The following is a 139,804-nucleotide window of genomic DNA, read 5'->3' as shown; positions in this document are numbered from 1 at the left end:
CCTACCACATTTTTCGTCATTAACGGCAAAGGGTCCTATAATATGCTTCTTGGTCGAGACTGGATACACGCAAACTGCTGCATCCCATCAACTATGCATCAATGCCTTGTACAATGGATCGGCGATAACATCGAAGTGGTCAAAGCCGACTCCGCGTACAGCATCGCAGCAGCCGACGCACAATACTGGAGCTGCGAGACTGTCAGATGCATATCAGGTAGGGTGTGGGAAACCGATTTCCTGAAGGTCACCGATTTTGGCCTACAGCCGATCCGAGCAGTCGGCTCCGAAGAAGCGCAATAAATGGATCAGTCCGCCAGAGAAGACGGGAAGCTGGGACACGGATTCACGTCGGCCGATTCTTTAGAGATGGTAGATTTAGGTGACGGGACCAAACCAAGGCCGACTTTCATTAGTGCAAATTTAGATCCAGAGTACAAGTGTAAATTGACAAATTTATTAAGAGAATTCAAGGATTGTTTTGCGTGGGAGTATCACGAGATGCCCGGATTAGATCGATCTATTGTTGAACATCGGCTACCCATAAAACCAGGGTATCGGCCGTACCAACAACCCGCACGACGATGCAATCCTAAAATTTTACCGGACATAAAAGCCGAAATAACTCGGCTAATTGAAGCAAAATTTATTCGGCAATGTCGTTATGCCGAGTGGATTTCCAATATCGTACCGGTGTATAAGAAGAACGGGAAGTTGCGCGTTTGCGTCGATTTCAGAAATCTTAATCAGGCTACACCGATGGACGGCTACCCCATGCCTACGGCCGATGTACTGATCGCCGCCGCCGCAGGGCACAAAATTATTAGCTTCATGGATGGGAACGCCGGATACAATCAAATACTTATGGCCGAAGAGGATATACCCAAAACGGCTTTCAGATGTCCAGGCCATCTCGGTCTGTTCGAGTGGGTGGTAATGACTTTCGGGTTGAAAAATGCTGGTGCTACATATCAGAGGGCCATGAACTATATTTTTCACAAACTCATCGGCCTCCTGGTGGAGATCTACATCGACGACGTCGTGGTCAAGTCCAAAAGCCACGAGGAACACCTAGCCGATTTGCGAAGGGTCCTGGAATGTACTAAAAAACATGGTCTTAAGATGAATCCCAACAAATGCGCTTTCGGCGTCTCCGCCGGACAGTTCTTAGGATTCATGGTGCACGAACGAGGCATTGAAGTCAATCAGAAGACCATAGCGGCTATCAACAAAGTCGTCGCCCCACAAAACAAAACTGAGCTACAGTCTCTAATCGGCAAGGTAAACTTCATCAGAAGATTTATATCTAATCTATCTGGACGAATTCAGGCGTTCACACCACTTCTGAAGTTAAAGCCAGACCAGGAGTTTATATGGGGAGAAGAACAACGCAAGGCGTTAGAAGACACCAAGCGGTACCTAGTCTCACCCCCAGTCCTGGTTCCTCCTCAAACGGGTAAGCCGTTTAAACTATATTTATCAGCCGATGACAAAGCTATTGGGTCGGCTCTAGTCCAAGAGTTTGAAGGCAAAGAACGGGTAATTTATTACGTTAGCAGAAGACTCCTGGATGCCGAAACAAGATATCCTCCAGTAGAGCGGTTGTGTTTGTGTCTTTACTTCTCGTGCACCAAACTCAGACACTATCTACTGTCGGCAGAATGTATAGTCGTATGCAAAGATGATGTAGTGAAATACATGCTGTCACTGCCGATATTGAAAGGGAGAATCGGCAAATGGATTTTGGCTTTATCAGAGTTCGACCTACGATACGAATCGGCAAAAGCCGTCAAGGGTCAAGTCATGGCCGATTTCGTTGCCCAACACTGTGGGCCAGAGATCACCTTCGTAGAACCGGCGCCTTGGCAGTTGTTTTTCGATGGGTCATCATGCGGAGCCGGATCGGGAATCGGCATCGTCCTCATATCGCCTCGGGGGGCAAGATATGATTTTTCTCTGCCGATAGAAACCGCCGCAACAAACAATCAAGCAGAATACAGAGCTGTATTAAAAGGCTTACGATTATTAAGAGAGATCAAGGCCGATTCTGTCGAAGTCTTCGGAGATTCGATGCTAATTGTGGATCAGCTAACCGGAAAAGCTGAGTGCAAAGATGATATATTGCGACTCCATCACGAAGATTGCTTACAACTGTTGAAAGAATTCAGATCGGCAGTAATCGAACACGTCCCAAGAGACCACAACGAAGAAGCAAACAAACTCGCTCAACATGCATCTGGGTATCGGCCAATTCTGGGCGCCATGGCCTTAGAGCTAGCAGCTGATGATTGGCGTAAGGAAGTTGCCGATTACCTAAAAGATCCTTCCAAAAAGGTGGAGCGACGAGTGCGTTTTCATGCTACCAAATACGTGCTGCTCGAAGATGATCTGTTCTACCGAACGATCGATGGTGTTCTTCTTAAATGCCTTGGAACAGAAGAGGCCAAGACTCTAATGGGAGAAATCCATGAAGGGGTGTGCGGGGCTCACCAATCAGCACATAAGATGAAGTGGATGATCAGAAACAATGGGTACTATTGGCCTACGATCCTGGAAGATTGTTTCAAATATTATAAGGGTTGTCAGGAGTGTCAAAAATTTGGAGACGTCCAGCGTGCACCCGCATCGGCCATGAACCCCATCATCAAACCGTGGCCGTTCAGAGGGTGGGGAATAGACCTTATCGGCCAAATTTATCCGCCATCGAGCAAGGGGCACAAATTTATTCTGGTCGCCACCGATTACTTCACCAAATGGGTGGAGGCAATCCCACTAAGGAATGTGACTTCGGCTATCATGGCCGATTTCGTAAGGGATCACATCATCTACCGATTCAGTATCCCTCAAACTATAACGACCGATCAAGGAACAATGTTCACATCGGGAGAATTTGAGGAATTTACGACCGATATGGGCATCAAGCTGCTGAATTCGTCTCCGTATTACGCTCAAGCCAATGGTCAGGCAGAATCTTCCAACAAAGGAATAATCAAGTTGATCAAAAGGAAGATTGAAGAATGCCCTAAGAAGTGGCACTTATGTTTGACCGAAGCCCTATGGGCATACAGAATGGCCTGTCACGGGGCTACCAAGTTATCCCCCTACCAGTTGGTATACGGTCATGATGCAGTGCTTCCATGGGAGTCAAGGGCAGGATCAAGGCGCATTTCACTGCAAGACCAATTGTCGGCCGATGACTACTCGGCTCTGATGAAGGAAGAACTTGATGACTTGGCCGGCCAACGACTGAGAGCTCTAATAAGCATCGAAGAGAACAAAAAAAGAGTGGCCAGGTGGTATGATAAAAAGGTCAAAGTCAAACAGTTCTCCCCTGGAGATTTGGTATGGAAGTTGGTACTACCGATCGGGTCGAAAGATCCTAAATTCGGCAAATGGTCTCCTACCTGGGAAGGGCCGTATAGAATCGGCAGATGCGCCCCGGGGAATGCATATATTTTGGAAACAACAGAGGGGGAAGAATTCACTAGGGCTCTGAATGGGAGATATTTAAAAAGGTATTTCCCGAGTATATGGGTCGGGGCCTAAAGAGGTAAACACAGTCAAATATGACCAACACAACTCGGTTTGGAGATTCACATGAGATCGACCAGATTGGCCGATTACGTTCATAGATGGCCGATTACATTCATTCGGGCCGATTACATTCGGTACGGGCGACCGATTACATGGCCGACAAAACACTAAGTCGCCCTTAGAATAAAAAGTACAACAACTAATTATTCTTGTTCTTACGCTCCCTCTCAGCCCTACCCAACTCTATCATGAGCCGGATGTAGTCTTCTTCTATGGCCTTCATGGAACTCTCTGCTTCGACTTGACGGGGGAGATCTGTGGGAAGGCGCGAGGCCTCCGCCGCCGCCAGAGCAACGGGCCGAGGAAGCATGCGGACCCTGTCGATGGAAGGCCGCGGGTTCGGAGGAAGCAGACGGGCCCTAGCGGTAGGAACCCGCGAGTCACCATTCCTTTCCAGAAAGTCCAAGATCGAGCAGGCCGTCGAGGTGATGTCACCCTCGGGAACATTACGGCAGTGACCCATCGTAGCTAGAGATCGATCGCGGTGTTCGTTCACCACGGCATCCAAGACCATTCGGGCTTCTGCGGTAATATGGTCTTCGAGCTCCTCTTGATAAGCTAAAATCAGAGCCTTGTCCTCCAAAGTCAAGGGGTCCTCAGAATGTATGCACTCAATGGCACGCACGAGTCCCGGACTAAGGCGCTGAGGCTGGAACAAGGAAGGAGTAAGACGGCACATCCTATTCCTAAAGATCCAAGAGAGAAGGCGAAGCGTCACCTGGTTGACGGAGGAAGACGATGACGAGGCCATGACAACGTGGTTGCGCCGATGAGAGGAAGAGGAGAAATGAGATAGAAGCCAAATCGGTGTTATCGGAAAGGAAGCGCCGGGGTCGATATTTGTGGGGGAATGCAGTAAAATTTGAGGAGGCCACGTCCCATCGGTAATAAGGAAGGCAGTAAATAGAAAGCACCACGAAAGGTCGGTCAAAGACGGCAGTAAATATTCGTACACAACGGTCAGTGTTTTACAGATTACCCAAAAGGGTATCGATAGCCGTGACGGCCCGACGCCGGATCTGATCGGCGGAGTCAAGAACCCGTTGGTCTTCTTCTGCCGATCCAGGGACTTCCGACGCGGTGCGGTGGAGTCTTAGAGCCTCCTGAGCAAAACGCTGCCTCTCCCGTGTCAAATCGGCAATAGCCGAAGGTAACTCCTGGAGTCTGCTCTCCTCGGTGCTGATGGCCTTAGTCACTTGTTCCATCTGTTTGGCAAGGTCCGCCCTCCGCCGCTTGAGGCGATCTATTTCACTAATGATCGCCGGCCGTGAATCTTCCAAGACATGGATCCGCCGATTCGCTTCTTGAGCCTGGTGCTTGAAAGCATTTTCATCTTCACGGATCTTGGCCAGTTTCGCGCGATCGGCCATATGACGAAGGGCTCTAAAAACGGGAATCCTCATAGACTCAATAAAAGCCGCCGGTGCCAATGCCTCTTCCGCTTCCTCTGGTACGCGTCCGCTGACGTCACTAAAAAGCTGCCGAATCGGCGAAGCGTCTTCTACCAATCGGCCGATGTCCCCTTGAAGGAGGGATCGGATGTTGACAAGCTTAGCCCGGACGTCGTCAGGGATGGAGCTTAAGGCGACTTGGCGAGAAGAAGTCTCCTCATCATCAGAGAGAGCGACCGCAAAAGAGAAGAGACTGTTGTTGGGAGAATCTTGTTCCTAAAAAGAATAAAGAAAAAGGGGTAAATCGGCAGGGGGGCAGAGTAAATCGGCTGGTGAGGTTAGTTCAAGAACTTACCATCTTAAAACGGATTTCCTCGTGCTGCGCTGGTAGAGCCGTTGTACCTTGTTCAGTGACCTGAATCATGGGTTCATCCGATGAAGAAGACTCTACTACAATCGGCACTGTGCTCGGACCAGATCCCTGGGAAGGAATCGGCTGTCGAGAGACGCTTGGTGTGCCGATGGTCTGCGTCGAAGGATCGGTTAAACATGTTATGCAAATACTCGAAGGAAGACCATAAGACAAGTACTGTACCTCAATGGATGAAGGCAGGGGCGTGTTGGCCTCCGGTCGAGTTGTTGCTGACTGTGGTATTTCCATAGAAGAATCCTGAGAAGCACAAAGGGTTAACAAGAGTAATTACCGAGTTGACAAATCGGAAGAGATAAAAGCTTGAACTCACTTGTAAAGCTTCCAGCAGTAGTGAGGCGGCTGCCGCTCCGGCTTGTGTAATGGCTTGAGTATCAGTACTTTGCGTGGCCAGGAGCGGTGCAGTCAAAATTTCTGCCGATGTGGGTACAGGAGGGTCTACCGATTCTGTACGAGCCCGAACTCGGCGACTGGTCTTCTTGACGACTTTCTTCTGAACTCTCTTCGATCGGCCAGTAATCATATCGACCGATGGAGCGTCATAGCCGATGAGGGGGTAAGTGGTGTACGGATAACTCTCTATTAGCCGACCACTGCGGCTATGCGTAGGAGGGGCTTGATTCCCAGCCTAAAGGAAAAAATGAAATCATTAAGTGCTCAATTATGGTGAAAAGAGTACAGTCGGTAATCAGAAATACCTCGGCGTTGGGGTCAAAGTTGGATGGATCCAGAAGGTTGCAGTACGCCGATGCTGAATTGCAGAATAAGAATTGCTTCCATTCGGCCCACCAAAGCTTGAAAGGCTGGGTTGCAAATGGATATAATAGCCATTCATTCAAGTTGATCGTACTGGAATCCGGAATTCGGTCTCGCAGCCGACAATAGTCCAGGCCAGATTTGAGTGCTTCTCTGAACTTGATTTGGTCAGCGAAATACACTCGTATCGGCAGTTGACCCATGCCGAATTGCCGAGCAGCAGTAGATGGGTTGTAGAACTCATATGTGGGGGCATTTTTCCCCGAGAAGAAGTTGGCCGGTAAAAGTCCTGGTTTGATCAACTCTTCATAAAGACCTTCATTAAATCGGCCAGAAGTCGAGTCGAAGCAGGAGGGGAGCTCGAAGACTGGGACGTCTCGCTGGTATGGGAACCAGATAGTGGCGTCCTCATTGAATCCGTTATAAAAGCACCGAAAGTATTCGGCTACTTTTGTGGCAGAATATGCACAACCTGGAAAAGCTGACGCTGCTTCGCCATAAGACATACATCGGCGACGTTCTGTAGGGTCTTCTGCCGATTCAATATTGGGAAATGACATACGGTCCACTGGCTGCCGAGTGATCCTGCTCATATAGAGGTTCAACCATAAATTGACAAACCACCAAGGCCCACCTGGGTTGCCGATTGGTTCCCCTTTGGAAAGTTTTGTGCCGATTTGGTGGAGCATGTGATACACGGCACCCAGAAGATGTTTCCCGAGAGGAATGCGGCTTCCTTTGGACAGTGCCTCGGCTAAAGGTTGGGTGTTGGTTGTTGGGCCGGCGGCTCTTCCACAAAAGAAGTGTTTTTCGAGCCACATTAACAGGAAAGCGGTGTGCTCTCTGTTATCAACAGTACCGGTCTTCTTGTTATCGCTAAGAAAGCCTTTCCAGCCGCCGATTCCTCTTGTGTCCAGCCGATGCGACGGAACGTTCAGAAGTTGATAAGGCGCGTCAGGGGAGGATACATCTAAGCCAGTCAAGAGGACCACATCGGCCAAAGTGGGGGTCATAGGACCATGACCAAATAAAAATGCATTAAGGGCATCAGACCAAAAATAGGAAGCTGCCATCACCAGCGGCTCATTTTTCTCCATTTGCGACATAGAAAGGTTGATGCATTGGCCGATTTTGAGCTCATCCCATGAAACACTCCTTGATGCGGCCACCCGTTGGTACCATTCCCTCCAACCAGGGGTTTCATTCGGCCAAGATCTAAAAGTACTTGCCCATTGATTCAAGTTCATATCGGACCGTTTGAAAGGTATCCGGTCAGTCTCTGAATCTATAAGAATCGCCGGATCTGGGTTTCCCATAGGACCGAGACAAACAAGGCCGGGACTATCCGTGAGTTGAATGGTAATTCTATCTCTAACCGCCTAAAAAAGGGAAGAGAGGGCATATGAATATAAGGAGTAAATCTAAAACATTGCCGATAAAGGGCAGATTCGGTATTTACCTCCGGGATAAAGTTCTGAGTAATCGGCGTAGCCGCCGACGTTGGCGCAGATGATGGGGCTGTGAGGGGAACCGCCATTGGGATTTCTGATGAAGCCCTTGCATCTGTTGAAGAAGTGACGACCGTCGCTACCTCCACTGGAGGAGTCGTCCCTGCAGCATCGCGTGCTGGGGAGTTGCTGGAAGGGGTCGCCATTAAAGGGAAAGGGGGAGAACTGATTGGAAGCTGAAACTGGAAAACTTCGGTGGCAAGATTGAAGAAAGGAAGAAGGTGCGTGCGCTGGAGAAGAGATGTGAGCTTGAAGATGAGTTGCGGTGAAATGATATTTATAGGGTGCCTGAAAGAAGGGTAAAAGTGGAATTTTCACCGCGCCGGCGCGTCAAGTTTTCGGGGTAGTGGCCGTCGTGGGCGCCCGTTTCAAAAAATTGCAATGATCAGCCGGGAGACCGCGAAACGGAAGGATATTTTCGCTGCGGTCGTTTCGGAGGAGAAGTTATGAAGAATTTCGAAATAAAAGACTATGTTTTACTCCGAAACTGGGGGGCATGTGTTGACGCCGGATTTCGTCATCAGTAGAATCGGCGTCAAAGAGGAAAGAAATCGAAGGAATACAGATGGGAATCGGTCAAAAGGTGCTACAGTGTGGAATCGGTCAAGTGGCTTTTACTTCGCTTCAGGTTCCCAATCGGCAGCCCTTTGCTGATAAGAAATCGGCCGATCAGGAAGGAGGACTAAAGTGGGCCTGTATGGGCTTGGTTAGGTGGAAAGATAAGGTGGAGTTCAGCCCACGAAGCGTGGGGTAGTTAGTTTAACACGGTTTGTGTTTGTAGATATTTGTTTTCTGTTTAAATTAGAGATAGAGTTCTACTCGGTTAAGAAAGATTATTTGTGCGGGGCTATAAATAGCTACCTTTGTAAATCAATCAAAAAACAATCAATTAATCAATACAACAAGTTACTTTACTCTTCGTACTACTTTCAAGCAGGCGACTTCGCCATCGTTTTTTTTTCTTCTCACGAGTTCGTGCGGGTTGGCAGGGCTGCATCATCTTGATCTCCGGCCGATTCTGTAAGTTCCGCTTATCGAGTAATATCTAAGCTTTAACTTCCGGCGCATCGCTGTTGTTTCGTTTAGATTTATTCACCAGTTATCGATATCAACTAGATTCATAGGTTTTTACCTGTTTTTCTAGCTTTTATCACCAGTTATCCTGCTAGGAATCGGTAGTATCGGCTTTTATTACCTTCTGTCGTTAGATCCGTTCGTTGCCGATTAGATCTTTTCCTAGTACCATTTTCATAAGCTCTGTACCGATTGCTTTAGTATTTTTCTGTCTACAAGGCTATAAGGATCGCGCTATCTTGTAGCCGATTTCTTTACCACAGTAAATCGGCCGATCTGCCGATTAGCTTTCTCGATCGGAAACTTAGCCGATCGTGGTTACTGAATTTGACACGTGTTCTTCCTTGCCAATCAACAGGTCAGATTGGCTGGCACGCCGCGCGAACCGCACCAGGGCATTCACCCGAACAGGAGCTAAGCAGATTCTCCCGGGTCGTGTGTCGGCCGCTAGACCGATTTCTAGCGCCAACAGAATACAATTGCCTTACTTTTATTCTTGAGTGAAATACACCATAGGTTCCTAAACTATTTCCGCATTCTCATCCAGGTCCACAAACTTTCAAAGCGGTCATCTAGATCCATCAACTAGAGGTCCAATCATAGACCTGTATTAACACTTGGATGAACCAAGTAAAAAGTTGAAGGACACATATGGCCGCTATAAAAAGTTTGTGAACTTAGATGAGAATGCGGGAATAGTTTACGGACCTACGGTGCATTTCACTCTATATTCTTCAAACCCTAATTTTCTTCCAAACCCTAATTGACATTCTTCTTGTATCTCTATGGAATTTGAGGATGTCCTAGCTGGCCTGCAGATGCTAAGGCAACCCAACATGCGCCATCCCTGATAGGGCCCCTCTGAGGAAGTCGTTCATTGATTTTCATGGCTAAGTCATGAAAACCAGAGAGGTTCTGATTTCTATAGAGACACTGCGGCGTGTGAAGATAGTGGTCACCGGAAGTTCCGATGTGTCATCAGAAGATCCATTGGGGGAGTCGGAAATTTTCACTGGAGCTTCACTCAGAGAATAGAAGTTTCTAGACGAGAAATTTTACATTTACCGGATTATTCGAAAAAGCTGTCGGAGGAAAGCATCGAATGAATGCTCAGTCCAGATTCAAGACATCGGATGATTAGACGGTATGGATTTTGTGTGCATTGGACGAATGGATTTGGGCATGGTTCAAAGAAGGAATGAAGTAGCACACTTCATGTTCCCCTTGGAAATATGTACCATGAAATACTCTTGGGTAAAAGCTATATCAATATTTGTAAACTTGCAGATTTATCCGTAGGACTTAGGGAGTGCCAATACACACCTTGGTAGTGTGGTGTAAGTGCCTAATTAGAACGGTATGAAGAGTAACATGACTTGTGGGTAAAGATGCACAAACCATATGTGTAGAATTGATATATCAGTTATGCACATGGTCAAGAGTGGCTTGGACCCTCACATGATTTGCTGGGATGATGGATGGTGGTTTATGGTTGTGGTTATGGATATGTTGGTTATGATTATGGGGGTAATGATTTTGCATATACTTAAACCTTAGAAATTAGGAGCTAATAAAATTGGATCAACTAGAATTGTTTACTGCAGTCAACCAGTAACTTTTCCTTGTTACGACCTTGCATGTCATAACCCCCCCTCCCCTCCCCCCCCCCCCCACACACACACACATACACACACTTGCGAAGTACAACAGGCACTCACAATTGTTGTTTCTGTTTTTTTTTCCTCCCTAAATGTATAAATGTCGCTCAGAACTCAGAAGGAGAAGTTGGTGTGGAGTTTTTTTTTAAGATGATGCTATGTTCTACACATATGCAACAACCGATTTTTTTCCTTTGGAGTATGGGGGCTTTGCTTACATAATAAGCCGTGTACTCTATTTAGACTCTCAAGCCATTGGTGTAATAAAATATACCTATTTACTTTATAATAATAATGTTGCTATATACTAGTGGTGTCGATATGTGTATGAAACTTAATCCTATCGTACAAATAGTTGGCATTTGAATTATTCATAGAACTGGGTGTGGCACTTCATATGACAGCACAAAAAACACGTCTAAGTAAAATTATCAGATGGTTGTACAAGCAACTATCTGTTGTATGGCATGGAAACAAATGCTGTTTCCCTGGCAATATAATGTTTTTTCAGGACTAAAGATTTGTCGGAAATATTGCGAAAGCAAACATGTTTTGGTCCACAGTTTGGAGCATATCAGTTGTATTGACCTTTTTTTGGTGCAGGGCACACTTTGTGTCTAGTGATAACGATCCATGTTCCCCTACTAACTTGATTTCTTTTTTGAATGGTTAAAAATATTTCTCTTATTGGTATAGTATCTTGTTTCAGGTTCCCAACACCCTTCTCCTGCCAAGCTCGCGCGCAAATTACTCTTTGGCCCCTGCCTATTATCATGTGTACCTCCAGAGTTTGCATTAAATTGGTCACACAAATGTAATCAATATAAAATGATTTATTTGGTACATGTGGCTTTTCACTATGAATAGACTGTCAGCCAATTATCATAGGGAGATATGCATGGTAAAATGTCATTATGAGCCAGACAATTGGAAATAAAACATAGCAGTAATGAATTGGCTTCTGAATAAAATATATCACGACTAAATTCTTAGTAGCTTGATGTAGTCATTCACATTCCAATTGAGAGGTATGCAATGAAGTGCTAATTATTATAAAATTATATATGAAAGGTTAGTTTCCAGCCTGGCCATTTTTACTTCTTGCTAAAATATTTAGTAATTTAACCTGCTATATATAGAACATTATGCAGATTGTGTATGTATGTTTAATTTGTATGACCCACATACCTCACATATAGTGGCGCACCTTATACCATGATGGTTGCGATGAGGGGAAGGCTCGCTACCGTGGCTTTGGTGGTTATCCTTGGATGTTTCATGCTTGTCTCACAATGTAAGTGCATATCATCCCATCAGTGGAACAGTGAAGATTTTCTAGATTATTAGGTTATACATATGATAGACATAGCAGAGCCCCTTGTGCTCTTCTAAATTTTTTTTTGAAAGGAATGTGCTCTTCTAAATTTTATACCCCCGTACACTTGATGCATTTGCGTAATTCATCTTATATATAACGAATAATTATTATGCAGCTCAACAGACAAATCCAGTCAAAACCGGCAAGGTCAATATTTGCTCATGCATCCAAAAGAGCAACAACCCTTTGATAAATTGCTATGAGACGGACGATGATTGCAAAAGGTATTGCTGCCAACAACCACTGATGTTTGGATCACCTCCCCTCCCTTCAGCTCCACAATTGTATCCAAGACAAGCCTAGTTTATGGCAACAATTAACAACTTATATATGATATGTGATCAGTAATCGATCATTGCCTGCTACTAAATATGAGATCATCAACTTGTTCTGAATTCACTGTAAAAAATTGTACTTTTAATTCTAGTCTATGCTATAAAATGTTTCCAGCAAGCTTGACGGTCCATGAACATACAGCGCAAGTGCAGCAACCAGGCAGTCTGCCTCGCTTCTGTCTGTTCACAGTTCATCGACGGCGCCGTGGCTCCTGCGCCCGTCCCCGTCGAACACGCAGACCCTGGCCTCCTTGTAAACCTTACCGGGCCGGCAGAAGTAGCCCTTACCCGGCGCGCAGTGCGAGTCGTCGGAGCACACGCAGAGTCCTTCAAATGCGCAGCCCTTCCCGACAATGCTGGGGTAGGTTGAGCTCGATGCCCAGCACTTGGTCGCTCCACTCGCTGGAGAAGATCCCGTCCGGATCGTACCTGTCCTTCACCTCGAGGAACTCCGAACTCCCTGGCCCTAGGGTACTTGGCGATGGCGCCGTCGAAGGCAAAGTTCCGTTTCTTCCCCCAGTGCGGCCTGCCGCCGTACTTGCGCAGCGCCATCTGCTCCAGCTCGTCGACGACGCCGGCGTGCTTGCGCGGCGCTCCGTCCGTGTAGCTCCTGTAGTAGATGACCTCGACGTCGACCGAGTCCTCGGCCTTGCCGAGGTGCGCGGAGGACGCCCTGACGTAGCGCATGAGCACGCCGAGCTTGGCGTCGAGGCCGCCGAACGCGCGCGGGTTGAGGTCGCGAAGCCTCAGCACGTCGCCGACGAACGCCGGCGCCTTGGGGAGCGCGACGCTGAAGGCGGAGTTATAGAAGAAGTGAGCCCGGCCGATGCGCGGGTCCCACGATCAGCAGGAGGCGGACCCGTCGCCGTCGATGCACGAGCCGGCCGCCTGAATGCGGTGCTGGAACCCGACCACCGGGTACCCTGTGAAGCCGAAGGCCTCCTGCTCCACCTTCCGTGTCGGCAGCCGCGCCATCAGGCACCGGGCAAGGTCGCCGCCCTTCTCCTCCAGCCACTCGTCTGCGACCCTGGCGGCGATGACGCCCAGCTTGGCGTACGGCCGGAGGAAGAGGTAATCGTTGAGGCCGTCTCCCGGCGTGGAGACGTCCACGCGGTCGTCCTTGCGGTAGAAGACCTTGCGCTGGTGCAGCAGCCACGTTATATCGCCCAACTCGTGGATCGAGGTGGCCCCAAACGGCCACCTGCTCGGCCAAGTCCGTGTCGTTGCGCGTCACGAACGTGACCGACCGCTTGAACAGTGGTTGTAACTCAAGAGTGACCTGCCCGTGAAATGAGTTGTTCAATCCAAGTTCTTGATTCTTAACGGTAATTCTAGCTCTTACCAGTGTTACCACTACCAGGAAACAGTTAATCTTGATCATACTGAGTAAAAGACAAGATTATAGCAGTGTACGAGCGCAGGAGACATCTGAAGCAATTTTGATCTCAAACAGCTAGTATATTTCTTCCTGACGCGAGTGTGCACGGTGTCCTGAGAAATGACGCCGAGGGACACCTTGGCTGCGTCCAAATCGGGGTGATCCTCGCCAAGATCCCTGACCACGGCGAACCCCTGGCTCGCCGGCGCGGGTGTCACGATCCTCATCCCGACCACATACTCATGCACGGCGCCGCCCTTGCCCTACAGGGAGCTCCCGTGCGCGCCGTTGGCGAGGAGGCCGCCGATGGTGACGCCGCTCCAGTACGGCGCGTGCGGCAGCGAGAGGCCGGCCGCGGCGGCGACCTCGATGAGATCCCTGAGCACCACGCCGCTGTCCACCGTCAGGAGCCGCCTCTCGGCGTCGACCCGCACCGTCCGGTTGAGCCAGCGGGTGCTTATGATGGTGCCCTCGCCGCCGCCGGGGCAGACGAGCTTGGTGAAGCTGTGCGCGTGCCTGGTGGCGACCTTCACCTTCCGCTTCGCCACCGCGGCCGCCGCCACGACCGCGACGAGCTCCTGCTCGGTGCGCGGGTAGGCGGCGCCGGCCGCGCGGCAGATGGCGCGGTCGGGGAAGGAGCCGAACGCGTTGGTGAGGGTGCAGTTGGACGTGCCGTCGGTGCAGGCGATAGGCTCCGACGACCGGGTGCTACTAGAGGAAGGCAGGAGGAGGAAAACTGGGAGCAGGAGGCCGGCCACGACGAGGAGGGCAAGCAGGAGGACACGCATTGTCTAGTGGCTTGCTGTCGCTGCTTGCTCGGCTTACCTGTAACGGCCATGGCGCGTCTCATTAAGTCACTATGATAGATGGGACCTACACGTCAAACTCTAACCTTTTCGTATGACATGTGGGGACCGCACTCCACTCTCTTTCTCCTTCCTTTCTCTCCTCTCTCCCCATCCCGATCCAGACCAGTGGAGAAGGGGCGGCGCTCACCATCCCCGATCCAGGGTGGAGGAGAACAGGCGGTGGAGGTCTAGGTGGCGGCAGAGGTCTGGGTGGGGGCGGTGGAGCCCGAGCAGCGCCGGTGGAGCTCCGGGAGGGGGCGAGGCTCCAAGAGGCGGTGCAAAGATCGAACGATGGCGATTGGGGAGCCCGGGATTGCTGGCGGCCCCTCTTCTCATGCTGCTGCCCATTCCACGTTCGAGCTGGAGCCGCAACGCGCGGGGAGCCTGATCTTGGGTGTCGGGGATGGGGACTTTGAGCGGTGGCGATAGGGTTGTTCGAGTGGTGGCGATGGCGGAGGATCCCCTGTTCGGGCAGCGGCAGGGAAGAGCAGGGCTTCGGCGGGGAGCGCGGGGACAGGCAGTGAGGCGGCGTCACTCGCGCGGAGGCTGAGAAAATTCATATTTGGGACTCCAATTGTCGCGTTGCACAGTTTTGGGACTCCAAACGTCGACTTTGTTAAAATAGGCCTCCAAACGTTGAACTCTTAATTTTCTTGACATCATGTTATTTTCTTTCTTTTCTTGCACATATACATGTATTTAGCACCGCTCTGGTCGCTGTTTGATCGCTGGCCTTTGACGTGCTGGCCGCCTGGGCACTGGCCGCTCGCTTGGTTGGGCGTGCTGGCCGCCGCCGCCTGGCCGCTGGCTGGACGTGCTGGTCGCCGTCGGCATGCCTGGCCACATTGGCTGGCACATATAATAGATAAAAATTCGCACAAAAATAAATAAAAATTCACACAAATGAGCACTATACAGTAACATGTAATAGATAAAAATTCTGGACATATATATCACACATTAAGCACACATGAGTTCATCTTACAAATCCACGAATTTAGCCTAAACAAGTTTATCTCACAAAACTATAAATACATCGCATCACAGATAAAATCATTCATCCAATATGTAGCCTTCTCTTTGGTGTCATCTTTTTTGGTGCAGATGCATCCTCACAGGACTAGTGGTGTCAGTTTGTGAAGAGCTGCCCTCTCCTAATAGGAACGCAAGCCGGCTACATAGAAGTATGGTGCGATAATTAGATGTATGATAAAATTTATTGCATGGTTAATGTGTTAATTTTCCTTACCTTCTAGTGACCCTTCCTGGACTATCCCGTAGTATTTCTTCTCTAGTTAGCCTTTGCGGGGTGCTAAGTTCTTGTGGCGTAGCTTTTGTAACATTCTTACTAGGTTGCCTCTGCTTCCTACAAGTAAAATAAATATATTTATAATGACATGTTACCTCAATTTTAAATAAAGGAAATCAATACTTGCCCCTTTTTTGCCGTCCCATTAAGTGGGCACTTGGAACTAGCTTGCCTGTGACCTTTTTTACCGCATCTCTTGCAAGTCATAGGTCCTCCAATCATTTTCTTTCCCTTTGCATTGGTTGGAGCAGTAGCATTGTCACCTGCAATGACACCTTCAGCTTCGGTGGGACCTTTACCATCTTTGGCACCTTTCTTCTTGTGGCCACCTTCTAGACATCCTTTTAGTCTAAGTTTCCTTCGTCTTCCTACTTCACCTTTAGGTAAAGGTGCACCAACAACAAATGGTAGTTCCACTTATGGCCATTGTGTTTTGTCTGTCAGTGGCTCAATCTCTCTACCATAAGCAGCCCTGGACCTATTCACCGAGTAGTACTCATGCACAAATTGTTCAAGGTTAACTCCCCGCTGCCTGGTTACAAAGGCCAATACATATTGACATGGCTTACCAGTGTGCTGCCATTCAAGACAAGTACAAGTCCTTTGATTTAACTTCACAATATGCCTCTCAACTCTACTGCTATGGTCCCAGATCTCTGCACTCCAGTTACCACCTAGTACAATTTTCAAGTGCTCCAAACCTCTACTATTTGCCTTCAGTTGAACCATAATAGCTGGAAGTATCCTGCCTTCCGGTAGCCTGTATGCAATATTTCTTCTCTTGTACCATAATTGCATGATCATTTCTCTAATCTTATCAGCAAGGTCAGCAATAAGTAAGTCTTTATGGTTAGGTATCCAGTTATTGAATGACTCAGCAATATTTCTAGTGATGTAGTCACATTTAATTTCTGGATTAAATGCACACCTATACCATAATAGGTTATGATGGGTTTGTAACCATTTCACTGCTTCTACTGATTCACTAACAACTGATGCCATATGATAATAGAATATGTCTTCTCTGTAAGCCCTTGCTGCAGGGTATATCTGGCCAAACCCTCTAAACCTTTTCTGAAATTTTTTCATAAGATGATAGAAGCATTCTCTATGCTCTGCATTTGGGAAAACATTCTTCACTGCATTCTCTAAGCCCTTACAAGCATCTGAAGAAACAGCAAGGAGTGGACGATCACCTATTGCCTTCTTTAATTGTTGCATGAACTAAGTCCAGTTGTCTTCTGTTTCAGAAGCTATGAAGCCATACACAAGTGGATACATCCAATTGTAACCATCAACTCCTACAGCTGCGGTTAACTAGCCATTCCACCTTCCATTAAGTGTTGTAGCATCTATGCTCAAATGAGGCCTACAACCTTCTAAGAAACCATCAATGCATGGTTTAAGAGTAAAAAAATGATGAAAATATATTTTACCATCCACTTCAAGTACCTCAATCTCCACAACACTCCCAAGGCACCTCTTCAGCACCTCGGCCTTCCACCTGAACAACTCCTCAAAGCACTCTTCCCATTTGCCATAAACCTCGGTAAGAGCTTTTTCTCTACCCCGCCCCACCTGAACAACTCCTCAAAGCACTCTTCCCATTTGCCATAAACCTCGGTAAGAGATTTTTCTCTACCCCGCCATACAGTGTCATATGCAATTGTGACCTTGTGTTCTTTCTGCAACTTCTTTTGCAATTCCTTAGCACCAATATTTGGATCATCTCTAAGGATACTCACAGCCTTGCTAGCTACCCACTACGGGCCTGTTCACTTCAGCTTATAAGCCGGCTGAAAAGCTGAAACGACTGATTTATTATGAGAGGAAAACACTGTTTGGTGGCTGATAAGCTGGCTGAATAAGCTGAAGCGAACAAGCCGGTAGTTTTCGTCCTCATGGTAGAAACACATGTATGGTGATCAACCAAAACTGTCACATGTAAAACATGAAATCAATGAGATTCATATTAATTTATAGAAAAATTAGAATTAATGAAAAACAAATCAATTTATTCACCTCTACAGTGCTTTGGCCTTTATGCTTGGTGCCATTTATTCTCCAAGGGCAATCATTACCGGACCTACAATAATACCTATATCTCGTCTTACATGACTTCTCTGTTCCTAAATCAAACTCATTATTGATGGCAAATTGTCGCATTGCAATCTTGAACTTCTCCATTGTTGGGTGGTAGATTGTACCAATATCCATTGGGGCGGTTGTTCTTATCATATGAAATGACCATCTCACTTGGTACGGCATCACTAGTAGGAATGGCAGCACCATCATTATCAACACCTTGCTCATTATCAACACCATGTTCATTCATTTGGCCTTCCCAGCGTGTGTCTCGTCTTCTCTCAAACCTAAAAGTTCACACATCTGATTTTCACTCAAAAGTGCAATTCGACCTTCGTCATCATGTGTCTCCACTATCTGTAAGCTATCCCAATCAACTCTTGGCATATTTTCCATAGGCTCTAGTGCTGACCTAAACAAACACAATCATTTTTTAATAACATTACTCTAGTACTCTATAGGAATAAAAACAGAAATAATTAAGGGCATCACCTGTGCACATCAAGTACAGGAAAATTGTACTCTGTTACCGAACGAGGAGCAGTGGGCAGCAAAGACCTCGCTAAGGCGATAGCAATGGCCGGCGGTGGAGCTTCACCATCCATGGAGCCCTCGGGCACGGCCACGTCATCAATGACCGCTGCCAGGCCTTGAGCGATCGGCGCAGGCAGGCCTCAGGCGTCCATTGCGTCCAGGTTTGGGGCGTCCATCGTGGCCAGGTCGTCTCGGGCGCGCGTGGCCAGCCGCTCTGCAACAGCTGTCTGGCCTTCGGCAGCCACGGCTAGGGGAAGTGAAGGGCCGACCATGGCGTCGGGAGGCTGGCCCTCCATGGCCGTGGCGTCGGGAGCCTGACCCTCCATGGCCGCGACATGGGCAGGCTATCCCGTGGCGTTGGGAGGTTGGACCTCCATGGCTGCGGCCGCGGCGTCGGGATTGCAGTGGGGAGAAACATCGCAGTGGCGGGCGGCGGCAATACCAACAGATGAAGGGTTAGGGCAATATGAATAGACGAAGCATGCCCAGCCAAGCGAGCGGCCAGTGCCCATGTGGCCAGCACGCTAAGCGACCAGGGCCAGCGATCAAACAGCGACCAGGGCTAGATACGTACGGTGCCAAATACATGTATATGTGCAAGAAAAGAAATAAAATACATATAATGTCAAGAAAATCAAGAGTCCAACGTTTGGAGACCTATTTTTACAAAGTCGACGTTTGGAGTCCCAAAACTGCGAAGCGCGATGATTGGAGTCCCAAATATGCAATTTTCTCGAGTCTAGGTGGTGGCGTGTGCGTTAGGAAGAGGAAACGATCACAATGTAAAGTAGGGGCCTTGTCTAGGGTGGAGGAGATGGGGCTAGAGGGGGGATTTGGGTGCCTCCATCTCTAGGGATTCGAGCGGTGTTTTTTCATCTTGTCCCTACTTTTTAAGTAGGGATCTGAGTAAGAAGTCTTGCTGGAGTTGCTCTTAAGGTTTTATCTGTATATATCAAAGTTTTCAATCTCCCGCTATAGACCGCTATAGCACTTTGAGGTGGGGTATAGCTATTTGTACTCATGTACAATTTAGGCGTTATAGCCTGCTATTGCCACATTTAGCTTTGCTATTAGCTGTTTTCGAGCCCCGCCACTAAACCACTTGGCCTGCTATTTAAAACATTGGTATATATATTCATGTGATTGGGCTGAAAGCTTGGTTGAATGGGTCGGATTGCCTTCTTTCAAAAGACTAAGAAAAATAATCTATCCTGTCTAAAAGAAAAATATGCAATTCATGGTGACAAGTAGTACCTCTGTTCTTAAACATATTGCACCATTGTTTTTTTTCATTTGATTGATTATTTATTATTTATTTTTTCTACAAATATTTATACAAATGTAGATACAAGTTGGATCTAAACTACTTTTGACGGTGGTTGCTGTGGTACTCATTTCTAATTTATTTAGCTAATTTATTAAATAAATATTGTTAGTCAAAGTTTGATCAACAGTATAATATATTTAAGAATGGAGGGATAGTTAATGTATTTTATTCTATGGAGGTGCTCTATCAAATTAGCTAAATGAAAATCATGCACGAAAGAAAGTCTGTTTGTTCGGATCAGTAACTTTTTCCTCGACATATCTAATATGTTGGTAAATAATTTCTGAGAAGTGGTTATGAAATTTCCAAGTTTTAAATATATACGACTCTAGCCTTTTATTTCAGCAAAACAGTTGTAACGGACTCTTCTTCTTGTTTTTTTTCATGCTTTGCTTCTCATCTCATTAAAATAAGAAGAGCAGTTAGCGACTCTGTTCCCTTTTCATTAACGGAGTAAACAATAGTCACTCTATATTCATGTACTTGTATCATTCCCTATCAACATGCTATCAGAATTCATGTCTCATGCAAGAGTGACAGGTACCTTCCAACCAAATCCAGTATCTGTGTTCATATAATCATACGCGAGCTACCGAACTAGCATAATGTCTCGCGTTGGCATATTGTACATATGTCCACTCCGTTTTCAATCAGCCTCGTCCTATCTGCTACGTTGAAAAATCTAAGAACTTTGCGGTTTACTACCTAGAAGACTTGAACAGCGATAAGTCTGACCAAAAAAAAAAGAAAGAGACGGAGTGTGTGTGTGACAAAGCATAAAAAATTTGGCAGGCGCGTCCGTTGGGAGCTGTTTAAATTGTGTCCCGAATACGTACGCATGACAGCGGTGTACGTGTATGTGACAAAGGCCCGCCGAACACCCCGCGCTAACCGCGCGGCTGCCCGCCGCCCACGGCAAAACTCGCGCTTTTTTGAATGGGAGCCGCGTACCGCGAGAAGCGGCTGTGGAGCCGCGGCACGCGACCGCAGCCGTCCAAACACGCCCAAAGCATGGAACTGCACGTTTTTTCCTTTCCATTAAGGTGAATTCAAAAGTAACACAACAGCAAGGTTGACGAGACGGGCCTCGTTAGCACAACTGCACAAGCAATAAGCCCAATCACACACAAAGGTATTCTGCTGCTTGATGCTAACCCATCAGCTGCAGGCACAGTAACTTGATTTCTGAAGCAGTCAGTGGTTGGTTCATTGACTGTCCAGTCCCGGTGTCTATCAACACTGTAATCACCGTCGTGGGTCGTTTATTTGTTGTTCGTTGCACCAAAACCGCATGTTTTTTCTACGGCCGATGGAGACAGCGCCGTCCGAGCTAGTGAGCGTGCTTTGCCAAGCGGCTACCACGAGCATATCGGCATATCCCCGGCGTCTAGGCAACGGCAAGGAATCTATCTACGCGTCGTCCATCGCGGAACCGGTCAGCTCCGCCGATGAAAACGAAGGCCAGCCGGTGACAGAGATTTTCACAGGAGGAAGCGGATGGGGGTGCGGAGAAACTGGGGGGCCGTGCACGCCATCCTGGAGCCAGAATTTCTCCGAGCGGGAGGTTGCGCCGTGGAAGGAGGGAGGGAGGGCGCCATTTGGTGCTCCAGCGGCGTAGGAAACAAGGCAAAGGGCAGAGCTGTGACGTAGTGAGCAACAGAACACGATTTACCGGTGACAGGGACGGCTCCTCACGACTTCCATTTATCAGGGGCGCGAGGGTCACGCACGCACGGAGCAAGTCACGCTCCTCGGCCCCCCGCTCTCGTCTCCTCCGCCTCCGCCACCGCATTTACCATCTCGCAGACGCAGACGAAGACGCGGACGCGCACGCCTCGGTGCTCCACTCGCCGCGCCCCCACGACCACGAGCGCAGCGAGCTTTATATCCCAATCCGCCGGTGAGAGTGCGCACGACCACCGTAACTAGACTGACACTACACTACGTGCTCACGCGTTGGTGTCTCCGCTAGCTATCCCACTGTGCCTGCGTGTGCTATCACAACTGACCAGCGCTACAGCAACAGCATGGGCGCCGAGGCTCCGGCGACGACGACGGGCAAGAAGCAGCCGCCGCCGTCGTCCCTGCCGCTGCCGCCGGCGCTGTTCCTCGTCCGCGCGCGGTCGCGGCCGACTGGCCGGGTGGCAGACCTGGGCGGCGCCGCGGCGTGGGCGTCGGGCCCGCCGGACACGCCGCCGCGCCGCTCCCCCGTCACCGTGCCGTTCCTCTGGGAGGAGGCGCCCGGGAAGCCCAAGGCGCCGCCGCAGCAGGGCCAGGGCGACGGCGGGAACGGCGCTCCGGCTGCCCCTGCGGTTCCCGTCCGCGCCGCTACTGATACTACTACTACCACTGCCCGTCCCACTGGCGCCGGTGACCACGCCAACAGCGGCGGCGCCGCGGAGGAGGTGGCGCGGCCCGTGCCGCTGAAGCTGCCGCCGCGGCTGCAGCGGGTGGCCTCCGCGAAGCAGCAGAGCGACGGCTCGCTCTCCCCCAAGGCCGTGCTCCACGGGCCCTACTACTATGGCTTCAACGGCGGCGGCGGTAAGAGGCCGCCGAGGAGGACCTCCAGCGGCTTCGCTGCGTTCCGGAGGAACCCGAGCGCCGGCGTGGGCCTATTCTCCTGGAGCAAGAGCAAAGGCGGCGGCCGCCACGGCCATCTTAGCGCCGCGGCTCCGGACGCCCCGTGGTGCTCGCCGGCGGCGTCGTCGGTCTTGTCGACGTCATCATCGTCGTCGTCCGTGTCCACCAGCTGCTTGGGCGACGACCACGGCCACGGAGGCGAACGGCGGCCGGCCGACGGGCGCGAGGATGGTTCGTCGGAGGAGGACGAGTGCGCCAGGGCGTCGGTGAGGATCACGAGGTTGAGACGGAACCGGAGCTTCCCCAGCATGACCAAGTCTCACCTCTGGGTATGTCCTCTGCTCTGCTCTCCTTGTGCCTGCTTCTTGCTCTGTTTCCTTCACTCAAGTCGAAACCAGAGATGGGACTGGCGGCTGCTCCGGCCGTGCATCGGTGGCAGCGCCAGGAGGCAAAGGGCAAATGCATGTTAGCATGTAGGACGTGGCCGGCGCCTACTTGCTCTGAATATCCTACATCACTACCGTTTAGTTTACGACATAAAATTTCAAACCATCAATAATGAAGTTTATGTTAAACACTGCAATAGTATAGCATATTTCCTTCAGTTACATCACCGAAATGCCCACTTTGTATGATGCTTTCACGCTTAATAGCAAAACACAGCATGTTCCCGTATCATTGTGCCATCATGGTTCAACCCTTCCGGATCCCACAAGGAAGAAAATCAACTCACAAAGTCCAAAGTGACAAGTACCTCCCAACCAGAACCAGTATGTCATGCGCCAAATACAAAGTCCGCCATGTAAATGGTGTCTTGTTGACCAAATGCCCACTCGCCTTTCAACCAGCCTCGTCCAGTCGTTCTAACCTATCTGATCCGTTGAAAATTGTACTCCCATACAGATTTTACTATGTATAGTTATAAAACCCCAAACGACCTACATTTTGTAACGGAGGGAGTAGCATGCATAGCATAGCAGTGTGCATCACATCAAAGTACTGAAAAGCATCTAGAAGATAACTCTCGAAGCCCATCTCCTATGGCTTTTGAATTCGTTTTTGGTTCCTTGCAAAAGATAAAATTCCTACTCCACGGCTCTGCATTAGTAACTGCATGAAAAGTGTGAATATTTTTCACATGTGTTCCGAGAAAAGAAAGCTAAACATACTACTACTATTTAGATTGAGTCAAATAGATGCTCTGGAAGTTGGCCAAGATTTCAGTTCCCCCTTGTTTCAGTGGATATAGATTTGTACACGGTAGTAGTGACACAATTTGGTTTACATGATCACATCCCCTACTTGTGTTTGACGTCACATTTTCGATTGCAAATGTCATTGTTGGCAGGCAAGTATCCGCAAGAGCGTCAAGCAGATTACTCCATGGAGCTAGATCCAATGCAAGTGGGGCGGCCACAAGGTACTGACGCCACTGCAAACTAATAACCGGGTGCCTAAACTGGAACTTGTGGCGCCAATGGAAGATTTGAGGAAGCGTACGAGCATGTGCAACAAGGCAACAAGTATATACCGCTGCATGTACATAGATAAAAAAAAAAAGATTGCAACGCACGGTGCCAATGTTGCATATACAGGCCCTGAACTTTGGCATGCACATGCATGTCTGGACCGACGACTTATTAGAACCAAATTTATCGTGTGTGTACGGTAGAACCGATGTTGAGCCAGTTCCTTCCCAAAATGTGATACGACAATAACAACATGTGTTAAGGCCTCCATCTGGCGAAGAACGCCGAGGTTTCTCCGCATCAAGCCAATTTGCCATCGTCGTCGGAGAAACTGAAAATGAGCTGTTGAAAGGTGTTGCAATGGCTTCTACTCTATTGACGTTTCTTGGGATATAATAATTGCTTGATTCGTTACTCTCGGTGGCGTGGCAATTTTACGGTACACAATACTACTACTTAGTAGTATATATTATATAAGATGTATTATTATGGACAAACAAATGCTACTCTCCTTCTCCCTTTTCGAAGTGAAAATGCTACTCCATTTTTTTCTGTGGAGTGCACTACCATCTCGAGAGAAAGAGAGAAAATGACCTGCAGTAGGAGCACTAAAATAATTATTCGTCCAGTTAGGTCAAATCCTAATGGCATGGCTCTTGGCCGCGGAACAATTGACATTGGTTCCAAGAAGCAATATGTCTGGATTATTCTTTGAATGCAAAGAGTGAATGGCATATCGATCTGTGTCTAATTTGGAACAGAGGAAGCACACGAGCGCGCGCGCACTGACACTGGTGCCATTCCAGTATCCTCCTTCATTCTGTACTGAGATTGGGTATGTTTTGTATTGAGGACTGAAAAAGGGTCACGAGGAAAGAGTCGAAAGGTCAGAACACAGATGTCCAAGGTCTTTTGGACCATCATATGCATCTGTTCAACGCTCGCTCCATTCGGGGGGACGCGGATGCGCCGTGGCGGGCATGCACCTGGGGAGAAATGGGCCACGACGGACATGACCAAGTACCGTAGAAACTATTTCCTATTAAATATTTTCACAAATTTAGACAGCTTTATTCGCCCAACAAAAGTTTATAAAACAAAAAAAGAGTTAGAAGAGAATTTGATGGACTTTGGAATTTGCACGGTAGTGATTATCTGAAGGTTCTAAATACATGGAACACAATCTTAAATTCATAAATTATGAGACAATTTCGGATTATCCATTCCGCTTCCAAGCAAATTTATAAAATTTAAGAAGTTATAGAGATTCAGAAACATTTTAGGAACATAGTTAGAATCATATGGTTTTCGAATTATTTATTTATTCTAAATTGGAATATATTCATCTTACAAAAATAATTATGTTCGCAGAAAATTAATAGGTGGAATAGGAAAGCTATTCCAAAAGTTTATATATTTTGCACAGCAGTGACTATCAGCCCGTTCTAAAAACAAAACAAGCAATTTTAAAGTCATACATTCTTTTAGAAATCCTTTAACCACTCCAGATGAATCCGTTCCTCTTACAAGTAAATTTAAAAATAATGTTATAAAAACTTTATCATTAATTTATTTTTTACAGTAATTATCTAAACACATTAAATGCAATTTTAAATTCATAATTTCTGATAAATTGTTAAAATATTTTGGAATAACAAAGGTAAGCAAAAAATTATTCATTTTAATTTGGAATGTGTACAAATGGGTGGCGGACGGAAAGATATCTTTTTTACAGTTGCTTGTTTGTTTTGGCTCTAAATTATATAATTAGAGTTGTAAGCAACTCATGAATCTCAATATTCCAATTTCTTTTACCATGTATATTATATAAGTAGTCCAAGCCGAAAGCCGGGGAACTAATAGCATAGATCGAGAAACAGAATCCAAAGTCAGCAAATTCAACTATTTCCAGAAAGGAAAAAATAATTCACGCAATAATGTGTATTTGTGTAGTAATAATTGATTCAATCATGTTCTATAGATCAGATAATCATGCATCATTTGGTACTTAATTAAGTTTACTATAAACACATGGAGTTACTACACATGCCACACTTTACCCATGCAAACAGAAATCAAAATATGACTGATTTGCATGCACTGATCGACGAACAATATCCATCCCTACTAGTTATACTAGCATCATCCCCATGTACATATATGAACTCTTCTTAGACTTTGCTTATCGTTCACCTCAGTAGCCAAAGAAACTGCCGCTGCCATGGCGTTCAGCACTGCTTGGCGATGGCGGCGGAGGCAGCTGGTGATGAAACTGGTGCTCATCAAAGTTGAAGATGTGATCCACCACGTTGACGGCCGCCGCCCTCCTCCGCTTGTAGCTCTCCTTGAAGCACGCCTGCCGCAGCTTCTTGGTGCGCTCCGTGAGCTCGATCGCCGGGTTCTCCTCCATGAGCGCGCAGTAGGTCTCGAGCGCCGCCAGCTCCTGCTGCACCGCCGCCGGGTTCATGCCGGTCCCCATCTCCTGCACGCACGCACGCATCCACGCACAGTCGATCGTGTGGTTCTCTGCATGCGCAGCATGGATGCCTGATTCGTGCAGAGAAAAAGATGGGTTACCTGGACGCTGAGGATGAGGGACTTGAGGCTCTTCATCTTCCGGTGCGGCCACCGGGCGATGCCGAGCTCGCGGCAGCGCTTCTTGAGCACGGTGAGGCCCACGTTCATCTCCCGCGCCGCCCTGGTGATGGGCATGTAGAAGTACCTCCTCAGCTCGTCGAAGCCGATGTGGTCCAGCCTCGTCTTGCCCCCAGGCGCCGGAGCTGATCGGTGGTCGACGCTCCTCCTACCGCGCGCCGGCAGTGGCAGTGACGGCTGCGGCGGCGGCATGGCCGATTCGAAGGCATTATTGGCTCCTGGTAGGAAACAGTCCACCATGGCCATGGGCTTTTGATCCGCGTCGTCGACGACGATGACGCCGTCGACTCCTGCGTATTCTTGGCCGACCATGGTGTGACGACCATGGTGGGGCGCCATGGGCTTTTCATCCGCATCGTCGACGACGTCGACGCCTGCGTATTCTTGGCCGACGGCATGCTGACCTGCCGGCACGATCATCGTGTGACGACCATGATGGGGTGCCTTGTGCTCATCGGCGTTGTCGAACGCCTCGAGATCAATGTCGCCCAACGGCTGCAGGAGCGCGTCGTCGAGGCCCACCGTCGCGCTATCCACAGGTACGGGCGGGAGCTGGTTGGAGAAGAACTGATGGTCGCCGGCTGCCGGTGGCGGAGGGAATATCGGCAGGTCGTAGTAGCTCTCGCCCTCGCTGCAAAGTGCCGATGACCTGTCGTCAGTTTATAATTTATGGCATGATTTGGGCGAGACTCCAGTCCATGATTGCTGGAGCCTGGAGCGAAGAACTGACTGACTGACCTCAGATTCATCAGAGCCGACGACGGGCGGTCCGCCGCGGCAGCAAGCGCGCCATGGCAGGAGCCGTCGATGAGCTCGTCGTCGCCGCGGCTCAGATGCGCGGGAGGAAAGGCGGCGATCGGCAGAGGGTAGTCTTCCGCGCTGCAGGCAAGAGAATGGCATTGATTAGTTCGCAGGAGGAGATGATGGAGATCGATCGAGCGACATCCAAGAAATCCAATGACTCTGTACCGAGTACTGACCTCAGTAAGGCGAGCGGCGATGGGGGACACAGCGGAGGGAAGTGGTACCAATCAGCGTCACCGTCGCAGTACGGCACCATCGCCATTCGCCAAACAAACAACACAAGGATTCGAGCAAAGAAAAGCTTTGGTTGGATGGAGGGAAGAAGATCCTATCCTACTGTCCGTGTTGCAGTGGCATCTAAATCCAATACACAGGCAGTGGCAGTGGCAATGGCTTCAGGAACTGGAACACTAATTATATACACTCGCACGTACGATCGATCAGGTGGACGGAGGTCAGTGATGATGGATGTGAACGTGTGCAATCAGAGATCAGCGTGAGGATGAGAGGCGAGAGGATGGATCGGAGCATGATGGGAACGGGAGAAGTAGTGGAGCAGTAACTGCGCGGGGATTTTGGGTGGATTCTGCAGCGAAACCGATCCGGGCATTAACTGGGCGTTGGCATTAGCATGGACGCATGCAGGCATGTAGCGATAGATAGTGAGGGAGGCACGCGCGCGCGTTCGCGGCTTCCCGAGCCGAGCGTGAGGGCGAGAGGCCGAGAGCTCTCTCGGTAACATTCACTCTGCCGGCGGCGCTTGCAGTGCGAAACGCTCGATCTCGATCCATCGGAGATGATGATGATCACCACTCACCATTCACTGCGCCTCCGGTGTTCGTGCTTGATGCGCATTTAGTTGCGACAGCGGCGGCGGTAATTGTATTTACACGCGTGATGAGCCCTTCGTGATGTTCTGCGCCGCGCTCCTTGGCCACTAGTTTGATTGATCAAGTGAAACGTACACATCGTTTCGTTCATACAGAGTGGTTATTCAAAAAAAAACATTGACACGAAGAAACGAAGGCCTGTTTGTTTCCCACCTCTTAAAATTTTAGCCTTTAAAATGTTTTAGTCAGTTTTTAGTCCATGGTCTAAAGCATGTTTAGTTCCACCTCCTAAAACTGACTAAAAGCAATAAATGTTGTGGCAAAATGACCATACTACCCTCTCCATGCCCCTACTCTTTCTTTGCCCACATCTCCCCTCCTCCCACTTCCCTGCACACATGCACCCTCCTCCCGCCGGTGCCCCTCCCTCTCGGTGCCCCCGCCGGCGGCGGCCGGCGCCCTCCTCCTGCCGGCACCGCCCCCTCCCCTCCTCCCACCAGCGCCCCTCCTCTCTCTCCTTCCCCCGGCCGCCGCCCCCTACCTGACCGCCGCGCCCCTCCCCTCTTCTTCTTCCGCCGACCACCGTCCCCTCCCCTCCTCCCGCTGGCGCCGCCTCCTCCCCTCGAATCCCGGCCGCCGCACCCCTCCCCTCCTCCTCTTCCCCGGCACCGCCACCCCTCTCCCGATCCTCCCTCACCCGAATCCGGCGACAGCAGGGATCCGGCGGGGGAGCGCCCGGTCGGCCCGTGCGGCGGCGGGGGCGGTGGGGGTGGGTTGCCGTGCGGCGGCGGCGGGCGGCGGGAAGGGCACCGCTGGCGGGGGCCGGGCAGGGAGGGACGCCGGCGGTGGGCGAAATGGCGGCGAGAGCCTAGGCAGGAGGGAGGGAGAGAGAGGGGGGAGCAATAAATGAGGGCAGTGGGGGTCCATGATGGGCTTTAGGAGATTTTAGGAGGGGTGGAGCTCCTAAAGAAATTGAAGCCTCCTAAAAGTTTTTAAGTCACTTTTAGTCATAGTGTTTGGCTCTTTAGTCATATTTTAGTCACTTTTTAGAAGCTAAAATTTTAGGAGGGTGGAAACAAACAGGCCCGAACTCACTTTTTTTGACTTGCGGGATCACAATGTGGCGCATGCACATACTACACCCTACATAATATCCACGATTGTACCTTGTAAGGGACCTTGACACAGTAATAGGGAGGTCCAATTATGATTCTTAAAAACTAAGTGTACTTTGAAGGGACCTTGTATGTATATCTACGCTAGATTTTTTCATGTGTTATTATCTCTATACCATATAAAGTTTTTTAGCTCACATAGTCATATTCCAATCCTATAAACTATGTGTACAATGTAATTCTAGGAAAGATAAAAATAAAATAAAATGTAAAGTGCAACAATTAATCCATAAGGTAAAAATACACGAAATCTAATAACACTCGAGTGTTCCAAAGGTCACCAACACTCAATTTTTTCTGCTGTCTGATTTGTGCCCCAATCAACTCCGATTCATTTGATTCAAGTGTTCAATGAAATTAGCGCTCGAAGTTCGTGGTTTGGGTTTTTTTTGGGGGGGGGGTGCGGTTTCCTTACCTCCAGACATAGAGGGAAGGTCATTGGCGGTGGTGGCGGGTGCGGAGGCGGGGAGGTGAGGCGACAGGGACGCCACTAGCCAGGCCGTGGAGGAAGGTGGTTGGAAAAGATAGGATTGGACAACACAGTGATAGAAGCCGGGCTAGCGTGACATCGTGTGGCGGTGGGGAGCTGCCAGAGACAAGGAAGGTGAGCGGTGTGGGGGTGAGCGCATGGTAGAGGGCATCAATCAGCAAGTCTGTCGGTCATGGAAGTTGGGAGCTCAGGGAAAATATGAAAGAGAAAACTAGCTGATGCAGTGAGGTTGAAGAACGAAGCAGAGTTGTACGATCTCGATGGAGTGGATAAAAAAAAATCAAGTGCTCAACTGCTGCCAAAGGGTATATATGCGTATATGCGTATGCATCGGCAGGCGGCAGATAAGGGTAGTCCCAACCTTCTAGGTTAGATAGTTTTCGTAGCATTAAATAGCTTGCCATATAAGCAAAACGATGACATGGCGTGAGGAAAGAGAAGAAAAAGGGAGGAAATCGTTTCATGCATGCGAAATCACGTCGACGCGCGGTCCAATGCACCAAGACGCCGCCAGTTTCGCGTTGTGGGCGAGGTAGTTTTTTTTTAAGGACAATCAGCTAGGCTTTATTACTCAATAACAATGTTTACAGGAATAGTATCAGAATAGGGTGCACGTACCAAGCCACAGATGGCGGCCAACCCCACTTAAAATCATATGCCTAGCTAGATTGTGTGCTTCAAAATTCGAAGCTCTTCCTTCATGGGCAAAACTACACTCATTGAAACGTGCAGTTCAGGAATTTATCTCAGCGATGATCGAGCCATAGCTACCCAGAGTTCCTTCGCCAATCTCCGAGACAACTGTCTTGCAGTCTGAAACAACAAATAATCTCTCCAAAGCAAGATCTTCAGCAAGATCGAGCAAGAGCTTCACGGCAGGCCAAGGCTTCCAAAGTTGCAGGATCTGTGATGCCAACAAAAACCATTACAGAAGCTCCAAGATAAGTGCCATCATTGTCTCGGCAGAAGGCTGCTGCAGCCCCTCGGTTCTCAGTTTTCGACACAGCTGCATCAACATTAATTTTAGGTATAGCTCTCCGGTGAGGGATCCAACGAGCTTGCCTTGGTACTGGAACCGCATGAACTGGTGTCCCACTAGGTGGCTTAGCAATAGATTTCAGGTCCTCCAAATATGAGTTAATGAAACCATGGGTGGATAAAGGACTTTGAAAGATTTCCTCGTGGATAGCCTTGCGACGAACTGTCCATTGGCCCATAAGGTTATCGTCAGTCGGGTGAAATGCTCATGAGGTAGAGATTCAATAAGGCTGAACAGCCAGTTCTTGGCGTTTGGTTCGCCGATCGACATCATATGCTCCACCATTACCTTATCAGAGAGTGCCCAGACACTAGCGGCCATGTTGCATTCAACAAGAGAGTGTTTCCATGAATCCGCAACTCCACATAATGAGCAAACACAGGATCTTGCCATATTCCGGTGCACCAAAACGTCTGCAGTGGGCAACGACTGCTGAGCAAGTCACCACAGGAAGACCCTGACCTTGGAAGGTACAGTCGTTTTCCACAATGAACACCACCCTATACTGTCAGACTCAGTGTTTGATGATCCTGCATTTCCTTCAAAATAATTCTCTCGGTTAATTTTCGCTGTCACCATCATCCTATAGGCTGATTTAACTGTGAAGAGCCCCTTGCGATCAAAATGCCAAGACCAGAAATCAGGCTAGCTGTCTGCGAGTGCACAAAGGTATGCTCAGAATAGTCGAAACATCCATCGGGAGAAAGAACTCTCGAATCAGCTCCTCTTTCCATGTGGCTGTAGTTTCATCAATAAGCTCACTAACAAGCCGTGGAGGATTAACCTTCAGGGAAATTATGGGCTTCATATTACAATCACGTGGCAGCCAGTTATCATCCCAAATTTTGGTTGTTCTGCCATCACCGATGCGGCGTATAAGACCCTGGGTCAAGACATCCCTGCCAGCCAGAATTGAACGCCAAATTTGAGATGGATGAGTCCCTAGTTCGGCTTCCAAGATTGAAGTGTTGGGAAAGTATATGGCCTTGAGGAGGCGGGCACTTTAAGAGGCAGGATTTTGCAAGATCCTCCACGACTGTCTTGCCACCAAACACAAGTTGAAAATCTCAATGTCCCGAAAACCAAGACCACCAAGGTGTTTCGGTCTGGTCATCACTTCCCAAGATACCCAGCTCACTTTGCGCTGCCCTTGTTTGCTACCCCACCAGAATTGTCTGATTAGAGAGTTGATGTGGTTGCATAAACCCCGCGGAAGTCTGAAGCATGCCATTGAGTAGACTAGTACTGTACCTCTTTACCACCAGCTGAAAGGATCCTCTCAAGCCATCCTTTGATCTTGCTCCACACGCGGTCTCTCAAGAATTTAAACGTTCCATTAGTCGAGTTGCCAACATCTGTGGGCATGCCCAAATAGCGCTCATTCAAGGACTCATTGTCAACATGATGGTACCTTTAACAGTGTCACATGTAGCTTGAGGACACCCCTTGGTAAACAATATAGAAGATTTCTACCGTGCGTGCGTGCGCAGCCCGCGTGTCTGCAGAGCCACCACCCGCCACGCCCGCTTTGCCGCCCGGCGCCGTTGCGTGAGCTTCCTGCCGCCGCCCGGCAACCTTCCTAACGTCAACACTTGAGCACTTGAGGAAGCGCTCGAGCCACATCACCTCTGATTCTTGAGCATCACCGATTCACCATGGCCACCTTAACCTTGAACTCACACGTGCAAAGGAAGCAGCATGCCTCCTCGCCTACTAGCAGCAGCAACCCAAAATTAGCTGCTCGATTGGCTTGGTCGCTGCCCCCGGAGCTTCTCAAGCACCTTGGGCACGTCGCTTGCTTCTTGCCTGAGGTCGCCGTAGGCTCCGTGTTCCAATCTCCAACCTTCCTCGCATCCAAGACTGCAAGCGGAAGCGACGCAAGCTGGGTGCTTGGCGTGTTGCCACATCCCGCTCTCGGCTTCGCCAGCCGCAGCTCGAACTCAGCCCTGCCGGCCGCAGATTGGAGCGCCCGCCCGCCGGCTGCCGGGATAGAACTGAGAGAGAACGAGGATGTGATGCGCCCGCCGCCGGCTCCCGGGAAAGAAGAGAGAAAGATGATGCGGACGTGGATGCAAGTGCGGAGAAACGGTGGGTCGAGGGTGTAGTTTCTTCGTGATGTCTAGATAATGTGGCAGGATAGACGCTACTCCTAGACATTATGGATTGGGACTGACCTAAAAACGCATCTAACACTAGACTAACACACAAGTAGATGCACTAACCGGCCTAACCTATTACTACGAGTTAAGGTAGTAATTGCCTTAAGCTTCAATCTCAACTCTTTGGTGAAAATAGTTCTCAAAGTACGAACGGTCCGAACCTAAAGCAAGCACAGGTGAATTTCGAGGGATATTGCTGATTTGGGGAAGGTGTATTTATATTTCTTGAGCATCGAGCTTATGTGACGTTTGATAAGGAATACGGAATAACCATTTTATGTCAATTTTTGTTTCGCCAAAATGTGTAATGTTGTTGACAAATTATTAATCCACACATAAACTAAACCACGTGGCAATGGTTTCAACGGAAATTGGCCAAATTTTGCTTCACAGCCTTGGGAAGGGCAAAATCGTCTTTTCCTACAAACTTAACAACAACTTAACAGCGGACCGACGGAAATGGCATAAAATTATGGAAAGTTAAAGCAATGGCACTAAGTGAATTTTTAGTGGCACGCAAAAAAGCCTTATAATTTTTAGTGGCACTAAGAGAATTGGTTCCTAATTCTCTGCATACTATCAAATCATATTAGCCTCGTTGGATGTGTTGTCATTGAACCGCCAAATTAAATTAGTCACCTTAATCCTTAATACTAGAGCCAATCCTTGGAGCCCATTTTTTCCGTCCATGGATGAAGAAGCAAGCGGTTCAACGAGGAGGGAGGCAGAGGTTGAAGAAGGACATTTGGGCCAGGCGGCGATCTGGGCTGCAAGTGCTGCGAAATAGGGGCTTCAAGACGAAGAAAAAAGAGAAGTAGAGATTGGGCCATCAAGCCATCCAGCCCACAAAACATTTCTCCATTTGTTCCCATGGTCAAATTCCAAACCATTCCCAAGTTCCCAAATTGTTTTCACACGCAACGGTGGCGGCGCGTCACGTGAGGCCGGCATCGGGAGCGACCGCCGACCGCACACTCCGCAGGCGAAAGGCCGAGCGGCCATCTCCGCGGTCAAGTAGCAAGGCAGCGGCGCGTTGGCGTCCATGATTCTGGGAGAGCAGCAGACCGGCATGTGCAGGGCTGAGACTGGGAGGCAAAAAATTAAAAAAAAAAGGGGTATGCAATGCAAACTATAATCCTATAAATAAAAAGAGTGACGGAGCTTGGCCCTACATCCAGGAGGACCAGCCTATTGTAATTGAGCTAAAAAACCAACTAACAGTGCCAAAATCACCATTTCATCAATGAATAAGAACCATAATTGAATAAGAACCAACAGGAGGACCAGCCTATTGTAATTGAGATATTTCTAGGTTTTTTATTTGCAAATTACAGTATGCTCACATACATGCGTGCATACTCACCCTATTTGATGGTTTATTGTTCATATCTATAATTTTTTTTTCCAAATAGCCATAGTTGTTTCAATTGTACAATAAAAATCACCAACACATTATGAGCAGCTAATATTTAGAAATTGCCAAATACAAAATTGTGTAATCCTCCGTCCAAAAAATAAGCCATTTTGCGATTCAAAATTTATCCTCAAAAATAATTCATTATACTCAATTTGGCATGTGTGCATGTGCATATGGGCATGCAGCCGTCAATTAGCATAAAATATGGCTAATAAATAGGGGCAATCAATGTCATTTTACCTCCTTATTAAGATGTCCTAAAATTCCTATGATCACTTGCTTTTTGGACAAAGAGAGTACAACTATTCTAAAGCGCAGTGATGCAAATGCAATGACAATGCACGGGTTGGATGGAAGAGAAGAAACACGTCCAATAGATTTGTACATAAAATGGAATCAGGTAGAAGGATCGTCTCCAATTTCTTAATGGATTTGAAACACTGCAATTCTCCCCAATTCATGAGAAAAAAACGGGTGTAGTTTTTTTTAAAAAAAAAATTAAGGTGAACATGGCAATACTTTTGTAGTCAAAACCGTGTACAGGACAGGGGGCTAGAGGCATCGTGGTAGCGACTACTAGCTGCTATCAATTATGCGACATCCCAAGACACACCCAAAAGTGGGGGAGCAACATAGCCATTAGCTAGGAGGCTAGGATTTGGGCACCTGACGAACCCAACAAACGGAAGCGCCGGACTGTCACCACACGGACCTCTCAATCTATCCGTCCATCCGGCACCCTGATCCGGCGCGATGTGCGCCAATTCCCCGTTGAATTTTTCGGCAGATCCACCCACGTAGGGTGATCCAGATTGCAGCAGGCATCTATCATCTGAAACAGAGGAAAAGAAAAAGGACAAAAAAGAACAGGGACTATGGGAGGGAGAGGACTGCACAGCGCTTTTCGCTTTGCTTAAAGCTAATCATGTCCCAAACATGAGAGACATTTGTTAATCCCATGCGTGATGATGCGTTGTTCCCAAGGTTTGTTTTCCTGCAACTCTTTCCTGGATTGTACGGATGATCACTTTCATTGGATCTTGTTGGTATATATAGTAAACATATGAAAATTATAGTCAAGTACAAAAAAGGAATGTACTCCAACAAGATAACACTGCCATTAGCTGGTAATAAAGAAATACTAATTCTTTTAGGAAAAAAATACTATTGATTGCGTGCTTACGATGGAAGCGAGGTGTTGATGACTAATAAGGAGGTTGGGTTTTGTTTCCCCAAAAAGAAAGAAAGAAAACTCACAATGAGGGGCCCCAGATGCATGGGGCAGAAATGATGTCCATGCACTGCAGCACAGGGGTAGAAAGAGAAGAAAAGGTGAGAAAGAAGAGTGCTCAGTTCAGCATCCCAACGAAATCCCATCCTTTGGAGCTTTTCATCACCTGCACCACAGTCGGTGTGGGCGAGGCCCGTCCATCTTGACCGCTTAACCAACTGAACACAGAACACCGATGTCCCTACCGAATTCACTTCACCATGCTGTAGACTGTTGATGGCAATTGATGTAGGGGTCACCTTGATCAGGACCTGACGAGCTTGATGATAGTACACTGGAAGTGATTGCCAGCATGATGCGGGGGCTGAGTAACAGTGTGGTTAGCTAAGTACTCAAGGAGTCAGGACCATCCTGTTTACCATCCTTGCCGTTCATTCACATTCACCAGCCACCATCCAGTAGAGAATAGTAGTAGAAGCAGCCATTGCCTGTCATATTATTGGCTTTGCCTTGAATTTCCTTATTATATATGGTTGTTGCTGCCACTGCCGGAGCATCAGCACAACTACTCCTAGTACTTGTTAAATATCTCCGTCGTGCTCATGACATGCTTGCCTTCTTCTCCTCCAACCCCGCATGGTCTTCTTCCCAGCGCGACGTTGAGTTCCTCCCCATCATTGCTTCTCCCCTTCTTCGTCAGCACCTCGACCTCCCCCTGTGGCTCTGTGATCAAAGAGGGAACCAGGAATTCATACAGGCAAAGAAAAATTAGCAAAACGGAGGAGCTCGTTTAGTTGGCAAGAATGGTGGAGGCAGTGGGGTCCTTTGGGAACAGAGGCGTCGGCGTTGCGGGGATGAGCAGCACGCTGGAGGAGGTGCAGATGCAGGAGACCCTCATCTTCTCCGACACCATCAAGGTCAGCTCATGTCTCCTCCAGATTCGTCTTCCTGCATTTCTGACTGCTTAAAACAAGGCTGCATTGCTTGATCAAACTGATAATTGGTATCACGTATTCATTGCGATTTCTGACTGCAGGATCTCAAGACGCTGAGGTCGCAGCTCTACTCCGCCGCCGAGTACTTCGAACTTGCCTACATGCGGGAAGAGGGAAAGCAGGCGTATGTGCTACACCCATGATCCATCCCTCCTCCAGTTTCCTACACGAGATCACCAAGCAAAATTGCATACAGAATGCACTTGCAGTTGATTTTGTTTTTCACGCATTGATTGAGGCTTATGCTGCTCTGAATGTACTGGTAATCTGGACGCATAGGGTGATGAACAACCTCAAGGAGTATGCCGTGAAGGCCCTTGTCAACACCGTTGACCACCTGGGCTCCATATCTTTCAAGGTCTCCAGCCTCATCGATCAAAGGTTCGATGAGGTCGCCGATGCCAATCTCCGAGTCTCCTGCATCCAGCAGGTTTGCAGAAGCTACTCATCCTGGAATCTGCATTAGTCCCATCATCTCTCTCTTTAAATTTAATGGAGTGACTGGTTTCAGAGAACTCAAGTTGGCCAAGCCTGCATGGACAGAGAAGGCCTTTCACAGCAATCCTTGGTGATCACTGCCCCTAAGTATCACAAGAGATACATCTTGCCAGGTATGTTTCGTATCCCTAGTCACTTGTCACCATTTTCTGAAAACAAGAAATTATTTAGAGTTGATTTTGGTAAGATATTTCAATTCCATTTGGCAATTGCAGCTGGAGACCAGTCGATGCCCAGTGCCGTGCCCAACTTCAGGGAGATGAACAAGGTCACAAACAGGACCGCGCAGATGCATCAAGTATTCAGTGGTAAGAATGGACTCATAACATCTTGCAATTATTCATCGCTTCAATTAACCACTGAACGAAGACCATATATGTTAACCTCGTACTAACCTGAAATGTGTTGCATCAGCAGCCCAACCAAAAGCTAAAGAGAAGCAGGCTTCATTCAGGTCAGTCCTCGATGTACTCAAAAAAAGAAAAAGCTTGGAATTCTTTTCGCCTTGCCTCTCTGTTCGCAGTTCGCAGCTAGGTTGACAAACTGAATTTTCTATTGTTCGCAGCAAGTTGCGATCGATTGCCCGTGCACCTTCACAGCGGGCACGTTCAGCATCACCAGCACAGCGGTCACATTCCGTGCCACCATCTGAGGCTGCTATACCCAGCAACAGAGGTACAGCAATCAACACTTGAGCAGCTCATTCCAGTAAACCCAGTTCTAGGAGATGATTACAGAAAGGATCCTGGTCTGCTCATACAGTTTTGCATATCTTGAGAAATTGACTCATGCTTGCTACTCAAATATGTTTCTGCAAAGCAGATAGGCGATCAGATTCGCCGATTCCTTCAGCAACTCCACTGACAAGGTCCGGATCACTCTCAAAGAAGGCATCCTTGCTCAAGACGTCAAGTGTCAGGGTTCAGGTAAATTACACGGGCTTGTGATGGAGTCTTCCAAGAAATGATGTACATAATACTGATACATTTTCATCTATTGTTACTGGAAATGCAGACCACCTCACAGCCCAAGAAATTGGCACCACTGAGGTCACAAGCTGACAGGAGCAACGACAGCAAGGATGGCGAGCATACCCCAAAGAAGAGCAGGAAGTTCCTCAAGTCAATCCTTAGCAGGCGCAAGTCCAGAAAAGATGAGCCGCTGCCGAGTTATTTCGATGACTACTGAGCCTTTACTACCAGATTAGGTGGCACCACTATCTCTGCATACTCATGCATCAGTATTTTCAGACAAAGTGGTATATGTCCTCGATATAAATATTGTCATTGTAAAGCAGTAGTATAAAGTTGGTATATAGTGTAAGGTGAAAATGGGAAATTTCAGCAAGATACCTCACCTACTTGCCTGTTTTTGTGAGTTGCATCAGATCGCAAGTCTCTGTATTCATTTGTTAAGTCTCATGTTCGTTCAGAGACTTCAGCTGGAATTCATGATCAACAATGGTTCAATTTGTAATAACATAAGAGTTAAATACACAATTAGTACATGAACTTGGTGAGTGGGTGCCCTTAGGTACATCATCTCTCAAATTGTTTATTTGGAAACAATAATTTGGTAGGTGGGTGCGGATGGGTCACCGGGTCGACACGTAGGCAACTTATGGATACAATTGGCGCTTACATGTAAATAAAACGTGTGCAACACTATTGCAAATTAGTCCTTTATTTATTTACTCCTTTTATAATTGGGCTTGCGTGTAGATATTCCCACATCGATTACTTATATTGCTGAAGAAGTTTTGACGGAGAAACAAAAAGTGTTTTTGGCCGCTGAAACGAGGAAAGATAGGTGGCAAGTAGCCAGCAATGAGGGGCGGCAAGCAGCAACGGGTAGAGGCTGGAGCAGCACCAGGGGCGTTGGCCACCATTAGCAGCACTGGAGTGAGAAGAAAGATGTGTGCTGTGGATAAACGGAAAAAAGGGAAGTTTGAGAGGGTTGGAATCGTTCCGCTTCTAGTTGTGTCAAGCGTAAGGAGAGAGAGGAGATAAGGTTTTGAACTATCTTTACTAACCAAAATTTATCTATAAGTAACTTCGTGATTTGAGGTCTAAAACTACAAGCGAGTAGTTAAACAGAATGAATTTGAGGAGCTATACGCAGCACGGTTTCTGATCGTCTATTTAAGCAACGAATCAAAAGGTTAATATTTTGCGTTTATACAATGCTCGTGGTCAACAAGAAACACATTCCTTGTTCTTTACAATATTTTATTTTACCTCACAAAAATTAGCTATTTTTCAGAAAATATATGATTTTTTTAAAGATTTTACAACATTCCAAGGTTAAAAGAAATCATGGGAACAAAACCTAGAAAGGAACGCAACTCAAGTTGCTATTTTTTTAAAAAAAACATTAGATAACACTCAAGTTGCCTACGTGGCTTTTTTTTTCCTACATGTCATCCTGATGATCCATCCGTACCCACTTACCAAGTTGTTGTTCGAAATGAACAATTTGAGAGATGTACTTACTCACCAAGTTTATGTACTCATAATATAATCATTTTTCATACTATTATTTCTGGAACTCTTAATTGAAAATGATCAGAAGCTGAAGGAAATAGCAACATCTAGGATGTATATCATGAAATTACAGAAAGGTTATAGAGCCTAGTAGGTAGCACAGAAACAACACTCAAGCGCAACATTAACTGAAGTAATGGAGGTACTCCTCACACATTGCGCCAAAGCTTTCTTGAAATATGATAGATACATAACTGTACAGTATTGATGTGAATATTTGACAGTGCTCCACTGCACAAGACAGATACTCGTACTAAATGTATCTTGCGCCCAATTGTACAGCAAGAATCAGCTTGAGTACCTAACACTTGTGTATTAAGTGACAAAAAGACTACAAAAACATAAAGTGTAGTTTTGGCATCTCCCTACTTCTAGTTTACAACTTTACATCCTCCATCATTGGCACTCTCGCCAGCAAAACAAGATAGCGGACTGTACATGTTTCTAGAGATTTGTGGACCACACTAGTTCAATGCTTAACCACCATTACCTCGAAAATAACACCTACATCTAAGGTACAAACTTGATGCACAAGAGGCTTCATCAAATTGCTTGGACATTTTCCTTCTCTTAGATCATAGTCCATCCTTGCTATGCCATCCTTGATCCCACAGGCAGAACATCTCCAGGACAAAAACAAATTGAATGATATCAAATGATCAACAGCATCCACCACAAGAAAACCTTGTTTAGCATGCCGCTCAACACCCCCCCCCCCCCCCCCCCCCCCCCCCCCGCCCCGCTTTATTGTTGATGTACCGTAGCGAGATCATCTTTTAGCTGAACAAGCTTCACAGAGCCATCACCTCCACATGAAATGAAACCATGAGACAGAACCTGTAGGTCTGTTACCGCAGCCTGAAAACATATGAATAAAGGGAACTGTGTGATATAACTTTCTTCTCATCATAATATAACCGAAATGTATCAATGGGATGACAGATAGTATATTCTGTCCATAATATTACATACCCTAACAACACCACCGAAGCCCCTGGAAGTTGGTTGAAAAAAGGTGTGCCGTTCATGCAACTTTGGCCAGTGAAAGACCAGCTGGGAATTTTTTGCATCCCAAAGCTTTACATCTCCATCTTTGCTTCCAGTTAAGAACAAGCTGGTATTTGGGATGGTTGTTACCTTGGTGACGCTTCCTGCAGATGGATGATAAGATATCAGACAGAGGAATCAACTTAAATTCTGAACAGTGCCATGCAGGATCACAGTTACCTAGATGAGCCTTAGGTATATGCCAGACCATCCCATTAGTGGTACCACCAGAAGTACCAGATTTGGTATCGTGCGTGGAAGGTGCCTTGACACCATGCTCCATGGAGATTCTATTATGCTGGGACTTCCCAGTAGAAAGGAAGCGGAAATCATGCAAAGCTACATCTCCACTTTTCCCACCAGTTACAACCAGTGGTGAGATGGACCCACAGCCTCTATCACTATCAAAAACTGAAAGAGACCGTGCTCCTCCTGCAAGTTGAAGTCCATGGTGAGCCAATATTATTCTATACAAAGATGCACCACAGCAATATAATCAATATCCAAGTAGAAAATAGTCTTCGTATAGACATGAATAAAGCCATACCATTACAAGTTATACAAATTGAAGTGAACAGCTTTTAGAGCTCAAAATATTTCTCTTTCTAGAAACTGTGGAAACTTCTATTCTACATTCTGAACTGTGCAAAAGCCCACTTAATCCCTAAACTATAAAACCAGGCATTTTACCCACTTACAAAAAAGGGTCAACGTACACACTGCAGTGGTTTCCAAAAGAGGTTTTGCTAGGGATCCAACTTGGTGGTTTTTGCCATGTCATTGATTTTAGTAGATGGGGATACCAACAAGAGGGAGGATGAAGAGAAGAGGAAAGATAGCGGAGAGAAATAGAGAGAAAACAGGAGAGAAAGAGGTCAAGCATATGGATTTAATAATCCTGAAGTTGCCCAATAAGCAACTTGGTGATATGGCTGCTAATGTGACAAATATCACCTTGAGTAGGATTCACGTCATCAAAATCACCTTCCAAAAACCTTTAGGTCACAACTCACAAGCCTAGTCAGGCTGCTGTACACAAGCCAAGTGATCCCTTGTGGTACTATTCCACTATCGAGAGATCATGTACATACAGGAGCTCATGTTGTACTCCCCCGGATTACCAAAAAAGTATTGTTTTGGATATTGACATGGTCTCCACTCTTCAAAATAAAAAGTTTGAAAAGTAACGTCCAAAATAATATATTTATAAATAGAGAAGTTGCAATATAAAAAAAAATCAGGACAAATCTACTCCGTACAGTCAGATGTTTAATTCAATACTAAAAATAATATCAATGGAAAATTTGAAACATGGCTGCATCCAACCCAAAATGTACTTTTTTAACTGGACGACAGTTTTTCCAATGTTTCAGGGTGGTCATGTTCAGAACTTGTTTGGATGCATTTTATCGTTCGTTGTATTCTTGGGGACAAAGAAGAAAGAAAAAGATGTATTTGGGTACCATTAGATTGGCTTGCATATGCAAATAAAATTCAACAATAAGAAATGACTTTGCTCAGAGTATGCAAAAATAAGCCAGATTATAACGTTTCTTTGAAAAACATGTGATGTAAATTACTTTGCATGAATAGCAATGCACAACTGTTCAGTTCTTGACAATCTAAAATTTTTAAGTTGCTGACTTGGATAGAAAATTGTCAGTGTCACAATTATGACACTGACAATTACACTTGTACATAATTACAAATGTCATAGCCCCATGAGGCAACAGCCTTAGAAAATGCATCAAGATGCACTCTGATTCTCTTGTTTCATATTAGTTAGCAGGTAGCAATGAACCATGGAAACTGCTTTAAACAACTGGATTTTGACTTAACAACCTCATTAAGCTGGTGTTTCTAGACTGGTGATTGGTAACTGGATTTAGTGCTGATCTGAGTTCCAGGACTGCGGGCATGCCCAGTAGCGAATTTACAATGTTGAAATGTTTCAAAAGTAAATCAAAATCTTGCGCATAAAGTTGGTTTAGCTGCACGCCTGCAACAATTCAGTTCCAAATTTGTCCTAGGTGTCAAGAAACAAAACAGACAAGAAGTCAATCTGGCACTGTTCATCAGGTGCTGAAAATACGCAGTTTCTGAATCTCAACGGCAAAGATGAATTTGAGAATATTTTTAAGCAGGTATTTAACTTTGTTTGTACTATACATGATTTTTTGTTTTAATTTATTGAACTGTATTGGCCACCTTTTTTTGGCCGTGTGAACATCCCTTTTGTGATCCATAAAAGATACAGTGCAAAACTGGAGATAACAAGCAATCAACCATGATCCTTTTCCAACTATTTCCTAATATGCTACCAGATCCTAGGATATATATGTCAATACAGTCCAAGTCAACATAGTTTAACAGATTTATGATTTATCCCACACTAATCATATTACTTTGCACTGTTATTTAAGAATAATTATTACCATTCCCCAATAGTGAAACAGTAAATAATAAAGCACGGCTCACACTAAGTGAAATACCTTCATGACACATAATAGAAGTTTGACACGTGCCAGGTGGAGACAGTGTATCCCAGATAACAACATTTGCACCGTTTGAATTAGATCCAGCAGAAGCGATAACTGATCCACTTGCAGACACATAAGAGACATCCCTGTATTCAACAAAAACTCATTTGTAAGATATTGAGATATGTACCAAGCAGTAACCATTGCATTGATGGAGTTTGGTACACATACGAGGCATGGATATCAAAGCATAGGGATGAATCTGTAGGATGAACGTTGCTTCTTCCGCCCACCTCAACTTGCCATGTACAAACGGTACCATCTAATGCAGCAGTGGCAAACCGCTGTCCATAATAATCAAATTGAACAGATGATATGGAGGCCAGTGCATAAGGCGGTGGAATGTTAGCAGCAGGCAGAACACCATATGTAGCCATGGCACTATCTTTACCAAACTGAAAAGTTAAAATAATAAAAGGTATTAATGGATGTTTAAACACAAAATATTGTATTGTTCCTAAATAGTTCAACGCTAAATGAACTTGGTCCCCAAGTTTGTTACAGTCCCAAAGTAGAAATCATTCACGAAACATAACATGTTACGGGAATCTTACTAATTCCAGTAAAATTTTGATAAAGATCCTAAAAAGATGCTTAAAACCTGCTTCCAAATCTAGGGGACAAATAAGCGCTTTAGAAACGCCACTGCAATGCCAAACAGAGCTCTAGGAAGAAAATGTTTACCTCCCATAGATACACATGTGTATTGCTCGAACCAACAAGAAATAATGGTAACGAAGGATGTCGGGACAATGCTCTTGAATGGATGTTCCCAAGTGTTGCTGGAGGATCGACAAAATCCTCAAATTCTTCAGGTTCACCCCAGCCAAACCCAGAGGCCCCAATACCAGCATAACCTGGAATTCCAAATGCTCCACCGCCAGTTAGGTCTCTTCCAGGTTTTGCCAATGAACCCAAACCAATAGTTGCTCCACCTGAACCAGGTTGTGATCCTTTTTTTCTGCCAAGGCCAGCACCAGATGAAATAAAAGTTGGAGTTGGTGTAGATTCACAACCAGCCCAACTATCTAAAGGCCAATCAGATCCAGACCAGACATATTCTGCAAAATTCTTGCAATGTTTCTTTTCACTCCAGTTGAAGAAAACAAGGCCCTGAAAAGTGGCTGACTTAGTTGGTATACGATAGTAGCAGCATAATTGTATGACCTAAGAGACAAACAGCCCATACTCTACGGAAAATTATGGAGAGAGCATTAGCATTAGCAAAACAGCTTTTAAAATAAGGTCTGAACAGCAAAAACACAAAACACCGAATACAACAAAGTTTAACATTTTAAAAAAGAAAATCATATATTTCATCCAATCCATGTATAAAGTTTCTCATTAAGGATATGATTATACAAAACTCAGAAGTCTGAGCGACTAAATATATACCTTTCGATTAGTAGCAATAGCAGCTTGTTTCTCATTGATTGAGTTAAGACATATCGCCTGTGGCACTGAAAAGGTTAAAATAAAGTACCAGAAAGGCAAGAAATGTGTAACCTAGAAAGAGTCTCTAAAGGGCCAATAGGCTGACAGTAAATACCTCAAGAAGTTCCCCACTTCTCCTTAGAAGTTCCCTTGGGCTTTGAAAATCTTTTTGTACTATCGACTCTTTCCTTTTAGTTTCAGGAAAGACTTCCCCATTAGAAGAGGCCCTGTCAGTAAATCCTTGTCCTTGATCATTGTTATTCGAGCTAAGTCCATGCTTATGTTCTTCTCCACTTCTTTGGGTACTACTAACTTTGCACTCAACCCCAGTACCTCTTATATCCTTCCAAGATCTAGTAACATTTATGCTGCTTAAGGAAAAGCACTTAACTCCTTCATTCACAAAAGCATTACAAATATCCACAGAATTAACAGAAATTTCCCACAAATTAGAAAACAACGCCTCCATATTCTCATTGTTTGCAAGCTGAAAAATTCTTGAAAGCTGATCATAACCATTGCTGTCTGACCATTGCTGAGATGACTCTAACCAGAAGAGCACACTAGAATGTGAATGTGTTGGTAAATTCTTCCTCAAGAATGACGCGTGCACTTTTACTAACGAAGATGACACAAAATGTATGGAATCCATAGCAAACTTTGCAGCAACTGAAGAGAAATGACCCTTAAACTCTGAATCACTACCACCAGTTTCATGTTCAAGTCTCTCTTTTTCAACAAACTCCCTTAAATAAAGTTGCATTACGGATGTCAACCGAATCCATAAAGAAGCACCTATCAAATTCCATTTCTCATCAATTGAAAGATTCGAATTTTCACTCTTCTCTAGCTGTATCTTATGCACTGAAGCACTGGACATTCCCCCTTCTGTATTCAATGGCACATCGTGACTTCTGTGGCGCATAGAATGCACCAACCCATCTAATAGTACTTGAAAGGACTCCCCTTTAACAGAAGCAGCTAGGATTGGATTGATCATGATAAGCAATGCCTTTATGTCACAATACAGCCAAGAAAAGGAAAACTCTATAATGTACTCAAGCAGGTCCATAACCGTAAGCATAGCTGACCTGTTATCTAGAATATTTTTTCCACCATTGTCAAATCTTAGAAGCAACCTGCTGGCATTCAGGTAGTTTGACAACCCTGACATAATGTACTTACGATTCTCTTTAGATGCGCATGCAGTAATATTTGTGAGTTCCATATTCAGAACGAAACACATGAAGGAGGAGTAGACAACATGACGACTAAGAAACTTGCAGCTCTCCTTGAATGAAACCAATAACAGATAATTAATCGGACGGAGAGAGCAGCATTCAAGACCGTGACGATCAATCGAGACATCTGGTGATTTACACCCCCATAACAAAACATACGCAATAAACAATAAACTATCATGGCAACAAAAGATTAGAATCTGCAAACACAATACAGCAAAATTTAGCTTAATGATTGTGCAAAGTTCACAAAAAATGAACAAAATAAAAGAAACTATCTCCTAGCATTACCTTCTCAGCTATATCAGCAAATTTTAAAGAGAACCTTCTATCGAATATCGATATTACTGCTGTGACATCCTGGGTAAGTTCTTCAATTTGACGACTGGTGTAGTCATTAAGGACCTTGTCTTTAGATAATGATGCATTGCATTGTGAACAGAACAAGTGATTTCTCAGAAGGCGAGATAGATATTTTGAAGCCATAGTTACTTTAAGGTTGGACACGATGTCACTAATGACAGATGAAGATAGCCAATTTTTAGAAACAGAGAAAGGGTTCAGCATTCCATCAAAAATCTTGTGATCTCCACCAGCAGGTATGTTTATGCTCTCCTTGTCATCTATGCCCGAGTTAGTACATAGGCATTCAAGTGCTTCAAGCTAATGAGTGGGAAAACATTGAACATTTAGAATAATTGTAAAAAAACTAAAATAGATATGCAGAGACCCACAGGGTCCAAAAGCAAAAAGTGGCCGGCTTGCATGAGGTAAACTTACAGGTAGTCCACACTTGTTCATGGCACATGAAGCCATTGCAAATGAAAACTTAGATAACTTTGCAGATACAGCTTCACCAACACAGTTTCTGAAAACATTTTTTGTTGAGAGAATTGCACAGTACTGACCCACTTCTGGGTCTGAAAACACATTTGAACCACCAAGGATTTTGGACTCATCAATCCCCAACTCGGGATGGCAACCAAATAATCTATTGACAGACTGACAATAGTTCCCTAAAATCCACTGGAAATTCAGATGAAATGTAGTTAAGCTATTTTTTACTTTGATTCTCGACATAGTAAAATCTAAAGAAAAGGACCACATGTATATGACACACCTCAAGCAGACTTGAAAGCCAGTTGTCTCCTTTCTCAACTGCATGAGGAAGAAGGATATTAGAAATGAGATTACGCTCCAGGGGCCCTCCGGATCCTTCAACAAGCCGACAAATTACAATAGCAAGCTGTTCATCCTGAAGGTTCTTTGCACAAACATTGACTGCTGATGAAAAATCATCACCAAGCAGGAAAAATGCTATAGCAAGCTCCCATTGATGCCTTCCCATTAGTACATATGCATTTTTTAGAGCAGCAGCTTTGTGTCTTTCTTCCTGAATAGATTCACCCCAGTAAGTGTGAAGTAATTAAATATCTTACAATACAGAACATTGTTTCAATATATATGAAGTTCCTTTTTCACGAAAGAAACATATATGAAGTTCCTTTTTTGAGAAAGAAGGTTCGTATGTTTTTAATCAATAATACATTAAGATATTCATTCAAAAAAATATAATATAGCCGTTTATTTAAAAAATGTACCCTCTCATCAATCTGTGTTGGCAAAAGAGCAACCTTATCGCCACCTACGCCGCAAGAGCCTGTTGCCGAATGGAGGGTAAAATGCCCAATCACCAAATCATTTAGCTAGAAGGCTATAGATGTACACAAGTGAAGTTAACTGTGCTACTTCTTCTAATCCAATGCAAATTAGTATTATCCATCCATAGCTCAAATATTTGAGGACATGTGGGTTCAAGTAGATACAAAAGCCATTTGCTACAATCATATCTTGTAGCAGGTCAAATATGGTGCACAGTGCACCAGGAGAAACTATGTAAATTTAAAGGTACCAATCTACTCACATAGACATCCTAAATCCACTAGCTAAACAAGATTATCAGTTGAAGCTATGGTTTAAATGATTATCAAAAGATTAGAGCAGAAGCAGATTAGTACACTCAGTTTTCAAAGAGGTGTTCTTGCAGTGTTCTCGTTTGGCCAAATGGCTTAGTGATTGGACCTTGTTCCCCTACAATTCGGTGACAGACTCCTGTCGCTAAACAGCAACAAGGTGTACAGCTTTCCTGTCACATAACAAATTGTCTATATGATGCTATTGTTCAACAAAAATGAAGATTAGAGTATATACTTTTTAAAAACAAATATTTAAAACGTGTTATTTGTAAAAAGAACATAAATTGCTTTCTATCACTTTTCAAGAAAGAGTGCATTCCCAACATAATGATATTCTTTTTGGGATCAGTATGATATATATTTATGAACTGTCTCCTAGAGATACTCCCTCTGTCTCAGAATATAGCTACGTTTAGGTTTTTCCAAAGTCAAACTTTTTTAAGTTTGACCAACAATATCTTTACAAATAAATTGTTTCAAATAGAAAAGATTACATATTATGATAGTTTGTTTCACGATAAATCTAGTAACATCATTTTTATGTTATTAGTCTCCATCATTATTTCACTATTTGTAGTCAACATTGAGAAGGTTTGACTTTGAAAAAGTCTAAACGTAGCTATATTCTGGGACAGAGAGAGTAGCAGGTACCCATAACTAGCATCAGTTATTTCCTGAAAGATATAAAGCATGAACATTGCACGATAATAATAGGATCAAGTATGTGAAATAGTTAGGCACAACCAAATAACTGAAAATGAACGAGAATAAATTACAAAGTCACAAATGAGGTACCTGGAAGTTTCTGGAGAGAAACTCATATAGACGTTTATCTTTTTCATCTCTGCTAATCTTGAAGAGACCAACCAACACTTTTATTCTGTTCAATGCTATGTAGAGCAGAGCACAATCCTTGGGGTCCTTGCTTTTAAGATATTGCAACCTTGCTAACTTTTCCATCTACAATTTCAGACATACCAATCAGCACATGTGATTATCCAGACAACTGCAAGTGTAAAAATCATTCATTATGGTGTTCAAAGATAGGGCGGAAAAAAAAAAGGATCACCGCAGTCCTCAATACTTAATTCCTAAAATCTAGAAACATTACAAAAATGACAAAACAGTGGCCCATCACTTGAGAAGGTCAGGTACCACATCATAGACAAGTCAAATTTAATGGCTTTGTTGGAGGAGAAAAAGCATGGGGGTTCAAATGTAAAAGAACAACTGGGACATAACATTTAACTACAACCAAGGCAAGCAGGAAAACCCATAGTGCCTGTTAGGATATGGGGAATGGGAATTCAATATGAATCCTTAGGATTCAGTTTTTTCTCGAGAGGCAAGGAAATTCCCCTCATCCAAACAAAAACTTGGTGTATGACACCAGCAGTCAAAGAAGGATCCATGATTCTGCATTAAAGAAAAAAATAGGATCCCTTTCACGGGTTGAGAACATGGCGCATTTGATGTGCATAGTAAGGGGCTAAGGGCTTTGTTAGTACACTAAGACAATGCTCTAGTTTAGCACTCCTTTTGTATCCATTCTCTTATTAGCACCTGTAAAAGCATATAAACAATGCATAGTTCTGAAGCATCTGATTGTTGGCAACCACGTACCCTTGTTCTTAGCTGGGACACATTGGTATGCCATAATCCTATACCAAGCTTTTGCATCTCTGGCCAGGTTGGCTCTAAAGGAAGCACAGAATTAAGTAGATCATCCTGACAATCAGATTGGAAGGCCCACGCTATCGAAGCAGAATCCACATGGAGCCGTTCACTACTAGATGAATATCCAGATCTCCTAAGAGCATGAAGCTGTCGGAACTGCACAGCAACCCAGAACCTTGAGAGAAACAAAATTATCAATTACTTTAACCAAATAAGGTAGCATGAGCCCTTTCCAACACTTACTCCTCTAGATTCTAGTAACACAATACCAATGAATTTGCACAAGTTATTATTTTAGAGTTGTCTTACCTTCTTCCTGCTTCATCAAGGCTTTTGTAGGGAGAGGAACGGCTCTGATCAGTGATTTCAACCATAAGATCAGAAATTGCAAGTATCTGAGTTCTCTCAGTGTCACTTATGCCATATATGCTGAAGTTCTTATCAAGGAGCTCAACTATCTCTGAGTTTTGAGACACACTAGTGGTAGTGTTCGTACCTAAATTACCATCCACATAAAGAAATGAATTTGAAGGTGACAGCAAATTAAAGGTTGTGTTACTTCTATCATCACCCCACAGAAAATCTTTGTTAGAAATGTTGTTGGATGTTGTCGCTACAAAGTATTCAGACAAAGGAAGTTCTGGAATACTGTGGCATGATTTACGGCATGAACTGCACTTTGGCACGACCTTTGATGCTTCACTCGCTTTCATGGATTGGATAAGATGCTGCAGAGCAGCATTCACACGTTTCCATTCACCTAGACAAAAGCAACAAAAGAATCAATGACTCAGCTATGCTACATAATTTCCACAATCACACAGGATGCAAATGGGATATTTAAATAAATTGTGCAAGGGTACTGGAAACCTTGTGGAATGAAATAATCAAAGACTAGGGTATATCATAAGAAAAGACATTCCTGAATGAGCCGTTAGCTGTCAGCTGAACCGCCTGTAACTACAACATTGGCAACTCAATCACAACCAAACAACTTAGCTCAAAGCAATGTAATCCAAGGAAAGACCAGAGAATCTTCAGGCCTTTATCATAGTGTATATCTTATCGACAGTGGACGACTTGTTATAAGAAACCATAATAGAGTTGTTTAATGGCGCCATTTTACCATGGTACCATAAAAGCTATTTTAGCATAATTGTAGATCAGAGGGTTCAAAAGACCACACGAACAACATTTGTAGATCGGAGGGTTCAAAAGATCACATGACCTCAAACCTGGTTATTCCGATTTATGATTGATCAAGCTTACTTACTGGGACATTCCAGGACACAGCAGTTCCATTGAGGTCAGTGTCTGACGAACAGGCAGGGGCCAGCTTTTCAAGCTAACACAATCAGGCTTAGTTTCACGCTGCAATGATTTTTCGATCTGCAGTTTTATTTCATCATACTCTTTTTGGGTACTACTAAATGATACTATTTTTAAGAGCCACAGTGTTAAGAAAATTTTCCAGACTCCACATGGCATCACAGCATAGCACACTCAAACTTGGCCTAAATCTCAAAATTCAACAGCGGTTAATGCTGACATTTTGGAACTCATTAAAGTAGCACTAAAGACATTTACCATTTTGCCTGATACTCTATTGGGCAATATAACAGTCTCAAAACCACAACTATGGCTACTAGTTTCTAATTTGTCATATTTAGACAACCTAGTAAAATTATAATAGTACGATAGTACTTTCCCATGTAAATCTATATTACCATCTGCATATGTCCAATCTAAGTATTCAGAGACACATCTATGACTAAATCTTAAAAAAGGAAGTTTTGTGCACGCACCCCAAATGTCACTAATTTTTTATTGGATGGAGTCTTAAAAAACAGGAGTCCATCTCCTATGATATTAACAAAGCTTGCGATCAATGTAGATTGAGAGAGAAAATATTTAAGGTAAATACAGAAAACCCACACCTGAATAAAGATACTGTACAAGTGCTCTTGGGTGATACGATGCCACAGGTCCACTCAGTTTATCAGCTATATCCAACAAGTTCCATAAACTATGAGAACAGTGACTATCATCTTGGTCTGTTCGCAAGACACTGTTGCTACCAATAGTCCCGCTGTTGTAATTTTCTGGTAACTTGAATTTACCAAAAGCAGTTTCATTGAAATTGTTAGCACATGGTAACATATCATGCACATATATTGGGCAAGCACGTATCTGGGTAGTGTACTCATCAGCTCCTGTTACTAACCATGAACTGAAGAGTGAAAGATGGTTCTCATGAACAAGCGTGATAGTTCCCTTTGGCCCCCAAAGAAAGCCAGCAATGTCATGATGAGAGTGTGATAATGCAATACAGCTCCAAAGATGCTCTTCTTTTGAATTGTCATTGTGCAGCACATTCTGGACAGAAGCATGCTTATGAGAATATATACACAGCTCATTAGGTAGACAAACTGCCAGTAGAAATCGTCCATCACCTAAGGATAGCCCCTCTATACCAACAATATAGTCTTGCAATATTAGTGCATCTTCTAGCAGAAAACTGCCATCCCCGATGAGTTTAACTGCTTCCCAGATATGAATAGAGGTGCTATTCTTCTTCAAATTTCTGCAAACAGTAACAATTCTACCACAACTTGACAGTACAACCATACTAACTGGTCCTCGGTGAGCACCATACATGCCTACTAGTTCCCAGATGTGACTCTCTTTCTCAGTCTGCAAAGGGTTATCTGCACAAGACATCTTCCAAAGTTTCACAGTGCCATCAGAGCACCCAGTAGCAATATGATAACCTGGAACAGCTCTGTAAGGTTCATGTTGTATAGGCAAGACAGTATTGTTCAGCGGCACTACAGAAATGCATGTGGGATATTCTCCCTCCAGGCTAGAAGGAAAAACTGAAGAAGCTTCATAAACAACTGCTGAAAAAGTTTCGTTGTTAAAGCAAGTTACATGCCTCCCTTGGCTTGTGATAGAAAGAGAGCTCTCATCAAAACCACACGAACATCTTCCACTGTCAAATTGATTTTCCGAATGCAAGACTACTTTCCATGAGAAAGCTTGGAAGCTCTTCCTCCATATGCATACTACTAGAAAGCTGTTGTTTGCAAAACACCCACTACATTTAGAAGCCAATGGTATGGTATGAATGCTGTCAGGTGGAACTTCTACATTTCTCTCTCCAAGGAAGGGGATTGTGAAAATCCTCTGGCATGAAAGAACCTCTTTCTTAATTCCAACTATGAAACAATCAGCTCCACTTTCACCTCCAAGGACAAGAAATCTATTATCATGACTAACAGAAGGCGCCCAACACAAGCATGAGTATTGCACATCTTCAGAAATGTTACGCAAATCAAATTTGCACAAAAGATTCCATAAAGGATATGTAGGTGCATTCAACGTCGGTATGAGAGTTGAAAAGGTTGACAGAGACCAGAAAAATAACATTCTGTTTGAATCCATTGAAACGGCTAGCTCTATTTCACAGCAATACGGATGGACAGACACCTGTCTGATGCTACCCTTATGCCCATCTTGTTTGACAGGTTTGTTCAAACAACATGAGAAACTATTAGCAGACCCATTTGAAACATGGGTCCCAGAATCAGGTACCAGGCTGTTGGATAAGGCTGACCAAACGAACGAATCATCAGGCAGCAAATGAAGCAAAGAGCATGTTGTAGGTGGGCCAGAACATAGCCTTCTTGACATGACAGCCTCAACAAAAATTGACTGCTCTAAATATTTTTGAGGATCTGATTTAACATAAGACTCCCCCCAGCTACCCAGCAGTTTGCTCTGTTTCCATGAAGTAATCCGTGGGTACCTCGGTGGAAATACATCATCCAGACAATGAATAGCCCAAAAGTTAACACAAGGCCCTGGTCCAACACTCACAAGCCACTCACATTTGCCAACTTGGCTCTCCCTCGAATCACCTGAAAACAACTCGAATTTACCTTCTTCATCTCTCGAAACAACACTACCAGATTCCATAGACCATCTGACAGTAATATCAACTCCAAGGACTCCATTCAGAGTGTTGTTCACCTCAATTACTGCAATGACGCTGAATGAGATTTGCAAACCACGCTGCTTCTTTGACTTGACCAACTCATCTTCACTCCAAAGCCGGACAGTCCCGTCTAAGCAGCAAGTCATGAGAATCTCTCTCCTGACCTCAGACCGATCACTGAAACACAACGAACAGGGTCGCCACTGGATCATGCAAACAGGCTGCAGGTGCACAAGCTCGGCTTGCTCCAGGCCCCTTTTGGCATCACTCAGAAACACAAGAACAGGCACACTGCACTGAGCCGGAGCAACAGTTTCGACTGTCGCGACAGGGCCCTGCACAAACCGGGTGGTGGAGACAAGGGATTGTGGCACCTTCGGAATAGACCTCCAGGCGAGCTGCCAGGAGGACTGCGCTCTGGTCCACATGGAAACACCTGCGCCAACTGCCACAATGCCATCGCCCGCACTCGTCCATGCCACAGCAGTAATGGCAAATGTCTCGGTGATAGACCATCTCAGGAGCCAACCAAAAGAACCTGCAGGTTCCAATCTCCAAACACTGAGCCGTGCCACACAACAACCGCGTAAGCCAGCTAACGATGAGATGAAAATTGGAGGAGCTGGCTCGCGAGAGCAAACCTGGGGAAGAGGCAGCGGGCGCCGGCTGGAAGATGGAGACGGAGTTGTCTGCGGCGGCGGCGACCTCTCCGCTCCCGCTGCCGCACCAGGCAACGGCGGACACTGGGGCGCGGAGGTCTATGACCTGGCGGAAGAACGGGGAGCAGCCGTCGTCCCCAGCGCCGTCGCTGGTGTCATCCCGATAAGGGGAAGGGATGTGGGATACTACGAGGAAGGATCCGGCGGCGTAGGCGACCCAAGAGAGGCCACCGAGGTCGGGGAGGAAGGCGATGGCGCGGGGGTCGCGGGTGGGCGCCGGCGGAATCAGATGCGGCGGGCCGAGGGCAAGGGGCAGCGGCGGAAGCGCGTCTCGCTCACCCATCGTCGCACCGGCTGCTGCATGCGCCGCTGCGGCGGCGGTGGTGGTGGTAGCTTGGAGCTGCGGATCCCTCACCAGTTGCCGCGGCCGATCTCTCAGCCAACCGGCGACCGACCACCGTGTGCGCGGACGTGGGCAAGAAAACGGCTGTTGGGCCACGACGTGGGCTTTCCGGGCTAATAGTCTTGCTGTTGGGTATTTGGTCCAAGAGACATCTCGGACATACAGCAGCACTCCAACCAGGTTTGGGTCCATGATCCTCCACGTATCGACAATGTAACATGTGAACTCTTCCCAGAAAGCAGGCGTTTTGATCCCTTAATTTTTCCCTGAGGATCAAATCATCCCTCAACTTTTGAATCCGCCAACATAGTCCCTCAACTATTGTTTTAGGATCAAACTCATCCTTATACTGATGTGGTAGTCCATAATGGCATGAGACTATTCCAAAAAGTCAACCTTGTCCTTAGGTCCATATTCCCATCCTCAATTTCCCCATGGTTGCTAGTGTGCGGATGCTCATCAATCTACTCTTTGCAAAGTTGAAGGACCAACATGCTTATTTTTCCTTCCCAGAGCAAATAAAACCCATGCCTTCCTCTCAATAAAAAAGTTTCTCAAAGCACTCTAACCAGGAAGAGTTATAGCTGTTGCCGATAACATCCTTACAAATGTATAATTCAAATAAAAAGACCATGCAAAATTTAAGTTTGAATAAAAACTAGTTAGAAAGATAGATGAGCACATGCACATGAATAATGCAGGTAGCAGATCAGCTACACCGACTTGTTGGAAAGATTGATCAACACATGAATATTTATGTGAACTAAGTGTAGGTCAGCTAGTAAAATTGCTTATGGTGGAACTTGTCTAACCAATTTTGGGCACTCTACTCAGCACAAGTAGTTATACTTTTCTAGATTTATAAATCAGCATTATCGGCGGCATGCTCATCAACAACGAAGTCAATCTCTCGAAGATGCTCATGGTATAAAACGAACCTATCTCGAGAGTTACACGGGTTCTTGTGTGTATCTGTAGACTCTAGGATTACATGGGTTGTGTGGGATGGTCCAATGAATAAGAGTTGGATTCCGATGTGTAATAAAAGTATAGTTCTATGTAGAAATTCAAAAATTGAAGTTGAGGGTATTACAACTTATATATGTAAGTGACACGGTACGCATCAATTAGGCTAGTATTTTATATTAATTTTGGCTTGAAAACCTAGAATAATGCTTTAAGTCATGCAGCGAACAATGCTCTAAGATCATATTACGTGAAGAAGAGTTTGATCCGATGTGTGAGACAAGACATAGTTAGATTTTATCTATATTTTAAATTGATTATGAGAAGCATAATAACACTTAACACATGGTACGTGGTTGAGTTAGGTTTGGACTCTGGGTTGCTGTGGACTTCAATAGACACCAGCTTGCAGGTTTGACGAGCTGGATTGGACAGCTTTGCGCACTTCAATGTTATTTCTCAATAACGAACTGAGCGTAACATAGTGAGTGAGGTTTTATGGTAAAACTTGCTCACCTGACTTCGAGTTCTCGATTCGGCAATATGCTCGTATTTTTCTAAATTTATTTTAAAAATTAACCGATGCTATTTTTATGACAGGTGACATGTCCATCTACATCAAGACGCTAGTTTAAATTTTAAATTTGCTGGTTCAATTTCTTAAGGGTGCTCATAGTGGTAACGTTTTGTGCACGTATTATCCATGAGGGTGAGCTTCCGTGCATATTTGTGCGCATTACTTCTAATTATGTTTAAAAGAATAATAATAGTCGATTGAGAATTTAAGGTAAATAAAAATGGGTGAGATTCAATACTGAACAACTCTTCTTACTTTCTCGCAAGCCGCTAGTCGTACCATTCAACTGTAAGATCCCATTTGGTAGGGCTCCAGCTCCTGCCAAAATGGCTCTAGCTTTGACTCTTTTGGTGGAGTGACTTCTCTAGTGAAGTTGAAGTTGTTTTGAAAAATGTTAGGTAAAATAGCTTCTCAATGGTAACAAGGATACTTGTAGTCAATTAATACTTGAGAGGGAGAAGAAGTCGGTGAAGCTACTTTTTTGGTAATTAATGGCAACATGGATTCTTTAGGGTCTTTTGGTAGGACTTCTCAAAATGCTTCTCCACCGACTTTTGGTGAAGCCCCTACCAAAAGAGCAACTTCAAAATGGCTCCACCACCGAAGCCAGGGAGAAGCTACAAAACGGCTAATACTAAGAAAACTAAGAAAAGGAGCACAAAATAGTGGCTTCACCGGCTTTTCCTCCCTCTCCAAGTATTAATTGACCATAAAATTACCCATATTGTCATTGTAAAGCTGGTTTACCTGATGTTTTCCAAAACGACTTCAGCTCCACTAGAGAAGCCATTCCACCAGAGGAGCCGGAGCTATTTTGGCAGGAGCTGGAGCTCTATCAAATAGGACCTTAGTGTAAGCTGTTTTGTGCCTTCTTCTCGACTTCGATGATAGAAGTGTTTTGAAGTTGTTCCTTTAGTAGAATTTCAACCAAAATCGATGAAGAATCACTTTAAAAAGCGCTACCAAAGCGCCCTAAATAAACTTGTTTCAACTCTCGACAGAGAAGAGAGAAGGGTAACCCGTACGAGATGAGATCACGGTACGTGTGTACTGCAGGAACGTTGCATTGCAGGTGCCTGTACTACCCCAGGTCGCCGCTGGTGTCGACTGACTACGAGTGTTTTGGACAGGAGAGAGCGAGTGATTAGCAGCGAACGACGTGACGTGGCAGACCCACGGTGCAGCCTCCGCCGCAGACGCAAATTTCGTGTGCGGTGCCGCTCGCCTCTTATCCCTCCCCGACCGAACTCCAGCGCCGCGCACGATCAAATCGAAAATGGCGCTGCTGAGCCCGCGCGTGCCGCGGCTGCCGCCCTCCACCTTCACCGCCGGCGCCGGCGCCGCCACAACCGCAGTCGGGATCCGGTGCTGCGGCCGTGGCGCGCGGTGCCAGGCGACGGCAGCGGGCGGCGTGGCGGCCGCGGGGCCCCCGTCGTCGGAGCTGGAGGCCATCAGGTGGGGCAGCGCCAAGCTGCAGGGCGCCCGCGACGAGATGGAGGACGAGGTCGTGCTCCGCACGGGCTGCCTCCTCGACGGCTTCTCCTTCGCTGCCGTATTCGATGGCCACGCTGGCTTCTCCGCCGTCAAGTTCCTCAGGCACGCCCCCAACCCACTGCCTTACTATTTTTTTACCCAATTAAATGCAGTTCCGTCCTGGCTGCTTTGCTCACGGTCGTGGCGGTTCAGGGACGAGCTGTACAAGGAGTGCGCGGCGGCGTTGGACGGTGGCAAGGTACTCAGTACCAAGAATCTCGAGGCCATTACGGATTCCATCCAACGTGCCTTCGCTGCGGTGGACGCCAAGCTCTCCACCTGGTCAGGCTCCTAGTTTGTAGGATAGTTTTTTCTTGCCTTCTCTTTTGGCTTGTCAATTCCTTGCTGCTTGTTTATACATGTTGTTATGCTTTTGCTTCCCTTCAGGCTCGAGCAAATGGAGAAGGACGACGACTCTGGCGCGACGGCCACGGCCATGTTTCTCAGGAACGATGTCCTTGTTGTTTCGCACATTGGGGACTCTTGCTTGGTACCGACATTTCTCTCTACCTGTCTAGTATCATGCTGTTGTTATGCCTCTCAAGTGAAAATAGGACTCCACAGCTTACTTTTCTGGTGATGATGACAAGGTAGTTTTATATCTTGATTAGCAGGTGATATCCCGTGATGGAAGACCTGAAGCTTTGACCGGCTCTCATCGACCATACGGGAACAACAAAACGTCCCTTGAAGAGGTCAAGCGGATCAGAGCAGCAGGTGGATGGGTGTGTTTCCTCTGCCAGAGTTCTGCTCGATATCCTATATTGCCTCTAGACTAATGCATTAGCAGCCTCATAAAGTTCATTACTCTGTTACTATAGGGTGGTTTCAAAACCTTATTCTTTGCTCCTTACTACTCGCATGCAAAAAAAAAAAAAGAATAAGAACATGTTCCTTTCCCCCTCATGTTTCGGTTCATTTTCCATTTATATAAGAACAATGATAACAAATCGATGCTGAGGCCAGGATACTTTCTTCCATTATCTGTAAACAATGATAACAAATGTCCTGCAAAATTTATAGCACATCAGTAGCATTTGGTGCCTTGCTTTGTTGCCACACCTTTTGTGATCGACAAACCATCTGCTAGATATGTGATAAATTTTTTTCTAAAAACTGTGTCAATAACAGGTGTGCCACAATGCTAACAAACAGTATAGGGCACAATTTTGAAGTAATTTTTCTGCTGCACCTATTGTGATCTGTAACATAGCTAATCTATCCTGTGGATATAAACCATTATATTGATACCAGCACATTCTACATTCACATTCCAGTCTAATCGCTACTAATACTTCTGATTAGTTGGTGCTATTCATGCAAACTAAATAATGTGATGATAATTGCCATAGCTGTACTAATCGCTACTAATACTACTGATTAGTTGGTGCTATTCATGCAAACTAAATAATGTGATGATAATTGCCATAGCTGTACTATGTTTCTTAAGGCTGGATTCATACATTGCAAAGAATAATAGTTGCAACATTAAGCAGTCTTAGACATTCAATTGGAGTTAACGGTATGCTGAATTGCTTGTGTTTGCTACTACTGTGTTGATCTTGTTGCCGTGTCACCTTCATGCTGACTCTTGTTTTAACAAAGTTGAAATATTTCGCTGCAGATTGTTGATGGGCGCATATGTGGAGACATTTCTGTATCTCGTGCTTTTGGGGATATAAGATTTAAGACACGAAAGAATGAGTTAGTCTCTTGTTCCCACAGCACTTTGTCCATGCATTACATACTCCTTTTACCACATTATTTCTCAATAGCAACTTCTTTAATCTTTAACATTCCATTATGGTTTTATACAGGATGCTGATGAAAGGAGTTAAAGAAGGAAGGTGGACTGAAAAGTTCATCTCACGGTAAAGTGCTTAAAGCCTTTACTCGTACTCAATGAATATTCGTACATGCCCACCTTTGTTTAGACATTCATTAGGCCAGATGTATCTCTAGCATGTATTGACTCTCAAAGTTCATGTCATGTTTAAAGGTTATTTAATAACCAATATTCATGGTTAGTTCATAAAACCATGTATTAGCAAGTGTACCATTGCACATGACAAATAAAATAAATCACTTCACATTGAAAAATTACAGTAATTCTATGTTTGTAGCATCAGAAAAGTTTGCTATTTTGAGGAAACTGAGTTCTTCACAAGTTTCCTTGAGCTATCTGAAAAGTACTTTATTTGCAACTCCTGTCCATTTTTCTCTAAACCATGGTAACCAGAGTCATTCCTTCATGCTCACCACAAAATAGATCATTCATCAGGTGAACTATTTATGCAACATATCTTTAATTAGATCTTATGTTCTTCAGGGTATAGGGCGGATATGGCTCTGAACCATTTAATTTATTCTGATTCTAGTATATGCTCAGTATCAAGTAAACTATTTATGCAACATATCTTTGTGTCTTTTGGCGGTGGTATTTACAGTTATGGTGGCCGTACAACCTCAGATTTCTAATCGAAAGAGAGTATTGAAAAAAAAAACTCCAATTGCACAACTTAAAACTTTTAAGATCTGTTGGTGCGCTTTCCAAACGAGCTCATTGAGGTCTATCGCTTCTAATGTCGTTGAAGCTCTGTCTCTGCAGAATAAAATTTAAAGAGGATATAATAATATCGTCACCTGATGTATCTCTGATAGAGCTTGGACCAGATGTGGAATTTGTTCTACTAGCTACTGATGGTCTTTGGGATTACATTAAAAGGTCTATCCAAATATATTTCATATTTATCTACAGTTTTCCACTGTTTTAAAATATTGTTATTCATTATTCAAATTGAGATGTTCTACATGTAAATTGACTGTCTTTTGTAGCTCTGAAGCTGTAGCTTTTGTCAGAGATCAACTGCGTCAACATGGTGATGTCCAGGTATTCAGTTTATCCGAGCTCAGAAAACTATAACAGTCACAATCATCCCTTTTGCAGCTGATTCTGTAATTTCACTTATTGTTCATTTGGTTTGTGTAGTTGGCCTGTGAGGCACTTGGTCAAAAAGCTCTGGTATTAATGCCTGCCACATTCATCTTTTCTGTTGTCCTTTCTTATATGTCGTAAAGCTGATTTGAGTATAATTTAATTGGTGTTCATTCCAGAACCGAAAATGATGTGCTAATTTCTTCCTTTTATTCTCAATTGCAGGATGAACGGTCACAAGACAATATTAGCATAGTCATAGCTGACTTGGGGTACTAATCTGAAAACTTTTAATTGGTAGTTTGGTTGCTGCTGTATGCATGCTTCTACTTCAGCATCAATTGCAAAGTTTGCTTATAATTCCTACAAATTAATGGCAGGAGGACGAACTGGAAGGCGTTGCCAGTTGAAAGGCCAAACTTGTTCTTGGAACTAAGTCAAGCGGTTGTGACTCTAGGGTTTGTCTCAATAGGAATTTGGTTTTCGTCATTCCTTGCATTACAGTAAGTAGGACTAGTTCTGTTCAGATGTGTACATTACTTATCGAATTGCATCTTCCGCTTGTATAGCTGCAAATATATGTACATTCTTATAGGGTTGATTAATAGGGTAATCTATCTGATAATTGTGAACATGTGAAGTACCGACGAAGATCCTGTAGTTCAGCTCCTGCTGATAACAGCTGAGTGGCATTGAGTCCGTTGGGACGAAATGAATTATATGTCTGGATTTCCTTTTGCTTTGTGATGTTGAGAAACTGAAAGCTCAGGAAATATATTTGTGCCATTGCAGAAAGTATCAGGTTCAATAATAAAAGAAGATGGCCCTCTCGCCTTGAAATTCTCATCAAAAGCAAAACTTCTGGCCCCCAGTCCACCACTCTCCGCATGCCCATATATTGATATCCTGGCCAATCACAGCCGATGGATCTGAACTAAATGCCCTGCTCCTCCAATTTCATCCCCACGATGCGACGGCCCTCCGCAGGACTGGAGGGGCGCAGCGGTCGTGACGGCGATTTGTATGATTACCAATATGCAAACCAATGCCCTCAACGGCCACTAAAAAAGATCCTTGGCTTTGGCTAGCCGTTGGTACGTCACTCCTTCACCATCTGTCTCCTCTCAGAGTCTTGATGTGCAAGGAGCGTGTAAGCATCCTGACCCCTCTGTTTCTAAAAACAAAAGCTCAATCGCAGACCTATACTGTTTCTATCTAGATGTGCACCGATGTTTTTCTTTTCTTTTTTCTATAGAAGGTGAGTACAAGTAGACTAGATGTTGGTCATTTGAACATATCACCAGATCTTTCATTGATCCAATGAACTCCTCATCAGCAGATCTTTCATTGATCCAATGTAACTCCTCATCAGAACATCCACTGAGGTACTCTTGTCGCCATTTTGTCTGACTTGCAAAGCTTTTGTGGACTTGGATGGTGCATTACTTTGGTGTATCACAGGATCATCCCGTGCCACATTTTTCTCGTCAAGCTTTGGATCCTCAACCCTTCCGGGATTGCTCCATTGTGTTTATCAATCCAGTGAGCATCTTGCTCATCACTTGCACATTCGGTGAGTAAGAACTCACCGGGTTAACGAACTGGTGAGCACCCCATCACCAGAAGACCTGGTGAGTGGAATTTCCGGGTTTTGATGGCTGCATTTCTTTACTGTCTTCTTTGATCTTTTAATGTCTTATATACTGGCAAACATTGTTATTCACATCAACCATGTTATCATTCAACCATCAAAATTACGTTAACCCTATACTAGGGTCATTGACTCTTCAGAGTCATCTCTAGGCAGCTAAAAATGATTAGAACTCTATGAATCTGTTTATATTTGTCACAGATTTATTGATTCTTTTTTTAGGAAATGCAACAAGCAACAGCTGAACAGCTAAATAATTACAAGATGATGTTGACCAACAAATATGGAAACATGTAATCTTCAAAATGACTTGGGAAGGGGACGATGCATCTCAGACGATAGCATTTTTTTCTGAAACTACCGACGATAGTATATTTGTGCAGAAGTCAGGCTGGTTTGATGCATCATGCATAAGTAGTTCATACAGGTGTATATGTAGCGTGGAGAGTATTACTTGATAATTTTGCATGAGGACTTTTTTACCGTCCGTAATGCTACAGTCCGAGCGTCCGGACGCGTCGGATGTTCCGCTCCAAAAATATCTGACGCTTCCTATCTATCCATTTTCACCATTCTTTTTCTTCCCCATTCCACTCCCGTGACCTTTCTTCTTCAACCTTCCACCCCGGCGTCCTCCTCGTCCACCCTGGCGGCAGCGCGCTCCCCCACCCGGCGGCCTCGTCCCCCACCCGCTCCCCCACTCCGGCATCCTCCTCGCCCACCCCGGCGGCGGCGCGCTCTCCCACCCCAGCAACCTCGTCCCCACCCCGGCATCCTCCTCGCGCACCCTGGCGGCGCCCCTCCCCCACTCCGGCATCCTCACCCATCGGGGGCACCCAACGCCTCCGGATCCGGTGGCCTTCTCCCCGACCCCGGCGAGATCCGAGCGGGGAAGGATCAGGCCATGTTGCAATAGGTATCTCACGATGTTGCAGTAGGGATTCTTGGATGTTGCAAGCGCTACCGGTTTTTTCTTCCCCATCCCTTTCCTTCTTCAACCTTCCATCCTGACGTATTCCTCATCCATCCCGGCGGTGGCACGCTCCCCAACCCCAGCAGGCTCGTCCCGCACCCGGTGTCCTCCTCGTCCACCCCGGCGGCGGCGCGCGGGAACCTCGTCCCCCACCCTGGCGGCGCCCCTCCCCCCACTCTGGCGTCCTCAACCAACTGGGAGCACCCAACACCCCGGATCCGGTGGTCCTCTTCCCGACCCCAGCGAGATCCGAGCGGGGAAGGATCGGGCAGCGGCCATGGTGGACGACCTTCGGCGGCAGGTTGGTTGTCGTGGATCTGAGTGTTGCAATAGGTACCTCATGGTGTTGCAATAGTTATTTTTGGATGTTGCAATGGTAGCTTTTGATGTTTCATCTGTTTTGCACCGGATCCAGTGGCCCTCTCCCCGACCCCGGCGAGATCCGAGCGGGGAAGGATCGGGCGGCGGCCATGGTGGACGACCTTCGGCGGCAGGCTGGTTGTCGTGGATCTGAGTGTTGCAATAGGTACCTCATGGTGTTGCAATAGTTATTTTTGGGTGTTGCAACGGTAGCTTTTGATGTTTCATCTGTTGCAACAGTCTGACTTGCCAGCAATCGGGTGTTGCACCAACTTGTTCATGATGTTGCATATAGTTGTTTTCTTTGTTTCGTCTCTTCTTCTTTCATTGTTGCAATGTTGTAAGAAATGTTTTTTTTGTTGTTGCAATGTGTTTGTTTTGAATGTTGCACGAAGCAATTCGGAATGTTTCATGCACGTAAAGGTGTTGCAATCCTTGGTGTTGCAAGTATTGGTTTTTGATGTTTCAATAGTTATTTTTCAATGTTGCGACGGAGTGTCCGATAAAACAAAATTATCGAACGTCCTGGCGCTAGCACTTCCATTTTACCATATATTATAGAAACAGAAATGCTCCCTTTATACCTGATGGGGATTCACGACAAAACAAAAGATTCTATTTCAAAATTTCAACTTTTGCCACCACAGCAAAAACACTTAAAACTGTTTTTTTAAGAAAAAGAAATAGTCTTTATTCTGGCCTCTGCATGAGTTGTGCACTCAACCATCCATTATTACACAAGTCCCAACCTCCGGCTGATAAACGAATGCTAGCAAATAGCAACACCAGTTTTGAAAACAAAAGTAACAACTGAAACAGCAATAACTAAACGCTAAACCTATTAGAAGACATCCATCCATGATTAGCGAAGATCTCCATCACTGCTGTTTCTACATGCAGCATGCTCACTTCATCGTTGCACGAACGCTCTCCTTTTGTATCTGTGACCAAAAACGGATCTGAGCAAATATAAACACAACTGTAGATTAGCATACATATGCAAGGGCGACTATTAGTCCTTTCTGAAAAAATAAAATTACTAGTTTGATGACAATCTTGGGAAAGGGATTGTTGTGACAAAATGATTTCTTGGTGGCGTCATATGGATGGATTCCGCCGTAGATGGAGAGAGATGACCTGATCCAACTATGACTTTAGATGAATGCATCTTCAAGCTCAGATGAGAACGACTAGCTATAACGTCTAGACTACCAAATAACGAAGAATACTCAAAACTGATAGGTACGTAACCGAAAAGGAAAAATAACTCAGCATTTCTAACAGTGGGTTAGAGGTGTCTGCTTCCTGCTTGTCATACTTCGCTACAATTATTTTAGCCAAATTAAGCTCTACCAATCGAATCCATAAAACTTGCCTTTATTTGTTCGATGCCAATGCCAGTTTGTGTATGCTCATTTTTCAGGCCAAAATATAGACTAGCTAACAAATTGCCAATTGGTGCCCCTGATTAGGCATGCAAATTTTTTGGTGTATATGGTTTCTCTGAGCTACTTATCCGTGCGAACCAGACAACTTCCAAGTAAATAAGGTTATCTCAAGGATGACGATCTAGAAGGCCGAAAGGCCCGAAAACGGCTCCTCCAACAAAATAAACCTATCTGCAAGAGATATTTTCAAGACAAAAAAGATTGATGATTGAGGAAAAGAGGTTCAGAAAATTCTTCAAGCTAAGAATCAAACTGAATGTCAGTTATGTTATCATTGAGAAGATTGATCAGGAAAGCTAGAGCATGCCTAGAGCTAGGATAGTCTAGGATAATACTATTTAAGACACCTATTTGTGTAGGCAGGATAAGGCACTTGATAGTTGATAATAATGGGAAACGCATAACAAGAACAGAAGGATTCCCCCAACAACTGTTCGTCATCAACAAATGTTCACTGTTTCTAAGGTTAACCTGGAAAGGAGGAAAGGAAAATGGGAGAGATGGGGACTTGGAAAGAAAAAAAGATGCGCTGTCAACAAGGGAAGAATCTATCAAGCACTTAGTTGCTTTTTCTTTAGAGTTGTTCCTTTTGTGCATGCAGCTAACATTTTTGTCAGACTAGACAGTTACCAATTCACGCAGTTACATCTGGATGTATCAACTGTACATACTTAGAATATTGCTCGAGGATGGAGAATGGACGGCTGTATGCATCAGCTAGCTGCGAGCATGTAAGCTAGGTCCTCCAAGTTGGTAACACTTGTAAGTTGGGCTTGACATTGATTTCTTCCGACAAAGATAGATCCCCTATCATCAAGTTGTCTGAGAAAAGAAGGGAAACACAAACACCATGTTGAATAAACACTCCCTTACATGCTGGAAGCTGTAGCAGTCTTTTGTAAACAAATTATTGCCTGTATGGCATGTGTTTAAACTTTAAAGCTACACATGTATATTATATATACGTATATACGCAGTTGTTCTCCTCATGATCTCGTCTGGAATATAGGAATATTTCTCTGCCCATGTGGGAATTGAATAATTTTTCTCCAATGGAGAGGAATTCCCATATTCCTAGCAAGCTCTTGCATCACTCTCACCAGACATCTCCATCTACCTAGGGATCAAGGAACAATATGTTGCGGCAATAATGGAGCCCGTGCCGGGAGGGATCAAGGAGGGATGAGGAAAACCAAGAAAAGGAGAGGTCAACAAGGCCCACCACCAAAATCCTTTTCTTGAAATAATCACCACAAAATTCTATGCCCAAGCACGCAGCAGCAAAGCAACGCTAAGCCAGTGACTAACCTCCCATCTATCCATCCGTTCGTCCATTATGTTCATCATCAGCTGCTGGAGCCTGATCGACGTGTGGATTCGATTGATCTTGCAAGTGGGCATCCCATTCCCGGGCAGCCCGTAAAGCCGGCGAGGGCTCGGGGCATCTCACTTTAGTTTCCCTCTTACTAACTCCCGTTCACCGTCAAACCATGGTCGTCATCAGCACCACTATTACAATAATGCTACGTGCCATTTGCATTCACAGTATCATGGATTTGTTTATTTATCGAAGAAGAAGGACCAACTTGTTATTAGCCCAGATCTGTACTCATGTTCATGAATGTTCACTGCGTTCATATTTCTCTTAGTAGTCCTCGCACCAGAGGCGGAGCTAGAAATGCAAAAGAAGGGTGGCGTTGATTGCTATTATGGTCGGATAGGTGGTAAATTAATTACTCAAATTTGAGGTGTCAAGCTTCGTGTTCTTGTTATAATGCAAACATATACAATTTACTCTATCCGTTCCAAATTATAGTTCACTTTAATTTTGTCCTGAATCAAACTTGTCTAACTTTGATAAAGTTTATAAAAAATATAATAATATCTACAATACCAAATAAATGGACTATACAGATATATTTCACAGTGGAATCAAGAGAACTAATTTAATGTTGAAGATATTGATACATTTTTCTATAAATTGAGTTAGAAAAGTTTTTACTAAGGACAAAGCTTGGCTCCATCCCTGCCTCCCACAACCCTACAAATGCTTGCCTCCCCCTCTTCTGGCCCTAACCTCTATAGACAGTTGCCGCAGAGTACATAATTGAACGAGTAAAATCAGTTTGAAAGAATCATTACTTTTCATGTACTCCTTTGCGACATACTCGCAAAAGAATCATTAATCTTCATGTCCTTTGCGATATACTCCATTGCCATTACGTATGCGGTAGCTTTTCTTTCTTTCTTTCGTTCGTTCTTTTTCAGGTCTTACATGCATCTCCCAATTTTAATTTCTTTGCTTTTTGAATGAGGATAAACATGATAATGTCCTTTTTAGATATCACTCGATAATGAAATATTTCTTTTCACCTTTTGTGCTCTCCAAGCATGCATCATCGAACAGCCGCATCACATGCTCTTGAAAGCCACAGATGGCCCATGCACACCTTTGAACCTTATATAAATTAAATTGGAGAATAATATCTCTTTCATGCATCCAATGTATAGCGCGGGAATCTGCATGAGTGCTAATAGGAATTTGACAGGTGGTCCGATCCGCCTCATCACCCTATGTGCTTGTGCCATCTGCTACATCCTAGATCTTCAAATCTCTCACCTGTCCCTGCATGCATGTCATGTGTTCACCGAACCAAAACTCTAGAAGGCCATCTCTTCGCACAGGTGTCGAAGTTCGGACTGATCAAAGGCTAAGCAGTAACGCTAGCTCTGAGGAAAACCATATCCCGATTTTGTGCTCCAAAAATTGGATGCACTATCAACAGGGGTTGATGTGAGTAGCTTGCCAATGACTTCTAAAATAAAATAATTATGCTCATTGAGCAAATGCAGGTGGCGGTGAGCGGAGTTTGACCATACGTAGTGAAGAGCAAATGGCGGTGAAATGCAACAATATGTAAGCAAAACTTCTCCAAACCCCTCCATCTAACGCGCTCGGTCTGACCATTAGAGCATTTCAGAAACATATATGCAAACACCACTTCCCAAAAGTTCGGCTTGACTAGGAAGATGTGATCTAATTATCTAAACCATAGAGCTGAAGATGAAGAACACCTGAAAAATCACGCAATAGAGCTTTGGACCGAACACACTACAGGCCGGGAAAAAAAGCTCAAAAATCAAAGATCCAAAACTCCAAAAATTAAACCAATCAAATGATCTTTAAATCCAAAGAAGTTTTAAGGAGTAAACAAAAATTTCACCAGGTTTCATGAAAACTCTAGGAAAGGCAACTTTGGATAACATCCATACATTTGAAGTGCTCGTGAAGGGATTTGGTCTAAGATCAATGAAGAGATGTGTTCCCATATGCCATAGCATTGAATCCATCCAAGAAATCAATCGAAATTGCTCCTGATTGTAAGTTACAAAAAAATCCAAGAAAAAAGCTTTAAAAAATCACAAACAGAGAAAGAAACCCGAAGAAGAGGACTCAAATTAAATCAACATGAATTTGCAAATTCCGAGAGTAATTGGACTAAATGTAGTCAATCCGTATACAAGAGTATCGGTTAGAATATCGCCCTATCTTTCTTGAGGAAATTAAGAAATGTAGCTTGCCTCTCTCCCTTCTCTCACATGAAGTCTTAGTAGTCTAGATGCAAAGAAATAATAAAACTACGATTCCAAGAGGTTGGCTACAACTTAACTAGCCATCTCTCACATAGGCTGGTGAATCGGACATCTCTCGAACTGCTCTACTACTTAGTACTAGGTAAGTACCTCTAAGCGGAAAATCGTTCAACTTTTTACTCTTGCATCAGATGGACCCACCACCTTTACAACTTTTTTGCTTTGCCTCTTGACACAAACTTGTTGATGGTGCCACTAGAGGCGGAGCATGACATGAAACTTAATTAGGAGAATCCAGTTCGCAATGCTTTTGACTGCTTCCATTAGCTCAATCAAGTTCCACATATAGCTAACGTACTCATGAGAAGAACAAAAATGCAGTGGTGGGGGCTGCATGCATGAGAGCTCTTAGCACATGCCTTGTAGTTGCAGCTGTGCTCGAGCGCAGATGGAGGTGAGTCGAGCATGTTGATCTGTAATGGTGGCAGCGCAAGCACAGAACGAGGTCGGAATCAACCACCTTGCATGTTAGCCCATATTTGGCACCGGTGCAAACTTAAGCATCTTATTGAATTTTAAGCACTGGATGCATGCAAAATTGCAGATGATGTGATGAAAGTTTTTTGGACTAAGCATCTAATCTAAACACCTCCATTCTATATATATGCTCTAATTAGTTCATTATGTTTTGTTTTTCTAATCTAACAGAGGGCGTGCTTGCATATGCATGTAGCCCATGCAGCACGACGTGCTTGCATCATGGGTGATGTCTGCATGCATATCTGTGTATCAAAACTTTGTTGCTTTCTATACGGTCAACTTTCGAATAACAACTGTCGGCGTAACACGAGGAATTCAACACTAGTACTGGTACATATCCTTGGCTGCCCGTCTTCGTTATCCCCGTTGAAGAGAATATAAGATGTCCTCATCGATGCATCGTCTCTAAAAGTCACCTGAGGAATGAAATCAGGGACGTCAAAGACAGCGGCGTGCCTGCACCTAGACGCCTATGACTGCTACAACATGCATGCAAACGGCAAACGTGGTCTGCCAAAGACGGAAGCAGCGTGAGATATCGTGACTTAGAGCTTTGATTTGTGATATAGAGCTTCAAATTATGTCTCTAATATGCAGCGTGTCGGTCAATGTCGGAGCACGGAATTTAATTCACAGAAAAGGGAAATATATAATTAAGGAGTTTTACCAAGTAACAGCAATATCGATTATGGTAGTGCCGATTAGATGCATATGTCGGCTATTTCCTGACTAGCTGCTCCTGTCGGTCATTTCCCCACCGTCAGGAATCATATTCTTGACAATTTTTGAGGCTTTCTTGACGGTTTTTGGCCGTTAGGAACGTTCTACCCTCTGGTAGTGATTTGATTTCAAATATGTATACGTCCTTTTCCTCCTCCGGTTAAAAAAGTAGCTTTGATCATTAATATGTATCTAAAGCATAACATAGATTAACACTGTAATATACTCCCCCATCGTCATGAAACTGTTAGGCCCCGTTTGGTAGAGCTTCGGCTTCTCATAAAACGGCTTCGGCTTCGGCTTCTTCGGTGGAGTGGCTTTTTTAGTGAAGCTGAAGCCGTTTTGCAAAACGTTTGGTAAAACGGCTTCTCAATGGCAATATATGTAATTTTATGATCACTTAATGCTTGGAGAGAGAGGAGAAGCCGGTGAAGCCACTTTTTTCGGCTTCTCCTCTCTAGTGTAAGCCATTTTGCGGCTTCTCCTCGGCTTTGGTGGTGAAGCCGTTTTGAAATTGACCCTTTGGTAGGGCTTCATCAAAAGCCGGTGGAGAAGCACTTTGAGAAGCCCTACCAAACGGGACCTTAGTATAATGTTTGAAAAAAAATCCACAAAAAGTTCTTTAGAAACTGGAGCACAAATTGGACCTACTTAATTATCTTGCGTCAAGCGGCCAAAACAGATTTTTTGCTAGCCTTAATTGCATTGTATGATGTGGTTTATACTATCAAAAAAAACGAAAGGCAGGACTTCCAAATAGGTAGACTTGGGTAACTAATAAGGGTACAAAGGTCATTTGGCAATAATACTAATGTGTCTGAAAAAACTATAAATGCACTCTTCATGGAACGGGGGAGTGTTATTACTAGGTGGTTCATTGGCACTACTTTTTATTATATTTGATATAAGGAAAAAAGTCCTATTTTCACCCTCCAACTATGGTAGAAGTCTGATTTTCAACCCACAACTACAAAACCGGATAGAGAGAGCCATCCAACTGTCAAAACTGGGCAAATTTCACCCCTTGGGTGGTTTCAAGAGTGGTTTTACATTTTCTAAAAATTTTAAAAGTTTAAGTTTAATTAAAACATTCATAACTAATTCATTTCAAATTAGAAAATATTAAATTGGTGCAAAAATTTCAAAAAAAATATCAAGTTGGTGTTCTATTTGGCATTATTTGAATCTTAGTTGTTCATGTTCCTTAATAAAACACTAGGAATAGTAATAAACATGATGTAAACAACTTCAAATTGAGTACCAACAAATAATCTACATTTTTAGAAAACTTTTGGTACCAACTTCACATTTTTTGGATTTGAAATGAATTAGTTATGAATTTTTTATTAAACCAAAACTTTTTAAATTTCTAGAAAATAGAAAACCACCCTAGAAACCATCCAAAGGGCCAAATTTGCCTGGTTTTGACAGTTGGATGGCCTCCACTATCCGGTTTTGTAGTTGTGGGTTGAAAATCAGACTTCTGCTATAGTTGGAGGGTGAAAATAGGAGTTTTCCATAGAAATTGCTAGTCAATTATATATCTTGTGAACATTATCAGTACCATATATTTTGAATTGGAGAAATTATTAATTTGTCAAGGTTTCCATTAGAGAGCATATTACAGATATTAGTATACCAGTTGTGGAAAGAAGGCATATATATATGAGGCATCAAATGAATGCAAATGCCAAATGGCATTAACGTTTCTTTGGTAATTTGTAATTTCACAATTCAGAATGTGATTTATAATTGAAGTAGATGGAGTACTACGAAATTCTGCTTCTCACTTTGGAATTACAACTCTATCATGCTTGGTAATTTTGGTAACAAAATACATGAGATATATAGTTTAAAATTCCATGCATGTAAAGCTAAGTGAGCACAGGAAGGCTGATTTGTGGAGACTAAGAGCGAGCACGGTGATGTGGTGTTTTTAAGTATTCTATCTACTAAAAGTTCTTGGTCTCCAATGCATGTCCAATCGCGGAACGAATCACCGGGCGTGGTCGAGCGAGATGGGTCTCCAATCTTACAACAACAACTAGTTTCAATGCACGGTTTGTCATCCCCGTCACCTCATCCAGATCTTTTTCATTCAACCGTCATACATGCTGTGGCAGGAATCCCTGGCAGGGGGATAGCATTTGCACACATGGTCATGGGCGGTGAATAGTTCCATCGAAGAATGGATGGAGCGGTCGAAATCAGGCTCCAAGAAGTGGCAGCGCTAGCTGGAGGGCTCTGAGCTTTAAAATTATAGGAGTGGGCGCAGAGCGGATCGGCTATAGCTCGCTCGAGATCGGAAACGATCAATAATGGGGGCCGATCCGTCGCCGTCCTTCCGACAGCGCGCAGCGGAAGGATTTGATTCCCCATGACACGTACGCGCAGCATGGTGACATGCCGAGATGCCAATTGGCCTGCACCGTCGTACCGGCGAACGGGCGGGCGAAACGAGTGAAATGAGATCCTCCAATTCTATCTGGACCTGCACATACTGCACAGGCAGGCAGAGGCAGGAGGCCAGCCGTCTGCACAAGTATGTAGCAGGCTCACATCCTCTCCATGCGTGCCATTGTCGTGGAATCATGTCGTCGGTGATCGACGCTATCTTGATTCTTGACCGCCTCAAGTCTGATCCGTCGACAACTCAATGATCCAAAACTGATGCATTACCTGAAGATGTGATGTGTTATGCAGGCTGAGATAAAGACTTGATAAGAGAGTAGGCTTTGGTTTTATTGTTCATAATGTTATTGTCCATCCAGGTTCGCGTGTCTAATTAATTAAGCAGCATGGGTGCTTGCATTTACGGCTAGTTATTTTCGGTGGTCGTAGTGCAGGAGCCACTATTCGGGTGATGGACGCGGGCATATATAGCTAAAAGATAGCTCCCTCTGTCTAAAAAAATAACTTATTCTACTATTCAAAATTTGTCCCTCAAGTGTACATGTGCATGTGGGCATGCAGCAATCAATTAGCATCAAATATAGCTAATAAATAATAGGGATAATCAAGATCATTTTACCTTTTGTTAATCGGTTCTAAAATTCCTTGGATGACTTGTATTTTTTGGGATGGAGGGAGTAATAGGCAGCGCAAAGTTAGTGGTTTGGTAGTCGGTAGATGAGCATCTAATTGAGAAATTTAATTTGGAGACTTAGAGGGCGAGTTTCTCACTAAACAACTTTGGTTTGGTACAAGTTATTTCCTGTGCTCAATAATACAAGGGCACCTCTCCTGTGTATTCTTGAAAAAAAAAGATTTTACAAAGTAGAAAGAGAGAAAAACATGCATACAATGGGTGTTTCAAAAAAGGGGAAGAAGCACATGGCTGTCTTATAATTAAAAACAGCTTGAGATAATTAAACACATGTAAAGTGACATGAGTGATATATGCTACGCTTACACAGTGGCAATACTCCACGTATAATAGAAGAAGATACGAATCCAAACCACCCATGTAGCTAGATGCATGAGGGGTTTGTGTGGACATTACATGATGGAAGGGGAAGGGGGCATCTACCTTGGGGATGGGCCGCTGCATGATTGTGGGTTGCTATACAGCAGAGAATATGCAACCCCCACATAAGACCTGCCTTGCATACTCTAGTCCTCCTAGATAGCTTTCCTAGCCCCTCTGCATTGCAACATTTTTGACACTGAAATAGCCAATAGCGATCGGTCGATCCTCTTCGCCTTTTCTGCACGATCAGCTAGCTCGGAGCAGGCCCTTTCACGATCGGAATCACATAAAGCCTCCCGGCCGGGTATAATTTGGGGGCTCATCTTGTCTCAGGGTCAGAGCATCAAATGTATACTGTATACCACATGTGTTATACCACGTCTCTGTCGGCCCCACACCCTACTCATTGTACTAGCCATAGCTATCTGGTTAGCTGCGTGCCCTCAGAAGTAGCACCGGCATTGAGTATGTATGGTATAGTTGAGTGGATTTGGCAAGAGAAAATTTAGCTGTTGAGAAAAGGTGGGACAGTATACATGTACTTTAACAGTATAGCATGTAACTAATCTTATTTTTACAACATAACATGCGACATCATTAGCATCGTTATACCAACCGTTTGTCGCTGCAACATAGCACTATCATCGCTAGCTACAGCAGCTGCTACGACCAAGTAGCGGCTGTCCCTGTTCCCCCTACAGGGTACACAGCTATGGCTCCTGCCGGCCGGCATTGTAACGGTACGCACCACTACGGCACTGCTATTCATCTTATAAGCAAACACCGTCAGTAAATCGAAGCAAAAACTATGTATATGATTTATTTGGATGAAGAACGCACATGTTCCAACTAAACTATACATAAAAAGATATCTCCCTGCTAGCTTTTGACCTTTTGTCTGGGATGTATTTTAGCTCTCCGATCCCAGCAGCAAACGTTTTACATGTGCCACTCAGCAATTAGCTTGTTGACCGCATGCTGCACGCACGCGTGCATCAGTATCTATATATACATTATTCATGCATGGCACTGGTAATAAATAAAATTGGGATAGGTTCATTGTGCACATGGAAAAAAAACTCTTTGGTCAAAGATGAAATATTGATCGTCCCCATTATACATTATTCATGCATGAGCTTTAAACTTTTTGTGCCCCCCAGCTCCATGGATAAACAAGAACACGGTCTCCGACCAACGTATCTCACTTTTCAACAATGATGAAATATTTTATTTAATCATATGATACTCAACATTTTAGCTTTTCTAGATGCATAGATATAGACATAGAGTATATCTAAGTGTATACCAAAATCTATAAATCTAATAAAGCTAAAACGACCTATAATTTGGAACGGAGGGAGTATATAATATAACTACTTGCTGACGTACTAGCAGAGGGGACACCTAGGAAATCTGAAGAATTTGGGAAATTAATACTGCCTTGATGGCTAGCTAGGGTGTTTGATCTACCCGGCTGGCCACCTTCTTTCCTAGCTCAGCAATGGCGGCGGCGAGGCGGCGACGGCCGCGGCACCTCCTCATCACTGGACCTCATTGTCATGCCGCCTCCCCCAACTGTGATTCCAGTCGCGTATTGTATTCAGGCTGGCACCGCACAGTATGGAACAACCTAGCTTTTCTTCCTCTCCCCTTTATGAACCAACCTAGTTCAAAAGAGTATATATGCATGTATGTATGTGCTTGCTTTTCGTTTTTTCAGGCCACACATCACGCTCATGCACACCCTTGAGTATGCCACCATCATACTTCGACAACATTCCGCTGGAAGCCTGAAAATACTCGCGCGCGGGCGTGTGTGCGTGGGAACCAGGGTTAAAATTTTAAATAACCCACGACGATGAGGTTCCCCGTGTGCTTGTTGCTTGTCACAGTGTTTAATTTTGCATACCATTTTCTATTCTTGTTACGACGTTCGCATATGAAAAACAAATATATTTTCGATTGAAAAAGAAAAAATATATAGCTGATTCATATTCCTCACGCTTTGAATTGATCGATTTATCACCCAAATCAATAAAAAAATTATATAAAAGATGAAACTAAGAGAAATATCCTTCAGAAAAATAATTGAGATTTTGAAGAGGTTCCAGATATAGAAAAGAGTACCTAGTGTAAATTAATAAATCGGTAATAGGCCAATCTAGAGAAAATCTTGACTAATGCAAATTAGAGAGAATGCTTTCGCCATAGTTCAAAAGAATTAACATGTTTTAAAATACAATAAAGCAAGAAAGTAATAAAAGTTTAATAAAATTTGTATGAAAATTTTTTGTCACTATTTCAGTTTAGAGACCAAGCCCAAAAATCACTGAATTTAGTTTTTACTTAAGAGAATTTCCAACTGCACAGAAAGGCCATGGCCACCTTTGGCCACAACACATTAAGCTCCGCCCCCTTGCTGCCTCCTTAGTTTATATTCGCCTTACACATTTTATTTAGATAAATAAATTGTGGGCATCAGGGTTTTACTCCTGTTGGGTAGATCGTAGTGTCTACACTTATGTTACAAAGAAGAAATATAAAAAGGAATGAAAAATTGGCCAAAAAAATATATGACAAGAATATTTCCTACTAAAAACCACATATTTTTTAATTTCATCCAAAGTTTAATTTTCATGCGAAACTTCAGAGACAAAGGTTAAATGCTGGTAGTGTAGTACTCTTGAAACTAGACATGAGCACTGAGCAAAGACGCACCACTCAAAGGTCAAAATGTGATCAGTACCAATGGCGACATGGATGCACCTGGTCCCAATGCAAGACGAGATATCGATCTCACAAGCTAGCAAAGGCATTGGCATTGCATTGCCTGATGAAGTTGGGAACTGGAGGAGGCAGGTGGCATTTGGTTCCTCATGAGTCATGACACACCCCACAGCTATCTAGCCCAGCTCGATCTCGTGCATGCTGAGAACGCATAGGTCCCCATCAATCGTGGAGATTCCCCAGTTATGGCACAGTGATGCAGTATAACTGAAAAGCGATATGTGATGAGCCAGACAGACAGACTAGAGCGCACACTCAGACGACTCAGCTCGCACACCAACTTTGCCTCGCCTCCTCCAGCAGCACACCAAACCCTATATAAAAGCCCGCGCGCGCCTCCTCCCTCTTCAACCCAAGCAACAAGCCTTCCATCGCCACTCGCCCAGAGCAAGCGAGCTCAGCAGCATTCCAGCAGCTGCAGCTAGCTCGACCGCTTGCTCTTGCTCTGATCCCGATCGGCATCGATCGCCGATCGCGTAGGTAGCCAGATACATACAAGAGAATTGAAGAGTAGCTAGAGAGATTTTCTGGTAGATATACACTTCTTTTGGTAGGAACAGAGAGCAGAGCCTAGAAAGGCAAGGCGAAATGGAGAAGATGAACATGGTTGCTAGCAGGAAGCCCGGCGACTGGAGCTGCCGGTCGTGCCAGTACGTGAACTTCTGCAAGCGTGAGGCGTGCCAGCGCTGCGGCGAGGCGAAGCTGGGCGGCGAGCGGACGGACTACGCCGCGCTGGGCGGCGACTGGGACGTCAAGCCCGGCGACTGGTACTGCTGCCGCTGCGGCGTCCACAACTACGCCTCCCGGGGCAGCTGCTTCAAGTGCTCCGCCGCCAAGAACGAGGCGGCCGCCGCCGTCGCGCAGGGGTGGGGGTTCACCGTCGCCGGCCAGGCCGGGATGAAGCCCGGCGACTGGATCTGCCCAAGGTTAGAACGAACCTGCAGATATATACTTTACACAATTATCGTCCATGATTCTTGCTAATCCGTGCTGCTCGGCGGGAATGCAGCATAGTTGCATGCATGATGCATGCAGCAGCACTTGCTTGCAGTTTAATAACTAGCAGTGGGGTCACTTAGCTAATTAGTTATTCTAGTACTACTACCTTTATTTGGCAAGGAACAGATTAAAAATGCTAAACAGCATGCATGAAGCCCCCCTACTTACTTTGCACAAATATTAAATGGAGATCATGTCGTGAGGAGAGATAAAGATTTATATTCATTATTGAGCCCTTTTGTGCTAAAAAGATTTGCAACTCAAGTCCCCTGGAATATTCTGCCTAGAAGAATGCTGAGCCGCCAAATGGAATTTCTTGTCGTGTCGGCTCTGCATTCTTTCTAAAACTAGAAGTAGTAGGAGTACCAGCAGTTGCTCAAGTAGTCAAGTGTGTCTACAATTAATCCTTCTACTTGCTTGCTGAATGCTAATGCTGCTTCCTGTTTGATTTCGTCTCTGCAGACTGGGCTGCAACGTGCAGAACTACGCCAACCGAACTGAGTGCTTCAGGTGCAATATGCCCAGATCATACTACGGTAAGCACTGGCGGCACTCCCTTGTGCTCATGTCAATTCAACTGATGGCATTACACACACACACACACACACATGACAGTGACAGACTGTCCTATTGCTCTCAACTAATCCAACCTTACCTTTTCCTCATCCTTTTTTCAGGTTGATCGGGCAACTACACAACAGAGAAAAGCATAAAACCAAAAAAAAAAATAACTGTACGAGATTGAAGATCAATTGATGACCATCAAGGATCGCGCCGCCGGATCACGAGGACATTTTTCCCTTCTTTTTTTTTCTTTTGAATGAATGTAACTAACCCTCGACAACTCGAGAAGGGTTAGCCATTTGGAAGAGCAGCAACCGAAGCTAAAAAGGAGGAGGATATGTAAAAGTAATTAGAAGAAAGAGTGTGGCTGATGCCAACAGTCAGTCTTACTTTGTCCCGTCCTTTTTAATTTCCAATAAAAGCCGAGGTTAAAGAAAGGAAAAATGCGAGTTCCCTTGTTCTGTCCCCCCCAACTTTTTGACTCATCCCTTTTTACAGTTAACAATTAAGTTCCTCTACGCACTTTTGACGGCCGGTTCCACTCTGCATGCAATTATAGTAAAGAGAAATCCTGATTGATCGACGAATAATGGAGCCTGACATGGATGATTCCCAATCTCCTGACTGTTTACCGCAATTCCGATGGCAGCCAATGCGAACAAAACAAAGAAATCTATCCATAAACACACAGATGCGTTGCTTCTCCGCTAATCGGTTTATAGCATATGCAAAAGCCGAATGCCGCATTCTATTAACGGCCGGGGGGCAGGCGCAGGGGAGGTGACGACGACGTCTTCCTCACGGTGCCATCGGTCTCTTCCATTGCATGTAGTTGTACTAGCCGCAGCAGGATAAGATTCCGGGGACAATCATGGCGCTGCTTTAACCCCCCCAAAGCTAGCCGAGATGCAGCGAATGGTTGCCACTTTGGGCTTGGATCACAACCCGCAGCTGAGACGTGTGCGGGTTGTGATCGAATGCCACGAGGAGGAACTGAGCCTATCGCAGTTGGCCACGAGGAACTGAGCATAGCACAGTTGGTGTACACCCCCCGCCACCGAGGTTCGAGGCTGAGGCAACAATGGCCACAAACTCTTAGCATTTGCAACCCGGTTACACATATCAGATTCCGCCTTCAAATCATCGACCCGAAACACCGCCTTTTGTGAAGATGAAAAGAGAAAATATATATGTAAAAAATGGAAAAAGTGTGAGATGGTGATGAGATTTCAGGAGCAGGAAGCATCAGAATATATAGATGTAGCACATAATGCATGACCATGCAGATTGTTCAGTATGCATAAAAGAAAAGGGTTTTAGTGAGTGGTTCAGTCTTAGCCTCAGTGCCTTGCCTTACCCTCAACAAAGGGAGCCAATTGGTGCCGCTGTGCAGTGTCTTTCAGTGGCTTCCTTCCCCTTTTTGTCTCTGACCCTCTGGTTCTTCCTGCATTGGGAGAAAGGGCAGGAGCCACTTGTTTGGCGCAGGGCCTGCAGACAGCCTGTATCGCTGCTCGCTAATCATGCACTCGCTTTTGCAATCCCATTCCAACCCCGTCTCAGAACATTCAGCTATGCCCTCTTCTGCATTCCACACCAATCAGTGGATTCCAAGGGAATACCAGGTGACCAGGGGCCCCACGCCTGCTTTCCTAGGTCAATGCACTGTTGCAACTCCTGATGAACGCACCGATCAACAGACTTTTGCAGGTTCCGGCATGTAATCCTGCTGCGATATAGGAAGATCGGACGCAGATGCCATCTTGCAGAATTCGCCAAAATATGGGGATTCTTATTAATTTGGAGTGGACACGCTCGCCTGCGTCTTCCAGGTCCTGGCATGTAATTCTGCTGTGATAAGATGCTCTGTCTGGATTAATGCCTTGCGCAATTTGTTTGTAAACTACTCCCTCCGTTCCAAATTATCCAAATTATAAGTCATTCCAACTTTCTTGGAGAGTCAAAACATCTCAAGTTTGATCAAGTTTATACAATAAAGTACTAATATTACCATTAGTTTCTTCATTAAATATATTTTCATAGTATATCTATTTGGTGCCATAAACCTTTGTGATCCTCTATATAATTCTGGTCAAACATAAAATGATTTGACTCACCAGGAAAGTTGGAATGACTTATAATTTGGAACGGAGGGAGTAGCATTCACCAAAATTTGAGGATAGATTCTTTCTAACTATGATGGAAATTTAACATATCAAGATGCTGCTCCCCTTCTCTTTCAGACGTCAAAGCGAAATATTGCGACAGTTACACTCGCAACTTATCTGAAAGGAGAATGTGCTCCCTGCGCGAAGTTTAGATTCGACGGTGTCTTCATTTGTTCTACTTCTATCAACAACCTGATCTCGAGAAACATCACATCAGTTCTTTGGTTCCTATATTCTTGCTTGGAATTCTTCTCCATGGAGTAGCCAAGCCACAAGATGTTTCACATATCTGGGCTCACAGATGGAGTCATCCACCATCTCTGTTGACTTGGTTGCAACTTGCAAAGCAGAAGCATACCACAGATCAAAATGCATAATTTGTTCAATCATCAATGATGACGAGATGAGTCCTCCTTTCTATCTTAAAATCTACAAATGTGCTCATAGGCAGTCAATGTGCAAGCAGCTACTATTGCTATTGGGGACCTATACCAGAACCAGAGTAACCTGAGGCATATCATGGTCGAGGTATTCTTGCGCATAGAATGGCCTCTCGGACCAAGGCATCCAATGGGTCTATACATTTCTTGAGCAGAGGGTCATCGTCAGGCAAGATGCCTACAAGGTCATCAGATGCAAGGATTACCGTATTGACAGCTCTCACAAGAAGAACCTGGAGCGACACTCGCAGTAGATTTCTTGCACCTTCGATGTCCCCCTTCCTAAATGCATCCACTGATGGTAACACCGTGTGCTCCATGGAAGCTTTATCTGGACATAACACTTCAAAACCCTGATGATGAAATTTAAACAAGAAACAGTTTAATCATACACTCCCAAAGTGATGAATGTAGAGTACTGTTAAAGAAAATATCAAACAGAATATTTTAAGGCATCTCACTAGGATACAAATTGGCACTTGTACAAGTTATCATGGGACTGGCAAATTAAGAATGGACAACCTGGCCGTAAGACCTGTAGTTGTCAAATCTTTTTTGTGACCTGAGCTTTCAGACAAAGGTAGGTATCATGCAAAGTGACTGAAAAAAATCTGGATCCATCAGTGACGTAGGAACGGAATTGTTTTATTCGTGGAAAATACATATGCATGATGTCGTGTTGTCATATACGAACTTTAAAGGAAAGGCCTTGCTTCTACTAAAAATGCCTGAACAAAGTGGTCCAAAAAATATATAAGTCCTGCTATTTCATTTTTCAAGATATATAAACACTTCCATAAAGAGGATTAAACCCATCTTATATTGAAAGCCAACATCGATACCACTACATTACTGAGAATGAAAAAAAAGAGGTAGTCCTTAAGCATACAACAATTGATTTTTTTTTTTTAAAAAAGGAGTCTGGTTTACCTGGCTCTCCAGCTTGTCTAGGTAGCACTTTGTGGCCAGTGTATCATTGGTAGCTAGAACTCCTACACGGACATTGCTTCCATACTCAACAGGTTTCAAGTTTGCAGCTTTGAGTTCCTTTGCAACACAATCACCAATATGGAGGAAAGGAACCGAGCAACCCTGTGAAATCTCATCATGCCAGGCATGTAAGAACTGGCATGGCATAACAATGCAACATGCTCCAGATTGCTCCAAGAAGAGCCTCTTCTGCCTTAACTTCCCAAGAGTAATACTAGAGTCAGAAGTGAGCAGGTTTCCAGATGACAATAGCTCTTTCTTGATGAATGGATCATTGCAGATGACGAATGGAGGTGCCTCTTCTCCATCTCTGGTACTCCAACACACAAATTTCTCTAAAAATCTGAGAGAGGAAGTGGAAGATGCTCCCATTACTCCAGCAGTGCCTGATGGATGACAAGTTGCACTGTAAGGTCCACTTCTTGAAGCTGAGGAGCTCGCATCCAAATTCTTTGGTTCGGAGGGATCAATTGCACTGTCGGTCTTGAGAACGATCGGAGATGGTCTCGCACTATAAGCAAACCGTGAAGACTGGGATCTACAAGAGGCCCATCTTCTTCTTGCAACACCCGCACGAAGCAGCGATTCAGATAAGGAGCAACGAGGAGAAATGGCTACGCTCCTGCAGGAACAGTTTTGAATCATTGTGTAACAGCTGTGGCATTCTAGGTACACGAAGACACTAAGTACCAGTAAACACAAAGCTGAATTTCAAGAAGTATAAAGGAGAAACTTACCTCTGTAAAGATATCTGAACCATGGCAGTCGAAGCCTCCAAATTCTGAACACCAGCAGTCTAGTGTGTAGGAAGATTGGCAACGGATGTAACTGGAGAGGCAGAGCTGGAATTGGGAGACTCTCTCTCTTCTTCCCAGCAGACAGGGGAGGATAGTGGCAGCTACATGTACTTTTTTGGTGGAAGGGTGCGTGGGCTACTGGGCTTAAATCTTAACAGCTATTAGCTACTAGTAAACAAGGACAACATCAAATGCACATGTATTACTCATACTGGCTAACAATAACAATAATTATAACAGCAGAAAGGACGGAACAGACAGAGAGGAATCTCAATTATTGAACTGGAACGAAGATACGTTTGTTTTTATCTTTTGTGAGGAGGGCTCTAACCAAAAGGAGGCACTGCGGAAGATTGTGACTGGTGACTTGGAAACTGCCTCACATCTCAAACATAGAAGGTTATCTCTTCAGCTCATAGCAGACACCAACTCCCATCTCCCTAGCATTGCTGACTTCTGAAGATTCAGCATCAGTCTTCAGCTGTCAAAAGGGGTAGGTTAAAAAAATTTACAGGTTCAGTTTTTACTAGCGAAAAAGCAAGAAAGCAAGCATACAAGATATGGACAATACTCACATGACAGTGGGGCTCAGCTCATCTCCTCACATGTGTTATCATCATCTGCCACTGCCAGACATCAACAGAGAGCAAGAGACAGGGCAAGCCACTTGCAGTTATGCAGCCTTGCCATCTTTGCACAATACAACAAAACAAATGCCAGGACAGCAGTATTGCTGGGAATGATGGACCACCTTGTAAATTGGGCAAAGTGTAACCACTACATGTGTCCTTGTTTCCTCACTTCAGTCTGTATGATTGATGGTTTCCCAGGTAGCAGTTAATTTTTTTTTTAACTTCAAAAAAGAAAAATCCAAACACAACAATGGAAGCAAGACAGAATCTATTAGGAAATTTCAAGATTCTTATGAGAAGAGAGACTATTACAATGTGATCGAACACATTAAAGAGCTGAATAAAATAAGTCATTCATTTGTTTTGCTACCCCCCCCCCCCCCCAAAAAAAAAAAGCACAGGGATTAGTTTTCGAAGCAAGTAATGAGAAGTATGAGAGGGTTTAGCCACACTCATAAAATTAACTGGTTATTCTGGATACATGGCACGCCATAAGTCCTAGTATTTCCAAAATCCAAGCAAAATAAATGGGAAAAATGTCTTCCTGGAACTTGCAACAGGAGAAATAAATTGGTGCCTTGATGCCAGGTATCTCAACATTGTAAAAGACACTCCTGCCTACAGCATAACTATTCAGGGCAACAACAAAAAAAGATTTGCCTATTTTTGTTCAACATTACAGATGTGGTTTTGGTCAACATTACAGATGGAGTGACCATGTGAATCATCAATGCAAGGGAGAAAAGTAAATGTTACAGTATTGAAAGTGAAATACACCATAAACATCCTTAAATTATCCTTAAACCTGTCTTTAGCACATAAATAAGTGGAAATGAGTTACAAGGATCGAAGTTGCAACAATAGTGTCTACTTCAGTTTTGACTTGGCAGAACTTTTCAGTGGCTTCGCAATAGAAACAGGAGGACTACTTTTTGCCGTCTTCTTTACATTGTAGGTTATGGACATAAATGCACAGATCAGTGCAATCAAAATGGTCGGGTAGACATAAGCTGATTGTGTTGGATCGCTGTTCACTGGTTTCCCGAATAGTGCTTCTTTCACTAGACCCCAGATAACCAAAAGGGTACCAAACAAAGTCATCCTCCCAGGATTTATGATGCCAACAAGTGCTCCAGCAACGCAGAAGTAGCTCCCAGCAAGTATCTGATTGAGAAGAGAGGCAGTTATGTAAAGAGATCATACAGGCATTGTTCCAGAAAGATTTGTAGATTGGTTATTGAAAAAGCACCTCTAGACGCTGGAGATCAACTACTGCAGAAGCATTTTTGGCTTCTGTCAAGTTGTAAATGTCAAACAGGTCACTCCACCTTGGAAATGCAATTCTTTTAGTGAGGCTGCTCACAATAGCTCCAGGGTAGAGCATGGCCTTCACAACAGCTGGCGGGAATATCTCATTTGAGACCAACTGAGATGAGGTGACTTGAATTGGTGTTGTACATGTGCCTGCTCTACAAGGGACCCTGAAATGGCAGAAGCAAGCAAAATCTACTTATTACGTCCTTGCTCAAAACAGTTAAGTCTTTTAGTCGGCCAACCAACAAAGACTAAAATAAAATGCAAATGGATAACATTACTGTTCAGTATTATGAAGGGGCTCAAAGGAAATGCACTAGGTGCCCTACCGTTGTGGTAAAAGAATGAAATTAGATTATGAAATGTGTGAAAAAGAAAGGACTTGCTCTACTGGACACATCCAGACAGCCTATCACATGCACTGGCAGAGTCGCCTCCCAAGTATCCCAAGTGCTACAAAACCTGATGAAATGTTGAATTTTGCATCAATGCATTTCCATGGCCCTTTGCAACTAGTAGCTGACATGTGTGTTTTCAAAATTTTCTTTGTTACTCAAACATGATTAATGTGGTCTAGCGTTTTTTTTCTTCTTCCTGCCAGTATGGAATCACCTGATACTAACTGCAGTTTGCTTATCTAGTCAGGTTCAGTTGCACTACATGGAGGGCCTGTTTGAACTGCATGCTAAGTGCATGATTCCTTTCAGTTTAGCTTGTTGGAGATCACAGCCAATATTTTAACATGAAAAAGGTGGGAGCCAAGGCTGGAATTGATCACGCTAAGCACCAATACTTAAATAACTGATCAATAAGGTTTACCACAACAAGGCATGGGAAGAAAATACCTCTGCAATGAGTGAGTAAAAGCGTTCGACACGACGACATCAAGGCATGGAATCACTCAAATTGCGTTCAACCCCCTCGATGCCCACATATAGTAAGAACGCGAGTACTGATCGTGAGTGAGTAAATAATGGATCTAGTCCCAAAACGTAAGCACGCTTGGTGATCAGAGCCGCCGAAATCTATGAGAACTGGACGATTTGTGGAGAAAAGCAAAGCATCTGGTTGATTATTGCTTGGGGGAGCATACAGGAAGGAACGTGCCAGCGATTCGATACCGACCTGAAGAGCGGGATCTGGAGGATGAGGAGGAGGAAGTAGGCGCGGGAGGCGTAGATGGAGATCCGGCGGCTCGTCCAACCGCCGCCCACCCGCCGGCGCTGCACCTCGACCGCCCTCGGCCCCGCCGGTGCTGCTGACGGGGACGACGAGCTCGGCCTCGCCGCTGCCGCCGCCGCCCTCTCTCTCCTCGTCGGTGGCGCCATGGCTCGCCTGCACAGCCGGCTTCCTGCTGCTTTTTTCGCGTTACAAAACACGGGCTAGACAGATCGGATTAGATTAATTAATTAATGGATCAAAAGGTTGAATGTTCGATCCCTGGGCCTAAGGAAAAGCCCGGTAGCCAGGTTTGTTGTGGGCCGGAAAAAGGAAGCCCGGAGAGGAGCAGCAATATAGGCCTGTGATGCACTGGAAAAGGAGAAAAAAAAATACTAGTAGATGTCATTTTCTAACACTTCTCAAAAAAAGATGTCATTTTCTAACACTTCTCAAAAAAAGATGTCATTTTCTAACAACACATTTTTTGGCAATAAAAAACACTTTGAATTATAAATAGGGAGAGAGAATGTTCAGACTTCAGAAAAGAGGGGTGGCAGTAGAGCTTGACTGCTTGAGGTTGATCTGATGGTTGATTTTTTTGAATTTTCGATCCGAAGACTCAGAACAGGTGACCGAAAATGTAGATGCGTAGAAAATCGCGTGTCCACGTCTCTCTTTCCTAGCTATAGTTTGCTCCACACGAACCCAATCATGGCGTTTTAGCTATTCGTGTGCTTACACGTTGCCCATTTCGCTCCCACCTAAAGTTGATGCCGCGCCGTGCCGACGAGCAGTCGCATCTCTCTGCAGTGTTGTTCGTTGTCTCGCCGGCCGCTTCACTTGGTAAGAAGAAAAACATAGGTTGCTACTTGCCCGTCGTGAACAATTTATCCACTACCTAGGCGGCTAGGCGGAATGAAGTAAAATGATTTGCTACCACGGGCGTCAAAATTATCTGCTCCATTTCCCCTAGTCTGTCACGATAGGATCCCATTAGCAGTGTCTTCCCCATGTTGCCCAGCCCCACCGTGACAACACCGCCTTCGTCATCACCACCACAAACCTTCCATCGCAGTCACCTGCCACAAACCTCGCAAACACCCACCCATCTGGGATCACATTGCAACTCAACGCATCTTTTTTTTTTAATAATGGATAGTAATTCCGGCTTCAGTCCACTCCGAGGAGGAGCTTCAGTTCAAATTTATTACGCATCGTAGCACACTATTACTTTTCACAATGTAAACCATTTAAAAACCAATTCTTAAATTGAATGACCATCCATCGGAACTAAAGAAACGCAGTGCCGCCATTTCCAAAGAACAGCATGCCGAAACAACGAATTCTGGGTCGCTCTCACTTTGCTGCAACTTTGCCCAAAGACGGAGTCAATGTGTTCCCCTGAATAGTACGTGCAAAAAAAATTTCGATCGACATTTATCAAAAACCACATCATTTCTTGACAACCATATCGCCTAGCAAAAAGTTGCACTCCCCGTCAATAAATAATGATTTGGCTTGTGTCCCCCTTGTTTGGCCCAATGATTAAACATATCACTTATATTAATCGGTGGAGATAAGCCAAATACCATATGAACGGCACGCCAGATAAATTTGGTACAATGACACTTGAAGAAAAGATGGTTGATGGACTCCACTGAACTACAAAAGCTACAATGTTTGTCCCCATGCCAATTTCTCCTAGCAAGGTTATATAACACCATTTTTTAGATACCACATGAAGATCTTAATCTTTAAGGTATTCTCGTATGCCAAATTTCCTGTGTGACTCTAACCCCATTACTGACGAGGTGTTTATACATAGAACGTACGGTGAATGAACCATTTTTATGAAGGGACCAATGAAAAGCATCTCCCCCTTCGCTTAGGTTGATATGTATAATTTTGCCCACAAGACTGTGCCATTCTAGTAGCTTAATCCCCACCAGTGATCTCTTGAAGGAAATATTTAGTGGTGTAGCACTGAAGACATCAGCCACTGTAGCGTGTTTCTTTCGCACTATGTGGTACAAGTTAGGATACTGAGACTTTAATGTCCTGTTTCCTAATCATATGTCCTTCCAAAATCTGGTCTGTGCCTTAGACATAACTTCAAAGCGCTCCAAATTGAGAAAGTCCTCCTTGACGCCCATTAAACCCATCCAAAACAGCGAATCACCCGGTTTCTTATATACCTGACCTAGTGGTTTATTCCTAAGGTATTTATTCCTCAGTAAATCATGCCAAAATCCCTCCTCGTTACAAAGTTTAAACATCCACTTACTTAGTAGACATCTGTTTTAGTCTCTAAGTTCATTATTCCCAGGTCTCCCTGATCCTTCAGTTGACATAGTAAGTCTCATTTTGCTAGTCTATATTTTTTCCTATGCTAGTTGTTCTGCCAAAAGAACCTTGACCTGAAGTGCTCTATGTTTTTAGATCTCCCTTCGGGACCTCAAAAAATGACAGCATGAACATAGGTAAGCTAGTTAATACAGAGTTAATCAGTACTAATCGTCCCCCAACCGAGAGCATCTTCCCTTTCCATCCACTAAGTCTTTTTTCAAATCTACCTTCAATTGTCCTCCAATCCTTATCACTCAGTTTTCTAAAGTGCATTGGTATGCCCAAATATGAAATGGGTAGGATCCTAGTTTACAACCAAACAAAAGTGAGTATGTAGACTTATGCTCTCATGCTTGTCCAAAGTAGATCTCACTCTTATGGAAATTTATTTTAAGACCAAATAATTGTTCAAACATACATAAAATCAGCTTCATATTTTTTGCTTGTTCAATATCATGGTCAAAAAAATCACCGTATCATCTGCATATTGCAGAATTGAGAGCCCGTCTTCTACTAAATGTGAAACTACCCTTTTTACGTGTCCTTCATTTTTAGCCCTTGCAATGATTATCGCTAGCATGTCTGCCACTGTATCAAATAGTACGGGAGACAGCAGATCACCTTGCCTGAGGCCTTTCGTTGTTTGGAAAAAAGGACCCATCTTGTTGTTAACTTTAATACCAACATTTTCCCGATAGTGAAGGCTTTAATCCAATTATACCATGGGACCGAAAAACCTAACGTTTGCTGTAAACCATTTTCCTCCATCTATCAGTTAAACTTCGTCCATCTACTAGTAGAGCAGGTGAAAACAGAACAAACAACACCAATCCATTTTCCATTTTGTGAGGGTAGCTAAAACTGCATTCACCGAATGATGGCATGAAAAACAAAAGAAAGTTCCATCTGGAATTTCGTATGAAAGAAAGTAGAATAGTAGTTAAGTGTTAAGACAACAGTTGCATGCCAAAAGCAAACATTTTGATTCTGGCTCCAGGCAACACATGACCAAACCGTGCCTTACAGTGGCCCTCCCTATGGGCTATTGCAAACAGATCTGCCGATCAGGAATCTTACAACGTGACCTTGACCGGGATCGTTGCAGCTTGGCAGGCCAGAACTGTCCCTCAGCAAAGTACTCTACACCGAAGCAAGCACTCCCATCATTGCTTCCAAACTGTTAATTTAGTCTACAACAAGGGCACCGCGGTACGGCCCCACGTTCACCTTTCACTAGCAAGTTGCCACTCACAAACAACAATAATTCAAGTTAGCTCTTCAGCTCCAAGCACCAATATTTTACAAGTGTCGTTATCATAGGGCTGGACTGACCAAGCCCTTCATGATGGGCACAAAAGCAAGCCATCTCATTACAGAAGCTCAGGATGCTAGCACTTTCCTTATCTTGGTCTTGAACAGCATCACGATGATTTTGTCCATGGAGAAGTAGAGGAAACAGCCTCGGGAATGTGTCACGAAGGAGCCGTAGCTTGTGCCAACGATGCAGTGCCACGTTGGCCCGTACACTTTATCAAACTCCTGTTGGATATCAACAAAAGTGCATCAGATGCTGATTCATAATAAGTGTCCTCTGAAACAAAGGTAGGTAAATGGAATAGCAACAAGTTAAGATCGAAAAGTATAAGCAGATAAGGTTTCATGCTGCCCAAGTGCAGAAAACATTATGATTATATTGATTTCAATACTAGCAACTTGTTATAGACAGCTTCACTGGGTAATTTGTGAAGTTTGATTTTACAAAGAACTCATCTTAAAGACAAATCTGAAAGACAAAGGAAAGAAAGAAAGCAATGGATGCTCTTCAGATGACAAAGCAAGACAAAGATCACAATCAGCATACAGCTTACCTTCTTCACATCATGGGCCAGCTGCCTTGAACTGAACTTGTCCAAGCTATCATGGGATCGCTTAGCACACCGGAAGGCATGCAACTGCATGAATGGCGGCATGTCTGCGGCCATCACCTTCACCCCGAGCACTCCAACAACTTCTTTCATGTTGATCTCCATCTCCGGCATTGATCTCCTCCCGGGCGCAATATCAATGCTCTTTCTCTGCCCCAGACCAGATACATGTACTCTAGACTTCTCAAGGCAGATGCCTTCATCCTGAACGACAGCAGGATTCGGAGGCTTAGCCTCAGGAACAACAGGATGTCTTGTCTCCTTCGAGGTTCCCCTCCACTTCCCACCAAACAGCCACTTATCTGCCTTCGTCGTCCTGCTACCTTGACGGGCTGCCATTGCTAAGCCTGCTAATACCTCTGCTACTCAACAGGTTATTGGCTCTGGATCTGTATGGTCCTTCCCAACAGCATCTATATAGCAGCGTGGAGAATGGCACACGCAAGCGGAATCCTATAGTCCAGGCACTAATTAATCAATGGATTATGGATTTGGATACTCTGCAATGAGTGGGTGGGGGCAAGGGACAAAATTTTCTTTTCTTTGAAGAGGAGAAGAAATATAAAGAAAGCCGCAGACCATGTGCAGGTTGCCTTGTTCTGCGGTCTGGTGATGGTGCCCTGTATGATGGAGAAAAGCTAGTGCATAGGTGGTTAGCTCCACCATTAAGGCCAGATTTGAAGGATCCTAATCCTTAATCATTCTGACAGAAAAGGAACATCAAGTCTTCAACCACCTCACTATTTTGCTCAATTAGAACCTAATTTTGTGAGATTTCTGCCAGTCCATGATAGGCTTCTTATCCCCAGGAAATGGTTGGAAACTTTGTCCCCAATTTGGAAATGTTTAAATATGATGAGTGGTTAACACCCTTTCTCTATCACAAGCCATATATGGTCCTCAATTTCATGCAGTCCAACCTATTTTTACAATCATACTTCAATGATAATGGAACAGAGACAAACCCGAACAAATTATTGCACAATTAGTCCTTATATCACAGGACAACCTAAATAAAAGAAAGATGCAAATGATAAACGATGAACAAGTTTGTCTCTTGTAATCTGTTACAAACGAAACACACGGTGAAACCATAGAAGCTCTTATAGGTGGGCACTTAATAAGTTAAAAGTAAAAAAAAATCACATTTTTCTCTGTTTCTAACATTTTGTACTTCTCATTGCATGAGGTACCATGAATTTATGATAAGAAAACCTCAATTGCTAAACTACTGCAACCAGCTTCAGTGTTCTTTCTGCTCCATCATTCCACGCCTCCTATGCCAAGGAACACTAGTCTGATTTGTATTAGTTGTGTTCCCTGTATTATTTGTCTTATTTCCTTCCACAGGACCTTCATATTTCTCTTTCTTTGATTCTAAACTATAGCATTACACTACACAACTGATTTCTCTCTTGCATCCAGTAAAGCATAAAAATCTCAAGAGCGAGAGCACAGATTTGAACAACTGTTATTTTGCAAGTTATGTTGATGGCTTTGGTTATAATGCATGATTACATTTATCATCTGAAAGCTCTTCTACATTTTCATAATCATGACCTGCAAATTAATGCCTCTGAAACAGTTGTCCAAATTTTGTAGCCTTCCTGGTAAGAGTGATTGAAGGAAAATAATCACTCTGCTGCCCTGATTGTATGGAGCCATCTAAATGCCTGCAAGCGACATCAAAAATTATTTTATTTTGAGCGCTACAACGTCTCATGAGATCATTTCTGTCTAGAAAATTCTTCTCATTGTGAAGTGTAGTTTTAGTTAGTGCTACTACTAACTACCCATCATTGTCTTTATTTGCTCTTGGGGCCAAAATATTCCTTGAGGGTCTTCACTGTACAATTTGGTCCTGAAACCATAAACTACACAACACAATGATGTTGAATCTATCATATGGTTCCTTACTTCCTTCTGGTAGCTTGTTTTTTAGAGTATATTAAAATTCCATGGCACCAAAGGGGAGAAATCATATAGAGCCAGTCCCTGTAGCAACCATAGTTTACAATAATTTCATTGTTCTTCATCATATCTGCTGCCCCCCACCCCCACTAAGGAGTACAAGGTTCAAATGGCAAGAGTTAGAAGTTGAAGAATGTCACAAAGATGATGAAATATTGAGCAAACAAAATGTCAACATTTCGAGTTTCGTTCCAGAAGGCCTCCATATAAACTACTCCCTCCAAACAAAAATATAAGTCTTTTTAGGATTATTCCGGTCAGTCAAACTTTATAGATTTGAAAAAAAATCATGTATAGCGAAAGGTAAGGCTGATGTTGTTAGATCCGTCATGAAAATACTTTCATAATGTGTAATCCTTTTTATATGAAGTATCTTGTTTTCTTAGAAATCTAGTCAAATCACCTTGTAGACCGTGCAGATGCCCACTTATAGTTTGGACCAGAGGGGTATGTAGTAATGATTCTCACATTTCGATAGAAATGTTACTGTTGGTTGGATAGTTGAACAAAGATAACAGTTAAACGGGAAGCAAAAATGCATTTTTGTACCGGAAAAAAATTAAGAAAAAACTGGAAAGGGCAATTACCTCTATTTGATGAGGAAAGATTGCAAGCTATCCACATTATCTTGCACCGAGTGGAGGACATCCAATTGGAAGCGGCATATCCAAGTTATCAACAATTCTGAATGTCCTTGGGACCATCTTGTCAACATACAGCGTGCCTTCAAGATGGTCACATTCATGTTGTAGGATGCGTGCTTGCCATCCTGAGGCCTGTACCTTAATGGGGTTCCCATTATGGTCCAAACCTGAAACTTCAACATCTAGATGTCGCTCCACGACAGCCCTATATCCATCAACACTGGCATCAAGAGAAAACAAGTATCAGCACATAATAAAATTCAATGCAGCTTTTATATTCACAGTATCTTCATATACGGACTGCCTGTGGCAATGCAGAAAGAAGCATTCCAATATGTACCTCAGACAACCCTCGAAGAAAAGTGCAGTTCTTTTACTTGTGTTCTTAAGCTTGGGATTAATAATAACCTGAGTTCAAGGAAAGACGAGGAAAAGCACAACAGTGATGAGAAAACTTCAAATGGTTAATGGGCAGTGAATGCTACACAATGTGGCAAAATGTACCGACAAGAAGAGCAAAAGGGCGGCGATCTTGCTCTTCTATGTCCTTCTTGGATGTATAACTGATGTACTCTTGGGTATCCTCGAGAACAATAATCTGTAATTCGATGATTAATCATCGGAAATATCATCATGTTTGTAACAGGATAGCCATGTTGGTGACTAACGGATGCTCTTGATGATATAATACAAGCAAAGAATTAGACATACCCTGAGCGGGACGCCGATCTGCGGGGCGGCGAGGCCGACGCCGGGGGCCTTGCGCATGACGTCGATCATCCGGTCGATGATGCCCTGGACCCTGTCGGACCGTACGTCCCCTGGCGCCACCTCCTGTGCCGGTTCATGCAGCACGGGGTCGCCGGCCTTCACGGTCCCCGGAGTCACCGTCATCGCCGTGGGCGCGCCGCCGCCCTTGCCTCCCAACAACCCGGAAAGCCAACCCCCACCGGCGTTCGTCCTCACGCTTCTCCACCGCCTACCGCTGACAGCACTAGCGGCGACTGCGGAACTAGTGAGCTGCGCGGCGGGGGCGAGGAGGAGCGTGGCGGCGGCGGCGGGGGGGAGTGAGCGGAGAAGCGCAACCATCTTGTTGGTGTAGCTAGCAGGGCCGGCTCGTCTACGGCTGGATGGATTGGAGTGGGTGAGAATGACGTGGCAAGTGGGCTGGGCTGGAAATTTTGCTTTGGTCGGGCCAATCCACACCACTGCACAGTTTGGCTCAGAGCGCACAGCCCATCACACTGCATTATTCCGACAATTTCTCCCCCTTTCTTAGATTTTGAAATATAATATATTGCGTCCCTTTTCTTATACCTTCAAAATCCAAATAGTCACAAAAGATTCTAGAAAATTATGTATAGTGTGCTCTGTTCAAGATATTCACAAAAAAAATCAACATAAATAATGAACATTACAATTAGAAACAAAAAAGACAAATTTCTGGAAAGAAAACTCCTTTCTTTATTTTTTATTTTCATTGGACAAGAGACTATTTATTTTGAAACTTTTGAGAACCTGAATGTGTCATTTAACCACTAATTTTTTTCACATATTTTCTAAATATTTAGGGTGTTTCTGATCCAATAAGAAGAGAGAGTGCTTTTGGTTTTCATTGTGAAACCGTTTCTCCCACCTGATAGGTGTCATCCTGCCAACCATGCGCTGAAATAACCAAGAATATACCAACAAAATACATGATATCAAGAAATCATATCTTGATGAACCTAATCATGTCAAATGCTAGCTGGCCTTGAAAGTAAAAAAAAAAAGAGTGGTCGAGCCCAAGAAGCTGGCCCAAAATAAAATCACTAAAATCATCCAACAATATATCCCCAAGTGGCCAAGCCCATACGTCCTCCAAATCCTAGGCATCAAGGGCATCGCCGCCGCCAGCCGCCACAGACGTCTCGCCGCCGGCCGCGAACAAGTGACCACCACCAGGCACTCGCGCCGCCACAGCAGCACAAGCTCCCGTTTGGACCGGCGCTCCAGCCGCCTGCGCACTCTGGGTCGCGTCACTGGCGCTCCGCTCCGCGTTCCGGGAGAGAGGAACGAAGTAACGGGGCTCGTCTTTCCCGGTGGCCACCAGATCGTGCACTTGCTGCCCTACCCCTTCGGTTTTCTTTGCTGCGATTGCTAACCCGAGGACGCCAGCACGACGCCGACGAGAAGATCGGGTTCATGGGGGTTACGTTTTGCCCTGTGTTCGGTTGCTCTAGTATGTGAATCGAACCATATTGCTTTCTCTGTCCCAGATTTGCTTTATTTTGGTATGGGCATGGATATGCTCGTCTCGGCGGCTTTGGAGGAGGTGTGCGCCCGCGGTTCGCTCGGTCTCCCAGTAGCCGACATCTGGACGGCGCTCTCCGGCGCGTTCGAGGCGGCCGGTCTCCCACTTGACCTGGTCGTCAAGCGCGTCCTCTTGGCCCGTCTCATTGCGCTCCCTGTCATCAGCCTCGTGGAAGGGGAGCGGGAGCGGGAGCGGGAGGCGCTCGTCCACCCGGCGGAGATGGACGTCGAGGAGGCCGAGCGGCGTGGCGCCCGACTGCTTGCTAACCCTGCTCTCAGGGACAACTTCCTCGGGATTTATGACCACAGGTGCTCCGTTTCGGAGCTGAGTGCTGACCAGATGCAGACGCTAGAATGTCTCGGGACAAGCAGGTGCGCTCTCGTGTAACTTTTGAGCAACTTATCATATGATTCCTACCACCTATCCTGCATATTTTTCTGACAAAACAGTAGGTGAAGGCCCTGTGGCAGTATATATAGAGAGATATTGTATATTGACTCAGTTAATTATTCCCTCCGTTCTTAATTCTTAAATACACCACGTTTAGGACAAGCTTGTCTACGTGCCATAGTCCTCTCTCACCTTTACAACTCCACTACCAAACCTGCAGCAGCCACTACTCATCACTCTTTCCTAGCTCTTCTTTTCTTCCACAAATGCAGCTCTGCCATGGCCATGAACCTTTACTGCCAGCCATCATATCTCCTCCAGGACTAGTAAAATGGATAGCCTGTGTCAGCCTCGTCTCTCTGGTACCCTTGATTTCCCTTGGGATAACGGACTGCGCTGCCATGACGTGCTCCTCTTCAATGCCAACCACATCCTGTGTTCTCCGTCATCCCGTACTCAATCTCATGTTTGTGGTGGCAGCAAGACAGCTATTCTTGGATCTTGGCTGCCATCTCTAATCTCCTCTGCTCCTCAACTTTCATCCGTTTCGGTTCACTTAGGCCCTGCGTACACCTCCGCTGTTTCGGAGTGATTCAGTTCATGTGCGAACCACAAATCGATTCTCGCGAGCTGAATCGTGGCTCATGACCTCCCTGTGCAGTTCTGGTAACCATGGTTTGATTTGTAGGATGAGGTCCAGGTCCTACTTTTGTGCAACTATGATGTAGCTAGGAATTTCTGGGATGGACATTTTACTCACAAAATATGAGTTGTGATGTAATCTGATGTCACAAACAATGTAATATTGATTTCTAATACTGTACCCTTGAAATGTGATTATTTTGTAATCTATTTTTTACAAGCACATTGAAGTTCCTAGAAGCTAGAATATCAACAGTCAGGAATAAAAATTATATATAGGTCTACAGAGCAGTGAGGAGTTCACAAGAAGAAAAGCGCAAACTGGAGAGAACTTTCAAAGTAAAGTTCAGCACAGTGCTCACTGCTGATGCCGAATGCACAGTGCTTAGATCAGTTGCCACATATTTTGTCATGTATGTAGTTTATCTAAATTTCCTTAGATAACGCGTGCTACTTGCTTGCAGACCCCTACTAGTGTTTGGCTTGCTTACTGGCAAGCTTGATGCTTCCTCCCAGTGCCTACTGCTACCAGCCATCACCTTGCCAGGCCGCAAGCCACTTGAGGATTAGCATGTTGGCTTGGGAGTTTGGGCCATTTAATTGGCCTCGATTCAAACACAATTTCATCCCTTCATTTGCTTGATGACCTTCATCTTTAGCCCAATGAATCGATCTCCCTTTTGATAATTCCTTCAACCAAGACGCCTGCCATGCCTCCATGAGGTATAGGCCTCTAGGTAGCTTGGTGCATACCTAGGTCCTTGTTGGGTTGGGACACGACAGAGCTACCCCTCTCACCCAACTGGTGGCTCCTCAATTGTTTGCAAGAACCATTGAGTTTTATACAGCTTCAACTGCAAATTACTCACAAATAATGATATAATGCTGTTGTAATTGTTTTGGGAAAATAATGCCTTTGATAATAACGTATGCAATTTCTTATATCTTTTATTGTCCTTGCAATTTCTCATATCTTGTATTTGCCTTAGGACTTCTGGTCTCACACAAAGCAGTCTAAGCAAAAAGGTTCACATCAAAGGAAACAACTTCCATTATGTTGTAAAGACCCTTAAGTCGCGGGGGTTAATTGTTGGAAAACAAGCAATTGTAAAGTTTAATGACCAAGCTGGGGGCAAAGCTGCTTCAGGGAGTAATCGTGCCATCAGCACCAACTTATTATATCTCTCAAGATATGCTAAAGGCTTGAATATGAACTCGCATCAAAGAATTGAGATTACAAAGCCTAGACTTGTGAGTGATGAAGAGACCAAAGTAGATGCTTTGCAAGAAGATGAGGCTCTTTGTGCACATTATAAAAACGGTGTATCTATCCAAGATTATCTTCCAAAAATGAAAGCCATATGTGACAAACTTGAAGAAGCTAGTGGAAAGGTCAACTGTTTCTCTTCCTTTTGTTTGCATGTTGCTTTTTATTTTTTATTTTGCTAACTTTGTGCAACTATTTCCTCTATATATAGGCTCTTGCTGTGTCAGATATAAAAGAGGACCTCAGTTACAGGATGCCATTTGGGCACAGAGAATGGAGAACTGTAGGTTTGCTTGGGATACTTGTTGCATATGTTCTATATTTCCTGGTTGCTCTTCCTTATGGGATGCTACTGTGACCCCCTTTCCTTAGGTTCTGCATAGGCTTTTGGATGCACAACTTGTTCAAGAAATTAATGCCAAAGTTGACGATAAGGTGACTTTGACCTTGCCCTGCTGTTTTCTAATCATTTGCAATTACCATTTTATGCCCTTTCCTAACATATTTTGGGCTCAGTTCTTCTGGTTCATGGCCCTTCTCGTAAGGACGGGTAATTCAAGAAATTGACTTAATATCTTTTAGAACATTCAGGCTTTTAAAATCTTGCCCTTCATAACTCTAACTAAGGGGCTGTTCGGTTCTCGGGCTGGCATTGCCTCGCCTCACTGGCGCAGGCAACGAGGAGCTTGCCAGGCTCGGCAAGCCAATTCGGCTCTCCTACATTAGCAAGGCCACGAGCGTATGAACCTTGCCCACACAAACCCTAGAGAATCTTGCCTGACATCCAAACTTTTAGCCTTGCTCGATCTCCTGGCTTGGCAAGGCCACACAGTGGCAAGCAAAGAAACCAAGCATACCCTAAGTTCAGATGCTGATGAACTTACCTTTTTGTCCAACAAAACTATGTTCAGAGTTCTTTATTCCATTATACAAATTTAAAACAGAGCGTGTAAGGTGACAGAACTGAGAACTCAGAATCAGATGAAACATCCAATTTGAAGACAGGGAAGGTCAGACTAGAGACTCACATGAGACTGAAACTATGAAATGACAACAAATAACTCACACTGAAGTAGAAACAACAAAAAATTGGGTAGCATGCCGACAAGTTATCTCAACGGTTGTAGTGCTTCCATTCAATAGTTCGATCTATTTGGCAACTGCAACAACTTATGCAATAGTTTCTTTCATGGCTGGAATGAAAGAAAATTATACAATTTATTAGGCATGTAGTGACACAGTTAATTCAGTCTGCAGTGCGCCAGTGCTCTGTTCGAGCTGCAATCATTTACACAGTAGCATACTCCGTGCATCCTACAAGCTACATAAATAATTCCTTTTCCCAGGTTATTCACTGCTTACGTCTTCTAAAGAGATTTGATCCAAATGAGTTTACGCCAAAAAGTATGACCTCAAACTACAAACTTGGCAAGAAAGGCCTGGCAACTGATCAAGTCATGGAGCTTCCTTTAGAGAACTGTATATATGATATGATCAATGCTCAAGGGACAAAAGGTGTAACCCTTGTTGAGGTACCTCACTGAACCTTTCATCAGGGGAACTTTGGTGTGTATTCTTTCTAATGACTAATGATATGTTAAAATTCTTCATAACATGAGTGTCTTTATATTCCGTGTTATCATTGTGCTATTCAGCTTAATTCTGGTGAATTCTTGACAGTGGCGGATCCAGCCCGTGAAGCTAGGAGGGGCTCTCTCTTCTTCTCCTTCCTTCCCTCCCTTACCTTCTTCTTCCTTCTTCCTAAAAAATCAAGGAGGGGCTTAGGGGGGCTCCATTGTCCGAGCGGTGGTAGGGGGGCTTGAACCCCGCCCGCCCCACCACTGGATCCACCCCTGATTCTTGTGATACATATATTCTTTACCTAACTTTCTCGTAGCTGTCCAGATATAAAATATTGCACCTGCTTTAAAAAATAGAGTTGTTCCCACAGCTGGTTGTTTAATTTAGTGAACCTGGGGGACAGTATTATTTTAGTTCTCTTGGTTTGGTAGGATGTTGCCTCCACTTCAAAATCATTCTGAAGATCTTTGTGGTCAGTGTCATATTTTCTTAAGAAAGAAGAAAACTGTGTAATCTTATGAACACAAGGGAGTGGGAGCTGATTAAGTTTTCAACGTCAATAATCATATTCAGTCCATCGTCGAACCCCAAAGTTTGGCTCTCTCAATATGGGAATTTCGTAAGGAACATGACAATTTGCTCAGAGATTTTGAAAATCGTCGTTGTTCTAATGGGCCCTTATCATTTCAAGCTAGTTATATGGGGGTTAATTTAGTCTGGACTAGGCGAGGGTCTGTACCCTTTAACAGTTTCTGAATAATGATCCTATACTCTAATTCTAAAAAAGCCAAAATAATGATTTAGAAATCTTAAGACTATATATAAATATATAAATTATATCCTCCAGCCATCTACATATACACATGCAATTGTTTATGATGTAATTTCCTTTTGAACATTCTAGAAGTGACACATCTGTCTGCATAAATCCATCCACACCAATGTTTTCAAATCATAAAGTCAAGCCTAGTTGCTCTGACAAACTGATTAAGTTGCAACTAACCATTGACTAGTTGCGATTAGGATAGGGCTAGTTGATCCAGTTGAGACATGTTGGGCCAGCCCAGGTCAGGCTATTGCCTAGTCAGCTTGCTATCTCTGACTATAAATCTAGTTAACCCGTACATTCAGTACATTAACATCTTGCCAAGCATGGAATAGAGACTAAATAGAGTGGAACACAAATCTTTACATGGTTTTGGTTTGAACCCAACCTGTAACTGTTCTTTGTGAGTTTCTTTGCTTGAAAAAACCGGGCTGCTGCATGTGTGGTATAAACCAAGCTGCTGTAGGCTGGACCTCGAATTCTACTGGGCTGAAGCCCAAGATACTGGGTCCAGCACCTAGTCGCTCGAGTAGACATGTCGACTACTTGTGACTTAACTGATGATTAATTGAATGGTCAGTCAACTAGCCAATATAATTGAATTGATTCACCTAGTTGGTGTCCAGGGACTGATTTCTCGATATAATCGTGATTAATAGAGTGATTTGAAAACACTGACCCACACAGGATCAGCATGCAACACACCAGCACCAGGGATGACTTGGGTGTCTCAGCAGGGGTTAAATCCCAATAATAGATATCAAGCCTTGCCGCATATTAGCCACAATGGTACTATCACGTGATTGTAGCCTGCCCAGAAATGTGTGGTTTCTATAGCGTTCAAGACTTCAAGTGCAGTGTGCATCCGCATCAGTAGAGGCTGATAAGAAAAAAAAAAACACTCCATTTTTATGCAGTTGAAATATGACATTTGATAGGGAGTCTTAACAACTTTGCTACCAGTAATCTCTTCCATATTTATGCAGTAGAAGAAATATGACATTTGGTAGGGAGCTTAACATCTTTGCTACCAGTAATCTCTCTTATCTTATATTATATGGCAAGCAAATGCAAGCGAGACTATCCAATGCAGCTTATCATCATGATGTTAGGCAATTTTAAGTACTGAACCAGTTCTGTTTTCCGCATGGCTCATTTCTAGCATCACAGACACTTTTTTCCCGTCTGTTTGAGCTGCAATCGCCTCAAAAATTTATTCATTAGAATTTATTGACCCATAAAATAGTGCAAAACTCCCTGTCATGAAGACAAATTATTTTACAGGCTTATGCAGTAGTTTGAGTGTTGTTTTTTGTATTATGCATCGATGCTTTTGTGATGGGAGGAAATTTCTTTGTTTGTATTAGAGCTTCTAGAATATGGTGTATTTATTTGAGATCCGTCACTGCTCACAATCTAGGGCAATATTGTTTTCTTATCACATGTTGCTTATAGTTTTCATCATTTATTGAAATCAGCAACTCATATTTTCATTAAACTTCTAATCAGCTTGGCAAACGTCTTGGGGGCAAGTTTATCAATCCGAAGGAGCTACATAATAGAATGCTTTCTATGTCTAAAAGATTCAGTTTGACTTTGGACATTGAAGCAATAGGTAAAACTAAACAGTACAGAGTTTGGACTTCAAAAAATTTTTTGCTGTGCAAAGCTGCTCTACAAAATTGTGATGCGCTCGATGATCATGAGTATTGTTCAGATTTTCGGCCTCCGGTTCCATCTAAAGAATCAGATTCTCTTAATGAGCTCTTGTTCGAAGAAGATCGTCATGATAAACCAGTCCATGATCTCCTGAGTAGCCATGAAGCTTGTGTTGGAGCTTCTCAACTATCTGAACAAGGTGTGTCAACCTACATTCCTGTGAGTTTCTGTTTTTCCTCTTAAAGTTGTGCTCAATGTCTCGTCGGGAATTGCCATATGCTGTAATTGTGGTATTTGTGCTACCTGAAACTTTACTAATTTGGCCTTGACTTAGCGTCCATAGATCCAAATGAGCTCTTGTTTGAAGAAGATCATGAGTATTGTTCGGATTTTTGGCCTCCTGTTCCATCTAAAGAATCAGATTCTCTTAATGAGCTCTTGTTTGAAGAAGATCGTCATGATAAACCAGTCCATGATCTCCTGAGTAGCCATGAAGCTTGTGTTGAAGCTTCTCAACTATCTGAACAAGGTGTGTCAACCTACATTCCTGTGAGTTCCTGTTTTTCCTCTTAAAATTGTGCTCAATGTCTCTCCGGGAATTGCCATGTGCTGTAATTGTGGTATTTGTGCTACCTGAAACTTTACTAATTTGGCCTTGACTTAGCGTCCATAGATCCAAATGGCTTCATGTAATTCCAGCCAGGTAAATATGCAAATCATATACCCTGTTTCTTGCACGAGGCGGGTAGTATTTCCAATTATGAGAGTTCAATAGTTTGAAACATGCTGTGCCAAGCTTGATTTGTTAAGCTTTATCTGTGAAGCTCTATTTATTTATTTATATGTGGTCCCTTCATTGGTTTCTATAATTCGCTTTTTGACTTGGCGCAGTTTAACAGTTATTTTTTATTATCTTTTTAAAGATTGGAAGTTTTATTAAATTGGAAGTTATGAAGCAAATTATTTTTAAATGCGAATTTAAGGCCTACTTTTATAAGCTGCTACAACCGAAGCTGTATTTTATTTTTTTGATGCTGAAACACTATAGAGTTTGGATCTTTGATACATGAGCACCTTATTGCAATCAACAGTCTTTGTGGACTTCAGGAAAGATTTACTCAATTGAAGTGCTCCTTTTTTTCTTTTAGATAAAGTTGCCTTTCAGAGGAAGAGGCGTTGCTGGCCCACTTCAACTTTTGATGATCAAAGACAAAAAAGGATTCGTCACATATTAAAGGTTGCTTGCTGAATCTGTTTTTCGATTTTTTTCGTACGAACTATCCGTCAATTACTGTTTTTTTCTGTACGTCATTGACTTTCTACAAGCTTCATTCGTGGCATGAAATTTACTCCAAAGTTGCTCTTGGCTTGACAGTTTTTATAGGATCATAGGGTTTTCTGTGGCTTGTTGCACTTTGCATACTTCCAATCGCATTGTCTATTTATACTAGCATGGTGCCTTTGCGTTGCTACAGATCTCAAATAAATATACCATAAAATTTGATGCAATGAATCCAACATAATTATCCTTCATTCTTTATGTATATAATTATCATATCAAATAAGCTGAAATCACACACAGACACACACACACACCCCTGCATAGCGAATACATATTTTACAAAAAAAGAACACCTTGCAAATAACATGCCTTTCTACACAAATATATATCCACATAAGATTTTAGCTGAGGGGTTGGCATAGAGCATACCACCAGCACTCACCTTTTTAAGTAGCTAGAGATGTCAACTTGCCCTTTTTAGAGGACTTCAGTCACTTGGAAATTTCTTTCACACGTTTTATGCATAGAGCATATTCACATTATGCATCATTTGAATTGGAAATTTCTTACACACGTTTTATGCACCAATACTGTTCCCTTTCTTCTTATGAATCTCGTGAAATTGTGGCATGTCAGCAGCCATCAACACATGGGATCAGGCAGCTTGTTATGTCCTGTCCTTGCTTTCTCGAACTACGCTGGAGAGCTGCATGTGTCCTGTCCTTGCTTTCCTCATCTATAGCTTCCCTTTTTCACTGTGTACTGTTGGTAGCTCCGCAAATGGCAATGCCTGCAATAGATCCATGTGTCATGTGATACGAGGGACAGTTGTATGGCTGCTGATATGTTAATGTTTGATGATAGACAAAGAATTTTAAAAAATGATAAAAGTAGATCCGTGTGTGGTATTTATAAATGATAGCATGATTTATGGGGATGTTAATTATGCAAAATGTATAAGAATAAGTCTATCTAACCCCCTTATGTACTATTCAAAACCATCTAAATACCCTAGGCTGGACTCAATATCATTTGGGTCATCCTCAGACAGAGAGGTAAGGATGCCATCTTCTTACCTGTGCAAAAAGAGGGCCTGGTCTGACCAATCTCTGACATGATCGGACAACCTTGTAGGTAGCTTGTTTCTGACACGGATTATTGCCTTATCAGAGATGTGAGAGATAAAGGGAAGTGAAGGCCTGAAGTGGGGGTAGATATATTGAGGGTAAGATGCAGATGCGCGGGTCCAGAGTGCTTTGTTGTGTGACACAGACAAAACTAGATGATTTTGATAAGTTCAGGGTGTTAGGCACTTTAGCCTATCATTCTGGTATGGTTACACAAGACTAATATATAGTTTTATCCTAATTAGGGTTTTGTAAAAATCTCTCTCTCTCTCTCTCTCTCTGCATCTTTGTAACACCTTTTAGTTTCCCTTTGCAGAAAAAGAATTTTGTTCTGATGGTGGAGTTACATAAATTTTTAGAGAGACTTGAGAAGGAAAATGGAAAAATAATGGACAGGAAGACATTGATTCGCACTTTGAATAAGCTTCAGCAAGAGGGTAGTTGTAAGTGTACCAAAGTTAATGTCCCTGTGGCTACAAACTATGCTGGCTGTCGTACTATTGATGTAATACTGAATCCTTCTGTTGAGATCATGACACCGGAACTCATGGATCAAATTAGGAACAGACTAAGGAATTTTGATTCTCGAAGTCGTTCAGGTGCAGCAGCTAAATTGAAGCAAAAGCAACATGTAACTGCCATACATGGATTGAGTGTTCAATGCAAAGTCAAAGTTAAAAAAACATCAGTATTAGAAGCTATTCATTCCAATGGATTCATAGGTGCAAAGATGATTCGGGCAAAGTTGTTACATAAATTTCTATGGGTATATGTTAGTGGTCTGCCACATTGGTGCAAGCTATTTGATTGTGCCAAAGAAGAGCAGCATGAAAAGAACCTTAATCAATCATGTCAGTTGTTTTCGGTCACAGCAGCTATAAAAAAAATGCCTCTTGGACTCTTTCTACAAGTTGTGGGGTCAGCAAAGATTGACAAGATGATAACTAAGTATTCTCTTGGAAAAACACTTTCAGATATTCCTATAGACGTGTACAATCAGCTCATGAATACTCATGCTAAGGGCCGACTATCACGCTTGATAAATATTTTATATAAGCTCAAGGTATGTCTTGATGTTTGCAAATAATTTCTGTGAATATTAGGTTGCAAAACTGTTTTTTATGTTGATATTTACCTGCTGCATTTCTTTGTTATATAAAGTTCTGTCATGTTTAATGCAATTTAGCTTGCATGCTATCTTTGTCTTAAACGCAACAAATTTGAAATGACCCTTTCTTTTTTTTTTGGCAATGTTTGTTAGTTGATTGGACTTGTAAACGAACTTGTAGAGGATTCTGATGTGCAATCAGATGATTTGCCTACACATTCACTGGAGCTGAGGCCTTACATTGAAGAACCTACACCAAGAATCATTCTGTCATCACATGTCAATTCAAACCATCGTCCGAAAGTTCGGCACGATTTTCAGCTTTTAAAGCAGGAATCCGTCGATGCTTACTGGGAAACATTAAAGTACTGTTATTTAACATCTGACTTTATTGAGCCAAGTGCCTTCCCTGGATGTTCTGTACCTGAGGTATTTCATCAACGCTAGACATCGTTGCTCTATCTTTATCTTAAAAGAGGGAGTTGGGAGTGCTTTTGTGTTCTCCACGCACACCTCTTGCTACTGAACATCTTTTCTGGTTGCACTTTATAGACATGCTTTTGCTGTTTGCAATATCATATGTCAAAAATTGCATTATGTCATGTCGTAATGATGAATATATAGAAATGCAATAGGGGAGCCCCACACTGAATATAGGTTTGATCTCGTATATGATCTTTTAGTTTTGAGATTTTTTTTTGCATCTTTACTTTCAATCCCATAGTTAATTTCATTGGCATCACCGCAATGCATGGCATGATGCTCTTACCTAGTAATAAGCTTATCTTACAATTTGTTTATCTGTTATAATTTTATTGAGCTTCTTTGTTATCCCTTCATGTGCTCAGAAAACATGTGTATGTTTTCTCATTTGGGCTCCTGTATGTGTGTTATTTTTGCTAAATTGTAGAGTGAGTTATGCACTAACCTAAGTTTCATTGTCAACATACTCTGCATTTCGTACATTATGTCCTTTCTCCTTTCTAAAAAGGTTGTTCTAGAATGTACTGTCTATTAGAACCTTTCTGCTATAATGGGCAATGGTGTGTATTTAAATGAGCAGTGCTGGCTTGCATCCATATCATATCTTAATTTCATGGCGTTCAACTGTTGACACGTGTATGACTTCAATACCATCTATGGCTCCTGTTGCTATTAACTGTTTCACTGTTATTTTATTATAGTCTACTGCAGTGCTGTTGCCCCCAATGTAGCTATTGAAACCCTAGTTGACTAGTTGCATGTATTTTGATATATGCTATTTCGTGTTTGTAATATATTTTTAACTATAATACTCCCTCCGTTTTAAAATATATGACGTCGTATATTTAAAAAAGGAGGAACTATATTGTCAACTGCAAGCAGGTTATTAGTTGTTGAAAATTTTTCAGTAGTTAATTCTGCTATTTTATGGGTTCGATGTTATTCGCTGGCTTTGGCTATTTTGCTAGCTTATTGATATCTGTCAGGCCTTAATCGTGAACTTGTGATTTTCATTGTTAAGGCCCATATACTATAGGCCCATGGCCCATATGTTCTATATATATATGTCTCCACTGTTAGCATCTTGACTATTCTCAAATCCAAGGTTAGTAACATGGAATCAGAGCATGGTTTAGGGTTAGGATTAGGTCTAATCTAATCCACCCGAGAGCCAATTTTTTTCGTCCCGTTGCCCGCCGCTTGTAGCGGCCTCTCCTCCACCCTCGCGGCTCCTCCTCTGCCGCCCGTCGTGGCTTGTCCCCGCCGCCTATCGCGGCCTCCTCCGCCGCCCGTCGCGGTTCCTCCTCCGTTGTCCATTGCGGTGCCTCACAATCACCGTCGTGGCTCCATCTCCGCTGCCTGTCGCGGCTCCTCAGCCGCCGTCGCGGCCTCATCAGCACCCACCCTCTTCGTCTGCTTCCTCTGCTGCTGGTGTGCTATTGTCTGCTGCAACTGTACTTCTCCTCTACTGTCTGTCTGTTGGTGTGCTCGGTGTGCTGCTGGTGTTCTACCATCTGCTGCGACTGCTCTGCTCCTCTACCCAGCCACGGTGATATCTGCTCCTCTGCTTTTCAACATGTCACAGATAAATGCAATTGTTGTCAGTATGACTCTAGATGGTCACAATTATCCTGAGTGGGCTTTCTGTGTAGAAATTGCTTTGAGGGGCACTGGTCTCTATTTTCATCTCACTGATGATGCACCTGCACTTAAGCCTGATGGTAGTAATGCTAAAGAAGTCACTGATTAGCAAATTAGTGATGGCAAAGTGATGGCTGGCATGGTCAACAGTACTAAGCAATCTATGATTATGAGTCTGTCTAAGTTTAAAACAGCCAAAGCCATTTGGTCTGCCCTGAAGGATAGATTTGTTCAGGACAGTGGTGCCCTTCTACATACTCTCATGTAGCAAACTCAAACAGTTGAGCATAATGATATGTCCATTGATGATTACTACTCAGCCTTTGATCGTCCGGTAGGCTCTTTGACCTCCATGATAGGTGCTTGTGCTGCTGATCAGTGTTCAGCACACAAATTTATTGAGAAGTTCTTTGTATATCGCTTTGTCATGGGAGTAAGGGAAGAATTTGATTCTCTTCGTAAAAGGCTGTTACATGATTCTCCTAACTTAACCATGGCACGTGCTTTCTCTAAGTTAATTGCTGAAGAGACTCGCCTTCGGTCTATGTCTGTTGCATCTATGTCAGTATCTCACAGTGTGCTGGCAGCTTCTCAGAAGTTCAGTACACCTAAAGGTACTTCTTCAGATCCTTGTAAGCACTGTGGCAAGACTGGTCATTCTCCAGAGAACTGTTTCCCTCAGTATCTAGAGAAGCTGGCTGAGTTTCGTGCTTGTCAAGCTGCTAGGACTGGTCGTGGACGTGGTACTGCTCCTACTCCAAAAGGTGCAGTGTCTGTTGCTGCTACCGCTTCTGTTGGTGCGCTGGTCTCATCTTGGGTACTTGACTCAGGGGCTTCTTTTCATGTGATATTGGATCAGTCCCAGCTTGTTGGTTGCAAGGCAGTTACTGAAGGTACTTCTATCCAGACAGCTGATGGTACATCTTGCTATATCACTCATCACGGCTCTCTTTCTACCTCTCATTTTTCTGTGCCTGATGTCTCTTTTGTACCTACATTGTCTATGAATCTTCTCTCAGTCGGTCAAGTTACCGATCAAAATTGCTTTGTTGGATTTGATGACTCATCTTGTTTTATTCAGGATGTTCGAACAAGGATTGTGGTTGGGACTGGCCATCGCCGTAGAGGTTCACCTAGCCTCTATGTTCTTGATACTTTGCATCTTCCTCAGTCTTCAGCTCGCGTCTCATCTGCTGCCTCGTCTTCGGCTTCTTCCTTCGCCAAGTGGCATCATCGTTTAGGTCATTTGTGTGGGTCTCGGTTATCTACCTTGATAAATAAAGGTTGTCTAGGTCCTACTTCCATTGAGTCTAGTTTTTATTGTAAAGGTTGCAAACTTGGAAAACAAATACAACTTCCATATTCATCTACTGTCTCTCATAGTACTACACCTTTTGCTCTTATTCATTTGGATGTATGGGGACCTGCTCCTTTTTCTACAAAGGACGGTCACAAATATTATGTCATTTTTATTGATGATCATTCTTGCTATACTTGGATATATTTTATGAAACATCGTTCCCAGTTGTGGTCCATTTATTAGTCTTTTGCTCGCATGGTTCACACCCAGTTTTCCACTCCGATTAAAATTTTTCGTTCTGATTCTGTCGGTGAGTACTTATCTGCTAAATTTCGTCAGTTTCTAACCTCAGAGGGTACTCTTGCTCAGCTCTCCTGTCTAGGTGCTCATGCACAGGACGGTGTTGCCGAGTGCAAACACCGTCATCTTATAGAGACTGCTCGTACGCTTCTCATTTCGTCTTTTGTTCCATCTCATTTCTGGGGTGAAGCCATTTCCACTGCAGTCTACCTCATCAATAGACAACCATCTTCAAAATTGTCTGGCCTCTGTCCAGGTGAGGTACTCTTTGGTATTCCACCTAAGTATGATCATCTTCGTGTTTTTGGATGTACTTGCTATGTCTTACTTGCTCCACGTGAGCGGACAAAGTTGACTGCGCAGTCTGTTGAGTGTGTTTTTCTTGGGTATAGTCCTAAGCATAAGGGTTACCGTTGCTATGATCCTTCTTCTCGTCGCATACGTATTTCACATGATGTGATCTTTGCTGAAGACCGTCCTTTCTTTTACAACCCTTGTACTCAGCCCTCATATTCTCCAACACAGTCCACATCATTTCTTACTCTTCCTAATATTCCTGATCCCACACTTCCTAATATTCCTGATCCCGCTCCTTCCATTACACCCATCCCTGTTGAGCCTCCACCTACTACTTCAGCTACACCACCACCACCACCACCACCTCCACCTCCTGAGCCACCTATCATACATTTCTACACCGTCGCTCCACACAACCTCCACCACCTCCAACCTCATTGGCTAGTCCTGATTCTCCTGTTTTTGATGATTCTAACAATAATGATGAGTCACTTGCTGTTCCTGATGAGTTACCGGCTGGGTCCCGCTACAATCTTCGAGATCAGACTACTATTGCACCTCCGGACAGATTGGGTTTTCCACGTGTTAATGCTGTCATTGATGAACCCTCTAATTATAAGGAAGCTGCTGGTATTCCTGAGTGGCAACTTGCTATGTCTAAGGAACTAGCTGCTCTTGATCGTACACATACTTGGGATATTGTTCCATTACCAACATCAGATGTTCCAATTTCATGCAAATGGGTATTCAGAATCAAAACAAAATCAGATGGTTCCATTGAGAGGTATAAAGCTCGTCTGGTTGCCCGTGGTTTTCAGAGACACAGGGGCGGGACTATGATGAGACATTTGGGCCTGTGCACATATGACTACCGTCTGTACATTGATCGCTGTGGCAGCTGCATCCTCTTGGACCATCTCTGAGATGGATGTCAAAAATGCCTTTTTTCATGGTGATCTACATGAGGAAGTTTATATGCAGCCACCACCTGGTGTTGCTGTTCCTGCAGGTCGTCTATGCCATGCCTTATATGGTCTTAAACAAGCTCCTCGTGCTTGGTTTGAGCATTTTGTCTCTGTGATACAGGCTGCTGGGTTTTCCTCTAGTGATCATGATCCTGCTTTATTTATTCATATCTCTTCATGTGGATGCACATTGTTTCTTTTGTATGTGGATGATATGTTGATTACAGGAGATGATGCAGAATATATCCTATGTGAAAAAGAAACTTGGTGAGCAGTTTCAGATGTTAGATTTGGGTCCTCTCAGTTATTTCTTAGGGATTGAGGTTTTGCATTCTTCTAAAGGATATTATATTTCTTAGTCTCAGACTTGAGAGCAGCATCGTTTTCATCTGCTCAAACTCAATGCTTCAAATCCACCTTTTCCACCTTGAGTTTGAAGGGGGGTGTTAAAGCCCATATACTATAGGCCCATGGCCCATATGTTCTATATATATATATATATATATATATATATATATATATATATATATATATGTCTCCACTGGTAGCATCTTGACTATTCTCAAATCCAAGGTTTGTAACATTCATCTGTACATGTTATTACTATCCATGTAGGTTTCTCATCCACGTTCGTGGAGTTCACTAAGAGTAATGACCACTGAACAACAACTTGAATTACAACAGCATCTTATGAAAGAAAGTGAGAAGGGGAAAGTTTCTTATAAAGTTTGCCGTATAATTGCAAAGGAGTTAAATCTCTCTGTGCAGCAGGTATGTGGTTGAAATCACCCCATTTCCATTTGGAGATTCATAAGAATTACATTTTTTTAACATTTTCTTGTTTTGTGCTAATGCATTAACCAGACCTATTAGATACTCCCTCCATTTCAAATTGTAGGTCATTTTAGCTTTTTTAGATTCATAGACATTATTATGCGTCTAGACATAGACTATATCTAGGTGCATAGCAAAAATTATGTACCTAGAAATGCCAAAACGACCTACAATTTGGGACGGAGGGAGTAATAAATTGTGAAAAATTGTTTAAAATTTACTAATATTTAAAATTGTGAAAATTCGTCCAAAAATGTACTTGGAAATTTCAAAAAAAAAATTGAACCATCTATACTGATTATGATATACATTCACACAGAAGTTGAAGTTCGAAGTAGCTATAGTTTAATTCATACAAAGATTACAACTTTCGGGTGCAGATGCACTGGATGACAAATGTTTGTGCATTTATAAGGGGTTTCATGTATCCTTCTTGTGTTTTCACATTGTAACATTTGCTTGCACCATTCTTTTATGAGAGAATTCCCTATATAGCATTGGAAAAAAACTTGATTCCCTATATAGCACTGGAAAATTTTGTCGTCCCTATTTGACACCCACGTTGGCCTGAACTTGGCTCCGCCAGTGAACTACATTACACTAGCCATGTTGTTTTGCCATCCTAATTGCAATTTTTTGCGGCTATTTTCTTTTTAATCTTTTTGTTTCTGAGGAAATTTTGTATGGTTTGTTCTTGTTCAATGTCAATGACTGGACCTGATTGTTTCTGCTTATACAGGTGCTCAGTGCTTCCTCCAAGAATAGACACATCCATGGGCAGCCAAGTATTTCTAGTACACAAAATCAGCAAAAATTTAGTTCTAGATCAGCTTCTCAGAAAAGGAAAAGATCTGCTCATGAGATTTGCATGAAGTTTACTAAGCAAAAAGTTGAAGCTAGTGGATCAGATGAACAGAGGTCAGCCCAGTCTATCCTTGATGAAGAAGTAACAGAGAGAATCTCTCCAACATCCACTGATCGACTACGTTGTCTGCTGGTATCTGGAACTGGCAGCACTGGTAGTTCCATGCATACAAATAAAGATAAGGAAAGCAGTCCACTGATCAGTCAATCTACCCTGTTAAGAAAAAAAAATACAGGAAAGAAAAATTCCTTTTGGACATCCGAATCTGACAGGTATTCCTTGATTGATCATTCAGTTTCGTGTAGAGTTATGGTAAAAAAATTCAGTTATAAAATTAATATGGAAAGATATTCCATGATGCTTGGGGCCTGATTTGTTTTTTTATTATTTTCAGAAAATTGCTGATGATATACACTAGATACCGCACAATACGTGGAGCAAAAATCTCCCATGTAGATTGGAACTCTATCTCTGACCTTCCAGCTCCACCAGCTGCATGTTGTAAAAGGATGTCAACCTTAAGAGCCATACCAAACATAAGAATAGCTGTGAGTCGAATCTGCAACATTCTTGCGATACGGTATAATAGGTACCGTGAAAAGGAAATAAGATCAAAAGCGATAGGAACCCCAAATTCTGGTTATGAGAACTCTGCAGCTTCAGATTCTGAGCAATTCAATTGGGATAATTTCGATGATCCTGAAATAAGAAGTGCACTTGAGGAAGTGCTTGAATTCATTCGAGTAGGAAAAATGAGCCAGACAAAGCAGAACAGTCCAAAGAATAAAAGGATCAATGCTGATAATGATGTCGCTGAAGATATTTCAACTGAGCAGGAACGACCGGTAAGTAATTATCTACTTCTCAGCCAACATGTTTTTTTTATTGAATACTGATATTTCACCTTGGAATTATCAGGTTGGGCAATATACAACCAGCAAGAGCACTGTATTTCAAGAAACTGGATTCCACGAACATGCGAAATTGTGTAGAAATTCCAGTTCAATCCATGCAAGTAAAAACATGGCAATTCCCTGCAGATCTCTTGAAAACGTCATAGAACTCAACAAAGCTGAGATTACTAGAGGAGTACGCAAATCCTTGGCAATTGCCAATGCATTAGAACTCCTAAAGCTGTTTTTTCTAAGTTCATCATTAGGCTCAGAAGTGCAAGCTGCATTAACAACAACCTTCCAGCTTTATTCAGAGAGCGAAATTTTTACTGCCCTTTCCTTTTTGAGAGAGAAAAATTTCATGGTTAGTATGTGTTACTTCTTTGTCAATATATCATTCTCTTCTATTTATTTCTTCCCTAAGCTCTACCCATCTTTGATGTTTTAATACTGCTCCCCTTTATGGGACCCACTTATGAAAAAACAAATGTACTGATAATATCGTGTTAAATTTAAGATTTTGCATGCAATGTTCAGCTCCGTTAGCTGTAAAGAGATGCACTTTTTCCTCAATTTCTTGCAGTGTGATGTGGTTACCTACTGCCCCCTGCTTTGCAGGTTACTGGAAATGGAATAAGAACCCTTTCTGGAAAATTCTTCTTTGATGCTTCTCATTCACCCTTCCCATTCGGTTCAGGGAAAAAGGCTTCTGAATTTTCGAAGTGGCTTTTAGGGCAGCAAAAGGATATTGTTATAGACAGTACAATTTATTTGTATCCAGATCTACAATGTGGGGAAACAGTACACCTCTTTTCTCTACTGTTGTCAGGAGAGCTGCACATTTCTCCTTCCATGCCAACTGAAGGAGTTGGTGAGGTTCATGAGCCTAACAGCTTCAGTCCTTGCATTGAAGATACTAGTGAATTGGATGACCGTACGCACAAACGTAAGCATGTGGAGTTGAAAGGCAGTAAGACTAAGAAACACAAACCTTTGCCCAAGATGGATCATTACTGCTATCGTCAAGAGAAAGGTTTCCCTGGTATCCAAGTGGCTTTGAATCAGGAGAGGATTCAAACAAGCAATTGCATGCAAACGGTACATCATAAAGAATGCCTTATGTTTACTTTAGACAGGGAAATGGGCAGCAAGGATGCCAATTCCCAGGTAAACAGTAAGACAATAAACAGTGACATGTTATCAGTTTTAAACAACTTGAGTTCATGTCGCTGTTTATTATCTGCATCTCATTTGGAAAGTTCTTGTAGCGGATGGCCTTGGGATGCTATGAAAATATATGCAGAACAGGTATCATCATTGTCTTGTTATAAAAATGAAACTTCCGTTCTTTCTTCTGACCTGTTTAGAAGTGCATTTTGTATTATTCATGAAACTGGTGAACAAGGAGTTAATTTGACAGAAATTTCAGAGGTGTTGCATCCACTAGGTACTCTTTATTCTCATGAATAAAAATTATTGAAGTTTTGTTTATAGGACTTGCATAAGGCTACATCTTTTTTGCTAGGATTTATTTTGTTTGGTTTTATCCCCTGCAGGCATGCAATCTATCAATTTGATTGTCGATACGCTTGAGAGATTTCAGCTAGCCTTTAAGGTAGGACTATAAATATGTGTGTAGTAGATTGCTGTACCCTGTTTTTTTAATTACTGTTTATCGATAAATTTAGTAAATTCACTGCATATGCCTGGGAATTTTCTATTGTTCGCTTTTCCATCATTTCTTTTCCTTTTTTTTCTTATTCCGAATTCTCTATAGATTTCAATACTGCAATTGTCATCAACATTCCTGCTTTATATATAGTAAGATCATATTAGCACACTGCAATGGTCATCAACATTGTTAAGTATGGACTCTTTCCAGTTCACAATACTTGTTACTTTGAAGTTGGGGACAAGAACCAAAAGTAGATAAAATGATCATCTCACCCTATATTAATCTTCTTTAAAGTGTGCATCCATAGGGAAAGAAGTTAGTTAATGATGCGATTAGTTAGGTCAAGACTAGAAAAATAGGCCAAAATTACCTAGAAATTGCAGAACATCAAGTATTTTGAAGATTGTGAAATATGCTAAAATGACAACTATTTTGAAGGAGTATATGAGTATGAAACTGATTAATAATGCCTGCCTGCATGCTTTATCGTGCCTTTTTGGTCATTTCATCCGCATTAACATATAGGAGTCTGAATGTGGTCAATGGCTTCACAGGTCAATGCATATGATGGTGTGCAGATTGTTGACTCATTACATAAGCCAAAGTATTGTATAACCACAATGGCTGAATACAGTGATTGCAACTGTTTGCGAGCTCCGGCTTCTGAAACTGTGTTGACTGGGGACGCCAGAAATATGCTGAAAGAGAAGCATGCAATGCCTAATAATTCTTATGGAACTATAAAAAACCTAGGAGATGGGCACACTGTGACAGTTCTTAGTGTTCAAAGGAAGTCAAGCTCTCATTTGCACAGCCAAAGTCCTGGAGATGATGAAAGACCTACTTGGCAAAGGGGCAGTTGTTCATGTCAAGTTTGCAAAACCCATATTTATCATCCAATATTACCATGGATAAATGTTGATGGCAGCAAAAATAGCACTGTCTATGAAGGTTTAAGTCGTCGAATTATTGGATATGTCATGCATTATCCAGGAATGCTGGAGGTATGTGTTCATTTTTATTAATTAGTTCCGCTTATTTTGTGATTTATGATTTTTAATCTCAAAAGAAATATGCAAGTTGGAGTTGTGAGTTCTTGAATTGGTCATATTACTTTATAAGAAGAAAATACACTTGTTTTTATATACAAAATAACTAGCCTCTTAGGGTGATTTTATTTAGGAGTGTCAATTCTAAACTTCTGGCACAAAAAAACAGGAAACTCACATGTAGATCCAAGATTTAATGACACGCGAATACTGAAATTACTCCTTGTGCATTTGCTGTTTTTAATGCTTTCTGTTTTGTTTGTGCTATTGTGCTTCCACTGCACCTGTTTGCTACATACTCCCTCCATTCCAAATTGTTGGTCGTTTTGGTTTTTCTAGGTTCATAAATGTTTGTATGCACGTAAATATAGTGTATGTCTAGATGCATACAAATATCTATGAATCTAGAAAAACCAAAACGACCTACAATTTGAAACGGAGGAAGTATGTTCTTTTTTGATTCTCTTCATATTTTAGTTTCTAGTCACTTGAAACCCTCAGGACTTGTTTGGTTTGCTGGATAGGGGATTTGCAGATTAAATTCCTTTCAGGTCAAATTCCATCCAAATCCTCTTGGAGGGGATTAACCGAACAAGCCCTGATGGAGTTATGGTTCTACTTGTCATTAGTCTGTATTTTAAATCAAAGGTTTTGATCATTTGCTCTGCTGTTCATGTATCAGGAGGACATCATTCATCGGATGTCTGTACTGAATCCTCAGGTTGGTCAATATTATTTTACCCTTTTTTTTCTTATTTCCTATCTAATTAGTTTACATTCAACGATGGCAGACATGCAAGACCTTGCTGGGACAACTTACAATTGATAAACACCTCTATGTTAGGGTGTTTGATGAACCTGTGCCTACTGCTCCAATCATACTGCAATCTCTTTTGAAGCATGATCGCTATAAAGAACCCTCCAAGTGTGGAAGGCAGTACTTCGCTAATCCAATGAGTACATTTATGCTGTAGAACGATGTGGATGGCTTCTTAAATATCTATTACTGCTTAAGCTTGTGTAACGTGTCCCAAATATTCTTGCACTGGGTGGTTGCGCAGTCATTTATCCTTAATTAAGTATTAGTACTGTTTATGCTATCGGTAACATGATACTGAATGTAACAGATTCACATGCTGATCAACAAAAGACACAGTAAATTATTACAGCTTACTTTAGAGATGGTTAGGTCTCGTTTGTTTCCGCTTCTCTACAGTCATATTTGGATTATAATCTAAGGCCCTGTTTGGTTACACTTGCTAAAGTTTAGCAGCTAAAATTTGCTAAACTTTAGTTGCTAAACTTTAGCAAAAGCTGTTTGGATACTCTTGCTAAAAGGCATTTAATAAGCTGTAAAAAGACCTATCTACCCTTATTAATGGTACGCAGGAGGGGGGAGACAAGCAATAAATGAGGGGTATAGGTTGTCCAGCCTATCTTTTAGCAAGTTTTAGCAACCAAAAACTTGCTAAAGTGCTAAACTTTAGCAACTTAACTTTAACAAGTTTTAGCAAGGGTGTTTGGCAGTTTAGCAGCTAAAAGTTGCTAAATTTAGCAAGGTGGAACCAAACACCCCCTAAGTGAAGATTTTCTTGCTTTTCACTTCGTGTAGTTTCTCGCTTTTAATCTTCACGCTTTTCACTTCGTGTAGTTTCTTGCTTTTCACTTATTACCACGTACTCTTTCCGTCCCATAAAAAGTACAATTATGACATTTGAAAAAAAAAACCATGAAAGAGTCCCATCCTAGGAATTGGATCTACATGTCGCTATTAAAAGAGTCCAATCCTAAGAAAATCCATAAAGGTTCTTGTACTATTTTTTGCTGACGTGGCCTCTTATGTCACTCTCCTATATTTTCTTTTCTCTTCCCGTCCTCCCCTATCATCGTCTTCCAGTTCCAGGAAGGCAGGAACTCGACATTAGCGCAATCCTCACTGCATGGAGGATTACGCGCTCACTTGCCTGGCTGCCTCCACGACGTGCGGCTCCAGCACGCCATGTACGACTTCGCCGTGGAGGTGTCCGACGCCGCCAAGCAGGTGCTGTCGACTATCACAGAACGTGTGGAGGTCGCGTGGTGCGAGTGCTGCATCGTCAGGGAGAGCTACTGCGGATGCGTGTGCGGGCTTTGCACGGAGGGCATGAACGGTGAGGCTGAGAGCCGGCCGAGGGGCCGCATGGAATATATTTCTGCAGGATTATACTTGCGAGATCTGGTGATGATTTTGTGTGGCCAGCCACCTTCAAGATGTATGCCTCCGTGTTACTTATATTAGATGTCGATTTTGCAGGTTGCTCAAAGCTCACAAGGCTCACGCTAGCTACGCTCGCACGCTTGCTGTCCTTCCGCACTCTTTTGCCATCTGCACTTTTCATAGGCAATCCGTCGAGCACATGAAGTGCATCCGCCAACGAGGCCCAAGGCGACAGCTCAGGGAAGGTGGAGGGATGCGAGGAGGTGCTCACGGTGGGGCCGAATGAGCAGGGGAATGGCCGGCGACAGAGAAGGAGGCGAGCTCGGCGGCAACAACTTGGCCTCTGCGACAGAGTCTTGTCTCTAGGGCCCTTCACGTGAAACAAGGAGGGAGACAACATTAGAGGTTGAACATTGGAGCACAAAGGCGAAGATTTCATCGATGAAGCTCACCGACGGTGGAGAAAAGGGTCGTCGAAGTTGCTCACCGGAGCTCCGACGAACTCGGTTTCCCGAGGCTAACTCCACTTATCCGAAACAGAGGTCACGGCATCCATAGGGATGAACGACGTCGCCCGGAGCTTGATGTGGTCACGGCCAGCGCGGAGTTCACCGAGGTTGACGAAGCAGGAGCCGGGAAGAGCTTTTGTGGTCCGTTTCTTGCTCCACTATCCATTCCACCACTTGGAGCAAGAGCGCGATATGTTCTGTGCATTCAATGCTCGGGGTCGGGGGTTGTGAAGGATTTCTTCGGGGCATTCAATGCATCGCAGATGGGATCGTATAGGCTGGCGACGGCGAGGTGCTGGCTCAGCTAGCTCCTCTCGGCTCTATCCGCGCGGGGAAAGGTAGAAGAAGATGCCAGAGGATGCCATGTGGGTCCCACAGAACATGTTGCCGCCTAGGATGGGTGACGTGTCACCAGCTCGGACAAGATCGGGGAGGTCGCGCCCCGCTGGCCTGCTCAGTCTCCGGCGGCGGCTGCCGCCGGATCCGTCTCCGCTACCCCAGCCGACGTTATTCGAGCATGACTCCCTCCGCACCCCCAATATCCTCCACGGTCATATCAACTGGCGGTGTCCCCGCCGCCGCGTGTCATAACCCGTGGCCGTCGATGGTGAGAACCGATGCGTGAGGAAGACGATGATGGTCATAATCCGACCGTGGCCGTCGATGGTGAGAATCGAGGGTGGCCGCCGAGGAGGAAATCGTCGGGATGATCTACATCTCATGTCCGGCGCCGGTCGAATCGCTGCCGCCGCCAGGCCTACCGCCGCCCCTCGACCTTTCCCTCTATGCCCGGTGGCCATTAGAGGCCCCGGGCAACCCCGAACTCTAACCCTAACTCCGTCGGCTGCCACCTACCGCCGCTGACCTCGACCACCGCCGGCGCCCGACGGCGACCTCGCCGCCGAGCCGCTCCCGCTCAGTTCCCACCCCTCCGTAAGCTCCTACCCTAACCCCGGGTTCCCGTTGGCGCGCGGCGGCGGCGCCCGTCAAGCATGAGCGGTGGTGGTAGGGAAAGGGTGTTGGGATACGAGGTAGGCTACACTAGCGCAAATCAAAATTTTCTACCGCGTATAACCAGGAAGAACTGCCGTATAAGGATCACGGGATTACCACTCGACGCACTACTGGTGCGGAAGATGTAGATTTGCGTCGATGCAGTGAAGACGATCACGTAGTCGTACGTAGTCGATCAACGTAGTCGTACGTAGTCGATCACGTCCAGCAGCTCCTCAGCAGCTCGTCCACGTGCACAGCAAGATCGCCTCCGGTACCGTGGCTCGTCGTCGTCTCGTCGCGGCTCGTCGGCGGCTCGTCGGAGGCTCGTCCAAGTGCTGCAGGCGCAACACCTCCAAGGTATCCACACGTGCAGGGAGGAAGCGTCGCAAGCCGGATTGCTAGATCCGCGAGTTGCAACAGGCGAGGGCGTGGGAGGCGCGGCAAGAGTGTTCAGCCAAAAGGTGTGAAACCCTAGGGCGCCCCCACCCCTCTATTTATAGGGGTTCCTGATGGGCCTCTGGATCCGAGGCCCATTAGTACTCCTAAACCTAATCCAACTCGGATAAGATCCGAATTGGGCTTCCAGCCCCTTAAGTGTGTGACCCTATGGGTTCGGATACGTATAGACATGGCCCGAGTACTCCTACTCGGCCCAATAGTCGGTAGCGGCCTCTAGCAAGACGTGCCAACTCCTATACGCATACGAAGATCATATCAGACGAACCATCACAACATAATATACATGCTATTCCCTTTGCCTCACGATATTTGGTCTAGCTTCAAGCCGACCGCTCTTTCTCGATCCTGTGATTCGGAATCCCTTTGTAGGTTAACTCTTAACCGTACGTAGCATGGCCATGCATTTTCTGATCCGATCACTCGAGGGGCCCAGAGATATCACTCTCAATCAGAGAGGGGCAAATCCCATCTTGATTGACCATGTCTCATAGCATGCTTCTTGACAAACCCGAAAGCTACCTTTATAACTACCCTGTTACGGCGTAGCGTTTGATAGCCCCTAAGTAGGTCGATCCACATCTAGAATACATGCGACAATCTCAGGTCTAAGGACAAAGCGTATATGTTGTTTAAAGAGAGAACTACTTCTCGTGTTGGGTCAGTCCTAACACATGTCTCAACATGTGTCCACATTATTAGTTCAACATCTCCATGTCCATGACTTGTGAAACATAGTCATCAACTAATACATGTGCTAGTCTAATATTCATGTGTGTCCTCACATGAACTCCGACTAGGGACAACTTTAGAATAACCATACAAGTAAAGAGTTTCACATACAATTCACATAATTGCAAATCAATTCAAGTAGCCTTTAATGGATATTCAATGAACACAATATACAAATCATGGATACAAATGGAATATCATCATCTCTATGATTGCCTCTAGGGCATACCTCCAACAGTCTCCCACTTGCACTAGAGTCAATCTAGAAGGTACCTAATACCCATAGCTCTTACATGCGCATCATGCTTAGCTTGCGGGAGTGGTTTTGTCAACAGATCAGAAATGTTCAGATCCGTGTGTATTTTGCATATCTTGATCTCACCCCGGTTAACGAAGTCTCGAATGAGATGAAATCGCCGCATTACGTGTTTGTTCTTCTGGTGATTCCTTGGCTCCTTTGCTTGCGCAATTGCCCCATTGTTATCACAGTAGAGATTCAATGGGCTGGATGCATTCGGGAACACACCAAGCTCAATGAGGAAATTCCTTATCCAAACACCTTCCTTCGCGGCTTCCGAAGCCGCGATGTACTCGGCTTCTGTCGTAGAATCGGCCACCGTCTCCTGCTTGGAACTCTTCCAACTAACAGCACCACCATTTAGTGTGAACACAAATCCTGATTGTGACTTTGAATCATCTCTGTCGGTTTGGAAACTAGCATCGGTGTAACCTGTTACAACGAGCTCCTCCTAACCTCCATAGACGAGGAACATATCTTTAGTCCTTCTCAAGTACTTAAGAATGTTTTTCACCGCTGTCCAGTGACTCTCACCTGGATCAGATTGGTGTCTGCTTGTCATACTTAGCGCATATGAAACATCTGGGCGAGTACTTATCATTGCATACATGATAGATCCAATAGCCGAGGCATATGGCACTCTACTCATGCGATCCCGCTCATCAGCAGTCGAAGGACACTGAGTCTTGCTGAGATGTATGCCATGTGACATAGGCAAGAACCCTTTCTTTGCCTCTTCCATGTTGAACCTCTTCTACACTTTGTCAATATAAGTATCTTGGCTCAAACCTATAAGCCTTCTCGATCTATCTCTATAGATCTTAATGCCCAGAATATATGCCGCTTCCCCTAAGTCCTTCATCGAAAAACTATTTTTCAGTGAAGTCTTTACGGACTCAAGCATAGGAATGTTATTTCCAATCAGTAATATGTCATCCACATATAAGATTAGAAATACTACAGAGCTCCCACTAACCTTCTTGTAAACACAAGACTCTTCTTCGTTCTTGGTGAAGTCAAACCCTTTGACCACTTCATCAAAACGAATGTTCCAACTCCTAGATGCTTGCTTCAATCCATAAATGGATCTCTGAAGCTTGCATACCTTTCCAGCATTTTTCGGATCGACAAAACCCTCGGGCTGTATCATATACACGTCCTCAGCTAGGTTTCCATTCAGGAAAGCTGTCTTGACATCCATCTGCCATATCTCATAATCGAAATACGCAGCTATAGCTAGAATAATCCGAATGGACTTAAGCATCACTACGGGCGAGAAGGTCTCGTCGTAGTCAACTCCTTGAACTTGTCGAAAACCTTTTGCGACAAGTCGTGCTTTATAGATGTGAACATTTCCATCCATGTCCTTTTTCTTCTTATAGATCCACTTGCACTCTATGGCTTTAACACCATCAGGCGGGTCAACCAAGTTCCAAACTTGATTGTCTCCCATGGACTCTATTTCGGATTGCATGGCACTCTGCCATTTTTTGGAGTCTGGGTCCATCATTGCTTCTGCATATGTCGCAGGCTCATCATTGTCCAACAATAATATTTCCCACATTTCGCGGAGCCTTGCCGACCTTCGTGGTTGCGGCGGTGCTTCTCTTGCCATGGGTATCTCAATTTGTTCTGCTACGTTAGCATCACTCATTGATTCTTGCCCGATTGGCTCATCTTGAACTTCTTCAAGATGCACTGTCTTTCCACTCTTTTCTCCTTTGAGAAACTCTTTCTCTAGGAAAACCCCGTTCCGAGCGACAAACACTTTGCCTTCTGATCGGTTGTAGAAATAATATCCCAAAGTTTCCTTTGGATATCCCACGAAAATGCACTTATCCGACTTGGGTGTGATCTTGTCCGACTGAAGTCGCTTGACAAACACTTCACATCCCCAAATCTTTAGAAAAGACAGACTAGGAACCTTTCCAGTCCATATCTCATATGGTGTCTTAACTACGGATTTAGATGGTACCCTATTTAGTGTGAAAGCTGCTGTTTCTAGAGCGTATCCCCAAAATGACAACGGTAGGTCCGACTGGCTCATCATTGATCGAACCATGTCTAACAAAGTTCGATTACGTCGCTCGGACACACCGTTTCTCTGAGGTGTTCCAGGCGGTGTAAGTTGTGGAACAATTCCGCAACTCTTTAGATGATTGCTAAACTCGTGGCTCAAATACTCGCCTCCACGATCAGATCGTAAGGCCTTAATTTTCTTGCCACGCTGATTTTCAACTTCATTCTGAAATTCCTTGAACTTTTCAAAGGTTTCAGACTTGTACCTCATCAAGTAGACATAGCCATATCTACTAAAATCATCAGTGAAAGTTATGAAGTATTGGAATCCTCCTCTAGCCGTCGTGCTCATTGGTCCGCATACATCACTATGTACGAGTTCCAACAAGTCTACTGCTCTCTCAGGAAATCCTGTGAAAGGCGTCTTAGTCATCTTGCCTAGCAAGCAAGCCTCACATGTCTTGTATGATTCAAAATCAAACGAAGTTAGAAGTCCATCAGAATGGAGCTTCTTCATGCGCTTTTCACTTATATGACCCAAACGACAATGCCACAAGTAGGTAGGACTCAAATCATTAGGCCGAGGCCTTTTAGCACTTACATTACAGACAGGTGAACCATCAAGATTTAAAACAAACAATCCATTCACAATGGGTGCAAAATCCATAAACATATTATTCTTAGAGATCACACAACCATTGTTTTCACTCGCAAATGAATAACCATCCTTCATCAAGCATGAAGGAGACAAAATGTTTCGACTTAAACTAGGAACAAAATAACAATTATTCAACTCCATAATAAATCCTGACGGGAGGTGGAGTTGCATCGTCCCGACGGTCAAAGCAGCAACTCTTGCATTATTGCCCACGCGGAAATCAACTTCACCTCTTTCCACGCTTCTACTTCTTATCATTCCCTGCATCGAATTGCAAATATGAGCAACCGATCCGGTATCAAATACCCAAGAATTAATAACTGTATCAGCGAGAAATATGTTGTCTATAACATTAACAACAAGCGTACCTGAGGTAGAAGTACTCTTACTTCCGCCGTTCTTCAAGGAAGCTAGGTACTGCTTGCAGTTTCTCTTCCAGTGACCAAGTTCATGACAGTAAAAGCACTCTTTATTTGGAGCAGGTCCAGGTCCAGCTTTAGCCTTGGGCGGTGGGTTTGGCTTGGACGTTCCAGCCTTGCCCTTCTTCTTCCAAGAATTGCCCTTCTTCTTAAAGCTGGGCTTGTTCTGTATCGCCATCACATGGCTGGTACTAGCGCTTTTCTTAATGTCAGCCTCTGCTGTCTTGAGCATACCACACAGCTCATTCAGACCCTTCTCCGTCCCATGCATATGGTAGTTCGAGATGAAGTTCCCATAGCTAGCCGGAAGAGATGAAAGAATGAAATCAGTGGCCAACTCTTGGCCCAGTGGGAAGCCTAGCTTCTCCAACCGTTGAGTGTAACCAACCATCTTGATCACGTGTGGTCCTACTGCTGTGCCTTCTGCTAGCTTGCTCTCAACAAAGGCCTTAGACACATTGAACCTTTCAGTCCTGGCCTGTGTTTGGAACATGTCTCTAAGCGCCACGATCATATCGTGCGCCTCATGGTTTGTTTCGAACTGCATCTGCAGCTCGGGTTCCATGCAAGCAAGCATAAGGCAGCTTACTTCAAGGTTAGCATCACATGCCTTCTTGTAAGCATTCTTAGCAGCAGCGGGTGCATCCTCAGCAGGTTCTTCTGGTAGTGGGTTGTCTAGAACATCTTCCTTTTTCTCAGCCCTGAGAACAATTCTCAGGTTGCGGATCCAATCCGAGTAGTTTGTTCCATTCAACTTGTCCTTCTCAAGGACCGAACGCAAAGCAAACGATGTGGTGGTGTTGCTAGGTGCCATTTAATCTACAACAAAAGTAATGCAAAATACACTAAGACAAACGTATCCATGATAGAGCAAATTACATTAAACTATTTTAACAGAATCTACTCCCACTAAAATCAATATCCCTCTATTGAAACTTAGTGATTCAGGATCCACAACTAACAAGTCCACTAGTGAGCTTTAGCATCACCGCTAGCAAACGAGGTAGATCGGTAAGCAACTTTTGCTAATCATATCACATATGACTCCTGTTGTTGGGTGACATCTCCATGTCTCGGCGCCCAACCTTTATGCCCCAAGGTCCTTAACCGTTAAGATGACCTCGTTAAGTAAACCAACCCTTATGCGTGTAAGTGTCCGACACAAACCTGTCTAGTCAAGGAAAACTAGTGGCACTCTAATTTCATAGACCCACCACTAATTGTACAAGACATGGGACGGTGCAAGTTTTAGTTGGGATGGCATACTAACTTAAACTTTGTGAGGGATCGTTCTACTTCTAACATCACAGCATGCAGAAAGTAAAACATAAATAGAATAGCATTCACACAGCTTGTGACACAGTATGGCCCGTTTTCATATGGTGATCTCCATCTCCATAGAACCTGTTCACCATGGTGATCTCCATCTCCATGTTCCATGTGCGCCATCCTTCTGGTGATGAGTCCTCCAAGAACTAGAGCATGCTATTACGCCTAATAGCTAGTAAAGAATCTAGTAATGAAGATTACATAGTTGCTTGGATCATCACAGATTGGCACGCAGACCATTAATTACAATAAAGTGACAACACATATGGCTCCTGCCGTGTTGCCGTACGCGCGACACGCAGGTCACGAATTAGTTACACACATGCATCACATACACAAGGGGGCCATACTGATCACAAGATACATGCATACATCCTGCAAAATAGAGTTAGGCGTCCTAACGTTCCAAACTTGGGAAGCCCGAAACTCCATCTTCCAAGCCAAATTTGGCAAATCTAATTTCGCCGAAAACGGCGAAGCGGTTGAAATTCATGTGTAACTTTTTCTGTAGATCAATTTTCGTATAGAAATCGCCCCGATCCGAGATCGTACCGAAAAGTTACGGCTGATTTACCGAAGCATGCGCATACGGCAAAATCCCGACCCCGGCAGTAGATCACATCTACTATTGCACATCTAATGCGCCTGGCGTATGACCCTGGATCTCGAGTTGACCAATCATATTGATCTTCCCTCACTGCAACTGGATTTACGTGTATCACTTAACTCCGATGGCGGAAACCGACCGGTAGGAGTATGTCGTTACACTACCATTGCAGCAAGGGCACGAAATCAGGACATAGATCAAACAGAGAACTCGCATATCTCCATATGCACACATCCCGAATCCAAAACTAAGCAGCTAAGGCTCTGATACCACTGTTGGGATACGAGGTAGGCTACACTAGCGCAAATCAAAATTTTCTACCGCGTATAACCAGGAAGAACTGCCGTATAAGGATCACGGGATTACCACTCGACGCACTACTGGTGCGGAAGATGTAGATTTGCGTCGATGCAGTGAAGACGATCACGTAGTCGTACGTAGTCGATCAACGTAGTCGTACGTAGTCGATCACGTCCAGCAGCTCCTCAGCAGCTCGTCCACGTGCACAGCAAGATCGCCTCCGGTACCGTGGCTCGTCGTCGGCTCGTCGCGGCTCGTCGGCGGCTCGTCGGAGGCTCGTCCAAGTGCTGCAGGCGCAACACCTCCAAGGTATCCACACGTGCAGGGAGGAAGCGTCGCAAGCCGGATTGCTAGATCCGCGAGTTGCAACAGGCGAGGGCGTGGGAGGCGCGGCAAGAGTGTTCAGCCAAAAGGTGTGAAACCCTAGGGCGCCCCCACCCCTCTATTTATAGGGGTTCCTGATGGACCTCTGGATCCGAGGCCCATTAGTACTCCTAAACCTAATCCAACTCGGATCAGATCGGAATTGGGCTTCCAGCCCCTTAAGTGTGTGACCCTATGGGTTCGGATACGTATAGACATGGCCCGAGTACTCCTACTCGGCCCAATAGTCGGTAGCGGCCTCTAGCAAGACGTGCCAACTCCTATACGCATACGAAGATCATATCAGACGAACCATCACAACATAATATACATGCTATTCCCTTTGCCTCACGATATTTGGTCTAGCTTCAAGCCGACCGCTCTTTCTCGATCCTGTGATTCGGAATCCCTTTGTAGGTTAACTCTTAACCGTACGTAGCATGGCCATGCATTTTCTGATCCGATCACTCGAGGGGCCCAGAGATATCACTCTCAATCAGAGAGGGGCAAATCCTATCTTGATTGACCATGTCTCATAGCATGCTTCTTGACAAACCCGAAAGCTACCTTTATAACTACCCTGTTACGGCGTAGCGTTTGATAGCCCCTAAGTAGGTCGATCCACATCTAGAATACATGCGACAATCTCAGGTCTAAGGACAAAGCGTATATGTTGTTTAAAGAGAGAACTACTTCTCGTGTTGGGTCAGTCCTAACACATGTCTCAACATGTGTCCACATTATTAGTTCAACATCTCCATGTCCATGACTTGTGAAACATAGTCATCAACTAATACATGTGCTAGTCTAATATTCATGTGTGTCCTCACATGAACTCCGACTAGAGACAACTTTAGAATAACCATACAAGTAAAGAGTTTCACATACAATTCACATAATTGCAAATCAATTCAAGTAGCCTTTAATGGATATTCAATGAACACAATATACAAATCATGGATACAAATAGAATATCATCATCTCTATGATTGCCTCTAGGGCATACCTCCAACAAAGGGAGCCGACAATAGAAGCTATGTAGCTTCCGGAAGCTACCTAGGATTCCGGAACAAAAATGGCGCGAGGCCAATGAGAAAGGGCACCACAAAGAGAGAAACCATGGGCAGGAGTTGATCGGGGAAGGCCGATGGGGACGAGCTGCTCTTCAATCCTGTAAGTCTTAGACCCTGTTTGTCTGAGCTTTAGCTTTCCAAGCTTTCAAGAAAGCTAGCTTTTGGCTTTTGCTCCCTAGAAGGGTGGCTTTCCGAAAGCTAGCTTTCGGAAAGCTAACACCGTTTGGCAACTAGCTTTTGGAATAGTTTCTTCAACCTTGGATGCCGGCTGGAGGGGGAGATTTGGGGGACGGCAGCCAAGGAGGGGCGGCGGGCGGCCAGGGAGGGGAGGCGGGTGAGGAGGGGCGACGGCGGGCGAGGAGGAGCTGCGGGCGACCAAGTTCGTCTTCCTTGGGAGGCGGAGCGGTCGGATCTGCGGCCCTGCCGGCGGCTGCAGCTTGTGCCTCGCGAAGGAGACCGGAGGGGCGCACGGATCTGCGCCGGAGAAGCTCACCGGAGGAGAGGGAGACGACGTGGAGGAGGGGACGAGGAGGGACGGCGGTAGGCGTGCGCCGGCGGGGGACGCCGCCGAGGCCACGCGAGGAGGAGGTGCCGGATGGGGAGGAGCCCGTGCGGAGGAGGCGTCGGACGGGGAGGAACCCGCGCGGAGGAGGGGCGCGCGCCGGAGAAGCTCGCCGGAGGAGAGGGAGACGGCGCGAGGAAGGGAAGGAGGGGTGGCGGCGGGCATGCGCCGGCGGGGAGGAGACATGAGGAGGAGGAGATGGTGTAGATGGAGATGTAGTAGAAAGAAAAATAACTATTCGCAACGTAAACAATGGCAAGTGGGTAATTTTCGCAACCTTTACGTGGAAAGCTGCGGAAAGCTCACATTTCACTACTTCTGGGCTTTCCATGTAAACATAGCTTCTGTGGGCTTTCAACTTTCGGAAAGCTCAGCTCAGAAGCTAGCTGTTTGTTTGAGCTTTCCAACTTCCAGGGTGGAAAGCTGCTGGAAAGCTCAAACAAACAGGCCTTAGTCTGCCTTTATGTTACTGTCTTCATCATGAATGGCTCTCTGAAATCGATAGAACTTCCTATCAGCAGGTTGCTTTGAACTTGATCAAGGTTCCCCTTTTCTCAAGGAAAAAGGTGAGCAAACAAACTTGGTAAGTTGAAAGAAAAATGGGCAATGTAAGCAGACATTTTTGAAGCACTAAAGTTGACGCTTCCATTTTGCAAGTAGATATTCTAGCAGCAATTCAGTATGCCGTGACTTGTCAGGCTTCCAATGAAGTTGGTGCTTCTGGCATTCTGGGAGCAACCACTCTGTAAAAATGTTTGGTCATTCACCAAGCAGCAGCAGAACACATTGTCCAGCATAGTCTTAAATCCAGTCACTTCTCCGATCCGTTTAATGTTTGTGCATGGACACAAGTAGCAAATGATATTGCTTCTAGATTGACATCCTGAATTGATGGTCTTTTGCTGCGGTTACAATCTTCACACGTTCAGTAATTGACATAATAAATTAATAATCATAGTCTCAAACTGACAAAGACGTCCATTTTTACAATCTCACTCCTAATCTGAAACTCTGGACATCGGCTTCTGAAGCTAGTGTCACCCACATCCACAAGGCAGTGTGCTGCCTGTGGTCGCCCTTCCTCTTGCGCCCATGGTGTGGGTTTGCCAGCAGCTGTCTCCCAGAAGATGCAGAAGCTGCCGTCGTTAGAGGAGTTTGATAGACCGGATGTGCTCTCTGAACTCCACCAACTCTCGGAAAGCGAAAAAGAGAGTGTTGACGCAAAATCCTAGTGGTGGTGGACCCTGCATCAGCACATGAGGACCTAGGAGATCTGCTTAACTCGAGTGCAGAATCCAAATCGGCGCGCGTGGTGTGCGCGGGTGTGCCGGTCAGTTTGACCATTCAACTGATAAGGAGATGATGGTCGTTGTGAAGTCCGAGGCAACCGGTCGATCAAGCCGATATAATCGTGGCACAGTAGCGATAATGGTGCAACAAAATAAATCATGACAAATATATTAGCTGTGAAGCCGATTCCAATACCTTGATGAATGTGTGTGATTCATCGGCCATCCAGCCGATTTAATATAATTTACAGTAACCATTAGCCAGACGGCCGATAGGAAACAGGATGCTGTTGAGTTGTTGCCCCACCATAGCTAGAGCCACAAGCCGATGAGATCTAAACTAACGTCACCGCTAATATTTCTAGGTGAAACCACAGCGATGCGCCCGGTAGTTGTAGTCTAGAAATATTTAGCAGGACGTTAATTTGAACCCCGCTAGCCGATGAATCCAATCACAACGGAACTTACCAACAACACTCGAAGGATGGCCAAGATCAAGATGCAACAGGCTATTAAAAATAGATCTATCGTCTGTTCCGACAGAATTAATAACAATTAATATATCGTAAACGGCAAGACGATAGAACAGATAAATATCAGCCGATGCAAGCTTAATCAAGGTGGGATAACTGGTGAATACTGTAGATCGAGAAAGAAGCGATGCGCCGTAAGTCAAAGATCCAAGATACTTGATAACTGGTAGATGAAACTAGACGAAACCACAAGGATGCGCCCGGTGGTTAAAGCCTAGAACACCTGGTGACGGAACTTGCAGCCTCGCCAGAGATCGAGGTCGATGCAGCCCAGCTTGCTAGAAGGAACTCGTCGAGAAACTACATTACTCCTACTCCTAGGGCAATGACGTGGAGCCGAAAGGTAAAGGTAAATATGTTTGTTTATTGATCGTGTGATGATTCTTTACAATGGCCACATCCCTTTATATTTATAGGGCGGACCTTATATAATTGGCATCTAACCACGCACGAGGCAAGTCACGTACACAATCTTTTCTAATAAAAAAACTATCTCTAACTAACCCAACTCTATCTCTAAAATATTTTATTCTAGGAAACAACCTCCCGTACATGCAAAGATCGGCCGCATGCATAATTATTCTGGTAGCCTCCCACATATGGCATGCAAAGTGCACCAGAATCCATGTTGTATATTCTAATCATTTTTATCCATATGTGCTGGCCTTTCCTTTATATCAGCCTTGCCTCTCCTTGCCAATCAATCCAATGAAGCCGATTTGGACTCCATGCCCATGTGCATGCATGCTAGCTTCTTATTATTGTACGTGACTCCAATTATCTCGTACTCTGAATTTATAGGATTGGTCAAAATTCGGTGTCAACAGAGAGAATGGCGGAAGTTAAAAATGGTATGGAGAAAATCTGATACATGGATGAAATCAAAGCAAAATAATGATCTAGAGACAGGGATATTAAGGAAGGCGATAGGAACACCTCCTACTTCCAAGCGCTTGCCAATCAAAGAAATAGGATAAAGGTCCTGATGGTATGGTTACTGAAAATAAAGATATGTTGGAAATAGCTGTTAATTTCTACAAAAATTTGATTGGTTTTGAAGAAAAACTACATTTACATCTAGATAATGATTTCTGGAATGGGGCTAAGAAAGTAAACAGCGAGGAGAATGATCTCCTGGAGGCCCTATTTACAGAAGAAGAGATTAAGGAAGCCGGTTTTAGCTCCTATGCCGATGGGGCACCAGAGCCTGACGGCTTCCCCTTCTTCTTCTATCAGAAGTTTTGGGACCTCATCAAAGTGGACTTGATGAATGTAGTGAAGGCCTTTGAGCAAGATGAAGTGGACCCCTTCTTCTGCCAAAGGAAGCTGAGGCTACGGAAATGAGAAAGTTCAGACCCATAGCATAGCTCTTATTAACTGTAGTTTTAAAATCTTTAGCAAAGCCCTAAATAACAGACTGATCAAAGTTAGCGGGAGACTTATCTCCCCTAACTAGACAGCCTTCGTCAAAGGTAGGTATATTTTAGAAAGTGTGGTAGCAGCCCATGCAATTAATTATGAGGTACCTAAACAGGGGGGGGGGGGGGGGGGGGGGGTTGGTGGTTGTGGTTATTTTGGAGCCTATGATAAGGTGAATTGGAGCTTCCTTGAGGAAGTCCTTAAATCCAGATGTTTTTCATGGAAATGGACCAACTGGATAAGTAGAATGACCGAAGGTAGTTCTGTCTATGTGAGATTAAACGAAGAGAACAACAAGTATTAAACAAGTATTTTATTATAGGCAAAGGGTGTAGACATGGAGATCCCTTGTTCCCTTTGCTTTTTAACCTGGTGATAGATATCTTCACTAGGATGCTGGTCAAAGCGGCTAGGCAGGGGCTGATTGAAGGCCTCCTCCCAGAAGAAGTATGGGAAGGAGGGACCATTAGCATCCGGTATGCTGATGATACATTACTTTTCCTGAAAAATAACAACTCTGGTATGGAAATCAACTATGATAAAAGTGATCTTATGACATTAGGCTTGTCCGAAGAAGAAAATAATGCTTATGCTAAACTTTTCTGCTGTAACGTTGGAAACTTCCCTATTAAATACCTTGGTGTTCCTTTGCACCACTCAAAGTTGAAAAGGGAAGATATCCAACCTATAGTTGACAAATTGATTGAAAGAATAGCGGGCTGGAAAGGCAAGTGCTGGGAAGCTTAGGCTTCTCAAATCCTGCCTAGCAAGCATTCCCACTTATCTTCTTTCTGTAATTAAGTTTCCTAAGTGTGCCATTGAGAATATTAATTCCCAAATGGCTAATTTTTTTTGTCATGATAATGAAGGGAAACACAAATATCATCTATCCAATTGGCAAAGTTTAGCTTAGAAGAAAGAGTATGGGGGGCTAGGAATTCCTGATTTGGGGGATCTGAATATGTACCTTCTTGCCTCCTGGATTAATAGATATTAGTTAGGCCATCATGAGATTTGGAGAAGGATAGTTGATTCCAAATATAGAATTCAAAACCCAAATATTTTCTGCTGTCCTGAGATTTTCTGCATCCCCTTTTTGGAAAGGGGTTCTTTGGGCCTGTAAACAACCCGTATGGGGACCAAATGGAAAATTGGGAATGGGACCTCAGGGAGGTTCTGGGAGGACTGCTGATTTGGCAACTTTTGGGAAACAAATCTCAAGAAGACTCGAACATAGCAATGTTAAGGAAGCACTCGCGGTTCAATTCTGAAAAATGAGCATCCTTTTAGATTGGGTAGGGCTCCCCTTTTATAGTGACCCAGAGGACACTTTACATTCCATGATTACCCTAAACTCCAAGGAGACCTGGAACCTGAAGTAGAGCTACTCTAGCCTAACTCCACTAACTTGGAAACTAAGAGGGAGAGAGTGAATCACTAGTTGTGTGTGTCTCTAAATGGAGCCCCTCCCCTCATATATATAGGCACCAAGAGGCAGCATCTCCGAAGGAATCTTTAGGGAATCTCCTACCACCGCCTTTAGGACATCACCACAGGCCGCCACGTGGAAGGTGGAGATGAAAGGGCACAAGGGCAGTTCGGCCGACCCCCATGTGGTGCCTTTCTCCACCGCCTTCGTGTGGGAGACTGACATGTGGGCCCCTATGACGGTTGTGTGCGTTATCTGGTGGATTGAGGCAGTTTTGGTAGCTTGTGGGCCCTTCAATCCATGGGATGAAAGGGCACAAGGGAGGTTTGGCCAAACCAAGGGTTTGGCAGACCCCCATGTGGCGCCTTTCTCCACCGCCTTCGTGTGGGAGACTGACATGTGGGCCCCTATGATGGTTGTGTGCGTTATCCTGTAGATCGTGGCAGTTTTGGTAGCTTGTGGGCCCTTCAATCCATGGGATGCACACATGGCAGACTCCTATTGTCGGAAGTGTGCTTCTTGGATCCATGGAGGGTGGTTTTCCTTTATTTTGTGCTTATTCACCTGCAACCAAATATTCTCCAAGGACAAGTAGAACTACATTATTCGAAACCAAATATGCGTGTAAGAAATGCCAATCCTCCTTTATTCTTGAGTATATTGACGGTCATTTTTGGTACTTAACGACCGTCAACAACTCCCCCAAGCTAGCCTTTTGCTCATCCTGAGCAAATGCTAAGACTTAGGTTGGTTGATTAGGATTTGCTACAATGCTATATTCCTATCTTATGCCAAGTCTACAACAAAATACTCTACCAAGAATTGAGTAAATTGATATTGATCTTACCTCTTACCTTACTTCTTTGGGGCATGTAGCATCACCTTGCCTTGGGCGGTTGAAAGATAGAACGGTTTCATAGAGTACCATTCACTCATCCTTTGATCAGCTGTCAATCTGGAGGTTTTGTAGGTTTTTCAAAAGAAATCAAAGTTCCTCAAATGATACTCTCGGATCTCTCAATGTGTATGATTCCTCACCAAGGCATAAGGTTGCCTTTCTTTCACAACCTACTCCTAATAGGCTTGTATGTAGAGCTGTAGGTAGGGAAGAATGAAGGCATATCTGTTTCTCATTTATTGCTAAGTCAAAGACCGGATCCTTTGGAGAAGCAAGCCATACAACATGATCAAGATGTGCATGTGCGTGGAGGGTGAATATGGTGGATGGTATATGGACTCCTTTTGTATGATCCTTCTCTCTCCTTGCTTTCTTTCTTTTGAGTTATGGGCTATCTTTTTCTTTTTCTTTTCTTTTTTTTCATCATGCTTTCATGAGCATATCCTTTATTTCTTTTTGCATAGCCCAAGTCTCTTTTGGAAGGATATATTTGGAGAGAGAGGTCATAGAACAACATGGAGCTTTATTTTGTGGATGGATGAAATGATGATTGCTAACTTTCGGTGTAGAAGTTTAGCATATGGTGGTGGCGTGGACATGATCTTGATCATGGGAGTATGACAAGTTTCTTGCTAAGGGTCACGACAATTTGACAAAGCTCAATGAGAAAACAAGTAGCATATGTGAAAGCTATGTGATAGGATCGACATATGGCCTTGGATAGGAATTTCTCATCATTGAGGAACTTATCAATTTTGCATTTTTCAAAAGTAAAACTCCGAATATCAAGCGTCACGTAGAACGAGGTCATAGCAACTCTATTCTACCATAACATATCTCACAACTATCTAGACATTGATCATGCTTTTTGATACCCACAAGTTTCAAGTAAAGGTTGATCATGCAAGCTAACAAACTAAAAAACTTAGGTAGGATACTAAGTTGTAACAAGACATATGAGAGGAAATAAATAGCGAAACGATTCATCATTTGAACCATGGAGAACTAAACATTCTTACCGCGCATAGGAAAGCAGTAAATATTTTTGGTCTTTTTATCTTTCAGATTTTTATTTATTTTTCTCATGCATATTCTGAAAATGATAAAGATACAAGTTACCTCTCTTGTGGGGGTTCTCCCCCAAGCTAACTTCAGGCTCACTGCAGCTGGTTGGGGTTGTACCCCATCCAATGGTAGTAGGCCTGTAACTCCTCTTGCTGTTACTGCTGAAACTGCTGCATGGTGTGGATCCTCTCGCCCATCTATCGCTGCCAATCCTAAGTAGACTGGATGTGTTGGTTCAGCGACTCCTCCATGTCACCAGTATGCACGGTGAGCTCACTCAGTTACTGAGCAAGACCAGCATGGTCTCTAGCTGAGAACGAGCGCCAAGCGGCGGACATGGAAGGAACACCACCGGAGCTAGAACTAGTGGACAGCCCCAATGGATCAGCTGGGCCCACTCATCACTGCCCACACTCTGCCATGCCGAGCTACTCGCCCCGTGCTGGTAGGAAGGCTGGTCCTAACCAAGAGTATATCCGGGTGTAACCCTAGGCATGTACCCAGTCGAAGCCCATCCTACCGGCACTGTAGGTACGAGAGGCTGAGGCTGTGGCTGTGGTGGTGGCGGCTGCTGCATGGCTGTCCTCCTTGACATGCTCCTGGTTATCCTGCCACCAGAAACACTGCTCCTACGAGCTTCCTCTTGTGGTATCAGTGACTGGCAATTATACAAACGAAACTCCGAGTTAGGTAACGTAATTTCATTTGTATAGCTGGGAAAAAAGAAAACTAAAGAATCATCTGGGCCCTTCTTGAGTGTATGACGATAAACCAAGTATGCCTTGCCTAGGAGAAACCGAGGCATCTCAATGAAAGGAACAACATCCCCATCTAGAACCCCGATCCTCGAAGCGACGTGAGTAATCAAAGAAGTACTCTCAATGGGACCTGTCATTTTAAAATTTCCAAGCCATTGCCTAACCATTGCCTTGACGGGGGAGATTTTGATCTTCTTGACCATGGCATATAGAATCATTAACTCATCATTGCGCACGGGCCTAACATCCTCTATGGGGAAGAGAGTGAAGGCAAGCCACTTGTGCGTCAAGTGAAGGGTCGGATTCTGTATCTCATTGCATTGGGGTGCACGTTTGCCATGGACAATCTGACAATGATTGTACCCTAAAAACCATCTCGAGAAAAACTGCGGCAAGCCTTGTTGAGAGAAATAGCACAACGAGGACTAAAACCAAGCTGACGGCTATTATCCTTCCATGTAAGATGGTATTCCATCCGAAAGAGTTGGAATGTAACACCATCCGTCACCTCTCGAAGAGTGCAAAGAAACTGGATGGTGAAGGGCCAAGAACCAAGCTCCTCAACCGTTGGAAACTCACCCCACCCAATATCAAACCAAACAGAAGCAAAGTCGATGTCTATACCTATTTTCTCCAAAAGTTCTGGGTCATAGGCCTTGGTGTGACCGAAGGCTCGGTCCTTGAGGAGGGCGTAGGCTTGCTTCTCTCGATTGCTCTGCAAGTCGAGGTAGGAGGCATCACTTGCGTCCAGCTCCATAGCCTCGTTTGCGGTTCGGCTTGCTCTTCTTCATAGTCCATTGACGTCGGGCTCGATGTTGGTTCGGAGGAGTGAGGAGAGCTTGCGCTAGCTCAAGAACAAGACGAGCTTGAACCCGTCATCCTCCTGAACACGCCGGTGACCCGCCTCATGCTTGCCACCAAGATAAAGTAAACACAATAGCAACTCGTAACGGGTTAGTGAAATCAAATGAAACTCTTACCCAAACGTTTCTCCTCCAATGCTTAGCCAATCTTGCAGCAAAGAATCAAGAGAGAGAGACTTCTTTCAACCAACTATGAGCTAAAACTCCAAGAGAACTCAAGAGCAAAGAGTAGAGAGGGGGAGTGTGGATGAAGTGTGATGAATGGGTAAAGACACCCTGATGAGGATATCCCAGCCAGACATAATCTAGATGCCTTGGTTACACCGGATGCATCGCCGGTTGTGCCAAGTCCACCTCTAGTTATGCATAAAGAATCAAGTACAAAACCGGTTATGCAAGAACAAGCATTGGATAACAAGAACATGTGTATGAAGGAACGGTTACACGCAACCATACTAAGAAACTCCAACAAGAGGTGCATGCTTTCCTCTCTGAGTTACATTTCAATATTCATGAGAATCATATACTACCTAAGTCTTGTACTCTACTTCTACTCAGGTTTACACAAGAGGCTTCTCCGTTGGGTAACAGGGAAGATGCCGAGGGTTACATGGAGGACACCAAGACTACTGGCCAAGCTGACAAGGCTTACATGCACAAGACTCAGGGTTACATGATAGATGCCTCAACTTCATGTCCAAGTATGTACCATCTCGGAAAGATATGGGGGCCAAGTCATACATGGTTGGAAGATCCATCAAGTCTAGTTTCCAGCGCAACAAACGGAGCATCATTTGGACTTTCGAGCTAGGAGTTATGGGTATTTTACTGAAGATTGCGCAAAAGCTGAGAAGACGCGCGTGAACCGAAGAAGACTCCATGAATGCTTCCACCAGTTGGCCTTTCACCTTCCAATGTGGTCGTTTCAGTCATACTTATCCTACACCATCTAGGAGGGTTGTTCCTAGTATATATACCCCGTATGTACTACTTTAAACTCAATCTTGATCATTATGAACTAATAACCTCTATGGTTTCGCAGCCGAGCTGCTGAGTGCCTTGCACACTCCTATTTTTCGTTGTTCTTTGAGGACTTGTGAAGAGATATCTCTGAGGTCCCCTAGTTCGTGCTCTACGGCTTCCAGTTAGGCTACACCGTATTGTGTGGATTAGTCCCGAATTGTGGTTATGCGGTTGTTCGGTGATCGAGTTGAAGTCTTTAACGTTTCGGTGCCTCTCACCCCGTTGCTTGGTCGCATCCAACCTTGGCTGGTATAAAGCTACCCTGGATCATGGTTCTGTGGTCATTTGGAGATTGAGTCGAAGCTTACTTCGGTTCCTCTCTCCCTATCACTTGGTCATGTCCAACCTTTGTCAGGTATAAAGGTACTTACCCACTGCTTACAACAAGTTATCCTTGTTACGAAACATACTACCATGAAGATCGGGCCATCCTAAGGACCTTTCTTGTAACGGTCCCTATCATGTGGTCATCAGAGCTATCGTTGTCATGGTAGGTTTTGTTATCACCCACATATCTACCCTTTACTTTACCATCTGTTACTTTTTGTTCATGTCCTATAGTTCACTAAAAAGCCATAAAAAAATCCCATAGCCTTTTCGTGGTACTGTTTCTTTTTGTGTTGCGTTCATCTTGTTGCTAGTCGCCATCTTTATTCTTCCATCATGCTTTAATTTTTTTTCCCCGCACCCCTCATATGTTATCTTGTGTTTGTTGTTAGTGAAAAAAATTAGAAAAAAAAGTGTGAAAGAAAGAGCCAAAAAGAGAAGAAGAAAAGGAGAAGAAAAAAAAAGAGAAGTTGAAAGGGTTTGTATTGCGGATTGTGTTACCAAAAGCTTCATATCTGTAACTCAAGTTGGTGGTGATTCTGGACAGCAACGTTTACATTTTGTTGAACGGGTTACGCACTTGGTTACAATACCATAGCCTCCCTTGAACAGCCACCTATAGCTCCATAAAAAGCCATAAATTGGACCTCTCGTTTTGTAAACCTTTCGACCGCTTAATCACAGCCGGGTTACACCACATTAGCACACTTGCGGTCCTTAAGAACGGGTAAGAACTTGGGTAAGCAAGAGGTGAGGTTGTGTGATTCCACAAATTTTTCCTATTCCACTTTCTCTTGCATTGTTCTAACATGGCAGGACCTTGTTTAAATGTTTGTGGGGGAAATCATGGGAAAGGACCCCCTGTTCCACGAGACGAGATACAACAACTACAAAATTCGGTGTTGCAGGCCATGGAAAGGATGTTCAATGAACGTCTTCCCATCTCTAATGGTGGGGTTCAACCTCGACATGTTCCTGCTGCTCCTCAAGTCGAGGAAGTGCGAAAAACTCCATCAATGGTGCCTCTGCACATTCTCTGCAGCAAAGAGGAAGTGCTCATGGGCGTGGCCTTGTCCCCCATGTGCACTTCAATGCTCAACACACACGAGGTGATCTCAGCCACCCTCATGGTCATTGTGATAGAAGAAATTCAGATTGCATCTCAAGGGTTGATTTGAGTATACCCAAATTTGTTGGGAGAGAAGACCCCAAAGCTTATCTTGCTTGGGAAGAAAAGTGTGACTATATTTTTGGTGTACATCGTGTCTTGGATGCATAGCAAGTACAGTTAGCTGCAATGAAATTCTATGGTTACGCTCTGACATGGTGGAACGATGTGCAAGAAAATCAGCTTGTGTTGGGGAGGGATCACATCAACACATGGGCTGAAATGAAACAAGTTATGCAAAGGAGATTTGTTCCATCAAATTATCATCATAAGCAGCAACAAAGATCTCAAGAAATTGATGATTATTCCATCCGGAACTCATCTAAGGCAGCATCAAGGTATTCTGTACAATAGAGTACATTTCAACATCTTGGTGCAAGACAATGTGTTTTTTTGAAGGAGAGGAAGAGTTCTAGGCAGCGAGAGAAGGTACAAGATGCAAAGGTGCAGAAGAAAAATGGCAAGAAGGATGATCATGGAGTTCACAAATCAAGAAATCATTCATCTAAATCTGCACATATGCAACATATCCCACATGTGGAGATTGCGGTTGATAGCTATGATGGCATTGCTGTTCCATTCTTCATGGAAGATGATTTATTCCAAAACCCATGTGAGAAAGAGAGGCACCAAGCCAAATTAAGTGTGAGAGTTCAAAATGAGAAGCTAAGAGATCCCACCATATGTGAGGAGGGCCACAAAATTCTGTGTGAGAGAGAAACACAAAAATTGAGTGATAAAGAAGATAGGCCATGTGAGGAAATATCTATTTCTAACATGACAATCTCTTCTAGTTTGTCTTTTGATGTGATGCAGGTTCATGAAGAAAATGATGTGGTAAATTATGACCAATCCGCAATATTCGACGAGGAAGATGAGGAGATGGCCACGGATAATGCTACGACGCATATGTCACAATGCTCACACAAGATGGAGATGACTACATGTTCCTCGAACCATCTGTTGTTTCCTCTACACCAATTGAGGTCAATGATAACAGTAAAAGATCAAAGATTCAACCATTGTTACATGTACAATCACCACAACTGAAAGGTACTCAAAATAATTCAGATCTAAATTTGCAAGACAAAGGCATGAGTACATTTGATGCCATATCTGCTGCAATTTTAATAGAGCATTCAAAAAATCTTTGTGCTGAATTAGCTACTGAATTAAATAAGCCACATGTTCATACATGAGCTGAATTTGATCTTGATGATAACCTTTGTACTTTAGCTAACCCATGCAATAGTTTATATGCCAATAAATTTCACCATGTTCAATTGATTGCTGGTGCTGAATCCTTTGCAAGAATATCTCCTACCAACTGCTTGTTTTATACTATGCTTGATACGCCTATTAATGTCAACAAAATGCTTGAGAATATTTCTGTGATAACATCTTCAAGATCTTTGAATACTGCTCATAGCTTCAAGTTTACTTTTATTTTTTTTGGAGAACATGTTGTAAATAGTTTTTATGTTCATGGCATTTGCATAAAGAATGACAAGCATGCTGATTTGAAGTCAAAATGTTGTGTGTTACTTCTTGTGATGTGCATTTTTTTTATGATGAGACGAATCAATTGTTTAGTCCTTTTTATTTAGAACCTTCAATGTCATTTCCCTGTTCATATATTCCATCGAAAGAAAGAAATCATGTGCAAATAAGTGCAATCTGTGCACTCAAAAAATATTTACCCACATCCATGAGCATTGAAATTGGAGCGTACACCTCTAAACTTGTGAATAAATTGTGCAACAATAATTCTTGGAATGCCATGAATGATCAGCATCTATATTTTGATAATGTTGATATTGGCAAAATGAAATCTGAGAACTTAATTCTATTATGTAACTTGAAAGAAATTTTTGTTCTCCCATCACATAAACTATTTGCAGGTACCCAAAAGTCAATGATGCTTTTTCATCATGGTAAGATGAAAGTTGTTAATACAATGTTTCAAGCTAACAATCTTTTCCAGTATAACCCAAAGTCAAGGTCGACTTTTTTTCAAGGAAGGGAGGAGGATGCGAACATCATGATGATTGTGAAATATGGACTAACTCCAT

General features: G+C 44.0%; 11 protein-coding genes, 1 long non-coding RNA gene and 2 pseudogenes across 23 annotated transcripts; 6 read left to right on the top strand and 8 right to left on the bottom strand.

The window, feature by feature from the left end:
• Positions 1 to 12,255: 12,255 nt before the first annotated feature.
• LOC117856336 (L-gulonolactone oxidase 2-like) lies at positions 12,256 to 21,634 on the bottom strand (annotated as a pseudogene).
• Positions 21,201 to 24,068, top strand: LOC117855321 (uncharacterized). The gene is made up of 2 exons (XM_034737641.2): positions 21,201 to 22,514; positions 23,534 to 24,068. Exons 1-2 carry the CDS (start codon positions 21,633 to 21,635, stop codon positions 23,576 to 23,578), a joined length of 927 nt encoding a protein of 308 aa, XP_034593532.1. The 5' UTR covers positions 21,201 to 21,632; the 3' UTR covers positions 23,579 to 24,068.
• A 1,780-nt stretch (positions 24,069 to 25,848) lies between these two features.
• On the bottom strand, positions 25,849 to 27,369 carry LOC117856335 (uncharacterized). Its single transcript, XM_072293967.1, has 4 exons — positions 27,290 to 27,369; positions 27,048 to 27,188; positions 26,124 to 26,940; positions 25,849 to 26,079 (listed from the first exon to the last, which is right to left on the bottom strand). The coding sequence occupies exons 1-4, from the start codon at positions 27,367 to 27,369 to the stop codon at positions 25,849 to 25,851; spliced, it is 1,269 nt and encodes a 422-aa protein (XP_072150068.1).
• Positions 27,370 to 35,720: 8,351 nt separating this feature from the next.
• LOC117857477 (putative protein ABIL2) lies at positions 35,721 to 38,366 on the top strand. Of its 2 annotated transcripts, none has more exons than XM_034740148.2 (9): positions 35,721 to 36,371; positions 36,491 to 36,573; positions 36,729 to 36,879; positions 36,961 to 37,060; positions 37,163 to 37,255; positions 37,365 to 37,401; positions 37,513 to 37,622; positions 37,770 to 37,873; positions 37,962 to 38,366. In XM_034740148.2, the coding sequence occupies exons 1-9, from the start codon at positions 36,258 to 36,260 to the stop codon at positions 38,133 to 38,135; spliced, it is 966 nt and encodes a 321-aa protein (XP_034596039.1). In that variant the 5' UTR covers positions 35,721 to 36,257; the 3' UTR covers positions 38,136 to 38,366. The 2 variants fall into 2 exon arrangements, with proteins under 2 accessions (XP_034596039.1, XP_034596038.1); XM_034740147.2 differs by having other exon boundaries at positions 35,722 to 36,371; positions 37,362 to 37,401.
• A 1,280-nt stretch (positions 38,367 to 39,646) lies between these two features.
• On the bottom strand, positions 39,647 to 54,523 carry LOC117857476 (uncharacterized). Of its 2 annotated transcripts, XM_034740144.2 has the most exons (16): positions 54,044 to 54,521; positions 51,343 to 53,940; positions 49,715 to 50,165; positions 49,352 to 49,580; positions 48,524 to 48,688; positions 46,873 to 47,145; positions 46,533 to 46,778; positions 46,044 to 46,415; positions 44,627 to 45,952; positions 44,473 to 44,529; positions 43,762 to 44,190; positions 43,249 to 43,472; positions 43,030 to 43,163; positions 40,718 to 40,969; positions 40,463 to 40,641; positions 39,647 to 40,348 (listed from the first exon to the last, which is right to left on the bottom strand). In XM_034740144.2, the coding sequence occupies exons 1-16, from the start codon at positions 54,402 to 54,404 to the stop codon at positions 40,235 to 40,237; spliced, it is 7,410 nt and encodes a 2,469-aa protein (XP_034596035.1). In that variant the 5' UTR covers positions 54,405 to 54,521; the 3' UTR covers positions 39,647 to 40,234. The 2 variants fall into 2 exon arrangements, with proteins under 2 accessions (XP_034596035.1, XP_034596036.1); XM_034740145.2 differs by lacking the exons at positions 39,647 to 40,348; positions 40,463 to 40,641; positions 40,718 to 40,969 and adding an exon at positions 41,046 to 42,563 and having other exon boundaries at positions 54,044 to 54,523.
• A 2,736-nt stretch (positions 54,524 to 57,259) lies between these two features.
• On the top strand, positions 57,260 to 61,212 carry LOC117859238 (probable protein phosphatase 2C 5). Of its 2 annotated transcripts, none has more exons than XM_034742445.2 (11): positions 57,260 to 57,603; positions 57,694 to 57,822; positions 57,928 to 58,030; positions 58,152 to 58,265; positions 59,165 to 59,244; positions 59,358 to 59,411; positions 60,149 to 60,265; positions 60,376 to 60,430; positions 60,530 to 60,562; positions 60,701 to 60,747; positions 60,856 to 61,212. In XM_034742445.2, exons 1-11 carry the CDS (start codon positions 57,284 to 57,286, stop codon positions 60,980 to 60,982), a joined length of 1,179 nt encoding a protein of 392 aa, XP_034598336.1. In that variant the 5' UTR covers positions 57,260 to 57,283; the 3' UTR covers positions 60,983 to 61,212. The 2 variants fall into 2 exon arrangements, with proteins under 2 accessions (XP_034598336.1, XP_034598337.1); XM_034742446.2 differs by having other exon boundaries at positions 57,265 to 57,603; positions 58,155 to 58,265.
• A 15,057-nt stretch (positions 61,213 to 76,269) lies between these two features.
• Positions 76,270 to 78,053, top strand: LOC117856638 (uncharacterized). Its single transcript, XM_034738983.2, has 3 exons — positions 76,270 to 76,943; positions 77,479 to 77,552; positions 77,694 to 78,053. The coding sequence occupies exons 1-3, from the start codon at positions 76,606 to 76,608 to the stop codon at positions 77,696 to 77,698; spliced, it is 417 nt and encodes a 138-aa protein (XP_034594874.1). The 5' UTR covers positions 76,270 to 76,605; the 3' UTR covers positions 77,699 to 78,053.
• Positions 78,054 to 80,035: 1,982 nt separating this feature from the next.
• LOC117856635 (uncharacterized) lies at positions 80,036 to 82,695 on the bottom strand. Its single transcript, XM_034738978.2, has 4 exons — positions 82,548 to 82,695; positions 81,913 to 82,453; positions 81,116 to 81,797; positions 80,036 to 80,538 (listed from the first exon to the last, which is right to left on the bottom strand). Exons 2-4 carry the CDS (start codon positions 81,933 to 81,935, stop codon positions 80,263 to 80,265), a joined length of 981 nt encoding a protein of 326 aa, XP_034594869.1. The 5' UTR covers positions 81,936 to 82,453; positions 82,548 to 82,695; the 3' UTR covers positions 80,036 to 80,262.
• Positions 82,696 to 83,236: 541 nt separating this feature from the next.
• Positions 83,237 to 85,305, bottom strand: LOC117856637 (uncharacterized). Its single transcript, XM_034738982.2, has 3 exons — positions 85,044 to 85,305; positions 83,854 to 84,085; positions 83,237 to 83,768 (listed from the first exon to the last, which is right to left on the bottom strand). Exons 1-3 carry the CDS (start codon positions 85,244 to 85,246, stop codon positions 83,472 to 83,474), a joined length of 732 nt encoding a protein of 243 aa, XP_034594873.1. The 5' UTR covers positions 85,247 to 85,305; the 3' UTR covers positions 83,237 to 83,471.
• Positions 85,306 to 88,805: 3,500 nt separating this feature from the next.
• LOC117856334 (uncharacterized) lies at positions 88,806 to 89,689 on the bottom strand. The gene is made up of 2 exons (XM_034738721.1): positions 89,294 to 89,689; positions 88,806 to 88,964 (listed from the first exon to the last, which is right to left on the bottom strand). The coding sequence occupies exons 1-2, from the start codon at positions 89,687 to 89,689 to the stop codon at positions 88,806 to 88,808; spliced, it is 555 nt and encodes a 184-aa protein (XP_034594612.1).
• Positions 88,825 to 93,094, bottom strand: LOC117856636 (peptide deformylase 1A, chloroplastic). Of its 3 annotated transcripts, none has more exons than XM_034738980.2 (5): positions 92,677 to 93,093; positions 92,474 to 92,563; positions 92,306 to 92,373; positions 91,909 to 92,185; positions 88,825 to 88,964 (listed from the first exon to the last, which is right to left on the bottom strand). In XM_034738980.2, exons 1-4 carry the CDS (start codon positions 93,052 to 93,054, stop codon positions 91,945 to 91,947), a joined length of 777 nt encoding a protein of 258 aa, XP_034594871.1. In that variant the 5' UTR covers positions 93,055 to 93,093; the 3' UTR covers positions 88,825 to 88,964; positions 91,909 to 91,944. The 3 variants fall into 3 exon arrangements, with proteins under 3 accessions (XP_034594871.1, XP_034594870.1, XP_034594872.1); XM_034738979.2 differs by lacking the exon at positions 88,825 to 88,964 and adding an exon at positions 90,300 to 91,023; XM_034738981.2 differs by lacking the exon at positions 88,825 to 88,964 and adding an exon at positions 90,968 to 91,807 and having other exon boundaries at positions 92,677 to 93,094.
• A 723-nt stretch (positions 93,095 to 93,817) lies between these two features.
• LOC117856633 (uncharacterized) lies at positions 93,818 to 115,620 on the top strand. 7 transcript variants are annotated; one of them, XM_072293547.1, is made up of 21 exons: positions 93,818 to 94,629; positions 96,280 to 96,682; positions 96,769 to 96,840; positions 96,930 to 96,992; positions 97,904 to 98,089; positions 100,474 to 100,822; positions 100,958 to 101,152; positions 101,772 to 101,860; positions 103,349 to 104,095; positions 104,294 to 104,569; positions 109,742 to 109,897; positions 110,700 to 111,097; positions 111,220 to 111,670; positions 111,744 to 112,082; positions 112,337 to 112,885; positions 112,987 to 113,026; positions 113,139 to 113,165; positions 113,275 to 113,333; positions 113,948 to 114,397; positions 115,125 to 115,163; positions 115,234 to 115,620. In XM_072293547.1, exons 1-21 carry the CDS (start codon positions 94,241 to 94,243, stop codon positions 115,414 to 115,416), a joined length of 5,460 nt encoding a protein of 1,819 aa, XP_072149648.1. In that variant the 5' UTR covers positions 93,818 to 94,240; the 3' UTR covers positions 115,417 to 115,620. The 7 variants fall into 7 exon arrangements, 5 of the variants coding, with proteins under 5 accessions (XP_072149648.1, XP_034594866.1, XP_034594864.1 ...); XM_034738975.2 differs by having other exon boundaries at positions 113,124 to 113,165; XM_034738973.2 differs by having other exon boundaries at positions 100,474 to 100,579; positions 100,682 to 100,822; positions 112,337 to 113,165.
• On the top strand, positions 104,578 to 107,755 carry LOC140222701 (uncharacterized; annotated as a pseudogene).
• Positions 115,621 to 116,667: 1,047 nt separating the features above from the next.
• Positions 116,668 to 117,634, bottom strand: LOC117858722 (uncharacterized). Its single transcript, XR_004641027.2, has 2 exons — positions 117,092 to 117,634; positions 116,668 to 117,009 (listed from the first exon to the last, which is right to left on the bottom strand). It is a non-coding gene; the product is annotated as an uncharacterized lncRNA (long non-coding RNA).
• Between the last annotated feature and the right edge of the window lie 22,170 nt (positions 117,635 to 139,804).

Source organism: Setaria viridis, chromosome 5 (genome assembly GCF_005286985.2).
Source record: "Setaria viridis chromosome 5, Setaria_viridis_v4.0, whole genome shotgun sequence".
In the NCBI taxonomy this organism is placed as follows: Eukaryota; Viridiplantae; Streptophyta; class Magnoliopsida; order Poales; family Poaceae; genus Setaria; species Setaria viridis.
The sequence above is the reverse complement of the archived record's forward strand: the minus strand, read 5'-3'. Positions and strand labels throughout refer to the sequence as shown.

What these genes read in the sequence shown, in the direction of transcription:
- LOC117857476 (XM_034740144.2), bottom strand. Translation starts at nt 54,404, where the DNA reads ATGGGTGAGCGAGACGCGCTTCCGCCGCTGCCCCTTGCCCTCGGCCCG. An exon ending in GGCTTTCAAGTCTGCTTGAG is followed by an intron (nt 46,779 to 46,872) that starts GTGTGTCATATA and finishes CTGAATTTCCAG; the next exon opens with TGGATTTTAGGGAACTATTG. An exon ending in TGAACAAGTGTGGACTACCT is followed by an intron (nt 46,416 to 46,532) that starts GTAAGTTTACCT and finishes CCCACTCATTAG; the next exon opens with CTTGAAGCACTTGAATGCCT.
- LOC117856633 (XM_034738971.2), top strand. Translation starts at nt 94,241, where the DNA reads ATGGGCATGGATATGCTCGTCTCGGCGGCTTTGGAGGAGGTGTGCGCC. An exon ending in TTGAAGAAGCTAGTGGAAAG is followed by an intron (nt 96,683 to 96,768) that starts GTCAACTGTTTC and finishes CTCTATATATAG; the next exon opens with GCTCTTGCTGTGTCAGATAT. An exon ending in TGGACATCCGAATCTGACAG is followed by an intron (nt 111,098 to 111,219) that starts GTATTCCTTGAT and finishes TATTATTTTCAG; the next exon opens with AAAATTGCTGATGATATACA.
- LOC117856334 (XM_034738721.1), bottom strand. Translation starts at nt 89,689, where the DNA reads ATGGCAGCCCGTCAAGGTAGCAGGACGACGAAGGCAGATAAGTGGCTG. An exon ending in TGGCCCATGATGTGAAGAAG is followed by an intron (nt 88,965 to 89,293) that starts GTAAGCTGTATG and finishes GATATCCAACAG; the next exon opens with GAGTTTGATAAAGTGTACGG.
- LOC117856636 (XM_034738981.2), bottom strand. Translation starts at nt 93,054, where the DNA reads ATGGTTGCGCTTCTCCGCTCACTCCCCCCCGCCGCCGCCGCCACGCTC. An exon ending in AGATCGGCGTCCCGCTCAGG is followed by an intron (nt 92,564 to 92,676) that starts GTATGTCTAATT and finishes ATCGAATTACAG; the next exon opens with ATTATTGTTCTCGAGGATAC. An exon ending in GCCGCCCTTTTGCTCTTCTT is followed by an intron (nt 92,374 to 92,473) that starts GTCGGTACATTT and finishes CCTTGAACTCAG; the next exon opens with GTTATTATTAATCCCAAGCT.
- LOC117856638 (XM_034738983.2), top strand. Translation starts at nt 76,606, where the DNA reads ATGGAGAAGATGAACATGGTTGCTAGCAGGAAGCCCGGCGACTGGAGC. An exon ending in GGCGACTGGATCTGCCCAAG is followed by an intron (nt 76,944 to 77,478) that starts GTTAGAACGAAC and finishes TCGTCTCTGCAG; the next exon opens with ACTGGGCTGCAACGTGCAGA.
- LOC117856635 (XM_034738978.2), bottom strand. Translation starts at nt 81,935, where the DNA reads ATGGTTCAGATATCTTTACAGAG. An exon ending in GTTCAGATATCTTTACAGAG is followed by an intron (nt 81,798 to 81,912) that starts GTAAGTTTCTCC and finishes CTGTTCCTGCAG; the next exon opens with GAGCGTAGCCATTTCTCCTC. An exon ending in TAGACAAGCTGGAGAGCCAG is followed by an intron (nt 80,539 to 81,115) that starts GTAAACCAGACT and finishes TTTCATCATCAG; the next exon opens with GGTTTTGAAGTGTTATGTCC.
- LOC117856637 (XM_034738982.2), bottom strand. Translation starts at nt 85,246, where the DNA reads ATGGCGCCACCGACGAGGAGAGAGAGGGCGGCGGCGGCAGCGGCGAGG. An exon ending in CTCCAGATCCCGCTCTTCAG is followed by an intron (nt 84,086 to 85,043) that starts GTCGGTATCGAA and finishes CTGCCATTTCAG; the next exon opens with GGTCCCTTGTAGAGCAGGCA. An exon ending in TTGATCTCCAGCGTCTAGAG is followed by an intron (nt 83,769 to 83,853) that starts GTGCTTTTTCAA and finishes CTTCTCAATCAG; the next exon opens with ATACTTGCTGGGAGCTACTT.
- LOC117859238 (XM_034742445.2), top strand. Translation starts at nt 57,284, where the DNA reads ATGGCGCTGCTGAGCCCGCGCGTGCCGCGGCTGCCGCCCTCCACCTTC. An exon ending in GACGCCAAGCTCTCCACCTG is followed by an intron (nt 57,823 to 57,927) that starts GTCAGGCTCCTA and finishes GCTTCCCTTCAG; the next exon opens with GCTCGAGCAAATGGAGAAGG. An exon ending in GTCAACATGGTGATGTCCAG is followed by an intron (nt 60,431 to 60,529) that starts GTATTCAGTTTA and finishes TGGTTTGTGTAG; the next exon opens with TTGGCCTGTGAGGCACTTGG.
- LOC117857477 (XM_034740147.2), top strand. Translation starts at nt 36,258, where the DNA reads ATGGTGGAGGCAGTGGGGTCCTTTGGGAACAGAGGCGTCGGCGTTGCG. An exon ending in CAAGAGATACATCTTGCCAG is followed by an intron (nt 37,061 to 37,162) that starts GTATGTTTCGTA and finishes TGGCAATTGCAG; the next exon opens with CTGGAGACCAGTCGATGCCC. An exon ending in TGCTATACCCAGCAACAGAG is followed by an intron (nt 37,623 to 37,769) that starts GTACAGCAATCA and finishes TCTGCAAAGCAG; the next exon opens with ATAGGCGATCAGATTCGCCG.
- LOC117855321 (XM_034737641.2), top strand. Translation starts at nt 21,633, where the DNA reads ATGGGCGCCGAGGCTCCGGCGACGACGACGGGCAAGAAGCAGCCGCCG. An exon ending in TGACCAAGTCTCACCTCTGG is followed by an intron (nt 22,515 to 23,533) that starts GTATGTCCTCTG and finishes CATTGTTGGCAG; the next exon opens with GCAAGTATCCGCAAGAGCGT.
- LOC117856335 (XM_072293967.1), bottom strand. Translation starts at nt 27,369, where the DNA reads ATGGTGCCGTACTGCGACGGTGACGCTGATTGGTACCACTTCCCTCCG. An exon ending in TCGCCGCTCGCCTTACTGAG is followed by an intron (nt 27,189 to 27,289) that starts GTCAGTACTCGG and finishes TCTTGCCTGCAG; the next exon opens with CGCGGAAGACTACCCTCTGC. An exon ending in CGTGCAGGAGATGGGGACCG is followed by an intron (nt 26,080 to 26,123) that starts GCATGAACCCGG and finishes GCGGCGCTCGAG; the next exon opens with ACCTACTGCGCGCTCATGGA.